Below are 144179 nucleotides of genomic sequence, written 5' to 3' on the forward strand. Positions count from 1 at the left end.
TGTTATCAACTCTCCTACAGTAGGTCTCTGTGTGTTATCAACTCTCACAGTAGGTCTCTGTGTGTCATCAACTCTCCTACAGTGGGTCTCTGTGTGTCATCAACTCTCCTACAGTAGATCTCTGTGTGTTATCAACTCTCCTACAGTAGGTCTCTGTGTGTTATCAACTCTCCTACAGTGGGTCTCTGTGTGTCTTCAACTCTCTTATAGTAGGTCTCTGTGTGTCATCAATTCTCCTACAGTAGGTCTCTGTGTGTCATCAACTCTCCTACAGTAGGTCTCTGTGTGTTATCAACTCTCACAGTAGGTCTCTGTGTGTCATCAACTCTCCTACAGTAGGTCTCTGTGTGTTATCAACTCTCTTACAGTAGGTCTCTGTGTGTTATCAACTCTCTTACAGTAGGTCTCTGTGTGTCATCAACTCTCTTACAGTAGGTCTCTGTGTGTTATCAACTCTCACAGTAGGTCTCTGTGTGTCATCAACTCTCCTACAGTAGGTCTCTGTGTTATCAACTCTCCTACAGTAGGTCTCTGTGTGTTATCAACTCTCACAGTAGGTCTCTGTGTGTCATCAACTCTCCTACAGTGGGTCTCTGTGTGTCATCAACTCTCCTACAGTAGATCTCTGTGTGTTATCAACTCTCCTACAGTAGGTCTCTGTGTGTTATCAACTCTCCTACAGTGGGTCTCTGTGTGTCTTCAACTCTCTTATAGTAGGTCTCTGTGTGTCATCAATTCTCCTACAGTAGGTCTCTGTGTGTCATCAACTCTCTTACAGTAGGTCTCTGTGTGTTATCAACTCTCCTACAGTAGGTCTCTGTGTGTTATCAACTCTCTTACAGTAGGTCTCTGTGTGTCATCAACTCTCCTACAGTAGGTCTCTGTGTGTCATCAACTCTCTTACAGTAGGTCTCTGTGTGTTATCAACTCTCACAGTAGGTCTCTGTGTGTCATCAACTCTCCTACAGTAGGTCTCTGTGTGTTATCAACTCTCTTACAGTAGGTCTCTGTGTGTTATCAACTCTCTTACAGTAGGTCTCTGTGTGTCATCAACTTTCTTACAGTAGGTCTCTGTGTGTTATCAACTCTCACAGTAGGTCTCTGTGTGTCATCAACTCTCCTACAGTAGGTCTCTGTGTTATCAACTCTCCTACAGTAGGTCTCTGTGTGTTATCAACTCTCACAGTAGGTCTCTGTGTGTCATCAACTCTCCTACAGTGGGTCTCTGTGTGTCATCAACTCTCCTACAGTAGATCTCTGTGTGTTATCAACTCTCCTACAGTAGGTCTCTGTGTGTTATCAACTCTCCTACAGTGGGTCTCTGTGTGTCTTCAACTATCTTACAGTAGGTCTCTGTGTGTCATCAACTCTCCTACAGTAGGTCTCTGTGTGTCATCAACTCACAGTTGGTCTCTGTGTGTCATCAACTCTCCTACAGTAGGTCTCTGTGTGTCATCAACTCTCTTACAGTAGGTCTCTGTGTGTCATCAACTCTCACAGTAGGTCTCTGCGTGTCATCAACTCTCTTACAGTAGGTATCTTTGTCATCAACTCTCCTACAGTAGGTCTCTGTGTGTCATCAACTCTTCTACAGCAGGTCTCTGTGTGTCATCAACTCTCCTACAGTAGGTCTCTGTGTGTCATCAACTCTCCTACAGTAGACCTCTGTGTGTCATCAACTCTCCTACAGTAGGTCTCTGTGTGTCATCAACTCTCCTACAGTAGACCTCTGTGTGTCATCAACTCTCCTACAGTAGGTCTCTGTGTGTCATCAACTCTCCTACAGTAGGTCTCTGTGTGTCATCAACTCTCCTACAGTAGGTCTCTGTGTGTCATCAACTCTCCTACAGTAGACCTCTGTGTGTCATCAACTCTCCTACAGTAGGTCTCTGTGTGTCATCAACTCTCCTACAGTAGACCTCTGTGTGTCATCAACTCTCCTACAGTAGACCTCTGTGTGTCATCAACTCTCCTACAGTAGGTCTCTGTGTGTCATCAACTCTCCTACAGTAGGCCTCTGTGTGTCATCAACTCTCCTACAGTAGGTCTCTGTGTGTCATCAACTCTCCTACAGTAGGCCTCTGTGTGTAAGAACAACACTTGAGCAGAAAATGCAACTGGTCTCTCTCTTTCTGGACAGAGAGCTATTGAAGAGAGGAATGGAGAGGGATAGAGAGGGATGGAGAGAGGGAGAGAGAGGGATGGAGAGAGAGAGAGAGAGGGGTGGAGAGAGGGATATATAGAGGGATGGAGAGAGGGATATATAGATAGAGGGATGGAGAAAGGGATATATAGATAGAGGGAGGGAGAGAGGGATGGAGAAAGGGATATATAGATAGAGAGGGAGAGAGAGCGGGGTGGAGAGAGGGAGAGAGAGGGGTGGAGAGAGGGAGGGAGAGAGGGATGGAGAAAGGGATATATAGATAGAGAGGGAGAGAGAGCGGGGTGGAGAGAGGGAGAGAGAGGGGTGGAGAGAGGGAGGGAGAGAGGGATGGAGAAAGGGATATATAGATAGAGAGGGAGAGAGAGAGGGGTGGAGAGAGGGAGGGAGAGGGGTGGAGAGAGGGAGGGAGAGAGGGATGGAGAAAGGGATATATAGATAGAGAGGGAGAGAGAGAGGGGTGGAGAGAGGGAGGGAGAGAGGGATGGAGAAAGGGATATATAGATAGAGAGGGAGAGAGAGAGGGGTGGAGAGAGGGAGGGAGAGAGGGATGGAGAAAGGGATATATAGCTAGAGAGGGAGAGAGAGAGGGGTGGAGAGAGGGAGAGAGAGGGGTGGAGAGAGGGAGAGAGAGGGGTGGAGAGAGGGGTGGAGAGACAGTAAGGTACAAGTGGAATAAGATTACAGTGAAATAATCATTTTGATGTAAAAAAAAAAAACGTTTTAAAAAGATACCAGTCATAATATTGTTGCCTGGTATTCCTTCGATATTGTTGTGGACATTATATAATATTGAATTGTCAATTAGGGCCGGGATGCAATCCGATCCCGCTTTGTCTTTAATGCATGTTTTAAAGGCAATGTCCCACGTTCATGGTCACTACATCCACGGTAAACACTGTATCTGTCGGCCCAATCAGGAGTTACCTTTAAATGGTGCAATGTCCAAATCCCCGATCGGATTGAATCCCAGTCTAAGACTGTACTGACATGTACAGTAGATATTGAATCCCAGTCTAAGACTGTACTGACATGTACAGTAGATATTGAATCCCAGTCTAAGACTGTACTGACATGTACAGTAGATATTGAATCCAGTCTAAGACTGTACTGACATGTAAAGTAGATATTGAACCCCAGTCTAAGACTGTACTAACATGTAAAGTGGATATTGAATCTCCCATTGACATCACATCCATATGACTTCTATCACGATTCTCATCCAGTAAGGGAATCTAATGGGCAGGGAGCTGAAATACTACAGGAATAGTATAGCTTGGATATCACATCACAATCTGTTGGGTATGACACCCCTCTCTAAGGAGTTTATTTAAAGGAGTCTGGATCAAGTCTGCCTCGGTCACATGATTGGGGTGAATGTGTCTGGTCACATGATGGTGGTGGATGTCTGGTCACATGGTTGGGGTTGATGTGTTTGGCTTGGTCACATGATGGTGGTGGATGTGTCTGACTTCGTCACATGATGGTGGTGGATGTGTCTGGCTTCGTCACATGATGGTGGTGGATGTGGTGCTGGAGGAGTAGTTAAAGGCTTCAGTGGTCCAGGATGCGAAGGTTGCCCGACACAATCTTGTTCTCCAGTATCGTTCCAGCCGGGATGTCGATACGATCTCCGTGATTGGCTATGATGATGACCGTTCCCTACAGGGAGGAGAGGAGGGGCATAAAGGGGGTAAAAAGGCAAGGTTCAGGTTCATTTTTTTGTGCTTTTTAATTTAAAAAACCAACTTTATTTTAGATTTTCAGATATAGCAACAAAAACAGTACAACCCCTCATTCGCCGCCCCCCCCTCCCTCCCTCCCTCCCCTCCACCCATTCCTCCCTCCACCCATCCCTCCCTCCCCTCCACCCATCCCTCCCTCCCCTCCACCCATCTCTCTCTCCCTCCCTCCCCTCCACCCATCTCTCCCTCCTCCCTCCCCATCCTCCTCCCTCCCCTCCACCCATCTCTCCCTCCCTCCCTCCCCTCCACCCATCTCTCCCTCCCTCCCTCCCCTCCACCCATCTCTCCCTCCCTCCCTCCCCTCCACCCATCTCTCCCTCCCTCCCCTCCACCCATCTCTCCCTCCCTCCCCTCCACCCATCTCTCCCTCCCTCCCTCCCTCCCCTCCACCCATCTCTCCCTCCCTCCCTCCCCTCCACCCATCTCTCCCTCCCTCCCCTCCACCCATCTCTCTCCCTCCCCTCCACCCATCTCTCTCCCTCCCTCCTGTACTGTACTGTAGTCTCTAGTACTGTAAATAGAGAGATAGTACTGTACTGTAGTCTGTACTGTAGTCTCTAGTACTGTAAATAGAGAGTACTGTACTGTAGTCTCGAGTACTGTAAATAGAGAGATAGTACTGTACTGTAGTCTCGAGTACTGTAAATAGAGATAGTACTGTACTGTAGTCTGTACTGTAGTCTCTAGTACTGTAAATAGAGAGTACTGTAGTCTGTACTGTAGTCTCGAGTACTGTAAATAGAGATAGTACTGTACTGTAGTCTGTACTGTAGTCTCTAGTACTGTAAATAGAGAGTACTGTAGTCTGTACTGTAGTCTCTAGTACTGTAAATAGAGAGATAGTACTGTAGTCTGTACTGTAGTCTCTAGTACTGTAAATAGAGAGATAGGTCTGTACTGTAGTCTGTAGTACTGTAAATAGATATTCCCACCCAACCCAGTTGAAAGCCTTCTCAGCATCAAGAGAGCTGACGATCTCTGGCTGTAGAGTTGAGTGGGCAGAATAAAGAACATTAAATAGCCGGCTCATACTATAGAAAGATTGTCCACCTGAGATAAATCCGGTTTAATCACAGTTAATTATATTAGGCATCACTGTCTCTAAACGGCGAGAGACGACCTTAGTGAGAATGTTATAATCGCAGCATAAAAGGCTTACAGGGCGGTATGAGCCACAGTCTTAGGGGATTCTGGTCTTTTTTAAGCTAAACCGAAATAGTCGCCTGGGTGTCTGTGGCAGTTTCTGACTAGAAAGGATTTCAATGTACATTGAGCTGAAGAATGGGGATCATTTAGAGGAGAAGGCTTTGTAAAATTCAACAGGGAAGCCATCAGGCCCAGGGGCTTTCCCACTCTGCATGGACTGGATTGCCAGAGTAGCTTCATCATCACTTATTGAGGCATCCATGTTGGTTTGTTCATCTGAATTGAGACAGGGGGTGTCCAGAGTGTCTAGAAATGCATGCACACGAGATGTGTCAGGAAGAGCCTCAGACGAGTAAAGAGCAGAGTAGAGTTGCTTAAATTGATTGTTGATTTCTTTGGGATTGGTGGAAGTTAAATCAGCTGCAACACAGATTTCAGGTATGGTGCTGCTAGCAGCGGATTGTCGAAGCTGGTGAGATAACAACTTTCTCTCTGTGTTCAGAGAATCTTTACCTCGACTTAAACAGAAGCTGCTCCGTTTGTTTGATGGAAAGATTGTGAAATTCTGATTGGTGTAGCAGTCTCTCTTTGTAGATTTCAGGAATCGGAGACGAGGCATATCTGTTGTCCACATCTAGAATGAGTTGTTATAGCGTCGCTAAGCGTTTGCTGTTCGTTGTCATATGCTGTGTATGAAATAATGTAGCCCCTTAGATCAGGTTTTAACATCTCACACACAGTAGAATGAGACATGTCAGGGGTGACGTTGATCTGGAAAAAGACATCAATGTGAGTTTCTATTTATTTTTTAAAGGCACTACAGGATAGTAGTAGTGGGTCAAGTCGTCTCGTGAGTTGTGACACAGTACTGTCCGGAGAGTGGATATCTAGCTGGACAGGTCTATGGTCTGAAATAGGACAGGTCTATGGTCTGAGATAGGACAGATCTATGGTCTGAGATAGGACAGATCTATGGTCTGAGATAGGACAGATCTATGGTCTGAGATAGGACAGGTCTATGGTCTGAGATAGGGCAGGTCTATGGTCTGAGATAGGACAGGTCTATGGTCTGAGATAGGACAGGTCTACGGTCTGAGATAGGACAGATCTACGGTCTGAGATAGGACAGATCTACGGTCTGAGATAGGACAGATCTATGGTCTGAGATAGGACAGGTCTATGGTCTGAGACAAGGATATTGTGATATTGGCTATTAGTTACAAAAGGAAGAATTCTATTGTCCAGCAGGAAAAAGTCAATCCTAGAGTTTGAGCTGTGGACTGGAAGAAACAAGTCAAACCTAGAGTTTGAGCTGTGGACTGGAGGAAACAAGTCAATCCTAGAGTTTGAACTGTGGACTGGAGGAAACAAGTCAATCCTAGAGTTTGAGCTGTGGACTGGAGGAAACAAGTCAATCCTAGAGTTTGAGCTGTGGACTGGAGGAAACAAGTCAATCCTAGAGTTTGAGCTGTGGACTGGAGGAAACAAGTCAATCCTAGAGTTTGAGCTGTGGACTGGAGGAAACAAGTCAATCCTACAGTATGAGCTGTGGACTGGAGGAAACAAGTCAATCCTACAGTATTAGCTGTGGACTGGAGGAAACAAGTCAATCCTAGAGTTTGAGCTGTGGACTGGAGGAAACACGTCAATCCTAGAGTTTGAGCTGTGGACTGGAGGAAACAAGTCAATCCTACAGTATGAGCTGTGGACTGGAGGAAACAAGTCAATCCTAGAGTTTGAGCTGTGGACTGGAGGAAACAAGTCAATCCTACAGTATGAGCTGTGGACTGGAGGAAACAAGTCAATCCTACAGTATGAGCTGTGGACTGGAGGAAACAAGTCAATCCTACAGTATGAGCTGTGGACTGGAGGAAACAAGTCAATCCTACAGTATGAGCTGTGGACTGGAGGAAACAAGTCAATCCTACAGTTTGAGCTGTGGACTGGAGGAAACAAGTCAATCCTACAGTTTGAGCTGTGGACTGGAGGAAACAAGTCAATCCTACAGTTTGAGCTGTGGACTGGAGGAAACAAGTCAATCCTACAGTTTGAGCTGTGGACTGGAGGAAACACGTCAATCCTAGAGTTTGAGCTGTGGACTGGAGGAAACAAGTCAATCCTACAGTATGAGCTGTGGACTGGAGGAAACAAGTCAATCCTAGAGTTTGAGCTGTGGACTGGAGGAAACAAGTCAATCCTACAGTATGAGCTGTGGACTGGAGGAAACAAGTCAATCCTACAGTATGAGCTGTGGACTGGAGGAAACAAGTCAATCCTACAGTATGAGCTGTGGACTGGAGGAAACAAGTCAATCCTACAGTATGAGCTGTGGACTGGAGGAAACAAGTCAATCCTACAGTTTGAGCTGTGGACTGGAGGAAACAAGTCAATCCTACAGTTTGAGCTGTGGACTGGAGGAAACAAGTCAATCCTACAGTTTGAGCTGTGGACTGGAGGAAACAAGTCAATCCTACAGTTTGAGCTGTGGACTGGAGGAAACAAGTCAATCCTACAGTTTGAGCTGTGGACTGGAGGAAACAAGTCAATCCTACCATAATTTGCAAATAAATTCATTAAAAATCCTACAATGTGATTTCCTGGATTTTTTTTCTCATTTTGTCTGTCATAGTTGAAGTGTACCTATGATGAAAATTACAGGCCTCTCATCTTTTTAAGGGGGAGAACTTGCACAATTGGTGGCTGACTAAATACTTTTTTTGCCCAACTGTACATTTAAACAAAGTTTTTCAAAATTCCTGACATTTAATCATAGTATAAATTTCCTGTCTTAGGTCAGTTAGGATCACCACTTTATTTTAAGAATGTGAAATAGTAGAGAGAATGATTTATTTCAGCTTTTATTTCTTTCAACACATTCCCAGTGGTCAGAAGTTTACATACACTCAATTAGTATTTGGCAGCATTGCCTTTAAATTATTTAACTTGGGTCAAACGTTTCGGGTAGCCTTCCACAAGCTTCCCACAATAAGTTGGGTGAATTTTGGCCCATTCCTCTTGACAGAGCTGGTGTAACTGAGTCAGGTTTATAGGCCTCCTTGCTCACACACACTTTTTCAGTTCTGCCCACACATTTTCTACAGGATTGAGGTCAGGGCTTTGTGATGGCCACTCCAATACCTTGACTTTGTTGTCCTTAAGCCATTTTGCCACAGCTTTGGAAGTATGCTTGGGGTCATTGTCCATTTGGTAGACCCATTTGCGACTAAGTGTTCATTTCCTGACTGATGTGGTACCTTCACGCCTTTGGAAATTGCTCCCAAGGATGAACCAGACTTGTGGAGGTCTACACATTTTTTTTCCTGAGGTCTTGGCTGATTTCTTTTGATTTTCCCATGGTGTCAAGCAAAGAGGCACTGAGTTGAAATACATCCACAGGTACACCTCCAATTGACTCAAATGATGTCAATTAACCTATCAGAAGCTTCTAAAGCCATGACATCATTTTCTGGAATTTTCCAAGCTGTTTTAAGGCACAGTCTATTTAGTGTATGTAAACTTCTGACCCACTGGAATTGTGATACAGTGAATTATAAGTTAAATAATCTGTCTGTAAACAATTGTTGGAAAAATGACTGTTGTCATGCACAAAGTAGATGTCCTAACCGACTTGCCAAAACTATAGCTTGTTAACAAGAAATGTGTGGAGTGGTTGAAAAACGAGTTTTAATGACTCCAACCTAAGTGTATGTAAACTTCAAACTTCAACTGTATCATTGTTATTGTAAAGTTCCTCCATTCCATCTGGGCCCAGATGTTTCTCTGAGATAATAGAGGACTAAGAATCTCCCTGACCATGTGACCTAGCCAGAAAAAAACTCAGGGGCCTGTGAACTCACCTTGAGAGAAACTTGTTTTCCAAACGTGACATCACCGGACACAGTCAGGTGATCCAGCTCCAGCATATCAGGGATGCTCTCGAACCGCGTCTGGTATTCCTGGACCTTAGAACACACAGACGGGTATGTCATGCTGAGTTTAGAGCAGTAACATATACTTTGAGGAGAGGGAGGGAAAGAGAGAGCTCTATCTTGGTATGTTTATTCCCACTGGATGACCTATATAAACAGAGGGTGAATGTATGGTAGTACAACAATAGAGCACCAGCTCAACATGTATGCAGAGTTTGGTGTGTTCAGCTTTAGTTCAACTGTAGGAGGATACAGTGAGAAGAAAAGGACAAGGATCTTAGATTCCCTACGTATGCCCCATTCAAATGTACTGTGAATAAAGGTTAGCATGCCCCATTCAAATGTACTGTGAATAAAGGTCAGCATGCCCCATTCAAATGTACTGTGAATAAAGGTCAGCATGCCCCATTCAAATGTACTGTGAATAAAGGTCAGCATGCCCCATTCAAATGTACTGTGAATAAAGGTCAGCATGCCCCATTCAAATGTACTGTGAATAAAAGTCAGCATGCCCCATTCAAATGTACTGTGAATAAAGGTCAGCATGCCCCATTCAAATGTACTGTGACTAAAGGTCAACATGTAGAGGATGTATCTGAACCAACAAACATCAAGAGGAGGTGTTTCATCTGGACGGGCTATTCAACTATGGTCCTTACGAAACATTTGTTTTTCCTTCTCTCCTAATCAGGGACTGATTCAGACTGCACACATGTTGAGTGAACTCTTTCACCAATCAGAGACATTCATTAAACAATTAAAGGGAAGTCCAGGATTTTACAACTTGATGTAAGATGGTTCCTCACCCTGAAAGTAGTCTATGGGCCAGGAGAAACTGGAATCCATGCTTCAGTTTTCTTTAAACATCCACTACAAACTTCAGCAACATGAAAACATTTTTTTTAGATGTAACTTTTATTTAACTAGGCAAGTCAGTTAAGAACAAAGTCTTATTTACAATGACCGGGGAACAGTGGGTCAACTGCCTTGTTCAGAGGCAGATTTCTACCTTGTCAGCTCGGGGATTTAACCACTAGGCTACCTGCCGCCCCTAACATTAGCCACCGCTAGCAAACAATCAAAGGGAGTGACGAAGGCAACCCACATTTTTTGTTATGGCCAAATCAACTCAAATAACTAAATATTTGGTTTGGCATTAAATGCCCAGAGCAACATTCATATTTTTCTCTGTTTGTATTACATTTTTATTTTTTTATTTAACCAGGCAAGTCAGTTAATTAAGAACAAATGATTATTTACAATGACAGCCTACCAAAAGACCTCCTGCAGGGACGTGGGATCAATGAAAAAATATATATATAAATAAATAACTTAGAAATATAGGACAAAACACACATCACGACAAGAGAGACAACACTACATAAAGAGAGACCTAAGATAACAACATAGCAAGGCAGCAACACATGACGATACAGCATGGTAGCAACACAACATGAAAACAACATGGTAGCAAAACAACGTGGTAGCTTACATTGTACAACAGCTGTAGAAACAAACACTGTAAAAGTGTGAACAATTTATGAGTATTATTTCCTGATAGTTGCTGGTAGAGAATAATCTACACAGGCCCTTCTAATCAGCAGGTCTTGCATGGGTGGAGTTTTGGCTTGCCTGGTGACATCACCAGTCCGTATTTTAGTTAAATAGACCAATGAGAAAAACAGTTCCAAACCTCTCTGCCAATAACAGCTAGTTTTCCGTTTTCAGAGATCACTCCCAGACAGTCCAAGCAAAATTCTTGCGTGAGAAATAGTTTTTGGCTAAAATGTTACTTTTGTTTCTTTTTGACCATTTTAATCTAAAACTATTACAGTAAGGTACTTAATTGTTACCCAGAAATGATATGATACTGAGATATAAAAATAAAAAACGGCTGCATGAGGCTTTTATAAAGGTGACTTGGCCATAGAGATCCACAGTATGATATCGAATCAGAGTAAATAGAGCCAAATATATTTAAAAGTCACCTTGTCCAAGAGATGGTCATCAAAACGTCACCCCAGGGTAAGAATACACGAAACACAGCCCTTATTTTAAGTGTTTCTAAAATCCCCTATGGGAAAAATGTATGGTGGAAAAAACGATTGGAACCATTTCCCTGTTTGACTGCTAGGTTTTATGGGTATTATTACACCTCCACCGTGGGGCTCTATTTAAGATTAAAACCAATATTTATTGGTTGCTCAAATGCAATGCGCTTGTCAACAAAGCACCTTTGATTAAATCTTGCCCTCAGCAGTGGAAATCCAGCCTTACCTTAGTAAAGGAGGTTAGTTAGTAGTTATAGTAATAGTAAGGTTACGTTAGTTACCTTAGTAAAGGAGCTGCCCAGATTGACGTGGGGCGTGGTTAAGGTTAGTTAGTAGTTATAGTAATAGTAAGGTTAGGGTTACCTTAGTAAAGGAGCTACCCAGCTTGACGTGGGGCGTGGTAGGGAACTCTCTCTTCTGGCTCATGGTGAGAGAGCCCGCCTCCAGGCTGTAGAGGTTGGACATGACCAATAGGAGGTCGGAGACGGTCTTGACGGGCAGGAAGCGGGATCGCGGCACGTTGATGCCCAGGGCGTTGTCGAAGCTCTTGATGGCCGCGCCCACCGCCGTCTCCAGCTGGATCACGTTCTGACCTCCGTCCAGTGTCTGGCAGGAGAACAGGTGGTTAGTGACACACACACACACACAGACACTAAAGGATGTAGGTAGTGGATTCATATACAGACACACACGCACACATACACAAACAAACTGAAGAATGTACTGTAGGCCTCAGGTAGTGGGTTCAGATGGAGAACCTCTGAGCTTAGTCACGAGACAAGTTTTATGCTGCTTCACTAGGATCTGAATGATCCACTTAATATCACTACATCTACTAGCTAACAACATCAGGTCAGTTTGCTGCTTCACTAGGATCTGAATGATCCACTTAATATCAAAGAGAGAGAATATCACAGTGAGTTATGTCATGATAACACATCACCACCTGCAGCGTGTTCTGTTACCTACATCTACTAGCTAACAACATCAGGTCAGTAGTTCTATAATATACAGTAGTGTTCTGTTACCTACATCTACTAGCTAACAACATCAGGTCAGTAGTTCTATAATATACAGTAGTGTTCTGTTACCTACATCTACTAGCTAACAACATCAGGTCAGTAGTTCTATAATATACAGTAGTGTTCTGTTACCTACATCTACTAGCTAACAACATCAGGTCAGTAGTTCTATAATATACAGTAGTGTTCTGTTACCTACATCTACTAGCTAACAACATCAGGTCAGTAGTTCTATAATATACAGTAGTGTTCTGTTACCTACATCTACTAGCTAACAACATCAGGTCAGTAGTTCTATAATATACAGTAGTGTTCTGTTACCTACATCTAACAACATCAGGTCAGTAGTTCTATAATATACAGTAGTGTTCTGTTACCTACATCTAACAACATCAGGTCAGTAGTTCTATAATATACAGTAGTGTCCTGTTACCTACATCTACTAGCTAACAACATCAGGTCAGTAGTTCTATAATATACAGTAGTGTCCTATTACCTACATCTACTAGCTAACAACATCAGGTCAGTAGTTCTATAATATACAGTAGTGTTCTGTTACCTACATCTACTAGCTAACAACATCAGGTCAGTAGTTCTATAATATACAGTAGTGTTCTGTTACCTACATCTACTAGCTAACAACATCAGGTCAGTAGTTCTATAATATACAGTAGTGTTCTGTTACCTACATCTACTAGCTAACAACATCAGGTCAGTAGTTCTATAATATACAGTAGTGTTCTGTTCACTACATCTACTAGCTAACAACATCAGGTCAGTAGTTCTATAATATACAGTAGTGTTCTGTTACCTACATCTACTAGCTAACAACATCAGGTCAGTAGTTCTATAATATACAGTAGTGTTCTGTTACCTACATCTACTAGCTAACAACATCAGGTCAGTAGTTCTATAATATACAGTAGTGTTCTGTTACCTACATCTACTAGCTAACAACATCAGGTCAGTAGTTCTATAATATACAGTAGTGTTCTGTTACCTACATCTACTAGCTAACAACATCAGGTCAGTAGTTCTATAATATACAGTAGTGTTCTGTTACCTACATCTACTAGCTAACAACATCAGGTCAGTAGTTCTATAATATACAGTAGTGTTCTGTTACCTACATCTACTAGCTAACAACATCAGGTCAGTAGTTCTATAATATACAGTAGTGTTCTGTTACCTACATCTACTAGCTAACAACATCAGGTCAGTAGTTCTATAATATACAGTAGTGTTCTGTTACCTACATCTACTAGCTAACAACATCAGGTCAGTAGTTCTATAATATACAGTAGTGTTCTGTTACCTACATCTACTAGCTAACAACATCAGGTCAGTAGTTCTATAATATACAGTAGTGTTCTGTTACCTACATCTACTAGCTAACAACATCAGGTCAGTAGTTCTATAATATACAGTAGTGTTCTGTTCACTACATCTACTAGCTAACAACATCAGGTCAGTAGTTCTATAATATACAGTAGTGTTCTGTTACCTACATCTACTAGCTAACAACATCAGGTCAGTAGTTCTATAATATACAGTAGTGTTCTGTTACCTACATCTACTAGCTAACAACATCAGGTCAGTAGTTCTATAATATACAGTAGTGTTCTGTTACCTACATCTACTAGCTAACAACATCAGGTCAGTAGTTCTATAATATACAGTAGTGTTCTGTTACCTACATCTAACAACATCAGGTCAGTAGTTCTATAATATACAGTAGTGTTCTGTTACCTACATCTAACAACATCAGGTCAGTAGTTCTATAATATACAGTAGTGTTCTGTTACCTACATCTACTAGCTAACAACATCAGGTCAGTAGTTCTATAATATACAGTAGTGTCCTATTACCTACATCTACTAGCTAACAACATCAGGTCAGTAGTTCTATAATATACAGTAGTGTTCTGTTACCTACATCTACTAGCTAACAACATCAGGTCAGTAGTTCTATAATATACAGTAGTGTTCTGTTACCTACATCTAACAACATCAGGTCAGTAGTTCTATAATATACAGTAGTGTTCTGTTACCTACATCTACTAGTTAACAACATCAGGTCAGTAGTTCTATAATATACAGTAGTGTTCTGTTACCTACATCTACTAGCTAACAACATCAGGTCAGTAGTTCTATAATATACAGTAGTGTTCTGTTACCTACATCTACTAGCTAACAACATCAGGTCAGTAGTTCTATAATATACAGTAGTGTTCTGTTACCTACATCTACTAGCTAACAACATCAGGTCAGTAGTTCTATAATATACAGTAGTGTTCTGTTACCTACATCTACTAGCTAACAACATCAGGTCAGTAGTTCTATAATATACAGTAGTGTTCTGTTACCTACATCTACTAGCTAACAACATCAGGTCAGTAGTTCTATAATATACAGTAGTGTTCTGTTACCTACATCTACTAGCTAACAACATCAGGTCAGTAGTTCTATAATATACAGTAGTGTTCTGTTACCTACATCTACTAGCTAACAACATCAGGTCAGTAGTTCTATAATATACAGTAGTGTTCTGTTCACTACATCTACTAGCTAACAACATCAGGTCAGTAGTTCTATAATATACAGTAGTGTTCTGTTACCTACATCTACTAGCTAACAACATCAGGTCAGTAGTTCTATAATATACAGTAGTGTTCTGTTACCTACATCTACTAGCTAACAACATCAGGTCAGTAGTTCTATAATATACAGTAGTGTTCTGTTACCTACATCTACTAGCTAACAACATCAGGTCAGTAGTTCTATAATATACAGTAGTGTTCTGTTACCTACATCTAACAACATCAGGTCAGTAGTTCTATAATATACAGTAGTGTTCTGTTACCTACATCTAACAACATCAGGTCAGTAGTTCTATAATATACAGTAGTGTTCTGTTACCTACATCTACTAGCTAACAACATCAGGTCAGTAGTTCTATAATATACAGTAGTGTCCTATTACCTACATCTACTAGCTAACAACATCAGGTCAGTAGTTCTATAATATACAGTAGTGTTCTGTTACCTACATCTACTAGCTAACAACATCAGGTCAGTAGTTCTATAATATACAGTAGTGTTCTGTTACCTACATCTAACAACATCAGGTCAGTAGTTCTATAATATACAGTAGTGTTCTGTTACCTACATCTACTAGTTAACAACATCAGGTCAGTAGTTCTATAATATACAGTAGTGTTCTGTTACCTACATCTACTAGCTAACAACATCAGGTCAGTAGTTCTATAATATACAGTAGTGTTCTGTTACCTACATCTAACAACATCTCTGCATCACTCCCCCAATCAGGCCTTTATGGTAGAGTGGCCAGATGGAAGCCAATCCTCAGTAAAGGGCACATGACAGCCCGCTTGGAGTTTGCCAAAAGGCACCTAAAGCCTTTCAGACCATGAGAAACAAGACTCTCTGGTCTGATCAAACCAAGATTGAACTCTTTGGCCTGAATGCAAAGCGTCACATCTGTAGAAAAACTGGCACCATCCCTACGGTGAAGCACGGTGGTGGCAGCATCATGCCGTGGGAATGTTTTTCAGCGGCAGGGACTGGGAGACTAGTCAGGATCGTGGGAAAGATGAACGGAGCAAAGTACAGAGAGATCCTTGATCCTGCTCCAGAGTGCCCATGACTTCAGGCTGTGGCGAAGGTTCACCTTCTAACAGGACAATGACCCTAAGCACACAGCTAAGAGAAAGCAGAAGTGGCTTGAATGTCCTAAATGTCCTTGTGTGGCCCAGCCAGAGCCCGGACTTGAACATCTCTGGAGAGACCTAAAAATAGCTGTGCAGCAACGCTCCCCATCCAACCTGACAGAGCTTGAGAGGATTTGCCGAGAAGAATGGGAGAAACTCCCCAAATACACGTGTGCCAAGCTTGTAGAGTCATACCCAAGAAGACTGGAGGCTGTGATCACTGCTTCAACAAAGTACTGAGTAAAGTAAATACTTATGTAAATATGATATTTACATTTCTAAAACCCTGTTTTTACTTTGCCATTATGGAGTACAGTGTGTAGATAATTTAATCAATTTTAGAATAAGGCTGTAACGTAACAAAATGTGGAAAAAGTCAAGGGATCTGAATACTTTCCCAAGGCATTGTATATCCAATAGAAGTAGCAGTCTCTGTAATGTCTCAGGGCAGCTCCACTCTGTAATGTCTCAGGGCAGAGTCACTCTGTAATGTCTCAGGGCAGCTCCACTCTGTAATGTCTCAGGGCAGAGCCACTCTGTAATGTCTCGGGGCAGCTCCACTCTGTAATGTCTCAGGGCAGAGTCACTCTGTAATGTCTCAGGGCAGAGCCACTCTGTAATGTCTCAGGGCAGAGTCACCCTGTAATGTCTCAGGGCAGCTCCACTCTGTAATGTCTCAGGGCAGCTCCACTCTGTAATGTCTCAGGGCAGCTCCATTCTGTAATGTCTCAGGGAAGAGCCACTCTGTAATGTCTCAGGGCAGAGCCACTCTGTAATGTCTCAGGGCAGCTCCACTCTGTAATGTCTCAGGACAGAGTCACTCTGTAATGTCTCAGGACAGAGTCACTCTGTAATGTCTCAGGACAGAGTCACTCTGTAATGTCTCAGGGCAGCTCCACTCTGTAACTCTGTAAAGAACATTCCAGAGCATTAGTTAATGTTTCTGTTCTATACCGTACCAGGAAGAGATGGTTCCAGTTTGGAGTCGGAGGACCAGACACTGGTCTATACCGTACCAGGGAGAGATGGCTCCAGTTTGGAGTCGGAGGACCAGACACTGTTCTATACCGTACCAGGAAGAGATGGCTCCAGTTTGGAGTCGGAGGACCAGACACTGGTCTATACCGTACCAGGGAGAGATGGCTCCAGTTTGGAGTCGGAGGACCAGACACTGGTCTATACCGTACCAGGGAGAGATGGCTCCAGTTTGGAGTCGGAGGACCAGACACTGGTCTATACCGTACCAGGGAGAGATGGCTCCAGTTTGGAGTCGGAGGACCAGACACTGGTCTATACCGTACCAGGAAGAGATGGCTCCAGTTTGGAGTCGGAGGACCAGACACTGGTCTATACCGTACCAGGGAGAGATGGCTCCAGTTTGGAGTCGGAGGACCAGACACTGGTCTATACCGTACCAGGGAGAGATGGCTCCAGTTTGGAGTCGGAGGACCAGACACTGGTCTATACCGTACCAGGGAGAGATGGCTCCAGTTTGGAGTCGGAGGACCAGACACTGGTCTATACCGTACCAGGGAGAGATGGCTCCAGTTTGGAGTCGGAGGACCAGACACTGGTCTATACCGTACCAGGGAGAGATGGCTCCAGTTTGGAGTCGGAGGACCAGACACTGGTCTATACCGTACCAGGAAGAGATGGCTCCAGTTTGGAGTCGGAGGACCAGACACTGGTCTATACCGTACCAGGGAGAGATGGCTCCAGTTTGGAGTCGGAGGACCAGACACTGGTCTATACCGTACCAGGGAGAGATGGCTCCAGTTTGGAGTCGGAGGACCAGACACTGGTCTATACCGTACCAGGGAGAGATGGCTCCAGTTTGGAGTCGGAGGACCAGACACTGGTCTATACCGTACCAGGGAGAGATGGCTCCAGTTTGGAGTCGGAGGACCAGACACTGGTCTATACCGTACCAGGGAGAGATGGCTCCAGTTTGGAGTCGGAGGACCAGACACTGGTCTATACCGTACCAGGGAGAGATGGCTCCAGTTTGGAGTCGGAGGACCAGACACTGGTCTATACCGTACCAGGGAGAGATGGCTCCAGTTTGGAGTCGGAGGACCAGACACTGGTCTATACCGTACCAGGGAGAGATGGCTCCAGTTTGGAGTCGGAGGACCAGACACTGGTCTATACCGTACCAGGGAGAGATGGCTCCAGTTTGGAGTCGGAGGACCAGACACTGGTCTATACCGTACCAGGGAGAGATGGCTCCAGTTTGGAGTCGGAGGACCAGACACTGGTCTATACCGTACCAGGGAGAGATGGCTCCAGTTTGGAGTCGGAGGACCAGACACTGGTCTATACCGTACCAGGGAGAGATGGCTCCAGTTTGGAGTCGGAGGACCAGACACTGGTCTATACCGTACCAGGGAGAGATGGCTCCAGTTTGGAGTCGGAGGACCAGACACTGGTCTATACCGTACCAGGGAGAGATGGCTCCAGTTTGGAGTCGGAGGACCAGACACTGGTCTATACCGTACCAGGGAGAGATGGCTCCAGTTTGGAGTCGGAGGACCAGACACTGGTCTATACCGTACCAGGGAGAGATGGCTCCAGTTTGGAGTCGGAGGACCAGACACTGGTCTATACCGTACCAGGAAGAGATGGCTCCAGTTTGGAGTCGGAGGACCAGACACTGGTCTATACCGTACCAGGGAGAGATGGCTCCAGTTTGGAGTCGGAGGACCAGACACTGGTCTATACCGTACCAGGGAGAGATGGCTCCAGTTTGGAGTCGGAGGACCAGACACTGGTCTATACCGTACCAGGGAGAGATGGCTCCAGTTTGGAGTCGGAGGACCAGACACTGGTCTATACCGTACCAGGGAGAGATGGCTCCAGTTTGGAGTCGGAGGACCAGACACTGGTCTATACCGTACCAGGGAGAGATGGCTCCAGTTTGGAGTCGGAGGACCAGACACTGGTCTATACCGTACCAGGGAGAGATGGCTCCAGTTTGGAGTCGGAGGACCAGACACTGGTCTATACCGTACCAGGGAGAGATGGCTCCAGTTTGGAGTCGGAGGACCAGACACTGGTCTATACAATGAAAACTGTTGACACAGCAGATACTGTCTGCTATGAATTATATATATCTTTCATACAGATCTTAACCTTGTGACCCGTCCTATATATCGGTTGTTCGTCATGTAGGTTTAAAGGAGTGTATCTTGGCTTTAAAAGACCTTTGTACTTTTGTCTCGTGGCTCTCAACGAATCATTTGATCGTGATTCGTCGACCAGCCATCCTTACCGTAGAGCAGTCAATCGATTCACTTTGAATGAGAAGTGTAATCTTAGTAAATACAGCCATGCAGGGGAGGTTAGCCTACCCTTAATACATGCTAACATCTCACCCTTACAATAACAGGGGAGGTTAGCATACCCCCAAGACATGCTAACATCTCGCCCTTACAATAACAGGGGAGGTTAGCATACCCCTAAGACATGCTAACCTCGTCCTTACAATAACAGGGGAGGTTAGCATACCCCCAAGACAGGCTAACATCTCAGCCTTACAATAACAGGGGAGGTTAGCATACCCCTAAGACATGCTAACACCTCACCATTACAATAACAGGGGAGGTTAGCATACCCCCAAGACATGCTAACATCTCAGCCTTACAATATCAGGGGAGGTTAGCATACCCCTAAGAGATGCTAACACCTCACCATTACAATAACAGCGGAGGTTAGCATTTTTGGGAGGGTATGATATTTGTGCATCTGTAACTTTCTCACTCATCATTATTCATGACTAATTCAGGACTATCTGTAATCATGGTAGAATCCACATTAATGTAGAAGTGTTTAGAAACATATTATGTTCTTATTTACAAATAAAGTGACTCCAAAATGACACAATACATGATTTACCGTTCATTTCTATTGGGCACAAAGCTTGATGTAGTCATTGCGTGTTATGAATATGGGACCAAATACTTAACTTGTTCCTACTTTACGGGATGAGAAGTGTGGGAACAGAGCAGGTTTTTGGAGTCGGAGTGTAACTGAAGAGGAATTGTGCACCACGTCTCTCTGCCTCCTCATTGACAAGTTTACAGTTGATTTATTCAAAATGGTCAGCTGTTGAAATTAGACTTCTACAGATGCACAATCGAGAGCATCCTGTCAGGCTGTATCACCGCCTGGTACGGCAACTGCTCCGCCCACAACCGTAAGGCTCTCCAGAGGGTAGTGAGGTCTGCACAACGCATCACCGGGGGCAAACTACCTGCCCTCCAGGACACCTACACCACCCGATGTCACAGGAAGGCCAAAAAGATCATCAAGAACAACAACCACCCGAGCCACTGCCTGTTCACCCCAGCTACCATCCAGAAGGCGAGATCAGTACAGGTGCATCAAAGCTGGGACCGAGAGACTGAAAAACAGCTTCTATCTCAAGGCCATCAGACTGTTAAACAGCCATCACTAACATTGAGTGGCTGTTGGCAACATACTGACTCAACTCCAGCCACATTAATTATGGAAAAATCTATATAATAAATGTATCACTAGCCACTTTAAACAATGCCACTTAATATAATGTTTACATACCCTACATTACTCATCTCATATGTATATACTGTACTCGATACCATCTACTGCATCTTGCCTATGTCGTTCTGTACCATCACTCATTCATATATTTGTATGTACATATTCTTCATCCCTTTACACTTGTGTGTATAAGGTAGTTGTTGTGGAATTGTTAGGATAGATTACTCGTTGGTTATTACTGCATTGTCGGAACTAGAAGCACAAGCATTTCGCTACACTCGCATTAACATCTGCTAACCATGTGTATGATTTGATTTGATTTGGACTATTAACCATTTGGTGGATCCAACATATGGATAAGGGGCTCAGTCGATTCTATTAGTCATTTTGAGACATAGAATATATACATTCAGCTGGTTTGACCTGAGCTGGACTGCCTTGACCGAAACAGCATCAAACTGTACCGAGCTAAGTGGGTTTTGTGTGTGCATGTTGACCCATGCACAACCTGCATGGTGTGTGTGTGTGTGTGTGTGTGTGTGTGAGTGTGTGAGTGTGTGTGTGTGTGTGTATGTGTGTATGTTGACCTATGCACAACCTGCACGGTGTGTGTGTGTGTGTGTGTGTGTGTGTGTGTGTGTGTGTATATGTGTGTGTGTGTGTGTGTGTATGCCTGCCCGTCTGGTCTCTCACCTTGGGGTTAACGATGATCTCCATGTCCATGGCGTTCTGCTCCTGCAGCCTCTTGATGGCGCCCAGAGAGATCCACAGGTTGTTGGTGTTGAAGATCTTGAACTTGGTGACTGATTTGAACTCATCTACATGGGCCTTGGGGACCTGGGCTATCTCCAGCAGACGCAACTTGTTATCATACTGAATAAGAGTACCGCCCTAGAGAGACAGAGAGACAGACAGAGAGAGAGACACAGAGACACAGAGACAGAAACACAGAGAGACAGAGAGAGAAAGACAGAGAAAGAGACAGACAGAGAGACACAGAGACAGAGAGACACAGAGAGACAGAGAGAGACAGAGAAAGACAGAGAGAGACAGAGAGAGACAGAGAGAGTCAGAGAGAGACAGAGAGAGACAGAGACAGAGAAAGAGACAGACAGAGAGACACAGAGACAGAGAGACACAGAGAGACACAGAGAGACAGAGAGAGACAGAGAGAGAGAGAGAGAGAGAGAGAGAGAGAGAGACAGAGAGAGAGAGACAGAGAAAGAGGTTATTTTGGGTTCTGATGTGGTAGTAGAGTTTAACTAAAGCTCATTATTTATTTATACGTTATATTCTTTAAAAGTAAATGGCTATATATAATTATAATTATAATTATATATAATTAATTTAAAAGTAAAAAAAGAAAGAAGATATACCAATTCCACATTAATGAATTAACAATTGAATCAACTGTTTATAAAGTGTGAATAAAATGATGACAAAGTGTTAATAGTGAGAGGTGAATGAAGAAGACAGAATAAACCACTAACAGAGACCACAACATGGTATACAACACGCCTCCCTCCTCCTGCCACCCACCTTGACGTCAGCGCGGGTCTTGTCGGTGACCTCCATGATGAACTCACAGCGTTTCCCGTTGGGCTGGCTCACCAGGTGATGCAGGATGTTCAGGTCCACCGTAGCACCCAGGTTGTCAATGTTAGACACAAAGATGTACTCCTGAAGAGGGGGGGGGGGGTATTTTATTAGGATCCACAAAGATGTACTCCTGAAGAGGGGGGGGGGGGTATTTTATTAGGATCCACAAAGATGTACTCCTGAAGAGGGGGGGGGGGGGGTATTTTATTAGGATCCACAAAGATGTACTCCTGAAGAGGGGGAGGGGGGGGGTATTTTATCAGGATCCACAATGATGTACTCCTGAAGAGGGGGGGGGGGGGGGTTTATCAGGATCCACAATGATGTACTCCTGAAGAGGGGGGGGGGGTATTTTATCAGGATCCCCATTAGCTGTTGCGAAAGCAGCTAGTCTTCCTGGGGTGCAACTCAATATTAGGAAAGTGTTCGTTGTGAAATAGAAAGGCTTTGTTGTGAAATAGAAAGCCGATTCCAGATTTGATTTTTGATTGAAGATGTTTGATATGAGTCTGGAGGGAGAGTTTACAGTCTAGCCAGACACATAGGTATTTGTAGTTGTCCACATATTCTATGTCAGAACCGTCCAGAGTAGTGATGGTGGTCAGGCGGGCGGGTGCAGGCTGTGAACAGTTGAAAAGCATGCATTTGGTTTTACTAGCATTTAAGAGCAGTTTGAGGCCACGGGAGGAGTGTTGTATGGCATTGAAGCTCGTTTGGAGGTTAGTTAACACAGTGTCCAAAGAAGGGCCAGATGTATACAGAATGGTGTCGTCTGCGTAGTGGTGGATCAGGGAATCACCTGCAGCAAGAGCGACATTGTTGATATATACAGAGAAAAGAGTCGGCCCGAGAATTTAACCCTGTGATACCCCCATAGAGACTGCCAGAGGTCCGGACAACAGGACACAACAGGACACACTGAACACACTGAACTGAACACACTGTCTGCGAAGAAGTTGGTGAACCAGGCGAGGCAGTCATTTGAAAAACCAAGGCTATTGAGTCTGCCGATAAGAATACGGTGATTGACAGAGTTGAAGGCCTTGGCCAGGACGATGAAGACTGCTGCACAGTACTGTCTTTTATCGATGGCAGTTATGATATCATTTTGTACCTTGAGCGTGGCTGAGGTGCACCCATGACCAGCTCAGAAACCGGATTGCACAGTGGAGAAGGTACGGTGGGATTCGAAATGGTCAGTGATCTGTTTATTAACTAGGCCTTAGATAGGCAGGGCAGGAGTTCTAGGTCTATAACAGTTTGGGTCTAGAGTGTCACCCCCTTTGAAGAGGGGGATGACCGCGGCAGCTTTCCAATCCTTGGGGATCTCAGACGATACGAAAGAGAGTTTGAACAGGCTGGTAATAGGGGTTGCAACAATGGCGGCGGATAGTTTTAGAAAGAGAGGGTCCAGATTGTCTAGCCCAGCTGATTTGTACGGGTCCAGGTTTTGCAGCTCTTTCAGAACATCTGCTATCTGGATTTGGGTAAAGGAGAAGCTGGGGAGGCTTGGGCGAGTAGCTGCGGGGGGGGGGGGGGGGGGGGGGGAAGCTGTTGGCCGGGGTTGGGGTAGCCAGGAGGAAAGCATGGCCAGCGGAGCTGTTGGCCGGGGTTGGGGTTGCCAAGAGGAAAGCATGGCCAGCTGAGCTGTTGGCCGGGGTTGGGGTTGCCAGGAGGAAGGCATGGCCAGCTGAGCTGTTGGCCGGGGTTGGGGTTGCCAGGAGGAAGGCATGGCCAGCTGAGCTGTTGGCCGGGGTTGGGGTTGCCAGGAGGAAGGCATGGCCAGCCGTTGAGAAATGCTTATTGAAATGTTTGATTATCATGGATTTATCGATGGTGACCGTGTTACCTAGCCTCAGTGCAGTGGGCTGCTGGGAGGAGGTGCTCTTGTTCTCCATGGACTTTAGTGTCCATGGAGAACAGTGTGTTTGAAAAAGCTGGCCTTAGCTTTCCTGACTGACTGCGTGTACTGGTTCCTGACTTCCCTGAACAGTTGCATATCGCGGGGACTATTCGATGCTATTGCAGTCCGCCACAGGATGTTTTTGTGCTGGTCAAGGGCATTCAGGTCTGGAGTGAACCAAGGGCTATATCTGTTCTTAGTTCTACATTTTTTGAAAGGGGCATGCTTATTTAAGATGGTGAGGAAAGCACGTTGAAAGAACCTTGCCTCTCTCTCTGTGTGTGTGTGTGTGTGTGTGTGTGTGTGTGTGTGTGTGTGCGTGCGTGCGTGCGTGCGTGTACCTTGCCCTCTGTGATGAGCTGATCCAGCAGACCAGAGTTGTAGAAGCTGGCGTAGATGTCCCCGTGGCCAGGAGGGTACCACACGTCAGCGTTCTCACCCGTCATACCAATGTCTGTGGCCACAGGCAGGAGGGACTCTTTATTAATACGGGGGTACCTGGGACAGAGGGCAGGAAGGACTCTTTATTCATATGGGGGTACCTGGGACAGAGGGCAGGAGGGACTCTTTATTAATACGGGGGTACCTGGGACAGAGGGCAGGAGGGTGGGAGGGACTCTTTATTAACACGGGGGTACCTGGGACAGAGGGCAGGAGGGACTCTTTATTAATACGGGGGTACCTGGGACAGAGGGCAGGAGGGTGGGAGGGACTCTTTATTAACACGGGGGTACCTGGGACAGAGGGCAGGAGGGCGGGAGGGGAGAGACAGGGTGAATTAATTTAGTTAAATAACCTAATTGTAGGCTACTTCCAGGTTTCATGTTTTACTTTTAAATGATGTGAATCCTGTTAGGAATGGGTCAATGACGGGAAGACCAACTGAACAGATCAAGGAGCCCTCATCACTTAACGTTTATCAGCTGATAAAAGCAGATTAGGAAGGAGAACGTTTAATGTCTCCTTACAGAGCTGAGGATGGTCTGAGATCTGTCTGTCTGTCTGTCTGTCTGTCTGTCTGTCTGTCCATGAGAGGGGAGAATTACCTGAGATCTGTCTGTCTGTCTATCTGTCTGGTCATGCGAGGGGAGGATGACCTAAGATCTGTCTATCTGTCTGGTCATGCGAGGGGAGGATGACCTAAGATCTGTCTGTCTGTCTGGTCATGAGAGGGGAAGATGACCTAAGATCTGTCTGTCTGTCTGGTCATGAGAGGGGAAGATGACCTGAGATCTGTCTGTCTGTCTGGCCATGAGAGGGGAGGCTTACCTGAGGTCTGTCTGTCTGTCTGGCCATGAGAGGGGAGAATTACCTGAGATATGTCTGTCTGTCTGGCCATGAGAGGAGAGGATTACCTGAGATATGTCTGTCTGGCCATGAGAGGGGAGGATGACCTGAGATATGTCTGTCTGTCTGGCCATGAGAGGAGAGGATTACCTGAGATATGTCTGTCTGTCTGGCCATGAGAGGGGAGGATTACCTGAGAGGGAAGGGGAGGAGAGGGAAGGGGGAAGACAGTTCTGGCATGCATAAGAGGGCTCAGATGAGAGAAGAGAAGAGGAGAGGGAAGGCAGAGGAAAGAAGGGGAAGAAAGGAGAGGGAAGGGGAAGGGGGAGGACAGGGAAGGGGGAGGGGGAGGAGAGCAGTGGGGAGGGGAGGGAAGGCAGAGGAAAGAAGGGGAAGAAAGGAGAAGAGAGGGAAGGAAGGAAGGGGGAGGAGAGGAGAGGGAAGGGGCCTCATTAAAAGAGGATTAAGTTGTCATCTGACCAGGCTTTTTGACACACTCCAGCTTGATCCTCACTTTGTGTTTGATTGTATTCCAAAGGCGTAGGAGCTTCTGAGGTAAAGCCCTCCTTGAGGAAGCTGATAAAATATTAACACTACAAGCCTTTTAGTCTACAGTCCAATTCAACAGACAGTCCACTGCTTAAAAGGAAAGGTTCACCCATGTTGAAAGTTATATTGTTTTTGTGCATCTCTGAGGGATGTTCTATGGATTCTCCGGGTCAAATCCTGTTTTCACGTGTATCTGAGTTATTGGCGTTGAAGCAGGCAGCACTCCGGCCGCTATGACGTAGCACTGTGATAAAGTCGCTCTGACTACACTGGAAGTTAATAGGAAAACAACTTTTAGATCACCAAAACGTCTCTCATACACGTCAGATTTCAATACTGGACGATGTCATAACTCTGGAGAATGTCTTCTCTCAAATAAGACTTTGATTATATTTTTGGGATATTCCTACCTCGAGAAATGTGTAATTTAACGGAGGGTCTATGTAGCACATTTTTCCTGTTTGTCTGCCTCTTTATCCCAGGGTGCATTGCATGGTGCTGTTGCCTGAGATACTATAGAAAGAAGATGAATAAAGGGAAATATAATGCCCCACCCAGCAGACTGTGACAAATCACATTCACGTCGTCATGCTGCGTCACGCGGTTTCTAAGCTAATTGTAACGCAATCCCTTCAAAGTCAGTGTATATATCAAGAAACTTGCCAATTTCCCTCAAAAGTACGTAATGTCACGATTCTAAAGCTATATGATATTACAGATAGCAAGTGAATTATCTCACATCTCTGAGAAGTATTGTAATGTTGTACTTCTGGTTGATGAAATTGGTGCTAAAGTTGGGTTTTTGAGCTAGCGCCCATTCACTCCTTGAAGGAGAGCGCTCCTTGGGCAGGAATTTCCCAGAATGCACCGTGGAGCCCAATGATGTAGCATGGCAGAAATGCCTTCTGGAACATGTGAACTTCCATGTGCACTCAATGGTTGTACAGTCGTCTCAAATAAAACTGTGAAGGACCTCGGCGTTACTCTGGACCCTGATCTCTCTTTTGAAGAACATATCAAGACCATTTCAAGGACAGCTTTTTCCATCTACGTAACATTGCAAAAATCAGAAACTTTCTGTCCAAAAATGATGCAGAAAAATTAATCCATGCTTTTGTCACTTCTAGGTTAGACTACTGCAATGCTCTACTTTCCGGCTACCCGGATAAAGCACTAAATAAACTTCAGTTAGTGCTAAATACGGCTGCTAGAATCCTGACTAGAACCAAAAAATGTGATCATATTACTCCAGTGCTAGCCTCTCTACACTGGCTTCCTGTCAAAGCAAGGGCTGATTTCAAGGTTTTACTGCTAACCTACAAAGCATTACATGGGCTTGCTCCTACCTATCATTCTGATTTGGTCCTGCCGTACATACCTACACATACGCTACGGTCACAAGACGCAGGCCTCCTAATTGTCCCTAGAATTTCTAAGCAAACAGCTGGAAGCAGGGCTTTCTCCTATAGAGCTCAATTTTTATGGAATGGTCTGCCTACCCATGTAAGAGACGCAAACTCGGTCTCAACCTTTAAATCTTTACTGAAGACTCATCTCTTCAGTGGGTCATATGATTGAGTGTAGTTTGGCCCAGGAGTGGGAAGGTGAACGGAAAGGCTCTGGAGCAACGAACCGCCCTTGCTGTCTCTGCCTGGCCGGTTCCCCTCTTTCCACTGGGATTCTAACCCTATTACAGGGGCTGTGTCACTGGCTTACTGGGGCTCTTTCATACCGTTCCTAGGAGGGGTGCGTCACTTGAGTGGGTTGAGTCACTGATGTTCTCTTCCTGTCTGGGTTGACGCCCCCCCTTGGGTTGTGCCGTGGCGGAGATCTTTGTGGGCTATACTCTGCCTTGTCTCAGGATGGTAAGTTGGTGGTTGAAGATATCCCTCTAGTGGTGTGGGGGCTGTGCTTTGGCAAAGTGGGTGGGGTTATATCCTTCCTGTTTGGCCTTGTCCGGGGGTGTCCTCGGATGGGGCCACAGTGTCTCCTGACCCCTCCGGCCTCAGCCTCCAGTATTTATGCTGCAGTAGTTTATGTGTCGGGGGGCTAGGGTCAGTCTGTTATATCTGGAGTATTTCTCCTGTCTTATCCGGTGTCCTGTGTGAATTTAAGTATGCCCTCTCTAATTCTCTCTTTCTCTCTTTCTTTCTCTCTCTCGGAGGACCTGAGCCCTAGGACCATGCCTCAGGACTACCTGACATGATGACTCCTTGCTGTCCCCAGTCCACCTGGCCGTGCTGCTGCTCCAGTTTCAACTGTTCTGCCTGTGATTATTATTATTTGACCATGCTGGTCATTTATGAATATTTGAACATCTTGGCCATGTTCTGTTATAATCTCCACCCGGCACAGCCAGAAGAGGACTGGCCACCCCACATAGCCTGGTTCCTCTCTAGGTTTCTTCCTAGGTTTTGGCCTTTCTAGGGAGTTGTTCCTAGCCACCGTGCTTCTACACCTGCATTGCTTGCTGTTTGGGGTTTTAGGCTGGCTTTCTGTACAGCACTTTGAGATATCAGCTGATGTACGAAGGGCTATATAAATCAATTTGATTTGATTTGATTTGCATTAATAACAAACTTGTATTCCATCTGTAAATATGAATAAAATTGTTAAATTATGAGCCTAGTTGGTTTATCCACGGAAAAAGACAGGAACCTAACTGGTAGCCATGATTGGCTGACATAATGAATGGGCTGGACATGCCGGGAGATGAGTTTGGATTAGTCTGCCATATAGCATACTTCTGTCTATAACGTGAGCTGCTCAATACTGTATATGTTGATAATCCTTTCTACTGTAGCGTTTTTGAAAGATATAATGTTAGCCATGAAGAACTACAAAAGATTAGCTACTTTTCTCTTTAATGGCCTGAATTTAGCAGGCGCTATCGACAGATCAGTTTCTGCCCACGCCACGGTCTGTGTGAACCGCAGTGACTTGACACAACGCTGACAAACAAGATGTAGCTACAAACAAAACTGAGTTAAATGGTTCCGGTGAAGCGTTCATTAGTGTATACCGTTAAGAGTTTAGCTACAATTTCAGATATTCGAAGTTTCTAATTTTGTCAGAAAGTTGTTTTCATTGCAAGTTAAAGTGTACTGTTTGCTAGCTAGTGAACGTTAGCATGCTGGCTCGCTATCTAATCTGTATAATCTGTGCAGTAATATTATTTGAATCAGAAATCCATTTGCATTGCTAGTTATAGCCTAATGTTAGCTAGCTAACATTGATCCTAGTTGGTTAGCTTTAGCTACCTGCAGATTCATACTACAGCAATGACAATGTTTGTATTGGTAGTAGTATGATATAACATTTTCTAGCCCAAGTCTCTACTTTTATCCAATGTAAATAAAATAGAAAGTAAAATGTTGCTACATAGGACTGATTCCAGGTGATGGGTCACAATTGATAGTGCTGTTTATTTAGGCAATTTTACAGCTAACTATCTACTTTACATGCTGATATTATCTTTGGTATTATTGTGTGTAGCTAAATTTCCTTGCTAGCTAGCCAGCCAGCCCATAGAGAGAGCGTTGCATTGTGGATTTTGTAGTTGATTTGAACTGCAACAGATTTCCACAATGATTTTCCATGTTGCTACCAACCTTATTATAACGGCAAAATTAAATATTTAAATACTCACAAGTTTAGCTACTTTTCTCACACATACTCACATGTTAGTGTTATTTAACACTGTAAATGAAAGGAATTAGTGGTTTTGGGTGGATTTTTCCTTTGAGTCTTTAGAGTCCATTCATTACCGCTACAGACAGGATTTCCAGTTTTATGTCCAGTATGTCTCATATATTCTGATCAAGCAAGATATGAGACATACTGTGGTGCGTGTGTTACCTGCTCTGGTTGAAGGTGTGTATCTTGACACGGTGGTGTGTGTATTTCTGAAGGATCTTCTTGGTGTCTTCATCCGTGTTGAAGGAGTTCATCAGGACCAGAGGAACGTCTGTGTTGTACTTCTTGTTCAAGTGCTGAGGGAAAAAGATATTGGGTTGAGAACAGGGGAAAGGAGTGCTTGGTAGCCATATTGGATTGAGAACAGGTGAAAGGAGTGCTTGGCGGCCATATTGGATTGAGAACAGGTGAAAGGAGTGCTTGGCGGCCATATTGGATTGAGAACAGGTGAAAGGAGTGCTTGGCGGCCATATTGGATTGAGAACAGGTGAAAGGCGTGCTTGGCGGCCATATTGGATTGAGAACAGGTGAAAGGAGTGCTTGGTGGCCATATTGGATTGAGAACAGGTGAAAGGAGTGCTTGGCGGCCATATTGGATTGAGAACAGGTGAAAGGAGTGCTTGGCGGCCATATTGGATTGAGAACAGGTGAAAGGAGTGCTTGGCGGCCATATTGGATTGAGAACAGGTGAAAGGAGTGCTTGGCGGCCATATTGGATTGAGAACAGGTGAAAGGAGTGCTTGGTGGCCATATTGGATTGAGAACAGGTGAAAGGAGTGCTTGGCGGCCATATTGGATTGAGAACAGGTGAAAGGAGTGCTTGGCGGCCATATTGGATTGAGAACAGGTGAAAGGAGTGCTTGGCGGCCATATTGGATTGAGAACAGGTGAAAGGAGTGCTTGGCGGCCATATTGGATTGAGAACAGGTGAAAGGAGTGCTTGGTGGACATACTGGCCACAGCAAACCAAGTGACAGGCTGGTTGGAGCTAATTCAATGGCAGTGTTGGAGAGCATCAAATCCGAGATGCATTGTGACTGACTGATTGACAAATCATAATGAGTAGTTATTTATGATGCAAGGTGATTTGTAGCTCAGTTAGTCGGCAGTCTGGCTGCCCAGTCGGCTGCAATGCTGAACAAGCCAGAAGACTCTAGAGTCCAGACTTTAACGAGGGAGGGGTTGTTACGGTAAACTGTAAAAAAAACTGTGTGGGTGTGTGGTGGAGTTTATGAAGCAACCAGGCTGGTCCAGGTTCGTCTCGGCTTTATGAGGTCATTAAGGGTGGGACTGTCCTAGGAGAGGTGGGGTCGTGTGAAGTTCAGCTCCACTACCAACCAATGTAACTACCAGGATATGACACAAACAACGTAACTATCAGGAAATCACACACTGTCTGACTGGCATAACAGGATCTATTCCACTGTAGGATGTTTGTTTAGATTTAGTGCAACCATTTTAAGTTTCGTTTTATGAATTTTGGGAAGTTATGAACTCCCATTTCCTCAGAGGACCCCAGGACAGAGTTGAAAGGTCAGCAGGCTAGAGAGGAGGGATAAAGAGGTCCTGTGGATTAAGAAAACAGCCCTTCTCACCCACTCTCCAAATTACAAGCACATTCTCTCTCTCTCTCTCTCTCTTTCTTCCCCCCCCCCTTGGCATGGGAAACATATGTTAACATTGCCAAAGCAAATGAAGTAGAGAATATACAAAAGTCAAATGAACAGTAAACATTACGCTCACAGAAGTTCCAAAAGAATAAAGACATTATAAATGTTGTATTATGTATCTCTCAAGTTGATTAAACAGCATGATCATTATATTTAGTATATTATAAGATCAGCTGAGGGTCTGTGTAAAGCTCTCTAATGTCTTCAGGCAGGCTGACTGAAAGGAGAGCTGTTATTCTATGGGGCAGGTCTGTGGGTTTGGCCAGGCAGAGGGGGGACAGAGAGCGCAGTGTGCTGGAACTGAGAGGTGTGTGTGTGTCAGAGCAAGAGAGAGGCGGTATTTGTTTGCGGACTTGAGTGTGGTTGTCTGTATATGTGTGTGTATCTGTGTGTGGTTGTCTGTATATGTGTGTGTGTTGTCTGTATATGTGTGTGTGTTGTCTGTATATGTGTGTGTATCTGTGTGTGTATCTGTGTGTGTCTGTGTGTGGTTGTCTGTATATGTGTGTGTATCTGTGTGTGTCTGTGTGTGTTGTCTGTATATGTGTGTGTATCTGTGTGTGTATCTGTGTGTGTCTGTGTGTGGTTGTCTGTATATGTGTGTGTATCTGTGTGTGTCTGTGTGTGGTTGTCTGTATATGTGTGTGTATCTGTGTGTGGTTGTCTGTATATGTGTGTGTCTGTGTGTGGTTGTCTGTATATGTGTGTGTCTGTGTGTGGTTGTCTGTATATGTGTGTGTATCTGTGTGTGTCTGTGTGTGGTTGTCTGTATATGTGTGTGTGTCTGTGTTGGTATCTGTGTGTATCTGTGTGTGGTTGTCTGTATCTGTGTGTGTATATGTGTGTGTATCTGTGTGTGGTTGTCTGTATGTGTGTGTGTATCTGTGTGTGGTTGTCTGTATATGTGTGTGTATCTGTGTGTGGTTGTCTGTATGTGTGTGTATCTGTGTGTGGTTGTCTGTATGTGTGTGTATCTGTGTGTGGTTGTCTGTATGTGTGTGTATCTGTGTGTGTATCTGTGTGTGGTTGTCTGTATATGTGTGTGTATCTGTGTGTGGTTGTCTGTATATGTGTGTGTATCTGTGTGTTGTTGGATGTATGTGTGTGTATCTGTGTGTGGTTGTCTGTATGTGTGTGTATCTGTGTGTGTATCTGTGTGTGGTTGTCTGTATATGTGTGTGTATCTGTGTGTGGTTGTCTGTATGTGTGTGTATCTGTGTGTGTATCTGTGTGTGGTTGTCTGTATCTGTGTGTGTATCTGTGTGTGGTTGTCTGTATCTGTGTGTGTATCTGTGTGTGGTTGTCTGTATCTGTGTGTGTATCTGTGTGTGTTGTGTAACGGCTGCAAGCAAAGGGAAAGGAACAGGGAACAACTGAAAACATTCAACTGAAATATGTCTTCCACATGTATCCCAACCCGCTCTGAATCAGAGAGGTGTGGGGGGGGGCTGCCTTCATCAACATCCACATCATGAACACTCTCCCCACCTCCACACACTGTGTCCTGTGTCTGTCTCACATCCCAGTGGGTCTGGGACAATCATTTTACCCTCCAGATATAGGCATATTACCTCCACTGTGAATCAGGCCATTTAGGGAGAAAATGGATACCAACTCACATTAATGTTCACCAACTCCCACCTCTGCCCTCTCCCCTGAGTAAAGGTTCTCAGTCATCTCTGTGTGTGTGTGTGTGTGTGTGTGTGTGTGTGTGTGTGTGTGTGTGTGTGTGTGTGTGTGTGTGTGTGTGTGTGTGTGTGTGTGTGTGTGTGTGTGTGTGTCCAGTCATCTCTCCCTCATTAAAGTCATAATCTGGAGTCCTTGCTTCAGCCCCACCGACAGCCCAGTCACTTGGTTTGGTACGTTTTCAGAAATGGGGCTGAGGGTTGATGAAATGTAACCAATATACAATTCTTATGATGTCTCTTATGTCATGCGTACAACACTCTTGTGGCACATACAGTGGGGCAAAAAAGTATTTAGTCAGCCACCAATTGTGCAAGTTTTCCCACTTAAAAAGATGAGAGAGGCCTGTAATTTTCATCATAGGTACACTTCAACTATGACAGACAAAATGAGAAAAAAAATCCAGAAAATCACATTGTAGGATTTTTAATGAATTTATTTGCAAATTATGGTGGAAAATAAGTATTTGGTCAATAACAAAAGTTTATCTCAATACTTTGTTATATACCCTTTGTTGGCAATGACAGAGGTCAAACGTTTTCTGTAAGTCTTCACAAGGTTTTCACACACTGTTGCTGGTATTTTGGCCCATTCCTCCATGCAGATCTCCTCTAGAGCAGTGATGTTTTGGGGCTGTTGATGGGCAACACGGACTTTCAACTCCCTCCAAAGATTTTCTATAAGGTTGAGATCTGGAGACTGGCTAGGCCACTCCAGGACCTCGAAATGCTTCTTACGAAGCCACTCCTTCGTTGCCCGGGCAGTGTGTTTGGGATCATTGTCATGCTGAAAGACCCTGCCACGTTTCATCTTCAATGCCCTTGCTGATGGAAGGAGGTTTTCACTCAAAATCTCACGATACATGGCTCTATTCATTCTTTCCTTTACACGGATCAGTCGTCCTGGTCCCTTTGCAGAAAAACAGCCCCAAAGCATGATGTTTCCACCCCCATGCTTCACAGTAGGTATGGTGTTCTTTGGATGCAACTCAGCATTCTTTGTCCTCCAAACACGACGAGTTGAGTTTTTACCAAAAAGTTATATTTTGGTTTCATCTGACCATATGACATTCTCCCAATCTTCTTCTGGATCATCCAAATGCTCTCTAGCAAACTTCAGACGGACCTGGACATGTACTGGCTTAAGTAGGGGGACAAATCTTGCTTGTTTGTAGGTGACCAAATACTTATTTTCCACCATAATTTGTAAATAAATTCATTAAAAATCCTACAATGTGATTTTCTGGATTTTTTAAATCATTTTGTCTGCCATAGTTGAAGTGTACCTATGATGAAAATTACAGGCCTCTCTCATATTTTTAAGTGGGAGAACTTAAACTAAATACTAAATACTGACTAAATACTTTTTTGCCCCACTGTATCTGTTATAACAAGTCATTATGAGTTATAATGATATAATGACAGTTATGACAACAATTTTTAACCTTTATTTAACTAGGTAAGTCAGTCAAGAACAAATTATTTTTACAATGACGGCCTCCCCCGACAAAACCCGGACGACGCTGGGCCAATTGTACACCGACCTATGGGACTCCCAATCAAGGCCGGTCGTGATGCAGCCTGGAATCGAACCAGAGTCATTAGGGACGCCTCAAGCACTAAGATGCAGTGCCTTAGACCGCTGAGATGCAGTGCCTCAGTCTGCTGAGATGCAGTGCCTCAGTCCGCTGAGATGCAGTGCCTCAGTCCGCTGAGACGCAGTGCGCTGAGATGCAGTGCCTCAGACAGCTGCGATGCAGTGCCTCAGACCGCTGAGATGTAGTGCCTCAGTCCACTGTGATGCAGTGCCTCAGTCCGCTGTGATGCAGTGCCTCAGTCCGCTGTTATGCAGTGCCTCAGACCAATGAGATGCAGTGCCTCAGTCCGCTGTGATGCAGTGCCTCAGTCCGCTGTGATGCAGTGCCTCAGACCAATGAGATGCAGTGTCTCAGTCCGCTGCGATGCAGTGCCTCAGACCACTGCGATGCAGTGCCTCAGACCGCTGCACCACTCAGGAGCCAGATAAGCCCATGACTGCTCATGACATGTATATGACTGCTGATGACATTCTAACAACATATTGACGACAGGTACCTCTATCTGCTGCACGGTGAGGTCCAGGAAAGTGTTCTCGTTGCGGACGCTGATGAGGCTCTTGGGGCCTTTACAGCCCATGCTGGTCCCCAGGCCTCCATTCAACTTGACGACCACCAGCTTGTTGAGACTGTCTGCCAGGCTGTCCGGCAGGGGCAGCGCTGCTATCTTATCATAGGGCTGGATCTGTGGAGAGAGAGAGGAGAGACATTTAATATGTTCCCTTTGGTATTGTATGTGGTAACACTTCTGATGTGGGCGGAGGGGGATCTTATCTTGATATTTAATCTATGGAGACTCAGGGACTGAAAAAGGACTGAAAAGGGACTAGGGAAGAAATGAAACCACAGAAATTGTTTTGTTGTTGTGTTCATTTCTGAAGACAAAGGAAAGAGTGTAATCTTTGACAGGACTGTAACACACCCAGGGCCCTGCATTCAGCTTGAATCAATAAGGTCTGGCATCTCAAACAGATAGCTGGAGGTTCACAACTATACACAATGAGAAGGAGCACCCAGGACATCAAATCTGAAACAGATGTCCTGTGTGTGTGTGTGTGTGTGTGTGTGTGTGTGTGTGTGTGTGTGTGTGTGTGTGTGTGTGTGTGTGTGTGTGTGGGCACAATAGTATGTGTGTGTGTGTGTTGCATGTGTGATTGACCCTAAGTAACTGAAGGGTCATAGGGTCATGGCTCATCCTGTGTTGTGATGACTCATGTCCTGCTCATTGCACCAGAGCCTGGATATGACACCAGAGCCTGGATATGAGGCCTAACACACACTAGATACAGCCCAACACACTGGATACAGCCCAACACACTGGATGCAGCCCAACACACACTGGATACAGCCCATCACACACTAGATACAGCCCAACACACTGGATACAGCCCAACACACACTGGATACAGTCCAACACACACTGGATACAGTCCAACACACACTAGATACAGCCCAAAACACTGGATACAGCCCGACACACACTGGACACAGCCCAACACACACTGGACACAGCCCAACACACACTGGACACAGCCCAATACACACTGGACACAGCCCAATACACACTGGATACAGCCCAACACACACTGGACACAGCCCAACACACACTGGATACAGCCCAACACACACTGGACACAGCCCAACACACACTGGATACAGCCCAACACACACTGGATACAGCCCAACACACACTGGACACAGCCCAATACACACTGGACACAGCCCAATACACACTGGATACAGCCCAACACACACTGGACACAGCCCAACACACACTGGATACAGCCCAATACACACTGGACACAGCCCAACACACACTGGATACAGCCTAATACAGCCCAACACACACTGGATACAGCCCAACACACTGGATACAGCCTAATACAGCCCAACACACACTGGATACAGCCTAATACAGCCCAACACACACTGGATACAGCCCAAAACACACTGGATACAGCCCAACACACACTGGATACAGCCCAATACACACTGGATACAGCCCAATACACACTGGATACAGCCCAACACACTGGATACAGCCCAACACACACTGGATACAGCCCAACACACACTGGATACAGCCCAACACACTGGATACAGCCCAACACACACTGGATACAGCCTAATACAGTCCAACACACACTGGATACAGCCTGAAAAAGCATATTAGGGAGATACTGTATATGGTTGGCTGGAGCTGCTCTAACCTAATCTATGGTGGGCAGAAATGGTACTGTAGGTCAGTCTTTATACTGTGGCCACCAATAGCTAAAGAGCAGCAAATCCTTCTGGACGAATCACGATTCCACAGGTAGATAGCATCTTTCTAATTTCAGAAGGGGAATTCAGCCCATAGACTGGCTCTTAACTAGCAAAGACAGAGGAGGAGGTGACATTCAGCCCATAGACTGGCCCTTAACTTGCAAAGACTGAGGGGGAGGTGACATTCAGCCCATAGACTGGCCCTTAACTTGCAAAGACTGAGGGGGAGGTGACATTCAGCCCATAGACTGGCCCTTAACTTGCAAAGACTGAGGGGGAGGTGACATTCAGCCCATAGACTGGCCCTTAACTTGCAAAGACTGAGGGGGAGGTGACATTCAGCCCATAGACTGGCCCTTAACTTGCAAAGACTGAGGGGGAGGTGACATTCAGCCCATAGACTGGCCCTTAACTTGCAAAGACTGAGGGGGAGGTGACATTCAGCCCATAGACTGGCCCTTAACTTGCAAAGAATGAGGGGGAGGTGACATTCAGCCCATAGACTGGCCCTTAACTTGCAAAGACTGAGGGGAGGTGACATTCAGCCCATAGACTGGCCCTTAACTTGCAAAGACAGAGGGGGAGGTGACATTCAGCCCATAGACTGGCCCTTAACTTGCAAAGACTGAGGGGGAGGTGACATTCAGCCCATAGACTGGCCCTTAACTTGCAAAGACTGAGGGGGAGGTGACATTCAGCCCATAGACTGGCCCTTAACTTGCAAAGAATGAGGGGGAGGTGACATTCAGCCCATAGACTGGCCCTTAACTTGCAAAGACTGAGGGGAGGTGACATTCAGCCCATAGACTGGCCCTTAACTTGCAAAGACAGAGGGGGAGGTGACATTCAGCCCATAGACTGGCCCTTAACTTGCAAAGACTGAGGGGGAGGTGACATTCAGCCCATAGACTGGCCCTTAACTTGCAAAGACTGAGGGGGAGGTGACATTCAGCCCATAGACTGGCCCTTAACTTGCAAAGAATGAGGGGGAGGTGACATTCAGCCCATAGACTGGCCCTTAACTTGCAAAGACTGAGGGGAGGTGACATTCAGCCCATAGACTGGCCCATAACTTGCAAAGACAGAGGGGGAGGTGACATTCAGCCCATAGACTGGCCCTTAACTTGCAAAGACAGAGGGGGAGGTGACATTCAGCCCATAGACTGGCCCTTAACATGCAAAGACAGAGGGGGATCTCCTCGTTCTAGCATCCCTTCACTCACTGAGGATATACCAAAACAACAATAAAACAATCACCTGTTCCCCGCCCTCCTCTGTTTCATAAAGCTCATCGTATGTGTAAGAGAGAAGGTGTGTGTGTGTATGTATAAGAGAGAGAAGGTGTGTGTGTGTGTATGTATAAGAGAGAGAAGGTGTGTGTGTGTGTGTGTGTATGTATAAGAGAGAGAAGGTGTGTGTGTGTGTGTGTGTGTATAAGAGAGAGAAGGTGTGTGTGTGTGTGTGTGTGTGTGTGTGTGTGTGTGTGTGTGTGTGTGTGTGTGTGTGTGTGTGTGTGTGTGTGTGTGTGTGTGTGTGTGTATAAGAGAGAAGGTGTGTGTGTGTGTATGTGTGTGTGTGTGTGTGTATATAAGAGAGAGAAGGTGTGTGTGTGTGTGTGTGTGTGTGTGTGTGTGTGTGTGTGTGTGTGTGTGTGTGTGTGTGTGTGTGTGTGTGTGTGTGTGTGTGTGTGAAGCACCGCTGCAACGCGTAATATTTTAACGTGAACACTGCAGCAAAAGCAAACTCCTTCCTCCACTGCTCCAAGCTGTGAAGAACCGGGGAAGCTGTGAAACACCGGGGAAGCTTCCGGGGAAGCTGTGAAGCACCGGGGAAGCTGTGAAGCACCGGGGAAGCTGTGAAGAACCGGGGAAGCTGTGAAGCCCGGGGAAGCTGTGAAGCACCGGGGAAGCTGTGAAGCCCCGGGGAAGCTGTGAAGCCCCGGGGAAGCTGTGAAGCACCGGGGAAGCTGTGAAGCCCCGGGGAAGCTGTGAAGCACCGGGGAAGCTGTGAAACACCGGGGAAGCTGTGAAGAACCGGGGAAGCTGTGAAGCACCGGGGAAGCTGTGAAGAACCGGGAAAGCTGTGAAGCACCGGGGAAGCTGTGAAGCACCGGGGAAGCTGTGAAGAACCGGGGAAGCTGTGAAACACCGGGGAAGCTATGAAGCCCCGGGGAACATTCTCTCTCGCTGTGAAGCACCGGGGAAGCTGTGAAGCCCAGGGGAAGCTGTGAAACCAGCTGTAGACTAGTGCGTGATCGTGTTCATGAGTCTGTTATTAAATGTGTATGTTTACTGATTTTCATTCAATCCCATATTCATTCATATGGGCAGAATACTGTACATGTAGTTTACAGATTTAATTATGGCCTAAAATAAATGTGTTCATGTGGGCCGAGGCTACAATATTCTGCCCATATGAACATGTTTATTTTAGGCCATAATTAAATCTGTGACATTCTAAGTGTGATCTGTGAAAAGTTATTTTCCACGTTTCTGATTTTCTCTATTTTTTTTCACAGTTTTGATACTGAATGTTATCAGATCTTCAACCAAAACCTAATATTAGATAAAGGGAACCTGAGTTTACAAATATTTAATTTAGTTAAACAAAGTTATGCGAACCACAATTCCCGTGTGAAAACGTAATTTCCCCCTTACACTCAATAACTGGTTGTGCCACCATTAGCGCCAATGACTGAAACCAAATGCTTCCTTGTAGTTGTTAATCAGTCTCTCACACTGCTGTGGAGGAATTTTGGCCCACTCTTGTATGCAGAACTGGTTTAACTCTGCAACATTTGTGGGTTTTTAAGCATGAACTGCTTGTTTCAAGTCCTGCCACAACATCTCCTAGGCTGGTGTCTGTCACGCCCTGACCTTAGAGAGCCTTTTTATGTCTCTATGTCTCAGGGTGTGATTTGGGTGGGCATTCTATGTTTTGTACTTCTATGTTTTGTACTTCTATGTTTTGGCCGGGTATGGTTGTCAATCAGGGACAGCTGTCTATCGTTGTCTCTGATTGGGAATCATACTTAGGCAGCCTTTTTCCCTTTGTTATTTGTGGGAAGTTGACTTTGTTAGTGGCACTATAGCCCTCTTAAGCTTCACGGTCGGTTGGTATTGTTTATTGTTGGCGACATTAGAAATAAAGTAGTGTGCGGTCACCACGCTGCGCTTTGGTCCATTTCTTCTGACGGTCGGGACAGTGTCTTTATAGTTTCTACAATGTATTTTTGTTTATTTAAAAAAATTTTGTTTATCTAGTTTTTACAAACTTCTCATATCTTCTTACAAATCCTCTTATGATGTTTGTCGCTAGGCAATCGTTTTAGCTAGCTATCTAGCTAACAATGGCAATCATGTTAGAATATTTCTTACTAAGATTACTGTTCTAAAACATGTTCTTGGGTTTAACATAATCACTATTGAAACTTTCAGATTAAGTTTGCGTCACGACTTCCGCCGAAGTCGGCTCCTCTCCTTGTTCTGGCGGTGTTCAGCGGTCGACGTCACCAGCTTTCTAGCCATCGTTTATTAATGTCACGACTTCCTCCGAAGTCGGTTCCTCTCCTTGTTGGCGCGGTGTTCAGCGGTCGACGTCACCAGCTTTCTAGCCATCGTTTATTAATGTCACGACTTCCGCCGAAGTCGGTTCCTCTCCTTGTTGGGGCGGTGTTCAGCGGTCGACGTCACCAGCTTTCTAGCCATCGTTTATTAATGTCACGACTTCCTCCGAAGTCGGCTCCTCTCCTTGTTGGCGCCGTGTTCAGCGGTCGACGTCACCAGCTTTCTAGCCATCGTTTATTAATGTCACGACTTCCGCCGAAGTCGGTTCCTCTCCTTGTTGGGGCGGTGTTCAGCGGTCGACGTCACCAGCTTTCTAGCCATCGTTTATTAATGTCAAGACTTCCTCCGAAGTCGGCTCCTCTCCTTGTTGGGGCGGTGTTCAGCGGTCGACGTCACCAGCTTTCTAGCCATCGTTTATTAATGTCACGACTTCCTCCGAAGTCGGTTCCTCTCCTTGTTGGCGCGGTGTTCAGCGGTCGACGTCACCAGCTTTCTAGCCATCGTTTATTAATGTCACGACTTCCGCCGAAGTCGGTTCCTCTCCTTGTTGGGGCGGTGTTCAGCGGTCGACGTCACCAGCTTTCTAGCCATCGTTTATTAATGTCACGACTTCCTCCGAAGTCGGTTCCTCTCCTTGTTGGCGCGGTGTTCAGCGGTCGACGTCACCAGCTTTCTAGCCATCGTTTATTAATGTCACGACTTCCGCCGAAGTCGGTTCCTCTCCTTGTTGGGGCGGTGTTCAGCGGTCGACGTCACCAGCTTTCTAGCCATCGTTTATTAATGTCACGACTTCCTCCGAAGTCGGTTCCTCTCCTTGTTGGCGCGGTGTTCAGCGGTCGACGTCACCAGCTTTCTAGCCATCGTTTATTAATGTCACGACTTCCGCCGAAGTCGGTTCCTCTCCTTGTTGGGGCGGTGTTCAGCGGTCGACGTCACCAGCTTTCTAGCCATCGTTTATTAATGTCACGACTTCCTCCGAAGTCGGCTCCTCTCCTTGTTCTGGCGGTGTTCAGCGGTCGACGTCACCAGCTTTCTAGCCATCGTTTATTAATGTCACGACTTCCGCCGAAGTCGGTTCCTCTCCTTGTTGGCGCGGTGTTCAGCGGTCGACGTCACCAGCTTTCTAGCCATCGTTTATTAATGTCACGACTTCCGCCGAAGTCGGTTCCTCTCCTTGTTGGGGCGGTGTTCAGCGGTCGACGTCACCAGCTTTCTAGCCATCGTTTATTAATGTCACGACTTCCTCCGAAGTCGGCTCCTCTCCTTGTTGGGGCGGTGTTCAGCGGTCGACGTCACCAGCTTTCTAGCCATCGTTTATTAATGTCACGACTTCCGCCGAAGTCGGTTCCTCTCCTTGTTGGGGCGGCGTTCAGCGGTCGACGTCACCAGCTTTCTAGCCATCGTTTATTAATGTCACGACTTCCGCCGAAGTCGGTTCCTCTCCTTGTTGGGGCGGCGTTCAGCGGTCGACGTCACCAGCTTTCTAGCCATCATTTATTAATGTCACGACTTCCTCCGAAGTCGGCTCCTCTCCTTGTTCAGCGGTCGACGTCACCGGCTTTCTAGCCATCGCCGCTCCATTTCTCATGTATCCATTTGTTTGGTCTTGTTCCCTGCACACCTGGTTTTCATTCCCCAATCACACTACATGTATTTATTCCTCTGTTCCCCCTCATGTCTTTGTGTGATTTGTTACGTGTCATTTTTTGATGTGCTTTTCTGGTGCTTTTTCCTAAATTGCTTCAGGGGAGCCATACTACTATTGCTGGCCATGTAAAACAACGCATTTCACTGCAGCTATCCGGTGTGACAAAATATTTAAAATAATTCTCCCACCTCTACCTCTCCTCCCCCTCTCCTTCCCCTCCCCCTCTCCTTCCCTTCCCTTCCCTTCCCCCCTCCCCCTCCTCCCATCCTCCCTCTACCTCTCCCATAAGACGGACTCTGTTTGAGAGGAGTGAGTGTAAGTGTGATTCTCTCTCTCTAATAAATGAGAAGGCCCAGCAGTGAGGGTCTGCTACTGAGGGGGAAACAACCCGGGATTTGTGTTGTGTGTATGTGACAGTGTGTGTATGTGACAGTGTGTGTGTATGCCAGTGTTTGTGACAGTGTATATGTTAGTGTGTGTGTGAGCCAGCTAGGCCCAATTTAGCATCAGGTCATCCATAGCACTTAGCCTCCTCTCCCTCTCTACGCAACGTAAACTCTGCTTCCAGATAGTGACTCAGTCTTTTTCCCAACAGCCGGGGTTCTATCAGAACAGCAACAAGACATCAGAGAGGATACAGAGGCATCCAGACAGAGAGAACACACTGAAACCAAACTACAGAGTGTCTCCTCAGAAGTTCTCCACACACACATCTTGGATTCCTTCACTTTCCTTTCCTTCATTCTCCATCCCTTCCCAACTGTGACTGAGTTCAAGGTAAAGTCTCAAGGAAAGTGTGCTATAAAGGGAATAGGGTTCCATTTGGGACGTGCATTTGGAACCCAGACCCCCCCCCCCCCCGTGTGTGCATTCCAAAATGGCACCCTATTCCCTATATAGTGCACTGCTTTTGACCAGAGTCCACAGTATAGTGAATTAGGGTTCCCTTTGGGATGCAGCCTGTGTGTTGATGCTGGATCAGAATACTCAGTAGTACGACTGACGCACACAGCTGAGAGAATGGACTTCAAAGAGCATCCCTAGAGACATGGCAACCCTGTGGTTTAAAACAGAGAAAACTATGGTAATACTGGAATTCTATACTGAGGGAGAATATGGCAACACTGTCATTTTATACTGAGAAGAAACTATGACAACCCTGTGGTTTTAAACCAAGGGAGAATATGGCAATACTGTAATTTTATACTGAGAAGAAACTATGACAACCCTGTGGTTTTAAACCGAGGGAGAATATGGCAATATTGTAATTTTATACTGAGAAGAAACTATGGCAACCCTGTGGTTTTATACTGAGGGAGAATATGGCAACACTGTAATTTTATACTGAGGAGAAACTATGGCAACCCTGTGGTTTTAAACTGAGGGAGAATATAGCAATATTGTAATTTTATACTGAAAGAAAACTATGGCAACCCTGTGATTTAAAACCCTATTCCTGAGTACCTGTATGTTGGCAGGGAGCCTAGTGGTTAGAGCGTTGGACTAGTAACCGAAAGGTTGTAAGATCAAATCCCAGAGCTGACAAGGTAAAACATCTGTTGTTCTGCCCCTGAACAAGGCAGTTAACCCACTGTTCCTAGGCCATTACTGTTCATAACTGACTTGCCTAGTTAAAAAAGAAATGTCTGAGTCCTCAACTCAACATCAGACCTGACAGAAATCTCAGTGGGATTGAAATGTTGTCTGTGTGTCTAAATAAGAATTGGTTGTTAACGTGACTTGTCTGGTTAAATAAACACGACAGCTGATGTTAGAGATCTTCATTGAGTAAGATGGCGCCGGAGAAGATGGCAGACGTTTTACGTGCCCCCAGCCGATTGTGTTTGGTTGTTTGTTTATTTGCGTTGTAACTTTTTTTTAAAACTTATTTTGTACATAACCTCTACCGTCTCTTATGATCGAAAATAACTTCTAGACATCAGGACTGCGACTACTCACCACGGACTAGCAGAATCCTTTTTCTTCTTTCACGACTCTGACGAGCCCGACGCAAAAGATACACTTTCCTCTGGAACAGGACCCGATCCCTGTGATCTGCGTGAAGAGGAGGCGGGGAAATAGAGAGTCCAAAAGTCGGGCTGCCTTCTGAGAATTCGTGGGCGATCGAATAAACCCCCACCTCCCTCCATTCTGCTAGCAAACGTGCAATCTTTGGACAATAAAATCGACGAGTTACGCGGAAGATTAAACTCCCAATGGGGACATTAAAAACTGTAACATCTTATGCTTCACGGAGTCATGGCTGAACGATGACAATATCAACATACAGCTGGCTGGTTATACGATGTACCGGCAGGATAGAACAGCGGTGTCTGGTAAGACAAGGGGCGGCAGTCTATGTATTTTTGTAAACAACAGCTGGTGCACGATATCTAAGGAATTCTCAAGCTATTGCTCACCTGAGGTAGAGTTTCTCATGATAAGCTGTAGACCACACTACCTACCGAGAGAGTTTTCATCTGTATTCTTTGTAGCTGTTTATACAAACCACCACAGTCAGAGGCACTAAGATGGCAGAATACAGCTTATTCAATGCTATAAGCAAACAAGAAAACGCTCACCCAGAGGCGGCGCTCCTAGTAGCTGGGGACTTTAATGCAGGGAAACTTAATTCCGTTTTACCAAATTTCTATCAGCATGTTAAATGTGGAACCAGAGGGGAAAAACTCTGGACCACCTTTACTCTGGACCACCTTTACTCCACACAGAGACGCATACAAAGCTCAGGACCACCTTTACTCCACACAGAGACACATACAAAGATCTGGACCACCTTTACTCCACACACAGAGATGCATACAAAGCTCTCCCTCGCCCTCCATTTGGCAAATCTGACCATAATTCTATCCTCCTGATTCCTGCTTACAAGCAAAAATTAAAGCAGGAAGCACCAATGACTCAGTCTATAAAAAAGTGGTCAGAGGAAGCAGATGCTAAGCTACAGGACTGTTTTGCTAGCACAGACTGGAATATGTTCCGAGATTCCTCCGATGGCATTGAGGAATACACCACATCAGTCATTGGCTTCATCAATAAGTGCATCAATGACGTCGTCCCCACAGTGACCGTAAGTACATACCCCAACCAGAAGCCATGGATTACAGGCAGCATCCGCACTGAGCTAAAGGATAGAGCTGCAGCTTTCAAGGAGCGGGACTCTAACCCGGGAAGCTTATAAGATATCCGCTACGCCCTCCGACGAACGGTAAAACAGGCAAAGCGCCATACAGGACTAAGATCGAATTGTACTACATTGATGCTCGTTGGATGTGGCAGGGCTTGCAAACCATTACAGACTATAAAGGGAAGCACAGCCGAGAGCTGCCCAGTGACACTAGCCTACCAGACGAGCTAAACTAGTTATATGCTCGCTTCGAGGAAAATAACACTGAAACATGCATGAGAGCACCAGCTGTTCCGGAAGACTGTGTAATCACGCTCACCGCAGCTGATGTGAGTAAGACCTTTAAACAGGTCAACATTCACAAGGCCGCAGGGCCAGACGGATTACCAGGACGTGTACTGCGAGCATGCGCTGACTAACTGGCAAGTGTCTTGACTGACATTTTCAACCTCTCCTTGTCCGAGTCTGTAATACCAACATGCTTTAAGCAGACCACCATAGACCCTGTGCCAAGAACACTAAGGTAACCTGCCTAAACGACTACAGACCTGTAGCACTCACATCTGTAGCCATGAAGTGCCTTGAAAGGCTGGTCATGGCTCACATCAACACCATCATCCCAGAAACACTAGACCCACTCCAATTTGCATACCGCCCCAACAGATCCACAGATGTTGCAATCTCCATTGCACTCCACACTGCCCTTTCCCAACTGGACAAAAGGAACACCTATGTGAGAATGCTATTCATTGACTACAGCTCAGCATTCAATGCCATAGTGCCCTCAAAGCTCATCAATAAGCTAAGGACCCTGGGAAAAAACACCTCCCTCTGCAACTGGATCTGGGACTTCCTGATGGGACGCCCCCAGGTGGTAAGGGTAGGTAACAACACATCCACCACGCTGATCTTCAACACAGGGGCCTGTGCATGCTCGGTCCCCTTCTCTACTCCCTGTTCACTCATGACTGCACGACCAGGCACGACTCCAACACCATCATTAAATTTGCTGATGACACAAGTGGTAGGCCTGATCACCGACAACGACGAGACAGCCTATAGAGAGGAGGTCAGAGACCTGGCCGTGTGGTGCTAAGACAACAACCTCTCCCTCAACATGATCAAGACTAAGGAGATGATTGTGGACTACAGGAAAAAGAGGACCGAGCCACGCCCCCATTCACATCAACAGGGCTGTAGTTGAGCAGGTTGAGAGCTTCAAGTTCCTTGGTGTCCACATCACCAACAAACTAACATGGTCCAAACACACCAAGACAGTCGTGAAGAGGGCACGACAAAACCTATTACCACTCAGGAGACTGAAAAGATTTGGCATGTGTCCTCAAATCCTCAAAAGGTTCCTACAGCTGCACCATCGAGAGCATCCTGACTGGTTGCGTCACTGGTTGCCTGGTATGGCAACTGCTCGGCCTCGGTACCCCCCTGTATATAGTCTCGCTATTGTTATTTCGCTGCTGCTCTTTAACTACTTGTTACTTTTATCTCTTATTCTTATCTGTATTTTTTTGAAACTGCATTGTTGGTTAGGGGCTCGTAAGTAAGCATTTCACTGTTAGGTCTACACCTGTTGTATTCAGCATTTCACTGTTAGGTCTACACCTGTTGTATTCAGCATTTCACTGTGAGGTCTACACCTGTTGTATTCAGCATTTCACTGTGAGGTCTACACCTGTTGTATTCAGCATTTCACTGTGAGGTCTACACCTGTTGTAATCAGCATTTCACTGTGAGGTCTACACCTGTTGTATTCAGCATTTCACTGTTAGGTCTACACCTGTTGTATTCAGCATTTCACTGTTAGGTCTACACCTGTTGTATTCAGCATTTCACTGTTAGGTCTACACCTGTTGTATTCAGCATTTCACTGTTAGGTCTACACCTGTTGTATTCAGCATTTCACTGTTAGGTCTACACCTGTTGTATTCAGCATTTCACTGTTAGGTCTACACCTGTTGTATTCAGCATTTCACTGTGAGGTCTACACCTGTTGTATTCAGCATTTCACTGTTAGGTCTACACCTGTTGTATTCAGCATTTCACTGTGAGGTCTACACCTGTTGTATTCAGCATTTCACTGTTAGGTCTACACCTGTTGTATTCAGCATTTCACTGTGAGGTCTACACCTGTTGTATTCAGCATTTCACTGTTAGGTCTACACCTGTTGTATTCAGCATTTCACTGTGAGGTCTACACCTGTTGTATTCAGCATTTCACTGTGAGGTCTACACCTGTTGTATTCAGCATTTCACTGTGAGGTCTACACCTGTTGTATTCAGCATTTCACAGTTAGGTCTACACCTGTTGTATTCAGCATTTCACTGTGAGGTCTACACCTGTTGTATTCAGCATTTCACTGTGAGGTCTACACCTGTTGTATTCAGCATTTCACTGTGAGGTCTACACCTGTTCTAATCAGCATTTCACTGTGAGGTCTACACCTGTTGTATTCAGCATTTCACTGTTAGGTCTACACCTGTTGTATTCAGCATTTCACTGTTAGGTCTACACCTGTTGTATTCAGCATTTCACTGTTAGGTCTACACCTGTTGTATTCAGCATTTCACTGTTAGGTCTACACCTGTTGTATTCAGCATTTCACTGTTAGGTCTACACCTGTTGTATTCAGCATTTCACTGTGAGGTCTACACCTGTTGTATTCAGCATTTCACTGTTAGGTCTACACCTGTTGTATTCAGCATTTCACTGTGAGGTCTACACCTGTTGTATTCAGCATTTCACTGTTAGGTCTACACCTGTTGTATTCAGCATTTCACTGTTAGGTCTACACCTGTTGTATTCAGCATTTCACTGTGAGGTCTACACCTGTTGTATTCAGCATTTCACTGTTAGGTCTACACCTGTTGTATTCAGCATTTCACTGTTAGGTCTACACCTGTTGTATTCAGCATTTCACTGTGAGGTCTACACCTGTTGTATTCAGCATTTCACTGTGAGGTCTACACCTGTTGTATTCAGCATTTCACTGTTAGGTCTACACCTGTTGTATTCAGCATTTCACTGTTAGGTCTACACCTGTTGTATTCAGCATTTCACTGTTAGGTCTACACCTGTTGTAATCAGCATTTCACTGTAAGGTCTACACCTGTTGTATTCAGCATTTCACTGTTAGGTCTACACCTGTTGTATTCAGCATTTCACTGTTAGGTCTACACCTGTTGTATTCAGCATTTCACTGTTAGGTCTACACCTGTTGTAATCAGCATTTCACTGTTAGGTCTACACCTGTTGTATTCAGCATTTCACTGTTAGGTCTACACCTGTTGTATTCAGCATTTCACTGTTAGGTCTACACCTGTTGTATTCAGCATTTCACTGTTAGGTCTACACCTGTTGTATTCAGCATTTCACTGTGAGGTCTACACCTGTTGTAATCAGCATTTCACTGTTAGGTCTACACCTGTTGTATTCGGTGCATTTGACTAATAACATTTGATTTGATTTGAGTAGCCCTGTGCTGAGAGGTACTACACCAAGTAACTCTGTACTTTTGAAATGAGCTCAATCAGCTCAACTCTGTACTTTTGAACCGAGCTCAATCGGCTCAACTCTGTGCTTTTGAACTGAGCTCAATCAGCTCAACTCTGTGCTTTTGAACTGAGCTCAATCAGCTCAACTCTGTGCTTTTGAACTGAGCTCAATCAGCTCAACTATGTGCTTTTGAACTGAGCTCAATCAGCTCAACTCTGTACTTTTGAACTGAGCTCAATCAGCTCAACTCTGTGCTTTTGAACTGAGCTCAATCAGCTCAACTCTGTACTTTTGAACCGAGCTCAATCAGCTCAACTCTGTGCTTTTGAACTGAGCTCAATCAGCTCAACTGGATGAAGAGTAGCAGTAGTGTCTCAGAGCAGCAGGCCTGATCTAAGATCAGATCCTCTCTGTCCATGTCATCTTATTCATTGTGATCTAGAACAGGGTTTCTTCTTCCTGGTCCTGGTGATGCTAAAGGGTGCAGACAGCTGATTCAAATTATGATTTGAATCAGGTGGGTAGTGCTGAGGCAAGAACTACTAATGATTAAGAAACACTCATCTGAAAGGCCATACTGGATGAAAGTAGAGAAGACTTGCAAGGTCAGAGAAACCTGGTCCTGAATGGTGTCAAGATGAGAGAAATGGGAAACCTGGTCCTGAATGGTGTCAAGATGAGAGAAATGAGAAACCTGGTCCTGAATGGTGTCAAGATGAGAGAAATGAGAAACCTGGTCCTGAATGGTGTCAAGATGAGAGAAATGAGAAACCTGGTCCTGAATGGTGTCAAGATGAGAGAAATGAGAAACCTACTCCTGAATGGTGTCAAGATGAGAGAAATGAGAAACCTACTCCTGAATGGTGTCAAGATGAGAGAAATGAGAAACCTGCTCCTGAATCGTGTCAAGATGAGAGAAATGAGAAACCTGGTCCTGAATGGTGTCAAGATGAGAGAAATTAGAAACCTGGTCCTGAATGGTGTCAAGATGAGGATGTGAGCTGAAGAGGCCCTCTCTACACTCTCGCTCCCTATTACCTGTCATCACTACTACATGACATAATGCTCCTTAAATAAGGGGCAATCAGCAGTTGTTACATCCATTTTTGGACATACAAATGAATGATATGCCTCATGAGCTTGTCGTACCCCATCAGAACCCAAAATATAAGCTTGTTTTACTCCAATGTTTGTAATCAAAGTAAACAAACACTATATAGCATCAAAACATGGTTAAAGCTACACTTTTGATATCATGGATGCTACGTCTATGAATTTGAGAGTGGTTCCATTTCTCCAGCCCCATCCCTCAGCTGTTTACCGAAACAGGGGCGGGGAATCACTTTGTTATTGTTTCTACTGCTGATTGTTGCTTTAACATTTGTACTGACCTTCTAATAATCTCACAGTGAAGCTGATATGTCAGAAACAGGATAAACAGGTTACCAGATACCTGATATAAACTAGTATGAAAATGTGGATAATTATTTAAAAAAATATTCCACAAGAAAGGAACCTTTAATTCAGGTAAGATAAGTGAGGTAAGGCAATAAATAGGCCATGGTGGCGAAGTACAGCAATTAAACACTGGAGTGATTGATGTGCAGAAGAATAATGTGCAAGTAGAGATACTGTGGTGCAAAGGAGCAAGATAAATAAATAAATACAGTATGGGGATGAGGTAGGTAGATGGGCTATGTACAGGGAGGCAGTGATCTGTGAGCTGCTTAAAGCTAGTGAAGGAGATATGAGTTTCCAGCTTCAGTGATTTTTGCAGTTCGTTCCAGTCATTAGCAGCAGAGAACTATAAGGAAAGGCGGCCAAAGGAGGAATAGGCTTTGGGGGTGACCAGTGAGATATATGTGCTGGAGCACGTGGTACGGGTGAGTGCTGCTATGGTGACCAGTGAGCTGAGATAAGGCGGGGCTTTACCTAGCAGAAAGGGCTTGTAGATAAGGGGGCCAGCCAACGAGAGAGTACAGGTCGCAGTGGTAGGTAGTATATGGGGCTTTGGTGACTAAACGGATGGCACTGTGATAGACTGCATTGAATTTGTTGAGTAGAGTGTTGGGGGCTATTTTGTAAATTACATTGACAAAGAATAGTGGAACACTCCAAAGAATAGTGGAACACTCCAAAGAATAGTGGAACACTCCAAAGAATAGTGGAACACTCCAAAGAATAGTGGAACCCTCCAAAGAATAGTGGAACACTCCAAAGAATAGTGGAACCCTCCAAAGAATAGTGGAACCCTCCAAAGAATAGTGGAACACTCCAAAGAATAGTGGAACACTCCAAAGAATAGTGGAACACTCCAAAGAATAGTGGAACACTCCAAAGCATAGTGGAACACTCCAAAGCATAGTGGAACCCTCCAAAGAATAGTGGAACCCTCCAAAGAATAGTGGAACCCTCCAAAGAATAGTGGAACCCTCCAAAGAATAGTGGAACCCTCCAAAGAATAATGGGACCCTCCACAGAATAGTGGAACCCTTCAAAGAATAGTGGAACCCTCCAAAGAATAGTGGAACCCTCCAAAGAATAGTGGAACCCTTCAAAGAATAGTGAGCTCTTCCTATCTCCCAGAAGGTTCCTGAATCCTGTTTCCCAGCAAGCCTATGTCATCCAATCCCTCTGTCCTCCACTCTGCCCCTCCCTAGCTTCAGCTTGGAACACATTGCAAACAATAATTCTTATGCAACTGAGGCCAAGAAGGGAAATAAGCCAGGACCGTCCCAATCCACAGGCCAAACACTGACACGTTGTCAACGCCAGGTTATCAGGTTGGGTTACTTTAATGCATCACTCATATCGCCCATCAAGGATGGATGGACTGTTTTGTATTCAAACTAGTTGAATGAATAAGTAAGGTTCGCAAAACATTTCCACCTGGCCCACTGGTCAGTCATCTGGCCCACTGGTCAGTCATCTGGACCACTGGTCAGTCATCTGGCCCACTGGTCAGTCATCTGGCCCACTGGTCAGTCATCTGGACCACAGAGTTCCTGCTTGCTGAAGCAGTGCAGTTTCACTCGCTCTTTCCTTTGTGAAATGCTTTCGGATTGCAATGTTTCAAAATGGAGGCTGAACGCCAGGGGAAAACCCTGTATTACAAGCAACCACTGTTCTTACTGTTGGGGGGGTCCCCGCTTTCTGGTCTGAATTGTATTTACTATTGAACAAAGGGCACTACTCCCGACTGCCATTCAAGGTGGTTGCATGGGCCTATACATCACATGAACTGTTATATACCAATAACATGGCTAACCATCACTAATAGGCTACATTTAGCGAACCACTTCCTCAGATGGGGAATTAGCCCCAAATGAATGAACCTATGTGATATTATGTGAGTTAAAGGATGTTTAGGTTCTGCTCTCACACTAGTCCCCATTTGGAATGTTAGTATAGAACCACGTGACTAGGCTCTGATTCATTGAGCAGAACATGTGAGTTAAAGGATGTTTAGGTTCTGCTCTCCTCACGTATACAGAACACACACCCTCACAACATAAATCACTCAAACATGCACACAAACATCCATCATCACACACGCACACATACTACTCATCACTCATTTTGAAGACTGCTGGTTCATAGGAACAAAGCCATCAAAGGTCATTTCAACATGAACAAACTACGACACACCCACACCCAGCCCCACCTCTCACACACACACATGTATATGTGCAGTCCTACACGTAAACAAAACTGCAAAAAAAAAAATTATTACGGTGCCCTCTGTCACTTTCTTTCCCTATCCACAGAACCTAATGAGACATCCCTCTCTCTCCATTCTGTCTCTATTTCTTTCCCTGGTCTCTGTTTCTCTCTCTCCTTCTTTCTCTGTCACTCTCTCCTTCTGTCTCTCTCTCTCTATTCTGTCTCTCTCTCTATTCTGTCTCTATTTCTTTCCCTGGTCTCTGTTTCTCTCTCTCCTTCTGTCTCTGTCTCTCTCTCTCTCTATTCTGTCTCTCTCTCTCTATTCTGTCTCTCTCTCCTTCTGTCTCTCTCTCTCTATTCTGTCTCTCTCTCTATTCTGTCTCTATTTCTTTCCCTGGTCTCTGTTTCTCTCTCTCCTTCTGTCTCTGTCTCTCTCTCTCTATTCTGTCTCTCTCTCTATTCTGTCTCTATTTCTTTCCCTGGTCTCTGTTTCTCTCTCTCCTTCTGTCTCTGTCTCTCTCTCTCTCTATTCTGTCTCTCTCTCTCTATTCTGTCTCTCTCTCCTTCTGTCTCTCTCTCTCTATTCTGTCTCTCTCTCTATTCTGTCTCTCTCTCTCCTTCTGTCTCTCTCTCCTTCTGTCTCTCACTCCTTCTGTCTCTCACTCCTTCTGTCTCTCTCTCTCTATTCTGTCTCTCTCTCTATTCTGTCTCTCTCTCTATTCTGTCTCTCTCTCTATTCTGTCTCTCTCTCTATTCTGTCTCTCTCTCTATTCTGTCTCTCTCTCTATTCTGTCTCTCTCTCTATTCTGTCCCTCTCTCTCTATTCTGTCTCTCTCTCTCTATTCTGTCTCTCTCTCTATTCTGTCCCTCTCTCTATTCTGTCTCTCTCTAGTCTGTCTCTCTCTCTATTCTGTCTCTCTCTCCTTCTGTCTCTCTCTCTATTCTGTCTCTCTCTCTATTCTGTCTCTCTCTCTATTCTGTCTCTCTCTCTCTTTCTTCCCCAGGTCTCTCTCTCTCTCTTTCTTCCCCAGGTCTCTCTCTCTCTCTCTCTTTCTTCCCCAGGTCTCTCTCTCTCTCTCTCATTCTTCCCCAGGTCTCTCTCTCTCTCATTCTTCCCCAGGTCTCTCTCTCTCTCATTCTTCCCCAGGTCTCTCTCTTTCTTCCCCAGGTCTCTCTCTCTCTTTCTTCCCCAGGTCTCTCTCTCTCTTTCTTCCCCAGGTCTCTCTCTCTCTTTCTTCCCCAGGTCTCTCTCTCTCTTTCTTCCCCAGGTCTCTCTCTCGCTTTCTTCCTCAGGTCTCTCTCTCGCTTTCTTCCCCAGGTCTCTCTCGCTTTCTTCCCCAGGTCTCTCTCGCTTTCTTCCCCAGGTCTCTCTCTTTCTTCCCCAGGTCTCTCGCTTTCTTCCCCAGGTCTCTCTCTCTCTCTTTCTTTCACAGGTCTCTGTTTCTGGGCCCAGTCAGCTGTGAGAGAAAGCTTGGGGGTTGTGGAGGGAGCCCTGGAGCTCTAGCAGAGACAGGGGGAGCCAGCTGGCTGCATGCCCAGAGGAAGAGACCCCAAAGCTGGCCTCACCGTGTGAGCTCTCCCCCTGGCCTCCACTGTTCCCATCTGCCTGAGAGAGTCCACTTCATCACACCGTATTACTGGATCACTCACTGATGAGCTAACAGATACACACACAATGTACAGTACACACACACACACACAGGGTTTTTATTTGAGCCTTACTGAGTCTTCTGGAGGTCTGTGTATCTTGGGCCAGTCCACCGATGGCCCTTTCACCTGCAGAAACCTGTGGAACAGCTTCTTGAATCCATCAAAGTCCTTCTTGGAGACCTGGAATACACAAGGAGTATACGTTAGAACAACAACATTACTTTCTCCCCAGTAGGCATACAAACAGACAGAGATATGCTGGGTTACTGGTTGTACCAAATACTGTATCGGTGTTTGATTGAGCTGCCTGTTGCAATGGAACCAATAAATAAAAACATCTCAAAAAACAAAACTCTGTCCTCCTGTCACTCCAGACAGACTAAAACAAACTCTGTCCTCCTGTCACTCCAGACAGACTAAAACAAACTGTCCTCCTGTCACTCCAGACAGACTAAAACAAACTGTCCTCCTGTCACTCCAGACAGACTAAAACAAACTGTCCTCCTGTCACTCCAGACAGACTAAAACAAACTGTCCTCCTGTCACTCCAGACAGACTAAAACAAACTGTCCTCCTGTCACTCCAGACAGACTAAAACAAACTGTCCTCCTGTCACTCCAGGCAGACTAAAACAAACTGTCCTCCTGTCACTCCAGACAGACTAAAACAAACTGTCCTCCTGTCACTCCAGGCAGACTAAAACAAACTGTCCTCCTGTCACTCCAGGCAGACTAAAACAAACTGTCCTCCTGTCACTCCAGACAGACTAAAACAAACTCTGTCCTCCTGTCACTCCAGACAGACTAAAACAAACTGTCCTCCTGTCACTCCAGACAGACTAAAACAAACTGTCCTCCTGTCACTCCAGACAGACTAAAACAAACTCTGTCCTCCTGTCACTCCAGACAGACTAAAACAAACTGCCCTCCTGTCACTCCAGACAGACTAAAACAAACTGTCCTCCTGTCACTCCAGACAGACTAAAACAAACTGTCCTCCTGTCACTCCAGACAGACTAAAACAAACTGTCCTCCTGTCACTCCAGGCAGACTAAAACAAACTGTCCTCCTGTCACTCCAGGCAGACTAAAACAAACTGTCCTCCTGTCACTCCAGACAGACTAAAACAAACTGTCCTCCTGTCACTCCAGACAGACTAAAACAAACTGTCCTCCTGTCACTCCAGGCAGACTAAAACAAACTGTCCTCCTGTCACTCCAGACAGACTAAAACAAACTGTCCTCCTGTCACTCCAGACAGACTAAAACAAACTGTCCTCCTGTCACTCCAGGCAGACTAAAATAAACTGTCCTCCTGTCACTCCAGACAGACTAAAACAAACTGTCCTCCTGTCACTCCAGGCAGACTAAAGCAAACTGTCCTCCTGTCACTCCAGGCAGACTAAAACAAACTCTGTCCTCCTGTCACTCCAGACAGACTAAAACAAACTGTCCTCCTGTCACTCCAGGCAGACTAAAACAAACTGTCCTCCTGTCACTCCAGACAGACTAAAACAAACTGTCCTCCTGTCACTCCAGACAGACTAAAACAAACTCTGTCTTCCTGTCACTCCAGGCAGACTAAAACAAACTCTGTCCTCCTGTCACTCCAGGCAGACTAAAGCAAACGCTGAAGATGTTTAAAGATTTAAACCCAGTTCTACATAGTATAGATGAAAAAGCAGATCTCATCTCGGAGGCTGAATGTTTTCATCGTTCATGTAATATGGTTGATTTATTGATGAGTACATTTATAAACACATCATCAAACAGCATTTCTGTTCAAAGCCAACCAATATCATCATGGCTTTCATGATTGATGTGAAATGCTTATAGGTGTGTGTGTGTGTGTGTGTGTGTGTGTGTGTGTGTGTGTGTGTGTGTGTGTGTGTGTGTGTGTGTGTGTGTGTGTGTGTGTGTGTGTGGACTCTCTTTGACACTCTGCTACAGTATGTGTCACTCGCCTGATTTCCCCTCCCCTCATCTTGGGAACACAATCACTACCAGACGGACTCAGGGAGAGGGAGAAGTGTGTGTGTGTGTGTGTACCTCCTTGTCGACCCCCGTGGCAGTGTCCAGTAGTTTGTCCAGCTCTGCGTGCATGGAGGTCTCCAGCTGCTGCCTCATCTCCTCCTGAAACTGGGCCATCCCTCCGTTAGGCACACCCTTACTGAGACCTGAAACACCATGTCAACTCTGTTAGATACACCCTTACTGAGACCTGAAACACCATGTCAACTCTGTTAGATACACCCTTACTGAGACCTGAAACACCATGTCAACTCTGTTAGATACACCCTTACTGAGGCCTGAAACACCATGTCAACTCTGTTAGACAAGCCCTTACTGAGACCTGAAACACCATGTCAACTCTGTTAGATACACCCTTACTGAGACCTGAAACACCATGTCAACTCTGTTAGATACACCCTTACTGAGACCTGAAACACCATGTCAACTCTGTTAGACACACCCTTACTGAGACCTGAAACACCATGTCAACTCTGTTAGATACACCCTTACTGAGACCTGAAACACCATGTCAACTCTGTTAGACACACCCTTACTGAGACCTGAAACACCATGTCAACTCTGTTAGATACACCCTTACTGAGACCTGAAACACCATGTCAACTCTGTTAGACACACCCTTACTGAGACCTGAAACACCATGTCAACTCTGTTAGATACACCCTTACTGAGACCTGAAACACCATGTCAACTCTGTTAGATACACCCTTACTGAGACCTGAAACACCATGTCAACTCTGTTAGATACACCCTTACTGAGACCTGAAACACCATGTCAACTCTGTTAGATACACCCTTACTGAGACCTGAAACACCATGTCAACTCTGTTAGACAAGCCCTTACTGAGACCTGAAACACCATGTCAACTCTGTTAGATACACCCTTACTGAGACCTGAAACACCATGTCAACTCTGTTAGACACACCCTTACTGAGACCTGAAACACCATGTCAACTCTGTTAGATACACCCTTACTGAGACCTGAAACACCATGTCAACTCTGTTAGACACACCCTTACTGAGACCTGAAACACCATGTCAACTCTGTTAGATACACCCTTACTGAGACCTGAAACACCATGTCAACTCTGTTAGATACACCCTTACTGAGACCTGAAACACCATGTCAACTCTGTTAGATACACCCTTACTGAGACCTGAAACACCATGTCAACTCTGTTAGATACACCCTTACTGAGACCTGAAACACCATGTCAACTCTGTTAGACAAGCCCTTACTGAGACCTGAAACACCATGTCAACTCTGTTAGATACACCCTTACTGAGACCTGAAACACCATGTCAACTCTGTTAGACAAGCCCTTACTCAAACATATAAAACCTGCATTTCCTGGACCTGACTTAGTCACTTAGACCTGGACCAGGAAATACAGGGGAGACACCTTAGTCACTCAGACCTGGACCAGGAAATACAGGGGAGACACTTTCTACTCTTTAAAATCCCATGCCAGATGTTAAATAAAGTGTTATCAACAGCACTATTAAGCAGATTTGGTTGATTTTGTGGTCTCAAACCAGTGAGCTTGCCACCATTCACCATCAAGAATATGAGCTTTATGGAGTTATATACAATGGAAGAGGTGGTCATTTTGTTCCCTTGTCATATAATTGCAACAACAAAAAATAGATGTAAACCATAATTCCAATCTGGTTAAATGTGGGTTCCGAGGCAAAGGGGGCGGATCCTGCAGGCATCATGGTTTAGAACCTGCTCTACTGAGATACTCTACAACGTTAATCAAGCCTGGTACTAGAATGTGGTTTGACTTGACTCCTGTCAGGTTATGGAATGTTGTGCATTCCAAGAAGCTACCATATGTTTGATTTGCATGTTGTCATCCACTTTAATTCCCAACAATGTATGCTATAAATGTCACTGAACAGCTGGCATGGACTAGTACCTGTTGTGAGTTCTGGGTCATGTTCATTTGGCAACAAACTGAGAAAAATAGCTGTGAAACAGGGAGAGAGTACCTGGACTTGTCCAATGAGAAAATGAGTGCACAGATAAATGTGGCGCATGAAACCCTCTCATTTTCCAGGGTGGGAAGCCTTCCTTAGAGAGAAGTAATCATAGAAGGTGTGCCACTGCCGCAGCACAGTAGTGTGTGTGTGTGTGTGTGTGTGTGTGTGTGTGTGTGTGTGTGTGTGTGTGTGTGTGTGTGTGTGTGTGTGTGTGTGTGTGTGTGTGTGTGTGTGTGTGTGTGTGTGTGTGTGTGTGTGTATGAGAAATCTAACTTAACCACAAGCCATGGAGTGGCTTCAGCCAACAGTGAGATAGATGAAAGAGAAACTAAATCCCATTGCTACCAAACTCAACCCCATTGCTCCCAAACTCAACCCCATTGACCCTTGTGTTTACGTTTATTCCCTTAAAGAGTGTTTCCCAAAGGCTGGGTCAGGAGGTGTGGAGAGACTAGCGACACAATCCTGGGTAAGGAGGTGTGGAGAGACTAGGGACACAATCCTGGGTCAGGAGGTGTAGAGAGACTAGCGACACAATCCTGGGTCAGGAGGTGTAGAGAGACTAGCGACACAATCCTGGGTCAGGAGGTGTAGAGAGACTAGCGACACAATCCTGGGTCAGGAGGTGTAGAGACTAGGGACACAATCCTGGGTCAGGAGGTGTAGAGAGACTAGGGACACAATCCTGGGTCAGGAGGTGTAGAGACTAGGGACACAATCCTGGGTTGCTTTTGTCCAGTTCTTGAGCCTTGTAGGTGATATCCTAGCTCTTGTAAACATATTGGACCAGAGCTAGTGATATCCTTCTGTAGGCTATTGTAAAACGCCTTGGACCAGAGCTAGTGATATCCTTTTGTAGGCTATTGTAAAATGCCTTGGACCAGAGCTAGTGATATCCTTATGTAGGCTATTGTAAAATGCCTTGGACCAGAGCTAGTGATATCCTTATGTAGGCTATTGTAAAACACCTTGGACCAGAGCTAGTGATATCCTTATGTAGGCTATTGTAAAACACCTTGGACCAAGGCTAGTGATATCCTTATGTAGGCTATTGTAGCTGTGCCTCTAGCCCTGGAGTGGAATTTGGAATAAATAATTTACCCCACCAATTTCTATTCACTCTGATGGGTTGTGGCTAAAGCATGAGGTTGTAGATGATGTTGTGATGATGGGTCTCCTTATAACATGAGGTTGTAGATGATGTTGTAGATGATGGGTCTCCCTATAACATGGGGTTGTAGATGATGGGTCTCCCTATAACATGGGGTTGTAGATGATGGGTCTCCCTATAACATGGGGTTGTAGATGATAATGTAGATGATGGGTCTCCTTATAACATGGGGTTGTAGATGATGTTGTAGATGATGGGTCTCCCTATAACATGGGGTTGTAGATGATGGGTCTCCTTATAACATGGGGTTGTAGATGATGGGTCTCCCTATAACATGGGGTTGTAGATGATAATGTAGATGATGGGTCTCCTTATAACATGGGGTTGTAGATGATGTTGTAGATGATGGGTCTCCCTATAACATGGGGTTGTAGATGATGGGTCTCCTTATAACATGGGGTTGTAGATGATGGGTCTCCTTATAACATGGGGTTGTAGATGATGGGTCTCCTTATAACATGAGGTTATAGATGATGTTATAGATGATGGGTCTCCTTATAACATGGGGTTGTAGATGATGTTGTGATGATGGGTCTCTTTATAACATGGGGTTGTATATGATGGGTCTCCTTATAACATGGGGTTGTAGATGATGGGTCTCCCTATAACATGGGGTTGTAGATGATGGGACTCCTTATAACATGGGGTTGTAGATGATGTTGTAGATGATGGGTCTCCCTATAACATGGGGTTGTAGATGATGGGTCTCCCTATAACATAGGGTTGTAGAGGTTGTTGTAGATGATGGGTCTCCCTATAACATATCTATGAGATTCTAGTCTAGTCTAGTAGCTCCCCAATCTAGTCTAGTAGCTCCCCATCTCCCTATAACATATCTATGAGATTAGTAACAGTCTAGTAGCTCCTCATCTCCCTATAACATATCTATGAGATTAGTAACAGTCTTGTCTAGTAGCTCCTCATCTCATTTTTTGTCTATGAGATTAGTAACAGTCTAGTAGCTCCCCATCTCCCTATAACATATCTATGAGATTAGTAACAGTCTAGTAGCTCCTCATCTCCCTATAACATATCTATGAGATTAGTAACAGCCTAGTCTAGTAGCTCCTCATCTCCCTGTAACATATCTATGAGATTAGTAACAGCCTCGTCTAGTAGCTCCCCATCTCCCTATAACATATCTATGAGATTAGTAACAGCCTAGTAGCTCCCCATCTCCCTGTAACATATCTATGAGATTAGTAACAGCCTAGTAGCTCCTCATCTCCCTATAACATATCTATGAGATTAGTAACAGTCTAGTAGCTCCCCATCTCCCAATAACATATCTATGAGATTAGTAACAGTCTAGTAGCTCCCCATCTCCCAATAACATATCTATGAGATTAGTAACAGTCTAGTCTAGTAGCTCCTCATCTCCCTATAACATATCTATGAGATTAGTAACAGCCTCGTCTAGTAGCTCCTCATCTCCCTGTAACATATCTATGAGATTAGTAACAGTCTAGTCTAGTAGCTCCCCATCTCCCTATAACATATCTATGAGATTAGTAACAGTCTAGTAGCTCCCCATCTCCCTATAACATATCTATGAGATTAGTAACAGTCTAGTAGCTCCTCATCTCCCTATAACATATCTATGAGATTAGTAACAGTCTAGTAGCTCCCCATCTCCCTATAACATATCTATGAGATTAGTAACAGTCTAGTCTAGTAGCTCCCCATCTCCCTATAACATATCTATGAGATTAGTAACAGTCTCGTCTAGTAGCTCCCCATCTCCCTATAACATATCTATGAGATTAGTAACAGTCTCGTCTAGTAGCTCCCCATCTCCCTATAACATATCTATGAGATTAGTAACAGTCTCGTCTAGTAGCTCCTCATCTCCCTATAACATATCTATGAGTTTAGTAACAGTCTAGTAGCTCCTCATCTCCCTATAACATATCTATGAGATTAGTAACAGCCTCGTCTAGTAGCTCCCCATCTCCCTATAACATATCTATGAGATTAGTAACAGTCTAGTAGCTCCCCATCTCCCTATAACATATCTATGAGATTAGTAACAGCCTCATCTAGTAGCTCCCCATCTCCCTATAACATATCTATGAGATTAGTAACAGTCTAGTAGCTCCCCATCTCCCTATAACATATCTATGAGATTAGTAACAGCCTCATCTAGTAGCTCCCCATCTCCCTATAACATATCTATGAGATTAGTAACAGCCTCATCTAGTAGCTCCCCATCTCCCTATAACATATCTATGAGATTAGTAACAGCCTCATCTAGTAGCTCCCCATCTCCCTATAACATATCTATGAGATTAGTAACAGCCTCATCTAGTAGCTCCCCATCTCCCTATAACATATCTATGAGATTAGTAACAGCCTCGTCTAGTAGCTCCCCATCTCCCTATAACATATCTATGAGATTAGTAACAGCCTCATCTAGTAGCTCCCCATCTCCCTATAACATATCTATGAGATTAGTAACAGTCTAGTCTAGTAGCTCCCCATCTCCCTATAACATATCTATGAGATTAGTAACAGTCTCGTCTAGTAGCTCCCCATCTCCCTATAACATATCTATGAGATTAGTAACAGTCTCGTCTAGTAGCTCCCCATCTCCCTATAACATATCTATGAGATTAGTAACAGTCTAGTAGCTCCCCATCTCCCTATAACATATCTATGAGATTAGTAACAGCCTCATCTAGTAGCTCCCCATCTCCCTATAACATATCTATGAGATTAGTAACAGCCTCATCTAGTAGCTCCCCATCTCCCTATAACATATCTATGAGATTAGTAACAGCCTCATCTAGTAGCTCCCCATCTCCCTATAACATATCTATGAGATTAGTAACAGCCTCGTCTAGTAGCTCCCCATCTCCCTATAACATATCTATGAGATTAGTAACAGTCTAGTAGCTCCCCATCTCCCTATAACATATCTATGAGATTAGTAACAGCCTCATCTAGTAGCTCCCCATCTCCCTATAACATATCTATGAGATTAGTAACAGCCTCATCTAGTAGCTCCCCATCTCCCTATAACATATCTATGAGATTAGTAACAGCCTCATCTAGTAGCTCCCCATCTCCCTATAACATATCTATGAGATTAGTAACAGCCTCGTCTAGTAGCTCCCCATCTCCCTATAACATATCTATGAGATTAGTAACAGCCTCATCTAGTAGCTCCCCATCTCCCTATAACATATCTATGAGATTAGTAACAGTCTAGTCTAGTAGCTCCCCATCTCCCTATAACATATCTATGAGATTAGTAACAGTCTCGTCTAGTAGCTCCCCATCTCCCTATAACATATCTATGAGATTAGTAACAGTCTCGTCTAGTAGCTCCCCATCTCCCTATAACATATCTATGAGATTAGTAACAGCCTCGTCTAGTAGCTCCCCATCTCCCTATAACATATCTATGAGATTAGTAACAGCCTCATCTAGTAGCTCCCCATCTCCCTATAACATATCTATGAGATTAGTAACAGTCTAGTAGCTCCTCATCTCCCTATAACATATCTATGAGATTAGTAACAGCCTCGTCTAGTAGCTCCCCATCTCCCTATAACATATCTATGAGATTAGTAACAGTCTAGTAGCTCCCCATCTCCCTATAACATATCTATGAGATTAGTAACAGCCTCATCTAGTAGCTCCCCATCTCCCTATAACATATCTATGAGATTAGTAACAGCCTCGTCTAGTAGCTCCCCATCTCCCTATAACATATCTATGAGATTAGTAACAGCCTCATCTAGTAGCTCCCCATCTCCCTATAACATATCTATGAGATTAGTAACAGCCTCATCTAGTAGCTCCCCATCTCCCTATAACATATCTATGAGATTAGTAACAGTCTAGTAGCTCCCCATCTCCCTATAACATATCTATGAGATTAGTAACAGCCTCATCTAGTAGCTCCCCATCTCCCTATAACATATCTATGAGATTAGTAACAGCCTCATCTAGTAGCTCCCCATCTCCCTATAACATATCTATGAGATTAGTAACAGCCTCATCTAGTAGCTCCCCATCTCCCTATAACATATCTATGAGATTAGTAACAGCCTCATCTAGTAGCTCCCCATCTCCCTATAACATATCTATGAGATTAGTAACAGCCTCGTCTAGTAGCTCCCCATCTCCCTATAACATATCTATGAGATTAGTAACAGCCTCATCTAGTAGCTCCCCATCTCCCTATAACATATCTATGAGATTAGTAACAGTCTAGTCTAGTAGCTCCCCATCTCCCTATAACATATCTATGAGATTAGTAACAGTCTCGTCTAGTAGCTCCCCATCTCCCTATAACATATCTATGAGATTAGTAACAGTCTCGTCTAGTAGCTCCCCATCTCCCTATAACATATCTATGAGATTAGTAACAGCCTCGTCTAGTAGCTCCCCATCTCCCTATAACATATCTATGAGATTAGTAACAGTCTAGTAGCTCCCCATCTCCCTATAACATATCTATGAGATTAGTAACAGCCTCATCTAGTAGCTCCCCATCTCCCTATAACATATCTATGAGATTAGTAACAGCCTCATCTAGTAGCTCCCCATCTCCCTATAACATATCTATGAGATTAGTAACAGTCTAGTAGCTCCCCATCTCCCTATAACATATCTATGAGATTAGTAACAGCCTCATCTAGTAGCTCCCCATCTCCCTATAACATATCTATGAGATTAGTAACAGCCTCGTCTAGTAGCTCCTCATCTCCCTATAACATATCTATGAGATTAGTAACAGTCTAGTAGCTCCCCATCTCCCTATAACATATCTATGAGATTAGTAACAGCTTCGTCTAGTAGCTCCCCATCTCCCTATAACATATCTATGAGATTAGTAACAGCCTCATCTAGTAGCTCCCCATCTCCCTATAACATATCTATGAGATTAGTAACAGCCTCATCTAGTAGCTCCCCATCTCCCTATAACATATCTATGAGATTAGTAACAGTCTAGTAGCTCCCCATCTCCCTATAACATATCTATGAGATTAGTAACAGCCTCGTCTAGTAGCTCCCCATCTCCCTATAACATATCTATGAGATTAGTAACAGCCTCATCTAGTAGCTCCCCATCTCCCTATAACATATCTATGAGATTAGTAACAGTCTAGTAGCTCCCCATCTCCCTATAACATATCTATGAGATTAGTAACAGCCTCATCTAGTAGCTCCCCATCTCCCTATAACATATCTATGAGATTAGTAACAGTCTAGTAGCTCCCCATCTCCCTATAACATATCTATGAGATTAGTAACAGCCTCATCTAGTAGCTCCCCATCTCCCTATAACATATCTATGAGATTAGTAACAGCCTCATCTAGTAGCTCCCCATCTCCCTATAACATATCTATGAGATTAGTAACAGTCTAGTAGCTCCCCATCTCCCTATAACATATCTATGAGATTAGTAACAGCCTCATCTAGTAGCTCCCCATCTCCCTATAACATATCTATGAGATTAGTAACAGTCTAGTAGCTCCCCATCTCCCTATAACATATCTATGAGATTAGTAACAGTCTAGTAGCTCCCCATCTCCCTATAACATATCTATGAGATTAGTAACAGCTTCGTCTAGTAGCTCCTCATCTCCCTATAACATATCTATGAGATTAGTAACAGCCTCATCTAGTAGCTCCCCATCTCCCTATAACATATCTATGAGATTAGTAACAGTCTAGTAGCTCCCCATCTCCCTATAACATATCTATGAGATTAGTAACAGCCTCATCTAGTAGCTCCCCATCTCCCTATAACATATCTATGAGATTAGTAACAGTCTAGTAGCTCCCCATCTCCCTATAACATATCTATGAGATTAGTAACAGTCTAGTAGCTCCCCATCTCCCTATAACATATCTATGAGATTAGTAACAGCTTCGTCTAGTAGCTCCCCATCTCCCTATAACATATCTATGAGATTAGTAACAGCCTCATCTAGTAGCTCCCCATCTCCCTATAACATATCTATGAGATTAGTAACAGTCTAGTAGCTCCCCATCTCCCTATAACATATCTATGAGATTAGTAACAGCCCAGTCTAGTAGCTCCCCATCTCCCTATAACATATCTATGAGATTAGTAACAGCCTCGTCTAGTAGCTCCCCATCTCCCTATAACATATCTATGAGATTAGTAACAGCCTCGTCTAGTAGCTCCCCATCTCCCTATAACATATCTATGAGATTAGTAACAGTCTCGTCTAGTAGCTCCCCATCTCCCTATAACATATCTATGAGATTAGTAACAGCCCAGTCTAGTAGCTCCCCATCTCCCTATAACATATCTATGAGATTAGTAACAGTCTAGTAGCTCCCCATCTCCCTATAACATATCTATGAGATTAGTAACAGCCTCGTCTAGTAGCTCCTCATCTCCCTATAACATATCTATGAGATTAGTAACAGTCTAGTAGCTCCCCATCTCCCTATAACATATCTATGAGATTAGTAACAGCTTCGTCTAGTAGCTCCCCATCTCCCTATAACATATCTATGAGATTAGTAACAGTCTAGTAGCTCCCCATCTCCCTATAACATATCTATGAGATTAGTAACAGTCTAGTAGCTCCCCATCTCCCTATAACATATCTATGAGATTAGTAACAGTCTAGTAGCTCCCCATCTCCCTATAACATATCTATGAGATTAGTAACAGTCTAGTCTAGTAGCTCCCCATCTCCCTATAACATATCTATGAGATTAGTAACAGCCTCGTCTAGTAGCTCCCCATCTCCCTATAACATATCTATGAGATTAGTAACAGTCTAGTAGCTCCCCATCTCCCTATAACATATCTATGAGATTAGTAACAGTCTAGTCTAGTAGCTCCCCATCTCCCTATAACATATCTATGAGATTAGTAACAGTCTATTCTAGTAGCTCCTCATCTCCCTATAACATATCTATGAGATTAGTAACAGTCTAGTAGCTCCCCATCTCCCTATAACATATCTATGAGATTAGTAACAGCCTCATCTAGTAGCTCCTCATCTCCCTATAACATATCTATGAGATTAGTAACAGTCTAGTAGCTCCCCATCTCCCTATAACATATCTATGAGATTAGTAACAGCTTCGTCTAGTAGCTCCCCATCTCCCTATAACATATCTATGAGATTAGTAACAGTCTAGTAGCTCCCCATCTCCCTATAACATATCTATGAGATTAGTAACAGTCTAGTCTAGTAGCTCCCCATCTCCCTATAACATATCTATGAGATTAGTAACAGTCTAGTCTAGTAGCTCCCCATCTCCCTATAACATATCTATGAGATTAGTAACAGTCTAGTAGCTCCCCATCTCCCTATAACATATCTATGAGATTAGTAACAGCCTCGTCTAGTGCAACAGTAATACAACAGCTCTATTCCACTACCAGGAAATAGACTTTGACCGGTGACATCCATTTTGAATAGGCTACATGTCAACACTGTGACTTGTTCTATGGTTTTGGGACATCTGACACTGTCATTTCTAATAAGCTATCACCAGGCAGTGGTTCCTGTATGGCGTGAGTGACTGACAGGGACATTTTTTAAATTGAACATTTATTTAACTAGGCAAGTCAGTTAAGAACAAATTCTTATTTACAATGACGGCCTACACCGGCCAAACCCAAGACCAAGAACCAAAATGAATGAGTATATGGTAGGCTGGGGCTACCAAACTGCTGGCCTGATTGGACAACAACAGCAATGAGTAGCCCAACTAGAGGCCGAGGATACCAAACTGCTGCCCTGATTGGACAACAACAGCAATGAGTAGCCCAACTAGAGGCCGAGGATACCAAACTGCTGCCCTGATTGGACAACAACAGCAATGAGTAGCCCAACTAGAGGCTGAGGATACCAAACTGCTGGCCTGATTGGACAACCACAGCCATGAGTAGCCCAACTAGAGGCTGAGGCTACCAAACTGCTGGCCTGATTGGACAACAACAGCAATGAGTAGCCCAACTAGAGGCCGAGGATACCAAACTGCTGGCCTGATTGGACAACCACAGCCATGAGTAGCCCAACTAGAGGCTGAGGCTACCAAACTGCTGGCCTGATTGGACAACAACAGCAATGAGTAGCCCAACTAGAGGCCGAGGATACCAAACTGCTGGCCTGATTGGACAACCACAGCCATGAGTAGCCCAACTAGAGGCTGAGGATACCAAACTGCTGCCCTGATTGGACAACAACAGCAATGAGTAGCCCAACTAGAGGCTGAGGCTACCAAACTGCTGCCGTGATTGGACAACAACAGCAATGAGTAGCCTAACTAGAGGTTGAGGATACCAAACTGCTGGCCTGATTGGACAACAACGGCAATGAGTAGCCCAACTAAAGGCTGGGGCTACCAAACTGCTGGCGTGATTGGACAACAACGGCAATGAGTAGCCCAACTATTGCATTCTCAAATAACATAAGCTACTATTGTTATATTACTCTAATTATGTCAGAGGAGAAAGAACAGCTATCTCTGGTATGGAGGATTTAGTGGGGGTACCCATTCTTGACCTGTCAGCGTGCAAGTTTGGAATTGGACATGACAGTAAGAAGTGTGAGCTAATTTGTTAGGCCCAACCTGAGGTCCAATGGTACTGAGGTACCTTTCAAGTGATAGCAACATTCAACCAAGTAGACTAAGACAATTCATTGTTATTGAATTACATTGAATTCATTTGGATAAAAAAATATATACAACAATGTGTACATTGTATTCCCAGAGGATAGTACTTCAAATTATAACACTAGTTGGTACTTTAGACCGTGTCTCCAGACAATGTACAAGTAGAAGCTGTTAAACTTATTTTCAATACATTCATTGTGGTATTCATTCTTCATCATTGTAGTAGGCTGCATCCACACAATCACTTACCTTCAAAATAACGTGCCATATTCCCGAAATGTTATAAAGGCTCAATAATCAGAAATCACCTATGGAGGTCAAATGTTCTGTATAAATCCAAAATCGGTATTTCCACTAGGCAGCCTATAAAGTTATCAAGGATATTCAACTATAACTATATTGAAACGAAATTGGTCAAATAGTCCAATAAAATGTAAGACATATTCCAGAAGAAAAATAACGTTTTTTTTGTTGTTTTTTGTAAAACCCCAAATGGTCATTCAGTCATTCATCTATATGGCCACCCCAGTGCAGAATGGACTGTTGAAGCCATAACTTGCTAGAGCACTCCTCTCTCACAAATGAAATCCTTTTCGCAATTCCTCCACCGCCAGCACTTTCCAAAGCGTGACAACCCGACCTTTATTCCATCAATCGTTTATCTCACTTGACTTCAGCCTAATGAAACGCACCCCCCCGGCCCGACTGTAGCCTACCTATTGGTATTTATGTAGACTATATTTCACAAATACAATTAGCCTATGCCTTGTACGGATTTCGGGTCTGCCCCTTTCCCAAGCAAATAAACCACGTCACATTTCCTCCCGGACTGGCTCTGGACCTTTTGGTGCTTTCAAGACAACTTGGAACTAAAAAATTATAAAAAAAAATATATATATATAAAAGGCCAAATAATGACGTCAGTGATCTTCAGGTCAAAAAGTCGCACCTCAACAAAGATGCCCTAGTTTCCCACTTGGAATTGGATGACGATTCTAAACTATTTTTTTCCATTAGGAGCTAGTTTTCTCCCCCCGAGTTCCCAGTTGTCATGAACGCACTGAAGCCGGAGATTTCACAAGTTCCCAGTGGGTTTGAACGCGGCATTTGCTTCTACTAATATACTCCCTCTCTTGCTTTAGCCTCGCCCCCATGATATCTTATATATATATATATATATTAAGATAGTCTAGCGTAGACAATCAGATAGATACAGTAAATCAGTAACATATTAAAGCCAGCATAGACCCGGCCCACACGAATAACCGATCTATAGGTCTAGCCTAACCTTAAAATAAATGTAGCCTAGTGGTATATCGAATCGACTTGTTAGTTACATTCCCGAATGCAGAACGATGGATGCGGAAATGATGGGGACAGGTTATTACGTTTTTTCCACTGTATAGCATAGCCTACACATCAAACACGATTTATACATGATTGAAAAAATTACATTTCAACATTATCACCAGATCAACTGGCTATTGTTTCTATTCGTTTTCCAATACATTCAGAATATGCTATGACAATGTAGATAGCCTACCCAATAATAGGCCTACAAAGATCAAACCACTCGTAGTGCTATTGGGCTACTCTTGTAACTTCTTTTACGACGACAGTTATGATTATTGGCACCCAGCAAGGTATTGGACAATTTATTTGAGCTAATAAATGCATTTCCTTACTGTTTGACTTGTAGTATGTTGGCGACAGGAAAATCGTGCGATAGGCTTGTCCAAGTATGGACACAACCGCGAAGACCTGTGAAATTAGCGCAACTAATGTCCCCTTGGGAGTTTATTTACATAAAAATGACATGCAACACATTGTATTGAATATTGGGCAGGTATTTTAGTAATTAGTTCACACAAAACACTATAATAGATTAATTTGATCAAAATGATATAGAAATGCCATTCTAAAACAAGGACCAATGAAAAGCTTGTATCCGAATGCTGTGGCCAATGAAAATGCAGTTTTTCACGACGTTCCTGAACCCCAAATACCAGAACCACGACATTGATGCCACGTCAATGAACACATTCATACTAATGGGTTCATAGCTAGAGGCCTGGGCAACTCGAGGCCTGATTAGTGTCATACTTTCCCCCCAGCTAGAACACAGGACTCCAATGGGGGGGGGGGGGGGGGGAAGAGACACACCACTCCGGCCTGGAGTTGCCCATCCCGGAGTCAGGCCTACGGGTATTTGGGTTAGAAACCAGACTATTAACATGGAACGTAACAGAATGCTTACGAACATGGTCACTCAGTGATTTTAAATAATGTTCTGATTGAATTGCAGTACATAAATCCTTACGACTCAAATGGAAGGACTTTTTTTTTTTACTACAGGTGACAAAGCAATACAAGTCAAGGAAAATCTGATATAGGACATTCTGGGTGTAAACTATATATAATTTAACATTTATGGATCACACTTCCTCCGACTAATCTTAATATTTGTTTTACTAACTACTTTATAATAGATGCTGCACTGTTGAAAGGAGAGCTGGCAAGCTAGCACGTCATTATACTGTGGCTAGCTACACTATTCATAGGACTAATAAAATGGTGATTTGTGCAGAAATTGTGAAATTTACTGAATCAGTTGAGGATAAATGTTTTATTGTTTAGTCAGGAGTGAGTCCAGGGAGATAATATCCAGAGGTTTGAAACATAATTAACCATAGATACACTTTACTGTCCTGGGTTTTACAGATTAGAATGTGCTACCCCCTAGTGGCAGGACTATGCCATAACCACCTGCTACAATTATAAATAGGATTACAGGTGGTGATCACATTCAGATTGTCAAATATCATAATGCCAAATAGTAAACAAAACAAAAAAATAAGGGTAAATAATTTAACCAAGAGTTGTTTCACAAAAATATAAATTTAAATCTAGAAACACTATACATTGTTTGCTGATTTTATTGTTCTGACTGAGCAACAATTTAAGTTGAACAATGATCGTCATAGTAACTACTAGTGCATCAACTACCAATAACAATTCTCCATTCCATGGTAAGCATGGTAACCATCCAAACAGGGATAACCTGTTCAGAAGTTTGTAACATTAATGTTTTGGACACAGAGCTGCAGCAGTGAGTGTATCATGCCATGTTCATGTGCTATCAGAATGACCAGAAACTCAGGTCTAAAAAAAAAAAAAAATATTTGCTGTAAAACATAAGTTAAACCGTTCATATGGAACTTCCAAGTTGGATATTCCAGAGTTTCCTAAGTTCCGAGTAGCACGTGAATGCAGCATCACAGACGTGAGTCTGGAGGTCTGGGTTCTGCGTCCAAGTGCTGTTTCCGGGTTGGTTGTCGTGGCTGGGAGCGTAGTCAAGCGCTGAGGAAGGTGACGGCGGTGTCCCTCTCCTCCACCAGCTCGGCTGCCGTGGCGTCCATCTTGCCTCGGGAGAAGTCGTTGATGGCCAATCCGTCCACAATCTTCCACTGCTTGTCCTGAGGATAAGACAGGAGAATAATGTATATTGAACAATAGGCCAAAGTGATCAACTTCCCATTGCAATAGGTAGTTGGTCGTAGACTAAAGCACCTGTTTATAGTCACTAGAAGCAGAGCTCTCTGGTTAAGTGGTGATGACAGCTGATCATGAAGCACAATTATGATCTTTGTCCCAATTATTGGTTTTTGACAAATCAGATAAGATCTTTCACCAATAATTGGGACAAAGATCAGAATTGTGCGGCCAATGTAAACGCAGCCTTAGTATGGAGGAGTGTAGAGAGCAGAGTGTCTGGGATCTGTCTCACCTTGATGTGAACAGGGAATGAGTAGATGAGGTCTTCGGCGACACCATAGGAGTTACTGCTGGAGTAGACACCCATGGAGACAAACTCTCCCTGCAAACACAAGAGGTCAGAGGTTAGGGCTGCGTTCAGGAGCCATTAACCTAAAGACAAGCTGCGTTCAGGAGCCATTAACCTAAAGACAGGCTGCTCCACACTGTTCAGGAGCCATTAACCTAAAGACAGGCTGCTCCACGCTGCGTTCAGGAGCCATTAACCTAAAGACAGGCTGCTCCACACTGTTCAGGAGCCATTAACCTAAAGACAGGCTGCTCCACGATTCTACACCCTCTTCCCAAAGTGTGCAACTGCACACATCTCAGCAATGTAACAATGGACTCCAGCCAAATATTATTCCATGACTTTTTAATCCATGACTGTTTGGAATTCTGGGAGTGCCCATTCTGGGAGAAGGGTGAAGAATTGAGATTCATCTATACTTTAAATAGTCGAGTGCCCTATAGATTAGTAGTTATTAAATATAGCCTTAAAATGTTTACAATGAAGATTTGGGTAGGGTACACTAATCCTAAAACTGTATCTTAAAGCCACAGAGTTGTCCCACTTAGCTGACCTCAGGAGTGCCTGACCAGATGTCCCTCATGTGATCACAGATAGCCTTGGCTGCAGACATGGCACTGGACAGCTTCCTGGCCGCGATAACCGCAGCACCCCTCTGCTGCACTGTCTGAGAAGGGGGAGGAAGAGGGGGAGGAAGAGCGATGCCTTACAAAAATGTCTCATCCATACTCCAATAGTCTTCTTCAGCAGTCTCAATGAATCTTTCCAGGATTCCTCTCCCCTTATCAAAACACATGGAGAAGGTCAGAGGTCACTTTCCCTTGGACCATCTCCAAGGGGGGGGGGGGGGGTTAAAGTTCACACAGCGAGATGAACATGTGTTTTACAGTAGAGTAAACTCACAGAAATGAAGGCCCCTTTGAGCCAGTCATCGTCCTTAACAGCGGCGAAGCAGGCCAGGTCGCTGCCCGCCATGTTGACCTTGGTAAAATAATGACATATTGTTAAATAATATTACACACAGTATTCACTACTGCCTTGCAGTGGAATACTAATACTTCATTATTACATTGTGATAAATGATATATTACCTTGCAATGGTGGACGTCTGGGTACTGGGTGGACGAATGGTTGCCCCAGATTATCACGTTCTTTACCTGGGTGGCTGGCACGCCGCAGCGCATCGCAACCTGGAGGGGGAGGGAGGCAAGAGAGCTGTGTAAGGATGATATTACCATCTATTAAGATAATCCACACACTATTTGTCCCCAATGAAACTTAAAACACCCACTACAGTTCAAGTACAGACAGACTCAGTCATCATCAGGGATTGGAGTAACTATTCATTCAGGGGGTTCAAGGGAACAAACCCACTTCTCCACACAGGTACCTGAGAGCGGGCGCGGTTGTGGTCCAGACGGGTGAGGCAGGAGAAGTTCTCTTTGGGGATGGACGGGGCAGACTTGGCTGCGATCAGACAGTTGGTGTTGGCTGGGTTACCTACCACCAGGACCTGACGGAGACAAGGAGAGGCCATGTTATAAAACAGTCGTACAACACACACACAGAGCAAGACAGAAAACACCATGGTGATGGGGAGAACCTCCCCTTTCCACTGGGGTCAGTTTGTAGCCCAAACGGTTCAGATACTACAAACAGAAGGTACAGACGAGTCCCGTCAGGCTTGTAGAACAAACAGACCACCCATCATGTTCCTGCGAGTCTCAACGGAGAGTTTCCAAACAGTTGATGCTACAGCCGTTTGTGAGTAGACTTATTAGACTTAACCTTTCTGGAAACGGGGGCAGTATTGAGTAGTTTGAATAAGGAGCCCTATGTAAACTGCCTGTTACTCAGGCCCAGAAGGTAGGATATGCATGGTAGTATTGGATAGAAAACACTAATGTTTCCTAAACTTAAAATTATGTCTGAGTATAAAATATGGCAGGCGAAAACCTGAGGAAAATCCATCCAGGAAATGCTATTATATTGAAAATGTCTGTTTTCCCATTGAAAGCCTATCCACCATACAAACAACGTATGACCCAGTTCACTATCTATGGCTTCCTCAACATGTGACCAGTCTTTAGGCATTATTTCAGGCTTTTACTTTGAAAAATAAGGGAGAAACAGCACTTTCAATGAGGACAGTGGACATTTCCAGAGATGTGTCCTGCGCGTGACCGGGACTGCGTCTCTTGTATTTCCTTTTCTATTGAAGCTATTGTCCAGTTGAAATATGGATCATTCATGACAAAAACAGAGGATTGATTATAAACATCGTTTGACATTTAAGCTTTCATGGAGTCTTCAACCTTGCCATGCTAGACAGTCAGGCAGAGTGTGTCTTCAACCTTACTCTACCTGACAGAGTAAGGTTGAGGACACCATGCTACACAGTCAGGCAGAGTGTAAGGTTGAAGACGCCACGATAGACAGTCAGGCAGAGTGTAAGGTTGAAGACGCCATGCTAGACTGTCAGGTAGAGTGTAAGGTTGAAGACGCCACGCTAGACAGAGTGTAAGGTTGAAGACGCCATGCTACACAGTCAGGCAGAGTGTAAGGTTGAAGACGCCACGCTACACAGTCAGGCAGAGTGTAAGGTTGAAGACGCCACGATAGACAGTCAGGCAGAGTGTAAGGTTGAAGACGCCACGATACACTCTGCCTGACTGTCTATCGTGGCGTCTTCAACCTTACACTCTGCCTGACTGTCTAGCATGGCGTCTTCAACCTTAGACAGTCAGGCAGAGTGTAAGGTTGAAGACGCCATGCTAGACAGTCAGGCAGAGTGTAAGGTTGAAGACGCCATGCTAGACAGTCAGGCAGAGTGTAAGGTTGAAGACGCCACGATAGACAGTCAGGCAGAGTGTAAGGTTGAAGACGCCATGCTAGACAGAGTGTAAGGTTGAAGACGCCATGCTAGACAGTCAGGCAGAGTAAGGTTGAAGACGTTCTATCATGGCAGCTTCAGCCTTGCACTCTGCCTGAAGACGCGTTCAATTTTTGCAACAATGTCACTTGGGGAAGAAATGACAAGGGTGCAGGACAAGTGCCAGCACACACACAAGCAGTCACACTCGTCTGACAGCCCAACACCTGTTGCTAGATCAGTGTCCAAGGCCAAAAGGCCTCCTCACAACACACCCACAGTCCAACTGGCACTAGTCGGGACATTCCAGTCCTTGGCGGAGTTCCTATTCTCTACTATTAAAATGACTCATTATAATTCTATAGTTTCCACCATATTCCTCACAACAGTCCATTTATTTTGTAAATCCATGAAGGTGAGTGTCCAAGTGCACACTTGGGGAGCAGGAGAGAATCATAATGTCTCCCTTGACTCCTGGGATGGAACCCAGCCAGGGTGGATACAATGTGAGGCTTCTAGACAGAAGTGGAGCAACTCCTGGGATGGAACTCAGCCAGGGTGAATACAACATTAAGCTTACAGACCAGATGGGTGGGGTAGTGTTAAGACATGCAGGCAGTTTGATTTTTTTAAATCAAGACACGCTCACAAAACAAACCCACAAACTATGCACACACACACAATGGCATTCCAGGCCAGTCTTTCCATAGGAATTAAGAGCCCAACACGTGAACTGAATTTCAACAGCTCTGAGGTGCAGCATCACAAGTCCTCTCTATGTCTAAGGACACATGGCTTACACTATACCACAAACACAGGGTACCTGCTAGTGTTGACAGACAGCTAAGTCTGCATTGACATTTAGGGACACATTGACAGTCACCAGACACCCCACACAGACAACAAACCCTGTCTGTTGGGCTCTGGCTATTATCTCACCTTGACAGTTTTCTTGGCGTACTTCTCCAGCGCGGCCCCCTGGCTCTTGAAGATGGCCACGTTAGCCTTGAGCAGATCCTTCCTCTCCATACCCTCTCTCCTGGGCATGGAGCCCACCAGGATAGCAGCATCCAGGTCCTTAAAGGCAACCTCCTCCTTGTCCGTGGGGATGACCTCTGAAAACAGATGGGATAAACAGGGGCTTGTTCAGTCGGTATCAAGTAGTCAGAAAAAAGAAGCATGAAAAGGGAGGGACTATAAGACACTTGTAGGTTTCTTTCCTTGTTTGAGGGAATGACCTCTAGACGAAGCAAAAATACAACAGACCAGGGTTGGTTCAATGGGCAGCACATGGACGACCAACAAACAGAGGGAAAAAAACTAGATAATAAAGACTACTTAATCGTTTAAGGTTTTACTAGTGTTGTCTAATTAATCTCTAAAGGCTCGGTGTGTCCCCTACAGGACGGTTGAGCTAACATAGGCTAATCACATTAGCCTGAGGTTGTAAGTAACAAGAACATTTCCCAGGACAGACATATTGGATAGTCGCAGACAACTTCAAATCTTGTTAATCTAACTGCACTGTTCAATTTACAGTAGCTTTTACTGAAATAATACCATGCTATTGTTTGAGGAGAGCACACAGTTATGAACTTAAATGTATTAATAAACCAATTAGGCACATTTGGGCAGTCTTGATAGAACATTTTGACCAGCAATGCAATGTTCATTGGATCAGTCAAAAAAACTTCACACATACACCACTGCCATCTAGTGGCCAACATCTAAATTGCACCTGGGTTGGAATAAAACATGGCCTTTGTCTTGCATTTCAAAGATGGTACAAAAACAGCTTGTTTTTTTCTTTGTATTGTCTTTAACCAAATCTAATGTGTTATATTCTCCTACATTAATTTGACATTTCCACAAACGTCAGTGTTTCCTTTCAAATGGTAGCAAGAATACACATATCCTTGCTTCAGGTCCTGAGCTACATGCAGTTCGATTTGAGAATGTAATTTTAGGCAAAAATAGAAACAAAAAGGGAGGGGGGGGTAATTATGATCGAGGACAGCGGGAATTTGTTTTTTAAGGAGTGCTTTATCAGGCTAAGTCCTTCAAGCACAATGTTTCAGACGTGATCTCTTGACAATGAAAGTGGCCTCTATGGAGAAACAAAGGCTTGTGTTTGTTTTCCCATCACATTGTCTCAGTGTAGTTCCCCCTGTTTCAATCCCCATTTTGTCACAACACCTTACATTCTCATCAGCTCAGTCACACTGTTTTTGCTTTTACAGTTAGCTTCAGCAAACCCTGTATTGATCCCTTTGTTCTGCTACCGTTGTCTGTGGGACAGACTTGCCAGTTAACTGCTTTAAAAGGGATACTGCGAGATTATGGCAATTCTGAAAATCCCACCGATCTGGCAAACACCTTAAAAATATTTGAAAGAATTTAAATAGTGCTTGAAGCCAGATCTGGTTGGGACACAGGGTCACCACACTACAGACATCCCCCACCCCACATTGAAAATTGTCTTTGCAACACTACCATACACAGAGAGAACATTGTCTTTGCAGCACTGAGCGTTAATACTGGGGCCTCACAGCCGAGGTGAGAACAAAGCAAGGACACCACCATTGACAACAGAAAAATACCAGTCACAATGGAGATGGAGATACTACTGGTGCCTCACAACTAAAGCAAAGCCACGTCAATCCAGTGAGTGTTGTCTGCCCCATGGTTTACCTCTGAGGAGTGGGAGGGCACAGTCCTGTAGCTCCATGACCACGCCATCCAGGACTGGCAACATTGGGGTGATGTCCAGCAAGATCAGGGTGATTGGCTGAGAGGAGAGACCATGAAATGACAGGAGTAGATAAATGAGTAGGATCTATTGATCTTTCCGTTGACTTACAGGCTGGTAGATTGCTAACTGAACAGATGTGTATGATAATTACTACATTGACAACACTGTTTGTTATGACTATTTGAAGGGACAGTGTTAGGCCTATGAACCTGCCAGTAGGCTGTATGCTAGTGGTTCTATTTCAGGCAATTCAAGGACACTAAAGCCTTGAGTGAAGCTTTGCAGGTTGTGTGACTGAAGGGGTAGTGTGTGATGCTGCATGTTGCCCATCAGTCATGATTTTTTATTTTATTTAACTGACATGGCACCCTATTCCCTATATTGTGCACTCATTTTGACCAGAGCAAATAGGGTAAGTAGTGGACTATATAGGGAATAGGGTGTAATTTCAGACAATAGACAACCCCTAAAAGGATCAGCTGGGATATTACGTAATGCAAGTCAAGCCAAAGCTTCTTCCTTCCCTCTACCTGATCTTTGCCGAACACATCTCCCTTGGCGATGCCAAACAACAAGGAGTAGGCAATCTGCCCAGCAGCGCCGGTCACCAGAACACGAACAGGTTCAGCAGACTGCAACACAAGACACAGAAACACAGATCTGGGTCCTATTCATTAGGGCACATTACACATAGGTTATTTAGAGACTTATCCAGAGTGAATTAGCCTAAAACCTGTAGTAAAATGTTTCACAATGGAATACAAATGTGTATTTATTTTTGGACAAGTTCAGGAAGTAAGTCCTCGTTTCAGTTCATTTTCTTCCATTTGTTGACAAAAGAACACAACCAAGCACTGACACATGTTTGGTCCTCCTCACTGAAATTTCAGGGGCACATATTAAAATATTGGAGGTGAACCAGGCATTACTTGGGAGTTTGAGGAAATGATCCAGCTAGGGAAAACATTTGGGTAGTTTTACAATAATATCAATGTTATGTAATAGGCTTGTATAGGAAAAACAGTCAACAACAGTCAGGTAAAAATGAGGTGTACATGAAATGGGAATGAGGTGAGTGGGATACGTTTGAGGAATTGGCTAAGAGTTCACTCGTAAAGTGACAGTCAGTGACAATACTAGAGAGAACTGTACTAGAATTGTAGCTCTTCTCCAACAATAGTATTTCATATGGGATCCGTGACCTGACAATGTCGGAGTGGAGATTTAGTAACTCACGAGGTAAGCCACGGTGAATTTAAAAATAGAACTCACTCCTCGAGCCATCTGAGACGAGATATTTATAGCTACTGTAGAAAACTGTCACCATTAATTCAACCTTTTTTATTTTTATTCAACCTTTCACACAAATGTAGAGTCCAAAAACAAGCAATTGCATTTTGCTGGGGAGAAAGTCGCATGCCATAATTAGACAACTTACTTAGATAACGTTAGGCCACATTAACACATTCTGCCAATTTGACCTTGTCAAAGAAATGTAGACACATGTGCATACTACACAGCTGTCGAAATGAGATTATACGAGAACCTGCCAAATTGACTGGCACATTGCCAACAAGGAATTAGAGATTGTACTTCTTCCAACTTGTCTTTAGACATATCACAAGCAAAAGTCGTTTTACAAACATGTTTAAATTGATACAAAAGTTGGTTACCGGTAGCTAACTAGCTACTGTATAAATTAGGTTAGCTAAATTACTTGCAAAAGCAAGCGTTGGTTGCTGGCAACAAGCGAACGAAAAGCCACCTCGCTGTCAGCGTACATACTATAGCAGGTGTGCGCATTTATAATTTCAGTAAAGCTAAAGTTCCTTAAACAAAGTTAATACAACTTTTTGTTTGTTACTTACCATCTTTGTATGGTAACTTGGACTATTCTCCCACTGTTCTTGCAACAAGAGGTCACCCCTATTTCTTGAAATCAGAGTGGTCACGAGGTGGCCAGTAAATCGTTTATAGGCATGCGCCGCAAAGCTGGTGGCTCTCGGGAAATGTAGTCGCAAATCCTTCAGCCAAAGACAGTAGTACCAGATATTTGTATAACTAACTCTCATTGTTCTATCTGTGATAGTACCAAAGACAGTACAGTACGCTGGGTTAGTTTTACACATCTTTGACAGTACAGTATGCTTCAGCTGTGTACGTTGACCTTTTTAAAGTTAATGAGGTTGACAGGGGAATAAATAACTACTAGACCCATTATTCAGTACTAACATTTAAAGTCCCCTTTTATTTACTAATTACAAAAAGTCCCGAACTGTCTCTTGCATATTTGTATTTGATTGATTTATTCAGTTGAAATAAGGATACTTTAACTTTTGTTGTAAAGCTATCATTTGTATGTATATTTTTATAGAGCTCCGCTGCTAGCCAAAGGTGTCGGAGCAAGTGATGCCAATTTAGCGACTTTGTTGTTAGATTTAGAGAGTTTTCATTCCCCTCTAGCGGCTTTTATTCGTAAAAGAGTATAGCGACAAATTTAGCTACTTTTTAAGGCTGCCCCAGCGACTTTTTGATGATTTAGCTACTTCCCTGTTTGTGTGTTTGCCCGCTCGGCTGAGTTCAGCTATGCGCCTCCGCCGGCTGCTGCGTGTGTCACTTGCGCCCCTTCTCCCACCTCTATGTCCTCTTCAGCCTCTCGGTCCTCTCCGGCAGCGAGTCAAGTTAATTGATTAAATCGGTTCCTTTGTTGTTAAATGACACCACAGCTCTCCAAGGGATAAATAATAAAAGCAAAACTAAATATATATTTTTTAAATGATATACTTTAATCTGTTTTTTTTCTGTGCTTTTAATTAGTTCAATTTTGTTCTCCTTCAAACATTCCATTTAGCAGTAGTGGTGAATGGATAAAATCACTGAGGAAGCCAAGCCAGGAGAAAAACCCATATTACATGTGTTGTTATAATTAAGATAATTGTGTTGTGATAATTAAGATAATTGTGATAATTGTGTTGTGATAATTAAGATAATTGTGTTGTGATAATTGCGTTGTTTGCTCTATAACCTGTTAGTTCATATCCCTTGCCACTCTGATATACAGGCCTAAAGGCCGAGACAATAAGAAGACACAGTGGCAGAATAAATTCAACCACACCTTTGTTTCATCACAAAACCAGAGAGCGACATCTGTATGGTGAAGTACACAAACAGTTACGTGACCTACTACAGTATGGTAAAGCAAGTTAATGTTTACGAGTGTTCTGGACAACTCAACAGCTATGGATTTAGAACCACGGAGAGTTACTGCAACAGAGCTGCCCGCCACTATTCCAGCACCATTTCAACTTCAATATTTCAACATCCTCCTCTCTTTCATGACTCTGTCATACAGTACATGCTTTTAGTTTGTGTTGTCTACCTGGCTCAAATGTTTGCACGCTAGCCTAACTTCCTTTCATGGGAAATGATGTGCCAGGCCAGCTAGTTAACATTAGCCTACTCAGGGGCACAATCAAGCTTACTCAGTTTACCTCAACGCTGATTGGCTTTATATATATATATTTTAAGGGTACTCTTTTTGACGAGACAGATAGATGGCCTACACATGAAGAGACAGAGGGGTACTGTTTCACTCACTCGGATGCTTTTCCTGGAGGGATACATTCAGCGTCTTTAAAATTGAAGGAAAATGATCAAACACAGACAGATGAAAGATACTATTATTATTATTTCTTGGGGAAGCCTGACTTCCCTTGGCATCCATGAATACACACTACTGCTATTTAGTTTTACTTTTGAGAATGTATCATTGCATGAGAGACAGGGACAGCATAAGCCTAAAGCAAACCTTTAAAAAAGTACTACGCCATGACGTAATCTAGCGATTAATGGAGAAACAATGGGCTATGGGGAGGGAGGGAAGAGGAGGAGGGAGGGAAGAGGAGGAGGGATGGAAGATGAGGAGGGAGGGAAGAGGAGGAGGGATGGAAGAGGAGGAGGGAGAGAAGAGGAGGAGGGAGGGAAGAGGAGGAGGGAGAGGAGAGGAGGAGGGAGAGAAGATGAGGAGGGAGAGAAGAGGAGGAGGGAGGGAAGAGGAGGAGGGATGGAAGAGGATGAGGGAGGGAAGAGGAGGAGGGAGGGAAGAGGAGGAGGGAGAGAAGAGGAGGAGGGAGAGAAGATGAGGAGGGAGAGAAGAGGAGGAGGGAGAGAAGAGGAGAAGGGAGAGAAGATGAGGAGGGAGGGAGGAGGAGGAGGGAGAGAAGAGGAGGAGGGAGGGAAGAGGAGGAGGGAGAGAAGGGGTTGAGGTGATAAGAGAGAGAAAGGTGCATGAGTGTTGTGGAGGGAACGTTGTCGATAAGATGGCAGGCAGGAAAAAAGGAGAAAAGTGGAACATACGAGTAATATTATGAGTACATTTGATTTGAGTAAATATGGAAATGGGGAAATGCACAAACCTTCTGGAAGACCTGATGAAGGTGGTGGACAGAAAAACAGTAGAAAAGTAGAATATGTTTTGAGTGAATTTGGAATATGGGGAATTACACAGAACTTCTGGAAGAGTTGCAGAAGGAAATTGATCGTGGCGATAGTGAGGATGAATTAACTGCGGTGGCCGGTGAGGTAAAGACCGCCGGGTTTGAGCCTCACGCAGACAAAGTGATGGAGAGAAGTTAGAGAAGCAGCAGATGTGCTGGAATGAGATCAATATGTCTGACAGTTCTGATTATATAGATCGGGAGGATGAGGGTCAAGGATCTGAGTGGTCTGTAGTGGAAGGACATAGGAAGAGGAGAGATCGCGACACTGAAAGGAGTGGTGTGTATAGTATAGAAAGCTTAAAGAGGGCCAGTGTAGGGAGCAAGGATGAATTACCTGCGGTGGCAGGTGAGGTGAGGACGGCCGAGGTTGAGCCTTGTCCCAATGATGATGAAGATGATTCTGTCCCAGTGGGAGTGAGAATTTAGGGTGGAGAAGAGGCTGGGGACTGTTGGGTTGGTGAAAATGACTCAAAGTGGACATGTGCAGATTTTTTTGAGTTTCTACTGTCCAGAAGGAGCGGGCACTCCACACGACACGACTAGGGTCAATAACTATGAATTGCTTTTCTCTCTGGAGCAAGGCACCATTGAAAGGAGTGATACCTAGAGTGGCGTTAAGTGTTTAGGAGGATCAACTGAGGTTTCGTGCGACCCAGACCCGGTGGAGAGCGTGGTGAAACAGAGAAGACACTGTCTGTCCTGCTAAGTTTGATGCAGAGTCTTTACCCAACAATGTCAGGTTAGAATGTGTCAGTTATCCCTTGAGAGCTTTTGTCCCAAACCTATTACAGTGTTTTAGGTGCCGAGCTTATGATCATGTTGCAGCAGTTAGTAGCAGGGAGATTCCTAGATGTGAGAAGTGTGCAGGAGAGCATTAGACAAAGCCATGTGTAGTATAGGTGGAAAAAGCTGTGTGTATAAACTGCAGGAGTACCCATGGTGCTGGAGATCAGAAGTGTCCGGTGAGAGAAAGACAGGTTGAGGTAAATGGTGGTCACACCAGATACTGACTGGTTTTCTCATCCACGCCTCTACCTTTAAAAAAAAAAGGTATCTGTGACCAACAGATGCATATCTGTATTCCCGGTTATGTGAAATCCATAGATTAGGGCCTAATGAATTTATTTCAATTGACTGATTTCCTTATATGAACTGTGACTCATTAAAATCTTTGAATTTGTTGCATGTTGTGTTTATATTTGTTCAGTGTATACATCCAATCCTCGTTCTGAGTAAGGGCTAGGGTTTTGTAAGGGTAAGGGTTTTGGATCAATGTTGTTACCTGGGAGATCCGATTTAAGTATCTATAAGAAATTGTGGATGTGTCAGATGATGTGGCATCGATGAGAGTAACGAGAAGTGGGCTTATTTTTTTTTTGTGTGTGTATCTATGGAATAGAAGGAGCCTTCTCTGCGCCTCAAGAAGATATCGGATTGGAATGCATCATGTGTGGATCTTTGAAGTAGGGCGCCTATCAAGGGTGTTATCAGAGAACATCTGCGAAAATAGGCATCATTGTGAGTGTGGCTTTTGAGTATGGCATTGTGAGTGTTTTTGTGAGTGTTTTTTGGGACTCTGGGATTTTACAGCAGAGGCATTACAAGGAAGCCTGTGGATGAATGTTCTGTCCTCACAGACACCTGATCCTGTTTAGGGATGGGATTTGAACTGTGACTGATAGAGTGTTATGTTTTTGAAATATTTTGTTTATATTTTGTATGATGTCAGGTCCCCCCCTTCCCGTAATGGAACACTTAAAAAAAAGACCCTGTTCCGTAGATGGTGTCAATATTTCAATAGGGGTAGTCTGCCATAAAACCTTGAAGAAGAAGAAGAAGAAGAAGAAGAAGAAGAACCAATAGCTACTGTTATTTGACTTCAGAAGAGTAATAGGGTGTGTTGGGTGTTGGTGTCCTGTCTTCACAGGCCGCTGGCATGGTGCAGGAGAAGATACAAAGTATAATGGATTCATATAATAGGCCAGTTGGGGCGGTAATGCAACATATTGGACGCCAACCGAACTTAAACTCTGAAGAAGAAGCAGATGACGAAGAAGAACAGCAGCTACTGTCCTTGAAAAACAGTTGGCAACAATGGCCAGTGTTCAGGATGAAAATTAAAACGGTATCAGGGTTCCGGGAGGAGGGCGGAGAGAGGAGGGAGGATGCTTCGGCGGAAGTGGAGTCCCTAGAGAAAGCAAGAACAAGATGGTTGTCAGGAGTAGTGCAGTATTATCATAAGGAGACGAATACTTGGAAAACGGAGGAGGAAAGGAGGGAAAAAGAGGGTGAGCTTGAGTCGGATAAAAATGGTGGGAAAAGGGAGATGGTTTGTTAAAGAAGAATGGTAGAAAGTGTAAGCAGAGGGAGCTGAAGACAGGACAAGAAATTGAAATGACAGTAGAAGTGAAGTTTATGGAAAAAGTGGACTCTTGCCTTTTGGCTGATACATTTGTGGTTCCACGGTGGGTGGAAAAAGAGTTGGGTCATGTGGAATCGGTGAGGGTAACCAGAAGTGGTCTAGTGATAATTGTTTGTGTTTCTGTTGGTCAGATGGAGAATGCGCTCAGAATAAAATGAATGGGAGCAAGAAAAGTGAATTGTTTTGTTCTCAAGAAAAGTGAATTGTTTCGTTCTCAAGAAAAGGGCACCAATGAAAGGAGTAATAACTGGGGAAACAGTACATATAAAAGTTGACCAGCTTAGGGGAAATATTCCCGGTGTTTGTGATGCTCGTCGTTTGATGTGACGCAGACAGGGTGACAAGAGTGGGGAAACAGAAGAGTCATTGTCTGTTCTTTTGAGTTTTGATGATGAGTCTTAGGTTAGGATATATAAGTTATCCTGTACGATTGTTTGTACCGAATACATTATGTTGTTACAGGTGTCAAGCTTATGGGCATGCGGCAGCAGTGTGAAGGAGGGAGGGTCCAAGGTGTGAGAAGGGCATGAGACAAAGGAATGTGTAGTATTGGGGAAAGTAGTGGAATGTGTTAATTGTCGGGTGCCCATGGAGCTGGGGATCAGAAATGTCCCGTGCGAGAGAGGCAGGTTGGGGTTTTCAGGGTTAGAGTAGTGCAGAAGCTGTCATATGCTGAGGCAGTGAAGACAGTAGAGGAAGATGGATTAAGGGGGAGGAGTGGGGAGAGTAGTAGAGGTATACCAGTACAGAGGGATAGGACAAAACGTGATATAAGTTTCAGTAAGATTGGATTTTTAGCATTTATAGCAATTGGTTATCAACTGTACTGCAGGGATGGAACTGAAGTTTTAGAAAATGGAGGTTGTGGCAGCAGCTGTAGAGAGGTATTTGGGTGTGCAAGACCGGAAGAGTTACAGGGTGTGCTAAGTGGTGTTGTCCCATCCTTTCAGGATGATGGCATGAGGTGGGAATAAATACATGTAATTATTGGAGTAGGGTGGTGTTCATTTATTTTATATCATTTTAAAATTTGTGTGTGTAGTGTTAGATGATAGGGTATTTATTTAGTGCATTTTTATTTTTCAAGCAAAGTATAAGGGAGTACTCCGGTCTAGTAGGTGGCGGTAATGCAACAAATTGGATGCCAACTGCCGTTAAACTTCATAGAAGAAGAAGAAGAAGAAGAAGAAGGCGGCCAGCGTTCCTTCCCGAGTGTCGCGAGAACAAACATCTAGATTTCACGTGGCCAATTTTGCTGAAAATAAATGTATTATTATAAAAATGTTCCAAAATTGTGGTAACAAACAAGCCAAATTATGGGGAAAAGGCCAAAATACCCATGTGTAGATGACTTTCTCTTGGTACACGGAACCAGATAGCTTGCGTCGTTGCTTACAAGCTAAGCAGCTGTGCTCAGCTGAAAAGTTGAGGGTGAAGCTTGTGGTTGCCTAGAGACGGCACTGAAATCTCCTTTCCGCCCCAAAACACATACAGCTAGCGGTTTCTTTCTAGCAAGCTGGCTAAGCAGTCTTGGATGTTCGTTTGTGAAGATTTATTTCATTTTTCTTTATATGAAACACGTCGGGAAATCCTTACAGCCTGGAAATATGTCAGCTTCACAAGCAGTCCATAGCTTGCTGAATTTGTAGTTACAGATATCTAGAAAACAAGTTGCTGTTATTAGCTAGTGTTAGCTGTCTAGCCAGAACTTCAGTCTTCATGTTGTGATTTCTTATCGGGGGAACATCGAATCTTCAGCATCATCACAGTGTAAGTTGATGCATGCATATATCAATAAACGTTTGAGGCAACAGTGGCATTGTGTGTATATAGCTGCATTTGCATACAGTTTGCATGCAAATTTGAGCATAATCTAACGTTATTCCAGAGACAATGCAAATAGTTGGTTTGTTTTTGCCTCAAAACAGATTCAAGAGACCTGATTGAGGTTAGTGAGTAGCCTAAACAACATGTTGCATTTTTTTGCGTTTTAAATTGAGTCGGGTTTGACAGCTGAAAGTTGTGTGTGTGTGTGAGAGAGAGGATGTTGCCTATCCACCACTCTCCACAAAGTCAATATTATGAAAGAGTGGATTAAACCAAACTAATGATGGAATTGAATTGGCCGGGAGTATTAGGATAAAGTCACCACAGATGAAAGGGGAAGTATCTTTGGTTTCACTATTCCTGCTCCTACAATTTAACATTTTCACCAAAACGTATCATGGAGATTGTTTAATTAATTGGAATAACCTTTTATTGATAATGTAGCGAATTTGGTGGGTAGCGCCGACCGGGACTCAAATCTGTGTCCAGTGATTGTCAAGCCAACACCTCAACCATTACGCAAAGAGGTGAACCTCTTGACTAGGTTAGTGTTGGGTTAAGGTCGCTACATTGTAAATTACCCTCTTCCTTTGGAAACGCGTGATCCCACGCTTCTCTGTACCATGCCCCTCACGTGCACATGCCTCTCCGATGGCCATCCCACTTCTGACACCAATGTAGGGAATTCTGGGGGTAACCCTGACCAGATCTCGAACACGGGTCCAGAGACTGTCAAGCCAACACCTTAACCGTTACGCGAAAGAGGTTCAAATGTCTTGACGAGGTTGCTAGGTGTTGGGTTAAGGACGCAACAAGAATACATTCAAACATCTTGATGTATGCCTTCACTTGGATCCTTCCTGTGTCTTTCCATTTCACCATTTTGTTTTGATTGTATGGAGACTGAGAGGACCCCCTGTATAGTACTGTGTGTGTGTGTGTGTGTGGTGCACGCACAGATAGTATCTCAGTCTCTGTCAGCCGATCCTAGTGATGAATATTATAGTACCCTCATTACAGGGTCATTACATCAGTTGGACAAAGGGACCAGAGTGGTAGGTTACATCCTATCAACCCTTAGTCTTCTGTGCCTCTACATGCAGATGTGACTTTACACAGCAGGTTAGGAGAATTAACGTAGCAGGTTAGGATAATTAACGTAGCAGGTTAAGAGAATTATCGTAGCAGGTTAGGAGAATTAACGTAGCAGGTTAGGAGAATTAACGTAGCAGGTTAGGAGAATTAACGTAGCAGGTTAGGAGAATTAACGTAGCAGGTTAGGAGAATTAACGTAGCAGGTTAGGAGAATTAACGTAGCAGGTTAGGAGAATTAACGTAGCAGGTTAGGAGAATTAACGTAGCAGGTTAGGAGAATTAACGTAGCAGGTTAGGAGAATTAACGTAGCAGGTTAGGAGAATTATCGTAGCAGGTTAGGAGAATTAACGCAGCAGGTTAGGAGAATTAACGTAGCAGGTTAGGAGAATTAACGTAGCAGGTTAGGAGAATTAACGTAGCAGGTTAGGAGAATTAACGTAGCAGGTTAGGAGAATTAACGTAGCAGGTTAGGAGAATTAACGCAGCAGGTTAGGAGAATTAGGTTAATAGGAAAAGGTTAGGGAATGCAAAATCTCTCCCCGATGTGGCCGGTGACACTTTGCTTCTTGCATGTCTAATATTTAGAAAACTTGACTGCTGACATGCAAAACATTTTGAGACTGTATCAATGTCAATATTTCTCAGTGTTTTTGAATGCTTATTAGGCTATATATGGATGTGTTCCTGATGCCGCCCCTCATCTCTGATTCTCTGTGGGCGTGCTATATCAATTGCACCTATAGGCTATTTAGTGTGGTCTCAATCAAATGATCCATAGCCCATACTAGGCTATGAAGTTCATGCTCTGTGAAGCACAGAGCAAAGTTATATTTCCAAGATAGCTGCTGGGATGGTGTGAATAAAACTAGGCTGAATTACACACTGCAAAGGATATTCCAACCCTGAGACCTGGCCTGCTCTGCTCTTGCTGATAAAGGTTTTTCCGTGTGCTGCCTAACCAGTGGCTGTGTAGGGCTACGGTGGCAGTTCAGGAGGAGAGGGAAAGGTTTTTTTTCACAAATCTTTGATTGAGGTAATGTCCCAAAAAATGTGCAACTACTCGCCTATAGCCTACGCTCTGTTCAGTTTGAGAAGGAGAGTGTGAAGATGAGGAGGACCAGAGGTCAACTACTCGCCTATAGCCTACGTTCTGTTCAGTTTGAGAAGGAGAGTGTGAAGATGAGGAGGAGAGCGTGAAGATGGGGTGGAAAGGTAGGAGTAGGGCACAGTGACCCTACAGTCAAGATAGCTGTCACCCTCCACAGTACCTTCTCTACTATTTAGCCAGCCCGGACAGAAGCCCAAAACAATCTATAATATATATAACAAGTCATCATTACTCATTTATTCCTGTTTACCGTGTCAGTTTCAACCAGGCACTGATGTTAAACACTGATAAGCAGATGTGGGAGCAGCTGACCCGTAATAATGTTCACGCTGTGAGGATATTTACAGCATGTGTTATAAGAATGAAAAAAACACAGTCAATCATAATCATCGATTGTGATCTATTTCACACTGTGAGATTTTCTACATGACAGAGGGCAGACTATAGCTACCACTCTTATCTCCCTCTCAGCCCAGATAGCCTAGCGTTCCATAAACCGTCCTGATAGCAGCGCAACCAGTCTTCCACACACACCACGTCTGCATCCCAAATGGCACCCTATTCCCTATATAGTGCACTACTTTTGACGAGAGCCCTATATAGTGCGCTACTTTTGACCAGGGCCCTATATAGTGCTATACTTTTGACCAGGGCCCTATATAGTGCACTACTTTTGACCAGGGCCCATAGGGTGCCATTTTGTGACTCATTCTAAAAACTATCTACATCCCCCATGGCTGATTTATATCACCATCGCTGTCCTGCCAGACATCGTAGACATCATCACCATTATCACTGATCTAATTTATATTACCATTGCTGTCCTGCCAGACATCGTAGACATCACCAGCATTATCACTGATCTGATTTATATTACCATCGCTGTCCTGCCAGACATCGTAGACATCACCAGCATTATCACTGATCTGATTTATATCACCATCTCTGTCCTGCCAGACATCGTAGACATCATCAGCATTATCACTGATCTGATTTATATTACCATCGCTGTCCTGCCAGACATCGTAGACATCATTATTACTGATCTGTATCTCAACTAGAGGTCGACCGATTAATCGGAATGGCCGATTAATTAGGGCCGATTTCAAGTTTTCATAACAATCGGAAATCTGTATTTTTGGACACCGATTTAAAAAAAAAAAGGGGCAGAACCACAGATTTTCACCTTGTCAGCTCGGGCGATCCAATCTTGCAACTTACAGTTAACTCGTCCAACGCAATAACGACCTGTCGCTCTCTCGTTGTACTCCACAAGGAGACTGCCTGTTACACGAATGCAGTAAGCCAAGGTAAGTTGCTAGCTAGCATTAAACTTATCTTATCAAAAACAATCAATCATAATCACTAGTTAACTACACATGGTTGATTATATTACTAGATATTATCTAGCGTGTCCTGCGTTGCATATAATCTGACTGAGCACACAAGTATCTAAGTATCTGACTGAGCGGTGGTAGGCAGAAGCAGTCGCGTAAACATTCATTCAAACAGCAGCTCTTCGTTGTGCGTCAAGCATTGCGCTGTTTATGACTTCAAGCCTATCAACTCCCGAGATGAGGCTGGTGTAACCGAAGTGAAATGGCTAGCTAGTTAGCGCGCGCTAATAGCATTTCAAACGTCACTCGCTCTGAGCCTTCTAGTAGTTGTTCCCCTTGCTCTGCATGGGTAACGCTGCTTCGATGGTGGCTGTTGTCGTTGTGTTGCTGGTTTGAGCCCAGGGAGGAGCGAGGAGAGGGACAGAAGCTATAGTGTTACACTGGCAATACTAAAGTGCCTATGAGAACATCCATTAGTCAAAGGTTAATGAAATACAAATGGTATAGAGGGAAATAGTCCTATAATTCCTATAATAACTACAACCTAAAACTTCTTACCTGGGAATATTGAAGACTCATGTTAAAAGGAACCACCAGCTTTCATGTTCTGAGCAAGGAACTTAAACGTTAGCTTTTTTACATGGCACACATTGCACTTTTACTTTCTCCAACACTTTGTTTTTGCATTATTTAAACCAAATTGAACACGTTTCATTATTTACTTGAGGCTAAATAGATTTTATTGATGTATTATATTAAGGTAAAATAAGTGTTCATTCAGTATTGTTGTAATTGTCATTATTACAAATACATGTTAAAAAATTGTCCGATTAATCGGTATCAGCTTTTTTGGTCCTCCAATAATCGGTATCGGCGTTGAAAAAAATCATAATTGGTCGACCTCTAATCTCAACAATGTAACGCATTCCGTCGTCACATTCTCTTGAATTGGATGAGGTGTTAGATGGAAGAGGACCAGGATCAGAGCCTGTATCCACGAAGAGGTGATCTAGGATCTGTTTTCTTTTAGATCATAATGAATAAGACTATGGACAGCCAGGGGGTGGGACCTGGTCCTAGATCAGCACTCGGACTTGAAGCTTTTTAAATACAGGCCCTGGACCAGGCACTATTTTATCCAGTATTGCAGTGCAGATAGTGACAGACAGTGGCTCAATTGTTTGGTATAGAGTAGGTAGACAAATGCAGTAACCTCATGAGAACACTAGATGTCAGTGTTGGGCTGTGTTGAACTCTGGTGTTTGTGCTTGCATGTTGCTGGGTTTGGCCTGCAGGGCTGGGTAACTCCAGTCCTCCGGGCCTGATTGGGTGTGACACTTTCCCTCCATCCTAGTAAACACATTTGATTTAAACTAATTACATCCTAAACTGAAGATCATGATTAGTTGATTATTGGAGTCAGGTGTGTTAGCTGGGACTGGGGCAAAACGGTGACACCAATCAGGCCCCTGACGACTGGAGTTGCCCAGGCCTGCCGGCTATGTATGGTGTATTTACAGCCTAGTCTGAGTACACAGAATGAGGAAAATGCATGAATCATCTATTTTCTAAAATAGTGTAGCATTCACAACTGTCTTCACCAGGTTTCCCTAAGCTGAGAACATTCTGTGTCGAGATAGTTTTATAGCCTAGTATAGGGTCCCCTACTGGCGGTTCTGTTTGTTAGACTATATTTATAGCCTAGTATAGGGTCCCCTACTGGCGGTTCTGTTTGTTAGACTATATTTATAGTCTAGTATAGGGTCCCCTACTGGCGGTTCTGTTTGTTAGACTATATTTATAGCCTAGTATAGGGTCCCCTACTGGCGGTTCTGTTTGTTAGACTATATTTATAGCCTAGTATAGGGTCCCCTACTGGCGGTTCTGTTTGTTAGACTATATTTATAGCCTAGTATAGGGTCCCCTACTGGCGGTTCTGTTTGTTAGTCTATATTTGTAGCCTAGTATAGGGTCCCCTACTGGCGGTTCTGTTTGTTAGACTATATTTGTAGCCTAGTATAGGGACCCCTACTGGCGGTTCTGTTTGTTAGACTATATTTATAGTCTAGTATAGGGTCCCCTACTGGCGGTTCTGTTTGTTGAACATAAAAGACTAAAAACACAAGTCCATTTCCAAGTGATTTAAACATTTGGAAATCTGTTCCAAGCTGTTCTGCCTGTCAATTTGCAGTTTACTAATTATTTGTAATAATGTTCCGGCTCCCTGACCATCTGCTCAAGAAAGAATAGTCTCGCGGCCGATTGGGGAAAATGACTGTTTTTAGACTATAAATTGTCTTCATCAGGCTTCCCTTAGCTGAGAACAGCCTAGTCTGTGAAAGCTTGTATGCATTTTCCCTATAATTTGCGGTAACCAAGATCCGTACCTCACCCCAACTCCTCTGTATGCAAGGGGCCTACTCTTAACTGAAGTAACCCTTGCACATTGCTGAGTTTGATCACACCTAAATGGCTTTTAACCAGAAATAGCCTTCAGTTCCCTTTGAGCTGTTGTGATTGTTCCGTGGTTCATTTAAGACATGTCTGCAGGGTTCTGTGTGTGTCCTCTGCTCGCTCATTAACTGAAAACCCAAGCAGGTTGGAATCAAGTTGGTGCCAAGTGTCAGTTTGCACCAAACACTCACTTAGACTGCATCCCAGATCTGAAGGAGACCGAGGGGTATGTCCAGAGTGACACCCTATTCCCTATACCCTAGAGCTACAGGAAACTGAGAGTATGTCCCAAATAGCACCCTAGTCAAAAGTAGTACACTTTATGGTGCCATTTGGGATGCAAAACATAACTCAAGAAGAGAACCCCAGGCATTCTGTTAGAGAAGGTGCCGGTCTCCACACACACACGCACACACACACACACACACACACACACACACACACACACACACACACACACACACACACACACACACACACACACACACACACACACACACACACACACACACACACACACACACACACACACACACACACACACACGTAGGCTCTTGGCAGAGGTACAGGCCAATTCATACTGAATAATAATAACACACACCTCATTTTCACTTCAGAAGTGTGTTCCCCCTAGCAACCTCCCCCTCTATCCTTCTCTCTCGCTTTCTTTCTTTCTCTCTTCGTCTCTCCCTCTCTCTTCATCTCTCTCTCTTTCTGTCGCTCTCTGTCTCTTTCACACAATTCAATGGTTGTCGTGGGAAACATATGTTTACCTTGCCGAAGTAAGTGGACTAATGTGTAAATAGTTGAAGCATGAAAGTTAAAATAAACAGATACATATAGGTTGTATTTACAATGGTGTTTGTTCTTCACTGGTTGACCTTTTCTTGTGTCAACAGGTCACACATCTTGCTGCTGTGATGGCACACTGTGGTATTTCACCCAGTAGATATTGGAGTTTATCAAGATTGGATACGTTTTCAAATTCTGCAGGGATCTGTGTAATCTGAGGGAAACATGTGTCTCTAATATGGTCATACGTTGGACAGGAGTTTAGGAAGTGCAGCTCAGTTTCCACCTCATTTTGTGGGCAGTGAGCACATAGCCTGTCTTCTCTTGAGAGCCAAGTCTGCCGATGGTGGCTCTCTCAATAGCAAGGCTATGCACACTGAGTCTGTACATAGTCAAAGTTTTCCTTCAATTTGGCTCAGTCACGGTGGTCAGGTATTCTGCCACTGTGTACTCTCTGTTTAGGGCCAAATAACATTCCAGTTTCTGCTGTTTTTTGTTAATTACTTGACAAAATTGGAAAGAATCATCTTTTTGTTTACTGATGATTTGGAGTCCCTGTACCAGCTGGCAGAGGGGACTCAGAGGGGACTCTTCTAGGTTCCAGGCTCTTCCAGGTTCATCTCTCTGTAGGTGAGGGCTTTGTTATGGAATATTTGGTAATCACTTATGTTTAGGTGGTTGTAGAATTTAACAGCTCTTTTCTGGATTTTGATAATTAGCTGGAATAGTCCTAATTCTTCTCTACATGCATTTTTGAGTTTTTTACGTTGTACACTGAGGATGTTTTTGCAGAATTCTGTATTCTGTTCCATTTTGTAAATTCTTGGTTGGTGAGCGGACCCCTGATCTCACAACCATAAAGGGCAATGAGTTTTATGACTGATTGAAGTATTTTTTGCCAGATCCTATTTGGTATGTCAAATTTTATGTTCCTTTTGATGGCGTTGAAGGCCCTTCTTGCCTTGTCTCTCAGATCGTTCACATCTTTGTGGAAGTTACCTGTGGTGCTATGTACAGCTGCAGTGATCGGTTAACTGCTCAGATAGATAAGTTGGTGAGGGAAATAAAAGTCTCCAACTTCAGCGATTTTTGCCATTCGTTCCAGTCACTGGCAGCAGAGAACTGGAAGGAAAGGCGGCCAAATGAGGTGTTGGCTTTGGGGATGATCAGTGAGATATACCTGCTGGAACGTGTGCTACGGGTGGGTGTTGTTATCGTGACCAGTGAACTGAGATAAGGCGGAGCTTTACCTAGCATAGACTTATAGATGACCTGGAGCCAGTGGGTCTGGCGACGAATATGTAGCGAGGGCCAGTACATGTACTAGTACATTAACATTGCTCTGTTCAAGTAGGCTGGGATTTTGCTGTGATCTGATAGGGGTGTCAGTGGGCTGACTGTGAATGCTCTGACTGAACGCCCTGACTGTGAATGCCCTGACTGTGAATGCCCTGACTGTGAATGCCCTGACTGTGAACGCTCTGACTGTGAACGCCCTGACTGTGAACGCCCTGACTGTGAACGCCCTGACTGTGAACGCTCTGACTGTGAACGCTCTGACTGTGAACGCCCTGACTGTGAACGCCCTGACTGTGAACGCCCTGACTGTGAACGCCCTGACTGTGAACGCCCTGACTGTGAACGCTCTGACTGTGAACGCCCTGACTGTGAACGCCCTGACTGTGAACGCCCTGACTGTGAACGCCCTGACTGTGAACGCCCTGACTGTGAACGCCCTGACTGTGAACGCTCTGACTGTGAACGCGTTTAGGTCACCACATACTAGTACATGTCCCTGAGTCTGGAATGATCTCTCTCTCTCTCTCTCTCTCTCTCTCTCTCTCTCTCTCTCTGTCATTAACCTCTCTCTCACTCTCTCTACCACTCTCTTACTCTCTCTACCTCTCCATTTCTCTCTCTCTCTCTCTCTCTCTCTCTACCACTCTCTCTCTCTGTGTCTCTGTCTCTCTCATTAGCCTCTCTCTCTCTCTCTACCACTCTCTTACTCTCTCTACCTCTCCCTTTCTGTCACTCCCTCTCTCCGTCCCTCTCTCCGTCCATCTCTCCGTCACTCCCTCTCTCCGTCTCTCTCTCCCTGTCTTTCTCTCCCTCCGGTGTTTGCACAAGCAAATGGGCCGTGAAACAGGTAACGGAATCTAAGCACATTTGTTTCATTGGGTCGTTGATTGATGGGAGCTTCATGAAGTCTTCCTTTCCTCAACAAACGTCTGTCTTGTTTCCTTCCGCCACAGAAGATCCTCATCAGTTCCCATTTAACACTAATACAGACTACCAGTTCCCATTTAACACTAATACAGACTATCAGTTCCCATTTAACACCAATACAGACTATCAGTTCTCATTTAACACTAATACAGACTACCAGTCCCCATTTAACACTAATACAGACTACCAGTTCTCATTTAACACTAATACAGACTATCAGTTCTCATTTAACACTAATACAGACTACCAGTCCCCATTTAACACCAATACAGACTATCAGTCCCCATTTAACACCAATACAGACTACCAGTCCCCATTTAACACCAATACAGACCACCAGTCCCCATTTAACACTAATACAGACTATCAGTCCTCATTTAACACTAATACAGACTACCAGTCCCTATTTAACACTAATACAGACTACCAGTTCTCATTTAACACTAATACAGACTACCAGTTCCCATTTAACACTAATACAGACTACCAGTTCTCATTTAACACGAATACAGACTACCAGTTCCCATTTAACACTAATACAGACTATTAGTCCCCATTTAACACTAATACAGACTATTAGTCCCCATTTAACACTAATACAGACTATTAGTCCCCATTTAACACTAATACAGACTACCAGTCCCCATTTAACACTAATACAGACTACCAGTTCTCATTTAACACTAATACAGACTACCAGTTCCCATTTAACACTAATACAGACTACCAGTTCTCATTTAACACTAATACAGACTATCAGTTCTCATTTAACACTAATACAGACTATTAGTCCCCATTTAACACTAATACAGACTACCAGTTCTAGAAAGGTGAGAAAAAGGAGGTTCATGTCTCTTTTTGTTCCACTTCAGTGATTGTTGATGAGTTCTTTCACCTTGGTGTGTGTCCCAAATGGGACCCTACCATACATATTCCCTCTGGACCCTGGTTAAAAGTAGTGCACTATGTAGGGAGTAGGGTGTCATTTGGGATGTACTGTAGGTCCTTGCTATGTGTCACTCCAAGGCTCAGCAGCTTCCTCCTGCCAACACAAGAGGGCGCCAGACAGCCACAAGTCCAAAATGTTCCGTTGTATCTTTCCAGCTGCTCGTTTCCATTTGCCCTCTGTGTTTTTGACACTCCCGACACAAACAACACTTATTTTTTTCTAAAGGCAGCAGAGGATAACGGAAAATGTGACAACAACGTGTTGTGATGTGGCAGCAGGCAGCGCCTCATGTCGACTTAAAGTTTTTTTTGTGTTTTTTTTCCCCATTTCATCGTCGTTGTTGTTGTGGGTTTAACAACGAAAATCAAGCAAGTACCCCACTCAACATGTGTCTCCCAAATGTCACCATATGCCCTACATAGTGCACTACTTTTAAGTCCACGAGACCTGGTCAAAAGTAGTGCACAACGTAGGAATAGTGTGCCCTTTGTGACTCAAAGCAACGTCACTCCACCACCACCTTTTCATTAGCCCAAATCCATCCAACTGGACAGTCAGGTCAGAGATTCAGGGGGCTGTTGGGTCTCGTCTGGCGTTCACACCTCCTTGCACAGCCATAAAGGGCCACAGGGTCCTGCCGAGTGTTTGTCGCCAAAGTTTTAGGCCTTGTGTGTGTGTGTGTCTCTGTGTGTGTGTGTGTCTCTGTGTGTGTGTGTGTCTCTGTGTGTGTGTGTGTCTCTGTGTGTGTGTGTGTGTGTGTGTGTGTGTGCGCGTGTGTGTGTGTAAGGAATGGTTTCCCCCACAACAAGACAGCGGTTTAGATTAAGGGCCATTTTGACTACTGCCCTGGGTCACACCACAGATCATAGCCAGGATAGTTTGGGTTGCTGTGCCAACGGGATAGGCCCGACCCGTTGTCCTGGCGGCGGGAAACCTGTGTACACGTGCAGGAGGGGAGGACAGGGAGGAAAGACGAGGTGGCCACTCGGTGTCACGTGTCAGAGAAATGGGGGCTTGTAGTTTTCACCAGGACGGACACACGCGCACACACACACACACGCACACACACAAGGCCTATACACAGACACACAGCTTTCTGCAGAGATATGACATGTTCCTACTACTCTCTCTCTCTCTCTCTCTCACATACCACACACACACACACACACACACACCACACAGACGCACAGCCTAGCCCAATGAAGCAGCAACTCACATGGCTGGTCCAGGTTAGAGGCGGTGTGTGTGTGTGTGTGTGTGTGTGTGTGTGTGTGTGTGTGTGTGTGTGTGTGTGTGTGTGTGTGTGTGTGTGTGTGTGTGTGTGTGTGTGTGTGTGTTCTCACACAATAGCCTGAGAGGGTGTAGTATAGATTGTGTGTCTTGATCAGGGCAGGGTGAGTCAGTGTGACGGTGATGATGACTTAAGCCTTCTACATCTCCAGCTAGCCATGGAATTACTCATAGGACCTATTCCCTACATAGTGCACTACTTTTAAAGTCATGCCAAATGGCACGCTATTCCCTACATAGTGCACTACTTTTAAAGTCATGCCAAATGGCAACCTATTCCCTACATAGTGCACTACTTTTAAACTCATGCCAAATGGCACCCTATTCCCTACATAGTGCACTACTTTTAAAGTCATGCCAAATGGCAACCTATTCCCTTTCAAAAGTAGTGCACTGTATAGGGAATAGGGTCCCCTTTGGGATGCACCCAGAGCCACCCTCACAGCAGTGGAGACAGACGAGACCCTGAGAGAAGTTGTCGTTTTGAGACATTGATGTTATTAAGTATGATGTTCACAAGTTGTTGTAGTCAAATGCTGATTGTATGTATTGACAACGGACACATCTGTTTGTCCCATAAGCCCAACGAACAGGGTTAACCATAAGCCCAACTAACAGGGTTAACCATAAGCCCAACTAACTGGGTTAACCATAAGCCCAACTAACAGGGTTAAACCATAAGCCCAACTAACAGGGTTAAACCATAAGCCCAACTAACAGGGTTAAACCATAAGCCCAACTAACAGGGTTAAACCATAAGCCCAACTAACAGGGTTAAACCATAAGCCCAACTAACAGGGTTAAACCATAAGCCCAACTAACAGGGTTAAACCATAAGCCCAACTAACAGGGTTAACCATAAGCCCAACTAACAGGGTTAACCATAAGCCCAACTAACAGGGTTAACCATAAGCCCAACTAACAGGGTTAAACCATAAGCCCAACTAACAGGGTTAAACCATAAGCCCAACTAACAGGGTTAACCATAAGCCCAACTAACAGGGTTAACCATAAGCCCAACTAACAGGGTTAAACCATAAGCCCAACTAACAGGGTTAACCATAAGCCCAACTAACAGGGTTAACCATAAGCCCAACTAACAGGGTTAACCATAAGCCCAACTAACAGGGTTAACCATAAGCCAACTAACAGGGTTAACCATAAGCCCAACTAACAGGGTTAACCATAAGCCCAACTAACAGGGTTAACCATAAGCCCAACTAACAGGGTTAACCATAAGCCCAACTAACAGGGTTAACCATAAGCCCAACTAACAGGGTTAACCATAAGCCCAACTAACAGGGTTAACCATAAGCCCAACTAACAGGGTTAACCATAAGCCAACTAACAGGGTTAACCATAAGCCCAACTAACAGGGTTAACCATAAGCCCAGCTAACAGGGTTAACCATAAGCCCAACTAACAGGGTTAACCATAAGCCCAACTAACAGGGTTAACCATAAGCCCAACTAACAGGGTTAACCATAAGCCCAACTAACAGGGTTAACCATAAGCCCAACTAACAGGGTTAACCATAAGCCCAACTAACAGGGTTAACCATAAGCCCAACTAACAGGGTTAACCATAAGCCCAACTAACAGGGTTAAACCATAAGCCCAACTAACAGGGTTAACCATAAGCCCAACTAACAGGGTTAACCATAAACCCAACTAACAGGGCTAACCATAAACCCAACTAACAGGGTTAACCATAAACCCAACTAACAGGGTTAACCATAAGCCCAACTAACAGGGTTAACCATAAGCCCAACTAACAGGGTTAACCATAAGCACAGTGGAAGATACATTTACCTCAAATGGCCACGGTTCTTGAAGTTGCCAAAAGTCCTTCAGCCCAGAGCCCGTCGACCAATAATGTATTTACCCTCCACATAACACAACGGTTTTCTCAACCGATGTTCGAGGTGCTTTTGGTCGTACGCGCTCAAGTGGCTATTGCACAGTCTTCTAATAAAGGTGACTAAATGTACAGATGGTTAACAGGCTGGAGGGAAAGCTCCATGAAATCACAAACACACCGCGGGTCTCTGGGGAACTGAACAGGCCAGAACCTCCCAAATGGAGCCCTATTCCCTGTAGAGTGCACTACATTTGACCAGGACCTAAAGGGTTTGAGACTCTGATATAGACTATACGTGGTAAAGGAAAAGGGACATTGTCTAAGACTTAGTGGGGGTACGGTACGCTCCGACGGCAGACTAGCATAAACCTGTGGAAAATCAGGTTTGGAATGGGTGGGCCTTAAAGCTGCTCCACATGAAGGACAGGGTCAGATCTAGAGGTCTGGAGGAAGAAGGAAACAATATGATGTCTCTTATGTGGCCTGGAAAGGGACAGACTGTTCGGTTATGGTGATTTACAAAGAATGGATTCCTAAAAGATTTGTGGATGCAATAGCATGCATCTAATTTGGGGTTTAGGCTAATTTCTGATTACTTGTTCAAAGTTGATAGAATATGTTCCAGATTTGTCACAATATATTATAATTATTATAAATTACACCTTTATTTATGAGAATGAGGGAGTCCTCATTCCCATAATGCAGCACAACATTACAAAGTACATAATAAGGAATTACTGACACAATCTGACCAATCAAAGGCTCATTATGAGATATTCTGACAAGACAGGACAGAACCTGACAAGACAGGGCAGGACAGGACCTGCCAAGACAGGACCTGACAAGACAGGACCTGACAAGACAGAGCAGGACCTGACAGGACAGGACCTGGACCTGACAAGACAGGACAGGACCTGACAAGACAGGACAGGACCTGACAAGACAAGACAGGACCTGACAGGACAGGAACTGACAAGACAGGACAGGACCTGACAAGACAGGACCTGACAAGACAGGACAGGACAGGGCAGGACCTGACTAGCAAGGGGCAGGGCAGGACTTGACAAGCCAGGACAGGACCTGACAAGACAAGACAAGACAGGACCTGACAAGACAGGACCTGACAAGACAAGACAGGACCTGACAAGACAGGGCAGGACTTGACAGGACCTGACAAGACAGGACAGGACTTGACAGGACCTGACAAGACAGGACAGGACCTGACAAGACAAGACAGGGCAGGACTTGACAGGACCTGACAAGACAGGACAGGACTTGACAAGCTAGGGCAGGACCTAGCAAAGAACTGCACCACTACCATTGTCTGGAGAAGTTTTCTCTGCTAGAAGTCTGTGAGTGTGAGGTGTAGTAGGGTGGACGCAGGCCAAGGCATTGCTTGGAGTGCTGAAGCTTTGTGCCCGCTGAGGAGGGTTGTTGGACGTGTGTGTGTTTACACATGGCTGGGCACTTGGACCTTCCGTCAGATGGAGGGCAGCCAGGTGTGTGTCTGTGTGTGTCGCTCTGTAGGGTGAACGCGTTTCAGACCTCTGCAGCTTCTCAGGTTGAGAGATGAAAGGGCTAAAAGAGGTACCTGGTCCGTCTCAGGTAGAGAGGGGAAAGGGCTAAAAGAGGTACCTTGTCCGTCTCAGGCTGAGAGATGAAAGGGCTAAAAGAGGTACCTGGTCCGTCTCAGGCTGCGAGGTGAAAGGGCTAAAAGAGATACCTGGTCCGTCTCAGGCTGAGAGGTGAAAGGCCTAAAAGAGATACCTGGTCCGTCTCAGGCTGAGAGGTGAAAGGGCTAAAAGAGGTACCTGGTTCGTGTCAGTTAGAGAGCTCAGTAGCTATAATAACTAGTGGGGTCCTGTATGGCTCAATTGGTGCTTGCAACACCAGGAATGTAGGTTTGATTCCTGCTGGGGCCCATACCAAAAATGTATGCATGCATAACTGTAAGTCGCTTTACATAAAAACGTATGCTAAATGGCATATTATTATATTATATTGGCGATACATAGGGCTAAAAGAGATACCTGGTCCGTCTCAGGTAGAGAGGGGAAAGGGCTAAAAGAGATACCTGGTCCGTCTCAGGTAGAGAGGGGAAAGGGCTATGACATATTATTATATTATATTGGCGATACATAGGGCTAAAAGAGATACCTGGTCTGTCTCAGGTAGAGAGGGGAAAGGGCTATGACATATTATTATATTATATTGGCGATACATAGGGCTAAAAGAGATACCTGGTCCGTCTCAGGTAGAGAGGGGAAAGGGCTATGACATATTATTATATTATATTGGTGATACATAGGGCTAAAAGAGATACCTGGTCCGTCTCAGGTAGAGAGGGGAAAGGGCTATGACATATTATTATATTATATTGGCGATACATAGGGCTAAAAGAGATACCTGGTCCGTCTCAGGTAGAGAGGGGAAAGGGCTATGACATATTATTATATTATATTGGCGATACATAGGGCTAAAAGAGATACCTGGTCCGTCTCAGGTAGAGAGGGGAAAGGGCTATGACATATTATTATATTATATTGGCGATACATAGGGCTAAAAGAGATACCTGGTCCGTCTCAGGTAGAGAGGGGAAAGGGCTATGACATATTATTATATTATATTGGCGATACATAGGCAGGAATGGAAATTCATAATATACACTCATTCCCATGACCATGAAAGAGCAAAGTCTGTCAGCTTTTTTACATTGCATTCTGACATTATGCTACTTGTTTAACAGCAACCAGAAACAGATTAGGTAGATCTGTCATGACATCTGTCATGACAGTTTCTGCTGAAACGTTCCTGTCTACTTTAGAATCGACCTACGTTTCCAGGGTTACTTGAGGCCTAGGAGAGACATGAGGTAGATTCCGCAGTGAGGAGCTTTCTGTTAGCCTGCTTCAACATGTTGTTGTGCAGAGTCTGTCGTGAACCATGGCTTTAAGGTTTGATCATTAATAACAGTAGACCTGTTATTCTGACGGGTTTGTTGTCTCATGACGCAATTGTTGGAACCAAGCCAAGACAACCGCCGGTCCATGGCAATAACTTATTCTCCCTCCTTGGTAACGATCCCTAGTAATGTCAGTTTATTCCTCTACCTGGTAAAGGTCCTTAGTAATGTCAGTTTATTCCTCTACCTGGTAAAGGTCCTTAGTAATGTCAGTTTATTCCTCTACCTGGTAAAGGTCCTTAGTAATGTCAGTTTATTCTCCTACCTGGTAAAGGTCCTTAGTAATGTCAGTTTATTCCTCTACCTGGTAAAGGTCCTTAGTAATGTCAGTTTATTCCTCTACCTGGTAAAGGTCCTTAGTAATGTCAGTTTATTCCTCTACCTGGTAAAGGTCCTTAGTAATGTCAGGTTATTCCTCTACCTGGTAAAGGTCCTTAGTAATGTCAGTTTATTCCTCTACCTGGTAAAGGTCCTTAGTAATGTCAGTTTATTCCTCTACCTGGTAAAGGTCCTTAGTAATGTCAGTTTATTCCTCTACCTGGTAAAGGTCCTTAGTAATGTCAGTTTATTCTCCTACCTGGTAAAGGTCCTTAGTAATGTCAGTTTATTCCTCTACCTGGTAAAGGTCCTTAGTAATGTCAGTTTATTCCTCTACCTGGTAAAGGTCCTTAGTAATGTCAGTTTATTCTCCGACGCTGGGCCAAACCCTCCCCTAAACAGAGGGTCTGAGGTCTGTCTACATGATGTGTAGTCTCTAGAACAGAGGTTCTGAGGTCTGTCTACATGATGGGTCAGTCACTAGAACGGAGGGTCAGACCTCCAGAGTGGTCCAGTGGTCTAAGGCACTGCATCGCAGTACAAGCTGTGCCACTAGAGTTCCGGTTTCGAGTCCAGGCTCTGTCACAGCTGGCTGCGACCGGGAGACCCATGAGGTGGCGCACAATTGGCCCAGCGTCGTCTGGGTTAGGGGAGGGTTTGGCCCAGTGTCATCTGGGTTAGGGGAGGGTTTCGCCCAGCGTCGTCTGGGTTAGGGGAGGGTTTGGCCCAGCGTCGTACATGATGTGTCATTCTCTAGAACTGAGGGCCAGGCCCCCTCTACATGATGTGTCAGTCTCTAGAACTGAGGGCCAGGCCCCCTCTACATGATGTGTCAGTCTCTAGAACTGAGGGTCAGGCCCCCTCGTTCTGATGATGTCAGTCACTAGAACGGAGGGTCTAAGGTCCGTTCTGATGATGTCAGTCACTAGAACGGAGGGTCTGAGGTCCGTCTACATGATGCCAGTCACTAGAACGGAGGGTCTGAGGTCCGTTCTGATGATGTCAGTCACTAGAACGGAGGGTCTGAGGTCCGTTCTGATGATGTGTCAGTCACTAGAACGGAGGGTCTGAGGTCCGTTCTGATGATGCCAGTCACTAGAACGGAGGGTCTGAGGTCCGTTCTGATGATGTCAGTCACTAGAACGGAGGGTCTGAGGTCCGTTCTGATGATGTGTCAGTCACTAGAACGGAGGGTCTGAGGTCCGTCTACATGATGTCAGTCACTAGAACGGAGGGTCTGAGGGCCGTTCTGATGATGTCAGTCACTAGAACGGAGGGTCTAAGGTCCGTTCTGATGATGTCAGTCACTAGAACGGAGGGTCTGAGGTCCGTTCTGATGATGTGTCAGTCACTAGAACGGAGGGTCTGAGGTCCGTTCTGATGATGTCAGTCACTAGAACGGAGGGTCTGAGGTCCGTTCTGATGATGTCAGTCACTAGAACGGAGGGTCTGTGGTCCGTTCTGATGATGTCAGTCACTAGAATGGAGGGTCTGACGTCCGTTCTGATGATGTGTCAGTCACTAGAACGGAAGGTATGAGGTCCGTTCTGATGATGTCAGTCTCTAGAACGGAGGGTCTGAGGTCCGTTCTGATGATATCAGTCACTAGAACGGAGGGTCTGAGATCCGTTCTGATGATGTCAGTCACTAGAATGGAGGGTCTGAGGTCCGTTCTGATGACGTGTCAGTCACTAGAACGGAAGGTATGAGGTCCGTTCTGATGATGTCAGTCTCTAGAACGGAGGGTCTGAGGTCCGTTCTGATGATATCAGTCACTAGAACGGAGGGTCTGAGATCCGTTCTGATGATGTCAGTCACTAGAATGGAGGGTCTGAGGTCCGTTCTGATGATGTGTCAGTCACTAGAACGGAAGGTCTGAGGTCCGTTCTGATGATGTCAGTCACTAGAACGGAGGGTCTGAGGTCCGTCTACATGATGTCAGTCACTAGAACGGAGGGTCTGAGGTCCGTTCTGATGATGTCAGTCACTAGAACGGAGGGTCTGAGGTCCGTTCTGATGATGTGTCAGTCTCTAGAATGGAGGGTCTGAGGTCCGTCTACATGATGTCAGTCTCTAGAACGGAGGGTCTGAGGTCCGTTCTGATGATGTCAGTCACTAGAATGGAAGGTCAAAACCACTGCCATACATCACCATGGCTACAGTGTCACACACACACACACAAAGACACACAGTGACGGTGTCTGGGCAGTGACAGGAGGACAGACAGGATGTTACCGTGGTAATAATGCAGCTGGGGAGTCTGGGATCTGGGAACACAGATCCTGACCTTTCTGTCCCACAGGGTCTGTACCACACACACAAGTAAACACACATACACACCCACCGGAGTAGACACACACACATACACACCCACCCACCGGAGTAGATACACACACACACACACACACCAGTCAAAGTACACATTGGGAAAACCTTTAACTGGTGTGAGTTTGTTTGTGTCACAGGCCATGGAGAAAAGCCTTAACCGTGTGTGTGTGTGTGTGTATCTACTCCGGTGAGTGTGTGTATGTGTGTGTGTGTGTGTGTGTGTGTGTGTGTGTGTGTGTATGTGTGTATGTGTATGTGTATGTGTGTGTGTGTGTGTGTGTGTGTGTGTGTGTGTGTGTGTGTGAGGTTGACGGTTGAGGGGTGAACAACGGGCAGCAGTAAATCCAAGAACAGAAACAAAGACACGGTCTTTGTGACACACGTCACCTTTAATCCCTGACAGAGGACACTGAGGGGACATCTCTGGGAGTGGGTGAGTCCTTTTTAATCTGTGTAGCCGCCAGCAGTGTTGATGTTTTGGAAATACTTCCTCTTCACGTACCGATGACCAAAGCTTTGGGGTCTCTGTTCTCTCCTGTCTCTTCTCCTCTCCTCTCGTTTCCTCTTATCTCCTCTCCTCTCTCCTCTCCTCTCCTCTCTCTTCTCCTCTCCCCTCGTTTTCTCTTATCTCCTCTCCTCTGTCTTCTCCTCTCATTTCCTCTCCTCTCCTCTTATCTCCTCTCCTCTGTCTTCTCCTCTCCTCTCATTTCCTCTCCTCCCCTCTTATCTCCTCTCTTCTCTCCTCTCCTCTCCTCTCCATTCCTCTCCTATGCTCTTCTCTCCTCTCGTTTCCTCTCCTCTCCTCTTTTCTCTCCTCTCTTCTTCTATCCTCCTTACTCCCTCCATTACCTCTCCTCTCCTCTCGTTTCCTCTCCTCTCCTCTCGTTTCCTCTCCTCTCCTCCCCTCTCCATCCCTCTCGTTTCCTCTCCTCTCCTCTCCTCCCCTCTCCATCCCTCTCCTCTGCTCTCCTCTCCTCTCGTTTCCTCTCCTCTCCTCTCTTTTCTCTCCTCTCTTCTTCTATCCTCCTTACTCCCTCCATTACCTCTCCTCACCTCTCGTTTCCTCTCCTCTCGTTTCCTCCTCTCCTCTCCTCTCCTCTCCTCTCCTCTCCTCTCCTCTCCTCTCCTCTCCTCTCCTCTCCTCTCCTCTCCTCTCCTCCTCTCCTCTCCTCTCCTCTCCTCTCCTCTCCTCTCTTTCTCTCCTCTCTTCTTCTATCCTCCTTACTCCCTCCATTACCTCTCCTCTCCTCTCATTTCCTCTCCTCTCCTCTGCTCTCCTCTCGTTTCCTCTCCTCTCCTCTCATTTCCTCTCCTCTCCTCTCCTCTCGTTTCCTCTCCTCTCCTCTCGTTTCCTCTCCTCTCCTCTTGTTTCCTCTCCTCTGCTCTCTCTTCTCTCCTCCTCTCTTCTCTCCTCCTCTCTTCTCTCCTCCTCTCTTCTATCCTCCTTACTCCTCTCCTCTCCTCTTGTTTCCTCTCCTCTGCTCTCCTCTCGTTTCCTCTCCTCTCCTCTCCTCTTGTTTCCTCTCCTCTCCTCTCTCTTCTCTCCTCCTCTCTTCTCTCCTCTCCTCTCCTCTTGTTTCCTCTCCTCCTCTCTTCTCTCCTCCTCTCTTCTATCCTCCTTACTCCTCTCCTCTCCTCTTGTTTCCTCTCCTCTCCTCTCTCTTCTCTCCTCTCTCTCCTCTCCTCCTCTCTTCTATCCTCTCCTCTCCTCTGCTCTCCTCTCCTCTTGTTTCCTCTCCTCTCTCTTCTCTCCTCTCCTCTCTTCTCTCCTCCTCTCTTCTCTCCTCTCCTCTCTTCTCTCCTCCTCTCTTCTCTCCTCTCCTCTCCTCTCCTCTTGTTTCCTCTCCTCTCCTCTCTTCTCTCCTCTCCTCTCTTCTCTCCTCCTCTCTTCTCTCCTCTCCTCTCTTCTCTCCTCCTCTCTTCTCTCCTCTCCTCTCCTCTTGTTTCCTCTCCTCTCCTCTCTTCTCTCCTCCTCTCTTCTCTCCTCTCCTCTCCTCTCCTCTTGTTTCCTCTCCTCTCTCTTCTCTCCTCCTCTCTTCTATCCTCCTTACTCCCTCCATTACCTCCTCTAATGATGTTTGCTGATGTGCTCAGGGAACCTGAGAGTCAGTGTACACACACAGATACCCGGAGAATAGTGGCTCATATGATGCTGAAGTAAAACCTTCATCTCTTTGTGTGTGTTTGTGAAGAACACAGTGTGTGTTTAATTTGATTTGCTGTGATTGATTGAAATGTGACCTAAGATTAGACAGACCCTCAGAAACAGGATGTAGATAGACAATGTTATATAGGCCCAGCTGTTTAGCGCAAATAACCCCAGAAGTTAAAATAACCAAATACTTTGAAATTGAGCCTAGTTATACTGGAAGGAAAAGTGTTAGTGTAGGAGTACTGATCTAGGATCAGGTCCCACCCGTCCATATGTCATATTCAATATGATCTGAAAGGCTTAACTGATCCGAGATCAGCCCTGAGCGGTGTTGAGAGTATACCTCACTATTGTACTATGTTGCATGTCAAATGGTACCCCTATTCCCTACGTAGTGCACTACTTTTGACCAGGGTACATAGGGCTCTGAAATAGTGAATAGGGAGCCATTTGGGAACCCGCCTGGTGTATTGTAATAGGTGAAGTGCACTGGAGGCCTCAGGGTCAAACAGAACCACTCTACACATTCTCTCTCTCTCTCTCCTCCTCCTTTTCTCCTCCTCCTTTTCACTTCCTCTTGTCTGAACTCCTCAACTCTTCAACTCCTCACCTCCTCATGCCCTCCCTCCATTCCTGTCACCGTGACAACAATCACACCAGATTCCTCCGCCTCGATCTTTTCTACAGTTTTCTTCTTCTTTCTTTCGTTCGCTCTCTGACACACACACACACACACACACACACACACACACACACACACACACACACACACACACACACACACACACACACACACACACACACACACACACACACACACACACACACAACAACCAACCTCACCCTGCGGCCGCGTCACTCATTTGCTCAAGCATAATTTTCTCTCTGACATGTCCTGTATGTAAACACACACACACACACACACACACACACACACACACACACACACACACACACACACACACACACACACACACACACACACACACACACACACACACATCTCCTCACCTGAACGGTATTACCCTTTAGCTGGTTCTGCTTGTCCATCAATTCTATTCTTCAACCGTTGACGGTTGAATTGTCTCCCGGGGACGTGTGTGTGGTTTCACCAATGTGCTTGGCGCCACTCTGTCCCCCCCCCCCACACCCTCTCGCTTCTAATGGGACAATTGAGGACACAAGTAGTGTGTGTGTGTGTGTGTGTGTGGTTGTGTGTGTGTGTGTGGTGCCAGACCTCGCATCACTTCCCTGGCTCTGAAGTGTTTTGTCCTCATCTGAGCCTGGACTTGACTTCAGCCCCTCTTCTCTTCCTGTCTCTCTCCCCCTTTTACTATCTTCCTGTCTCTCTCCCCTTTTACTCTCTTCCTGTCTCTCCCCCCTTTTACTCTCTTCCTGTCTCTCTCCCCCTTTTACTCTCTTCCTGTCTCTCTCGCCCTTTTACTCTCTTCCTGTCTCTCTCCCCCCCCTTTTACTCTCTTCCTGTCTCTCTCCCCCCCTTTTACTCTCTTCCTGTCGCTCTCGCCCCTTTTACTCTCTTCCTGTCGCTCTCCTGCCCCTTTTACTCTCTTCCTGTTTCTCTCCCCCATTTTACTCTCTTCCTGTCGCTCTCCCCCCTTTTACTCTCTTCCTGTCGCTCTCCCCCCTTTTACTCTCTTCCTGTCTCTCTCCCCCCTTTTACTCTCTTCCTGTCTCTCTCTTCCTGTCTCTCTCCCCCCTTTTACTCTCTTCCTGTCTTCTCTTCTCTCAACAGGTTGAGTTCTGTACTGGGCTGGGCTGGGATGGGATGAGGGAGAGAGAAGGGCTGGGATGAGGGAGCGAGAAGTGCTGGGATGAGGGAGCGAGAAGAGCTGGGATGAGGGAGAGAGAAGGGCTGGGATGAGGGAGTGAAGGGCTGGGATGAGGGAGAGAGAAGGGAAGGGATGAGAGAGTGAGAAGGGCTGGGATGAGGGAGAGAGAAGGGCTGGGATGAGGGAGTGAGAAGGGAAGGGCTGGGATGAGGGAGTGAGAAGGGAAGGGCTTGGATGAGGGAGAGAGAAGGGCTTGGATGAGGGAGAGAGAAGGGCTGGGATGAGGGAGAGAGAAGGGCTGGGATGAGGGAGAGAGAAGGGCTGGGATGAGGGAGAGAGAAGGGCTGGGATGAGGGAGAGAGAAGGGCTGGGATGAGGGAGAGAGAAGGGCTGGGATGAGGGAGAGAGAAGGGCTGGGATGAGGGAGAGAGAAGGGCTGGGATGAGAGAGAGAGAAGGGCTGGGATGAGAGGAGCAGAGTACTGTAAGCATAGACGTTGAATTAGATTGCAAATTGGGGTCAAGGGTACAGTATGAGGTCGAGGAAAGGAGAGAGAAATAGGAATTCACATCAACCATGGTGTTTAAAGCCTCTTTTTAGTTTTGTCATGTAGAAAGAAGTTGGGATAAAATAACCATATTATTACCTTATTATCTGTCATGTTATTGTGTTAGTTAGCGACATAGAAACCTCATATTTTCAGCACGTTTTCATAGAAATACAACGTCTAGCGAAAAGCACAAACTGACGCACATCCCAGAATGTTTGTAGAGATACTGACGGAGATGCACTGAGTGGACAAAACATTAGGAACACCTGCTCTCTCCATCCCGTAGACTGATACGCTCCCTGACTGATGTCACCTGTTAAATCCACTTCAGTCAGTGTAGCTGAGGGGGAGGAGACGGGTTAAACAAGGACTTTTAATTAAGCCTTGAGACAGAGGGTGAATGGGCAAGACAAAAGATTGAAGTGCCTTCGAACTGGAGGGGGCCTGACCCTCACCTGTTAGTAGGGGCCAGTCACACCGGTTTGTGTCAAGAACTGCAACGCTGCTGGGTTTTTCTCGCTCAACAGTTCCCCATGTATTTCAAGAATGGTCCACCACCCAAAGGACATCCAGCCAACTTGACACAACTGTGGGAAATATTGGAGTCAACATGGTCCAACATCCCTGTGGAACACTTTCAACACCTTGTAGAGTCAACATGGTCCAACATCCCTGTGGAAGGCTTTCAACACCTTGTAGAGTCAACATGGTCCAGCATCCCTGTGGAACACTTTCAACACCTCGTAGAGTCAACATGGTCCAACATCCCTGTGGAAGGCTTTCAACACCTTGTAGAGTCAACATGGTCCAACATCCCTGTGAAACACTTTCAACACCTTGTAGAGTCAACATGGTCCAACATCCCTGTGGAAGGCTTTCAACACCTTGTAGAGTCAACATGGTCCAACATCCCTGTGGAAGGCTTTCAACACCTTGTAGAGTCAACATGGTCCAACATCCCTGTGGAAGGCTTTCAACACCTTGTAGAGTCAACATGGTCCAACATCCCTGTGGAACACTTTCAACACCTTGTAGAGTCAACATGGTCCAACATCCCTGTGGAACACTTTCAACACCTTGTAGAGTCAACATGGTCCAACATCCCTGTGGAACACTTTCAACACCTTGTAGAGTCAACATGGTCCAACATCCCTGTGGAACACTTTCAACACCTTGTAGAGTCCATGACCCGACGAACCGAGGCTGTTCTGAGGGCAACTCAATAAAAGGAAGGTGTTCTTAATGTTTTGTACACTGTGTACTCTGCTCCCAACAGTTTAAACCTTGTAATCAACGTTTCCACAACGCAGAGCTTTCTTTTTTTAGTTGTGTGTTTTTTCTAGCGACACAACATACCAGACGGTAGGATCATAGAAAAAGGAGATGGTCATGGGGATGCTGGAAAGACGTGTCCACCTGACTCTGGTGTTCTTCATTTGTGTCTGTTTACAGTAGGTTTGTGTCTGTTTACAGTAGGTTTGTGTCTGTTTACAGTAGATTTGTGTCTGTTTACAGTAGGTTTGTGTCTGTTTACAGTAGGTTTGTGTCTGTTTACAGTAGGTTTGTGTCTGTTTACAGTAGGTTTGTCTGTTTACAGTAGATTGTGTCTGTTTACAGTAGGTTTGTGTCTGTCTTTACAGTAGGTTTGTGTCTGTTTACAGTAGGTTTGTGTCTGACATTTCAGGTGGAATCAAGTTCTAAGCCTTCTATTTCTATGGACAGGTGCACTTCTATATGCCCATAGGAGTGATCTCTCACCTCTCCAATCTTCCATAGTGGATGATTCCCCCCCCCCCCTCTTGAATCCATGGTGTCTGACAGTGTTGATGACCCCCCCCCCCTTGAATCCATGGTGTCTGACAGTGTTGATGACCCCCCCCCCTTGAATCCATGGTGTCTGACAGTGTTGATGAGCCCCCCCCCCCCCCTTGAATCCATGGTGTCTGACAGTGTTGATGACCCCCCCCCCCCCTCTTGAATCCATGGTGTCTGACAGTGTTGATGATGACCCCCCCCCCCCTCTTGAATCCATGGTGTCTGACAGTGTTGATGACCCCCCCCCTCTCTTTAATCCATGGTGTCTGACAGTGTTGATGACCCCCCCCCCCTCTTGAATCCATGGTGTCTGACAGTGTTGATGACCCCCCCCTCTTGAATCCATGGTGTCTGACAGTGTTGATGACCCCCCCCCTCTTGAATCCATGGTGTCTGACAGTGTTGATGACCCCCCCCCTCTCTTTAATCCATGGTGTCTGACAGTGTTGATGACCCCCCCCCCCCTCTTGAATCCATGGTGTCTGACAGTGTTGATGACCCCCCCATCTTGAATCCATGGTGTCTGACAGTGTTGATGACCCCCCCCCCCCCCTCTTGAATCCATGGTGTCTGACAGTGTTGATGACCCCCCCCCCTCTTGAATCCATGGTGTCTGACAGTGTTGATGACCCCCCCCTCTTGAATCCATGGTGTCTGACAGTGTTGATGACCCCCCCCCCCTCTTGAATCCATGGTGTCTGACAGTGTTGATGATGACCCCCCCCCCCCCCTCTTGAATCCATGGTGTCTGACAGTGTTGATGACCCCCCCTCTTGAATCCATGGTGTCTGACAGTGTTGATGACCCCCCCATCTTGAATCCATGGTGTCTGACAGTGTTGATGACCCCCCATCTCTTGAATCCATGGTGTCTGACAGTGTTGATGACCCCCCCCCCCTCTTGAATCCATGGTGTCTGACAGTGTTGATGACCCCCCCCCCTCTTGAATCCATGGTGTCTGACAGTGTTGATGACCCCCCCCCCTTGAATCCATGGTGTCTGACAGTGTTGATGACCCCCCCCCCCCCTTGAATCCATGGTGTCTGACAGTGTTGATGACCCCCCCCCCCCCCTCTTGAATCCATGGTGTCTGACAGTGTTGATGACCCCCCCCCCCCCCCTTGAATCCATGGTGTCTGACAGGGTTGATGACCCCCCTCCCCTCCTTGAATCCATGGTGTCTGACAGGGTTGATGACCCCCCTCCCCTCCTTGAATCCATGGTGTCTGACAGTGTTGATGACCCCCCCCCCCCCCTCTTGAATCCATGGTGTCTGACAGTGTTGATGACCCCCCCTCTTTAATCCATGGTGTCTGACAGTGTTGATGACCCCCCCCCCCTCTTGAATCCATGGTGTCTGACAGTGTTGATGACCCCCCCCCATTTGAATCCATGGTGTCTGACAGTGTTGATGACCCCCCCCCCCCCTCTTGAATCCATGGTGTCTGACAGTGTTGATGACCCCCCCCCCCTCTTGAATCCATGGTGTCTGACAGTGTTGATGATGACCCCCCCCCCCCTCTTGAATCCATGGTGTCTGACAGTGTTGATGACCCCCCCCCCCTCTTGAATCCATGGTGTCTGACAGTGTTGATGACCCCCCCCCCCCTCTTGAATCCATGGTGTCTGACAGTGTTGATGACCCCCCCCCCCCATTTGAATCAATGGTGTCTGACAGTGTTGATGACCCTCCCCCCTCTTGAATCCATGGTGTCTGACAGTGTTGATGACCCCCCCCCCCCTCTTGAATCCATGGTGTCTGACAGTGTTGATGATGCCCCCCCCCCCCCCCCCCCCCTCTTGAATCCATGGTGTCTGACAGTGTTGATGACCCCCCCCCCCTCTTGAATCCATGGTGTCTGACAGTGTTGAGGTTACCACGGCAATGCTCCTCTCCAACTCCACACACAGCGTTTCCTGTTTCAGTCTTATCATCAACGCTCCGGGCAGCCAGCCTCCACTCTCCCATGATGCATTGTTCTGGTTCCATCACCTATATTTGGAGTCCACCTCTTCTCACTCTCTTCTCTTTCTCTCCGAAAAGGTTTCATTTGTTTAGCCTATTTATTTCAGGTGTTCCAAATGGCGCCCTATATAGGGCCCTGGTCAACATTAGTGCACTATATAGGGAATAGGGTGCCAGCTCTGGTCAACAGTAGTGCACTATATAGGGAATAGGGTGCTAGCTCTGGGCTAAAGTAGTGCACTATATAGGGAATAGGGTGCCAGCTCTGGGCTAAAGTAGTGCACTATATAGGGAATAGGGTGCCATTTGGGACATCCTCAGTATTTTTTCATTAATCCTGATATAGGGCTGTTACAAGACTGCCCCCTCAAGGACAGAGATAAGAGCCTGGCTTCTCTGCACTGGTAACTCATTGAGATATGGTTGTGTGTGTGTGTGTGAGTGTGTGTGTGTGTGTGTGTGTGTGTGTGTGTGTGTGTGTGTGTGTGTGTGTGTGTGTGTGTGTGTGTGTGTGTGTGTGTGTGTGTGTGTGTGTGTGTGTGTGTGATACCTCACCGCTCAACCTCAGGAGAACACACGTTAACCGTCTTCTACTGAAGAATACATTGTGTTCGGTTTTATTTGATTAAGATCAAGTTCAGAGCCTAAAAACAAAATGAGGAGTGTGAGACGGAGAGACAGAGACGGAGAGACAGAGACGGAGAGGGAGAGACGAAGACAGGGGAGAGATGGAGAGAGACAGAGACGGAGAGACACAGAGACGGAGAGAGACGAAGACAGGGGAGAGACAGAGAGAGACAGAGAAGGAGAGACACAGAGACGGAGAGAGACGAAGACAGGGGAGAGACACAGAGACGGAGAGAGATGAAGACGGGGGAGAGACGGAGGGACACAGAGACGGGGAGAGACAGAGACGGAGAGACACAGAGACGGAGAGAGACGAAGACGGGGAAGAGACGGAGAGACACAGACGGAGAGACACAGAGACGGAGAGAGACGAAGACGGGGAAGAGACGGAGAGAGACGAAGACGGGGAAGAGACGGAGGGACACAGAGACGGGGAGAGACACAGAGACGGAGAGACACAGAGACGGAGAGACACAGAGACGGAGAGAGACGAAGACGGGGAAGAGACAGAGAGAGACAGAGACGGAGAGAGACGAAGACGGGGAAGAGACGGAGAGAGACAGAGACGGAGAGAGACATAGACGAAGAGACACTGAGACGGAGAGACACAGAGACGGAGAGAGACGAAGACGGGGGATAGACGGAGAGACACAGAGACGGAGAGACACAGAGACGGAGAGAGATGAAGACGGGGGAGAGACGGAGGGACACAGAGACGGAGAGACACATAGACGGAGAGACACAGAGACGGGGAGAGACACAGAGATAGAGACGGAGAGACAGAGAGACGGAGACACAGAGACAGAGACGGAGACACAGAGACGGAGAGACTGGGATGGAGAGAGACGAAGACGGGGGAGAGACACAGAGACGGAGACGGGGGAGAGACACAGAGACGGAGAGACAGAGACGGAGACGGTGGAGAGACACGGAGACGGAGACGGGGGAGAGACGGAGACGGGGGAGAGACACAGAGACGGAGACGGGGGAGAGACACAGAGACGGAGACGGGGGAGAGACACAGAGACGGAGACGGGGGAGAGACACAGAGACGGAGACGGGGGAGAGACACAGAGACGGAGATGGGGGAGAGACACAGAGACGGAGAGACTGAGACGGGGGAGAGACACAGAGACGGAGACGGGGGAGAGACACAGAGACGGAGAGACAGAGACGGGGGAGAGACACAGAGACGGAGACGGGGGAGAGACACAGATACACAGAGACGGAGACGGGGGAGAGACAAAGAGACGGAGAGACGGAGACGGGGGAGAGAGACAGAGACGGGGGGAGAGACACAGAGACAGAGACGGGGGAGAGACACAGAGACGGAGAGACAGAGGTAGAGGTTTATGAAGTAGGGTTTGGCAACTCAGACAGAGGTTTATGAAGTAGGGTTAGGCAACTCAGACAGAGATTTATGAAGTAGGGTTAGGCAACTCAGACAGAGGTTTATGAAGTAGGGTTAGACAACTCAGACAGAGGTTTATGAAGTAGGGTTAGGCAACTCAGACAGAGGTTTACGAAGTAGGGTTAGGCAACTCAGACAGAGGTTTATGAAGTAGGGTTAGGCAACTCAGATAGAGGTTTATGAAGTAGGGCCTTGTCAACAAAAATGGGAGTCATGTAGAGATGTACCAGGTCTTCAGTGAAGTCCAGACAACCTTTTGATACAGGATGAGTATAACAACTGTCACCTGTAACAAGACAAAGGCCTCTATGGTTGACGGCAAGGTTTAACAGGAGCAGCTGCACTTTGATAAATAACAGCACCGTATTCACCAACAGATCAAAAGGTTGTCTGAATCATCTGCTTCATATTTCATAAAAAACACAATCTGTTTCTGTAGGAAAAAGACAACTTAAAAAATGTAAACCTTCTTAACCAGCTCCTCTATTGTGTTGTATAGACATTACATCCATATCAATCCACATGACTATGTTTTTATATGCGTTGGATTGGAGAACCATCTAATGAGTCGACATGTGGTTCATCTGAAACATTCCCGAGTTTGAAAACAACATGAATTTAGTTTTAAATCAGCAGGGTATTCCTGCATAGCTGTAAAATCTGACTGTAGTTGTGACACAGCCAGACCAACAGTCAGGACAATAGCAGACATAATACGATCATCCACATATACAGCAGGATTCATCTTTATTTATTACAGATTGACCAGCAGTGTTTATATAAACAGAGAAGAAAACGGGTCCCAAAATCAACCCCTGAGGTACACCTTTATGTACTTCAAGAACTTCCCACTTCACCCCAGAGGGAGAGAGGAGGGGAAAGATACGGAAAGAGAGGTGAAGAATATGGCAGAGAGAGAGAGAGGAGGGGAAAGATATGGAAAGAGAGGTGACGAATGTGGCAGAGAGATAGAAAGGGAGAACGACAAAGAAAGAATGAAAGAAAGAAAGAAAGAAAGAATGAAAGAATGAAAGAAAGAATGAAAGAAAGAAAGAGAATGAAAGAAAGAATGAAAGAGAGGACGGCAGCTAATTAAAATGTTTGTGTGACGGGTTGAGGGGTAGCGATGGGGCAGTGTCAGTCAGACTGTGGCAGGTCTTTAGTTTAACCCTGTAATTTGCCACGTAACCCCGGGTGACGGGACCCTTCTGACAGTCAGATGGGTGAGATCACTACCCCCCGTGGGAGAGGGCGGTGTGTGTTTTGTGTTAACCCCTATCCTACCTAGAAGCAACATCCTCCACATCAACAGACAGCCACGGTGTGTGTGTGTGTGTGTGTGTGTGTGTGTGGTTGTGTTCAGGTAAGGTGTGTGTTTGTGAGTGGTTGTGTTCAGGTAAGGTGTGTGTGTGTGTGGTTGTGTTCAGGTAAGGTGTGTGGTTGTGTGTGGTTTTTGTTCAGGTAAGCTGTGTGTTTGTGAGTGGTTGTGTTCAGGTAAGGTGTGTGTTTGTGATTGGTTGTGTTCAGGTAAGGTGTGTGTGTGGTTGTGTTCAGGTAAGGTGTGTGTTTGTGTGTGGTTTTTGTTCAGGTAAGCTGTGTGTTTGTGGTTGTGTTCAGGTAAGGTGTGTGGTTGTGTGTGGTTTTTGTTCAGGTAAGCTGTGTGTTTGTGATTGGTTGTGTTCAGGTAAGGTGTGTGTTTGTGAGTGGATGAGAGATGTTCAGAGATGGAGAGAGAGACAGGGAGACACAGAGATGGAGAGAGAGACAGGGAGACACAGAGAGATGGCGAGAGAGACAGGGAGACACAGAGATGGAGAGAGAGACAGTGAGACACAGAGATGGAGAGAGAGAGACAGGGAGACACAGAGATGGAGAGAGAGACGGAGTCAGAGATGGAGAGAGACAGAGAGATGGAGAGAGAGACAGGGAGACACAGAGATGGAGAGAGAGACGGGGAGACACAGAGATAGAGAGAGAGATGGAGAGCGAGACAGGGAGACACAGAGATGGAGAGAGAGACACACAGAGATGGAGAGAGAGACAGGGAGACAGAGATGGAGAGAGAGACAGGGAGACACAGAGAGATGGAGAGAGAGACAGGGAGACACAGAGAGATGGAGAGCGAGACAGGGAGACACAGAGATGGAGAGAGAGACACACAGAGATGGAGAGAGAGACACACAGAGATGGAGAGAGAGACAGGGAGACACAGAGATGGAGAGAGAGACAGGGAGACAGAGATGGAGAGAGAGGCACACAGAGATGGAGAGAGAGACACACAGAGATGGAGAGAGAGACAGGGAGACAGAGATGGAGAGAGAGACACACAGAGATGGAGAGAGAGACACACAGAGATGGAGAGAGAGACAGGGAGACAGAGATGGAGAGAGAGACAGGGAGACAGATGGAGAGAGAGACACACAGAGATGGAGAGAGAGACAGGGAGACAGATGGAGAGAGAGGCTTGTCAAATGCTCACTTGACTTGTGATGTAACATGAGTGCACTTATGGGTTCTCACACAAACACACACACACACACACACACACACACACACACACACACACACACACACACTCCAAAGCCGGGGTCATCCCAGAGACAGACAGGGTCTTTGCTCCCTCCTTCTGCCTGTCTGTCTTTGAAACATGAGTCGTGTTTTCTTCCATTCCTTTGATGTTAAAGGAGCGTGTTTATCTGTGTACAATACCCTGTCCTCTACCCCTCCATCCCACCTCTCCACTGTCTGTCTGTGTGTGTGTGTGTTGCTTGAGGGTCAGGTGAGATCCCAGGGAGGGGGATGAGGAAGGGGGGGTAGGTAACCCACGGTATGAGTGTGACAGATAATCAGGAGCAGAGCACTGCTGCGGTGTGTTGTATTGTGTGTGTGTGTTTTATTGTGTGTGTGCACTTCCTAACCTCCTGTCCAACATATGACCATATTAGAGATACATATTTCCCTCAGATTACACAGATCCACAAAGAATTTGAAAACAAATCAAATCTTGATAATCTCCCATATCTACTGGGTGAAATACCACAGTGTGACATCACAGCAGCAAGATGTGTGACCTGTTGCCACGAGAAAAGGGCAACCAGTGAAGAACAAACACTATTGTAAATACAACCCATATTTATGCTTATTTATTTTCCCTTGTGTACTTTAACCATTTGTACATTGTTACAACACTGAATATATATAATATATATATAATATGACATTTGTAATGTCTTTATTGTTTTGAAATTTCTGAATGTGTAATGTTTACTGTTAATTTTTATTGTTTATTTCACTTTATATATTATCTACCTCACTTGCTTTGGCAATGTTAACACATGTTTCCCATGCTAATAAAGCCCTTGAATTGAATTGAATTGAATTCTATTGTGTGTGTTGTATTGTGTGTGTGTGCGTGTGTGCGTGGGCCTATGTGCATGCAATTGTGTGTGTGTGTGGGGGGGGGGGGGGGGGGGGGGGGGGGGGGGGGGGTTAGGTTAGAGTTGCTGTTTCAGGTATATGAGGTTGCTCTGTAAACACAGTGATGTGTAGAATGTGACAGGTTAGAATGTCTTCACTTAGTCTGAACTCTACTCATGTTACCGTCACCTGATAATCACACACTTAAAGACCTCTCTCTCTCTCTCTCTCTCTCTCAATTCAATTCAATTCAATTCAATTCAAGGTTCAAGGGCTTTATTGGCATGGGAAACATGTGTTAACACTGCCAAAGCAAGTGAGGTAGACAACATACAAAGTGAATATATAATGTGAAAAACAACAAAAATTAACAGTAAACATTACACATACAGAAGTTTCAAAACAGTAAAGACATTACAAATGTCATATTATATATATATATACAGTGTTTTAACAATGTACAAATGGTTAAAGGACACAAGATAAAATAAATAAGCATAATCTCTCTCTCTCTCTACCTCTACCACCCCTCTCTCTCTCTTCTCCCTCTCCTTCTACCACCTCTCTCTCTCTATTTCTCTCTCTCTCTCTCTCTACCTCTACCACCCCTCTCTCTCTCTACCTCTACCACCCCTCTCTCTACCTCTACCTCTCTCTCTACCTCTACCACCCCTCTCTCTCTACCTCTACCACCCCTCTCTCTCTCTCTCTCTCTCTCTCTACCTCTACCACCTCTCTCTCTCTCTCTCTCTCTCTCTCTCTCTCTACCTCTACCACCCCTCTCTACCTCTCTCTCTCTACCTCTACCACCCCTCTCTCTCTCTCTCTACCTCTACCTCTACCACCCCTCTCTCTCTCGCTAGCTCTACCACCCCTCTCTCTCTCTCTCTCTACCTCTACCTCTACCACCTCTCTCTCTCTACCTCTACCACCCCCCTCTTACCACCTCTCTCTACCTCTCTCTCTCTCTACCTCTACCACCCCTCTCTCTCTCTCTACCTCTACCACCCCCCCTCTCTCTCTCTCTATTTCTACCTCTACCACCCCTCTCTCTCTCTCTACCTCTACCACCCCTCTCTCTCTCTCTTACCTCTACCACCCCCCCCTCTCTCTCTATTTCTACCTCTACCACCCCTCTCTCTCTCGCTATCTCTACCACCCCTCTCTCTCTCTCTACCTCTACCACCTCTCTCTCTCTCTACCTCTACCACCCCCCTCTTACCACCTCTCTCTACCTCTCTCTCTCTCTACCTCTACCACCCCTCTCTCTCTCTCTACCTCTACCACCCCCCCTCTCTCTCTCTCTCTCTCTCTCTCTCTCTCTCTCTCTCTACCTCTACCACCCCTCTCTCTCTCTCTCTCTACCTCTACCACCCTCTCTCTCTCTCTCTCTACCTCTCTCTCTCTCTACCTCTACCACTCCCCCCCCCCTCTCTCTCTCTCTCTCTCTCCCTCTCTACCTCTCTCGCTCTCTCTACCTCTACCCCCCCCCTCTCTCTCTCTCTCTCTCTCTCTCTCTACCTCTACCACCCCTCTCTACCTCTCTTTCTTTCTACCTCTACCACCCCTCTCCCTCTCTCTCTCTCTCTACCTCTACCACCCCTCTACCTCTCTCTACCTCTCTCTCTACCTCTACCACCCCTCTCTCTCTCTCTACCTCTCTCTCTACCTCTACCACCCCTCTTTCTCTCTCTCTCTCTCTCTCTCTCTCTCTCTCTCTCTACACCTCTACCACACCTTTCTCTCTCTCTCTCTCTCTCTCTACCTCTACCACACCTCTCTCTCTCCCTCTCTTCCTATCCTCTCTCTCTACCTCTACCACCCCCCCCCCCCTCTCTCTCTCCCTCTTTCTTCCTGTCCGCTGAGTCTATAACCATAATGTTGATGAAGTGAGTCCATAACCACCATACTGTTGATGAAGTGAGCCTATAACCATACTGTTGATGAAGTGAGTCTATAACCACCATACTGTTGATGAAGTGAGTCCATAACCACCATACTGTTGATGAAGTGAGCCTATAACCACCATACTGTTGATGATGTGAGCCTATAACCATACTGTTGATGAAGTGAGCCTATAACCACCATACTGTTGATGAAGTGAGTCTATAACCACCATACTGTTTATGAAGTGAGCCTATAACCACCATACTGTTGATGAAGTGAGTCTATAACCATACTGTTGATGAAGTGAGCCTATAACCACCATACTGTAGATGAAGTGAGCCTATAACCATACTGTTGATGAAGTGAGTCTATAACCATACTGTTGATGAAGTGAGTCTATAACCATACTGTTGATGAAGTGAGCCTATAACCATACTGTTGATGAAGTGAGTCTATAACCACCATGCTGTTGATGAAGTGAGCCTATAACCACCATACTGTTGATGAAGTGAGCCTATAACCACCATACTGTTGATGAAGTGAGCCTATAACCATACTGTTGATGAAGTGAGTCTATAACCATACTGTTGATGAAGTGAGCCTATAACCACCATACTGTTGATGATGTGAGCCTATAACCATACTGTTGATGAAGTGAGCCTATAACCACCATACTGTTGATGAAGTGAGTCTATAACCACCATACTGTTTATGAAGTGAGCCTATAACCACCATACTGTTGATGAAGTGAGTCTATAAACATACTGTTGATGAAGGGAGCCTATAACCACCATACTGTGGATGAAGTGAGCCTATAACCATACTGTTGATGAAGTGAGTCTATAACCATACTGTTGATGAAGTGAGCCTATAACCATACTGTTGATGAAGTGAGCCTATAACCACCATACTGTTGATGAAGTGAGCCTATAACCACCATACTGTTGTTGAAGTGAGCCTATAACCCTACTGTTGATGAAGTGAGCCTATAACCACCATACTGTTGATGAAGTGAGTCTATAACCATACTGTTGATGAAGTGAGCCTATAACCACCATACTGTGGATGAAGTGAGCCTATAACCATACTGTTGATGAAGTGAGTCTATAACCATACTGTTGATGAAGTGAGTCTATAACCATACTGTTGATGAAGTGAGCCTATAACCATACTGTTGATGAAGTGAGTCTACAACCACCATACTGTTGATGAAGTGAGTCTATAACCATACTGTTGATGAAGTGAGTCTACAACCACCATACTGTTGATGAAGTGAGTCTATAACCATACTGTTGATGAAGTGAGCCTATAACCACCATACTGTGGATGAAGTGAGTCTATAACCCTACTGTTGATGAAGTGAGTCTATAACCATACTGTTGATGAAGTGAGCCTATAACCATACTGTTGATGAAGTGAGCCTATAACCATACTGTTGATGAAGTGAGTCTATAACCACCATACTGTTGATGAAGTGAGCCTATAACCACCATACTGTTGATGAAGTGAGCCTATAACCATACTGTTGATGAAGTGAGTCTATAACCATACTCTTGATGAAGTGAGCCTATAACCACCATACTGTTGATGATGTGAGCCTATAACCATACTGTTGATGAAGTGAGCCTATAACCATACTGTGGATGAAGTGAGCCTATAACCATACTGTTGATGAAGTGAGCCTATAACCACCATACTGTTTTTGAAGTGAGCCTATAACCCTACTGTTGATGAAGTGAGCCTATAACCACCATACTGTTGATGAAGTGAGTCTATAAACATACTGTTGATGAAGTGAGCCTATAACCACCATACTGTTTATGAAGTGAGTCTATAACCATACTGTTGATGAAGCGAGTCTATAACCATTCTGTTGATGAAGTGAGTCCATAACCACCATACTGTTGATGAAGTGACTCTATAACCATACTGTTGATGAAGTGAGTCTATAACCACGCTGTTGATGAAGTGAGTCTATAACCATACTGTTGATGAAGTGAGCCTATAACCACCATACTGTTGATGAAGTGAGCCTATAACCGTACTGTTGATGAAGTGAGTCTATAACCACCATACTGTTTATGAAGTGAGTCTATAACCCTACTGTTGATGAAATGAGTCCATCACCACCATGCTGTTGATGAAGTGAGCCTATAACCGTACTGTTGATGAAGTGAGTCTATAACCACCATACTGTTTATGAAGTGAGTCTATAACCCTACTGTAGATGAAGTGAGTCTACAACCACCATACTGTTTATGAAGTGATTATATAACCATACTGTTGATGAAGCGAGTCTATAACCATACTGTTGAAGTGAGTCTATAACCATACTGTTGATGAAGTGAGCCTATAACCACCATACTGTTGATGAAGTGAGCCTATAACCATACTGTTGATGAAGTGAGTCTACAACCACCATACTGTTTATGAAGTGAGTCTATAACCATACTGTTGATGAAGCGAGTCTATAACCATACTGTTGATGAAGTGAGTCCATAACCACCATACTGTTGATGAAGTGACTCTATAACCATACTGTTGAAGTGAGTTTATAACCACGCTGTTGATGAAGTGAGTCTATAACCATACTGTTGATGAAGTGAGCCTATAACCACCATACTGTTGATGAAGTGAGCCTATAACCGTACTGTTGATGAAGTGAGTCTATAACCACCATACTGTTTATGAAGTGAGTCTATAACCCTACTGTTGATGAAATGAGTCCATCACCACCATGCTGTTGATGAAGTGAGCCTATAACCATACTGTTGATGAAGTGAGTCTATAACCACCATACTGTTTATGAAGTGAGTCTATAACCCTACTGTTGATGAAGTGAGTCTACAACCACCATACTGTTTATGAAGTGATTCTAAAACCATACTGTTGATGAAGCGAGTCTATAACCATACTGTTGATGAAGTGAGCCTATAACCACCATACTGTTGATGAAGTGAGCCTATAACCGTACTGTTGATGAAGTGAGTCTATAACCACCATACTGTTTATGAAGTGAGTCTATAACCCTACTGTTGATGAAATGAGTCCATCACCACCATGCTGTTGATGAAGTGAGCCTATAACCGTACTGTTGATGAAGTGAGTCTATAACCACCATACTGTTTATGAAGTGAGTCTATAACCCTACTGTTGATGAAGTGAGTCTACAACCACCATACTGTTTATGAAGTGATTCTATAACCATACTGTTGATGAAGTGAGCCTATAACCATACTGTTGATGAAGTGAGCCTATAACCACCATACTGTTGATGAAGTGAGCCTATAACCACCATACTGTTGTTGAAGTGAGCCTATAACCCTACTGTTGATGAAGTGAGCCTATAACCACCATACTGTTGATGAAGTGAGTCTATAACCATACTGTTGATGAAGTGAGCCTATAACCACCATACTGTGGATGAAGTGAGCCTATAACCATACTGTTGATGAAGTGAGTCTATAACCATACTGTTGATGAAGTGAGTCTATAACCATACTGTTGATGAAGTGAGCCTATAACCATACTGTTGATGAAGTGAGTCTACAACCACCATACTGTTGATGAAGTGAGTCTATAACCATACTGTTGATGAAGTGAGTCTACAACCACCATACTGTTGATGAAGTGAGTCTATAACCATACTGTTGATGAAGTGAGCCTATAACCACCATACTGTGGATGAAGTGAGTCTATAACCCTACTGTTGATGAAGTGAGTCTATAACCATACTGTTGATGAAGTGAGCCTATAACCATACTGTTGATGAAGTGAGCCTATAACCATACTGTTGATGAAGTGAGTCTATAACCACCATACTGTTGATGAAGTGAGCCTATAACCACCATACTGTTGATGAAGTGAGCCTATAACCATACTGTTGATGAAGTGAGTCTATAACCATACTCTTGATGAAGTGAGCCTATAACCACCATACTGTTGATGAAGTGAGCCTATAACCATACTGTGGATGAAGTGAGCCTATAACCATACTGTTGATGAAGTGAGCCTATAACCACCATACTGTTTTTGAAGTGAGCCTATAACCCTACTGTTGATGAAGTGAGCCTATAACCACCATACTGTTGATGAAGTGAGTCTATAAACATACTGTTGATGAAGTGAGCCTATAACCACCATACTGTTTATGAAGTGAGTCTATAACCATACTGTTGATGAAGCGAGTCTATAACCATTCTGTTGATGAAGTGAGTCCATAACCACCATACTGTTGATGAAGTGACTCTATAACCATACTGTTGATGAAGTGAGTCTATAACCACGCTGTTGATGAAGTGAGTCTATAACCATACTGTTGATGAAGTGAGCCTATAACCACCATACTGTTGATGAAGTGAGCCTATAACCGTACTGTTGATGAAGTGAGTCTATAACCACCATACTGTTTATGAAGTGAGTCTATAACCCTACTGTTGATGAAATGAGTCCATCACCACCATGCTGTTGATGAAGTGAGCCTATAACCGTACTGTTGATGAAGTGAGTCTATAACCACCATACTGTTTATGAAGTGAGTCTATAACCCTACTGTTGATGAAGTGAGTCTACAACCACCATACTGTTTATGAAGTGATTATATAACCATACTGTTGATGAAGCGAGTCTATAACCATACTGTTGATGAAGTGAGTCTATAACCATACTGTTGATGAAGTGAGCCTATAACCACCATACTGTTGATGAAGTGAGCCTATAACCATACTGTTGATGAAGTGAGTCTACAACCACCATACTGTTTATGAAGTGAGTCTATAACCATACTGTTGATGAAGCGAGTCTATAACCATACTGTTGATGAAGTGAGTCCATAACCACCATACTGTTGATGAAGTGACTCTATAACCATACTGTTGAAGTGAGTTTATAACCACGCTGTTGATGAAGTGAGTCTATAACCATACTGTTGATGAAGTGAGCCTATAACCACCATACTGTTGATGAAGTGAGCCTATAACCGTACTGTTGATGAAGTGAGTCTATAACCACCATACTGTTTATGAAGTGAGTCTATAACCCTACTGTTGATGAAATGAGTCCATCACCACCATGCTGTTGATGAAGTGAGCCTATAACCATACTGTTGATGAAGTGAGTCTATAACCACCATACTGTTTATGAAGTGAGTCTATAACCCTACTGTTGATGAAGTGAGTCTACAACCACCATACTGTTTATGAAGTGATTCTATAACCATACTGTTGATGAAGTGAGCCTATAACCATACTGTTGATGAAGTGAGCCTATAACCACCATACTGTTGATGAAGTGAGCCTATAACCACCATACTGTTGTTGAAGTGAGCCTATAACCCTACTGTTGATGAAGTGAGCCTATAACCACCATACTGTTGATGAAGTGAGTCTATAACCATACTGTTGATGAAGTGAGCCTATAACCACCATACTGTGGATGAAGTGAGCCTATAACCATACTGTTGATGAAGTGAGTCTATAACCATACTGTTGATGAAGTGAGTCTATAACCATACTGTTGATGAAGTGAGCCTATAACCATACTGTTGATGAAGTGAGTCTACAACCACCATACTGTTGATGAAGTGAGTCTATAACCATACTGTTGATGAAGTGAGTCTATAACCATACTGTTGATGAAGTGAGTCTATAACCATACTGTTGATGAAGTGAGCCTATAACCATACTGTTGATGAAGTGAGTCTACAACCACCATACTGTTGATGAAGTGAGTCTATAACCATACTGTTGATGAAGTGAGTCTACAACCACCATACTGTTGATGAAGTGAGTCTATAACCATACTGTTGATGAAGTGAGCCTATAACCACCATACTGTGGATGAAGTGAGTCTATAACCCTACTGTTGATGAAGTGAGTCTATAACCATACTGTTGATGAAGTGAGCCTATAACCATACTGTTGATGAAGTGAGCCTATAACCATACTGTTGATGAAGTGAGTCTATAACCACCATACTGTTGATGAAGTGAGCCTATAACCACCATACTGTTGATGAAGTGAGCCTATAACCATACTGTTGATGAAGTGAGTCTATAACCATACTCTTGATGAAGTGAGCCTATAACCACCATACTGTTGATGAAGTGAGCCTATAACCATACTGTGGATGAAGTGAGCCTATAACCATACTGTTGATGAAGTGAGCCTATAACCACCATACTGTTTTTGAAGTGAGCCTATAACCCTACTGTTGATGAAGTGTGCCTATAACCACCATACTGTTGATGAAGTGAGTCTATAAACATACTGTTGATGAAGTGAGCCTATAACCACCATACTGTTTATGAAGTGAGTCTATAACCATACTGTTGATGAAGCGAGTCTATAACCATTCTGTTGATGAAGTGAGTCCATAACCACCATACTGTTGATGAAGTGACTCTATAACCATACTGTTGATGAAGTGAGTCTATAACCACGCTGTTGATGAAGTGAGTCTATAACCATACTGTTGATGAAGTGAGCCTATAACCACCATACTGTTGATGAAGTGAGCCTATAACCGTACTGTTGATGAAGTGAGTCTATAACCACCATACTGTTGATGAAGTGAGCCTATAACCACCATACTGTTGTTGAAGTGAGCCTATAACCCTACTGTTGATGAAGTGAGCCTATAACCACCATACTGTTGATGAAGTGAGTCTATAACCATACTGTTGATGAAGTGAGCCTATAACCACCATACTGTGGATGAAGTGAGCCTATAACCATACTGTTGATGAAGTGAGTCTATAACCATACTGTTGATGAAGTGAGCCTATAACCACCATACTGTTGATGAAGTGAGCCTATAACCACCATACTGTTGTTGAAGTGAGCCTATAACCCTACTGTTGATGAAGTGAGCCTATAACCACCATACTGTTGATGAAGTGAGTCTATAACCATACTGTTGATGAAGTGAGCCTATAACCACCATACTGTGGATGAAGTGAGCCTATAACCATACTGTTGATGAAGTGAGTCTATAACCATACTGTTGATGAAGTGAGTCTATAACCATACTGTTGATGAAGTGAGCCTATAACCATACTGTTGATGAAGTGAGTCTACAACCACCATACTGTTGATGAAGTGAGTCTATAACCATACTGTTGATGAAGTGAGTCTATAACCATACTGTTGATGAAGTGAGTCTATAACCATACTGTTGATGAAGTGAGCCTATAACCATACTGTTGATGAAGTGAGTCTACAACCACCATACTGTTGATGAAGTGAGTCTATAACCATACTGTTGATGAAGTGAGTCTACAACCACCATACTGTTGATGAAGTGAGTCTATAACCATACTGTTGATGAAGTGAGCCTATAACCACCATACTGTGGATGAAGTGAGTCTATAACCCTACTGTTGATGAAGTGAGTCTATAACCATACTGTTGATGAAGTGAGCCTATAACCATACTGTTGATGAAGTGAGCCTATAACCATACTGTTGATGAAGTGAGTCTATAACCACCATACTGTTGATGAAGTGAGCCTATAACCACCATACTGTTGATGAAGTGAGCCTATAACCATACTGTTGATGAAGTGAGTCTATAACCATACTCTTGATGAAGTGAGCCTATAACCACCATACTGTTGATGAAGTGAGCCTATAACCATACTGTGGATGAAGTGAGCCTATAACCATACTGTTGATGAAGTGAGCCTATAACCACCATACTGTTTTTGAAGTGAGCCTATAACCCTACTGTTGATGAAGTGAGCCTATAACCACCATACTGTTGATGAAGTGAGTCTATAAACATACTGTTGATGAAGTGAGCCTATAACCACCATACTGTTTATGAAGTGAGTCTATAACCATACTGTTGATGAAGCGAGTCTATAACCATTCTGTTGATGAAGTGAGTCCATAACCACCATACTGTTGATGAAGTGACTCTATAACCATACTGTTGATGAAGTGAGTCTATAACCACGCTGTTGATGAAGTGAGTCTATAACCATACTGTTGATGAAGTGAGCCTATAACCACCATACTGTTGATGAAGTGAGCCTATAACCGTACTGTTGATGAAGTGAGTCTATAACCACCATACTGTTTATGAAGTGAGTCTATAACCCTACTGTTGATGAAATGAGTCCATCACCACCATGCTGTTGATGAAGTGAGCCTATAACCGTACTGTTGATGAAGTGAGTCTATAACCACCATACTGTTTATGAAGTGAGTCTATAACCCTACTGTTGATGAAGTGAGTCTACAACCACCATACTGTTTATGAAGTGATTATATAACCATACTGTTGATGAAGCGAGTCTATAACCATACTGTTGATGAAGTGAGTCTATAACCATACTGTTGATGAAGTGAGCCTATAACCACCATACTGTTGATGAAGTGAGCCTATAACCATACTGTTGATGAAGTGAGTCTACAACCACCATACTGTTTATGAAGTGAGTCTATAACCATACTGTTGATGAAGCGAGTCTATAACCATACTGTTGATGAAGTGAGTCCATAACCACCATACTGTTGATGAAGTGACTCTATAACCATACTGTTGAAGTGAGTTTATAACCACGCTGTTGATGAAGTGAGTCTATAACCATACTGTTGATGAAGTGAGCCTATAACCACCATACTGTTGATGAAGTGAGCCTATAACCGTACTGTTGATGAAGTGAGTCTATAACCACCATACTGTTTATGAAGTGAGTCTATAACCCTACTGTTGATGAAATGAGTCCATCACCACCATGCTGTTGATGAAGTGAGCCTATAACCATACTGTTGATGAAGTGAGTCTATAACCACCATACTGTTTATGAAGTGAGTCTATAACCCTACTGTTGATGAAGTGAGTCTACAACCACCATACTGTTTATGAAGTGATTCTATAACCATACTGTTGATGAAGTGAGCCTATAACCATACTGTTGATGAAGTGAGCCTATAACCACCATACTGTTGATGAAGTGAGCCTATAACCACCATACTGTTGTTGAAGTGAGCCTATAACCCTACTGTTGATGAAGTGAGCCTATAACCACCATACTGTTGATGAAGTGAGTCTATAACCATACTGTTGATGAAGTGAGCCTATAACCACCATACTGTGGATGAAGTGAGCCTATAACCATACTGTTGATGAAGTGAGTCTATAACCATACTGTTGATGAAGTGAGTCTATAACCATACTGTTGATGAAGTGAGCCTATAACCATACTGTTGATGAAGTGAGTCTACAACCACCATACTGTTGATGAAGTGAGTCTATAACCATACTGTTGATGAAGTGAGTCTACAACCACCATACTGTTGATGAAGTGAGTCTATAACCATACTGTTGATGAAGTGAGCCTATAACCACCATACTGTGGATGAAGTGAGTCTATAACCCTACTGTTGATGAAGTGAGTCTATAACCATACTGTTGATGAAGTGAGCCTATAACCATACTGTTGATGAAGTGAGCCTATAACCATACTGTTGATGAAGTGAGTCTATAACCACCATACTGTTGATGAAGTGAGCCTATAACCACCATACTGTTGATGAAGTGAGCCTATAACCATACTGTTGATGAAGTGAGTCTATAACCATACTCTTGATGAAGTGAGCCTATAACCACCATACTGTTGATGAAGTGAGCCTATAACCATACTGTGGATGAAGTGAGCCTATAACCATACTGTTGATGAAGTGAGCCTATAACCACCATACTGTTTTTGAAGTGAGCCTATAACCCTACTGTTGATGAAGTGAGCCTATAACCACCATACTGTTGATGAAGTGAGTCTATAAACATACTGTTGATGAAGTGAGCCTATAACCACCATACTGTTTATGAAGTGAATCTATAACCATACTGTTGATGAAGCGAGTCTATAACCATTCTGTTGATGAAGTGAGTCCATAACCACCATACTGTTGATGAAGTGACTCTATAACCATACTGTTGATGAAGTGAGTGTATAACCACGCTGTTGATGAAGTGAGTCTATAACCATACTGTTGATGAAGTGAGCCTATAACCACCATACTGTTGATGAAGTGAGCCTATAACCGTACTGTTGATGAAGTGAGTCTATAACCACCATACTGTTTATGAAGTGAGTCTATAACCCTACTGTTGATGAAATGAGTCCATCACCACCATGCTGTTGATGAAGTGAGCCTATAACCGTACTGTTGATGAAGTGAGTCTATAACCACCATACTGTTTATGAAGTGAGTCTATAACCCTACTGTTGATGAAGTGAGTCTACAACCACCATACTGTTTATGAAGTGATTATATAACCATACTGTTGATGAAGCGAGTCTATAACCATACTGTTGATGAAGTGAGTCTATAACCATACTGTTGATGAAGTGAGCCTATAACCACCATACTGTTGATGAAGTGAGCCTATAACCATACTGTTGATGAAGTGAGTCTACAACCACCATACCGTTTATGAAGTGAGTCTATAACCATACTGTTGATGAAGCGAGTCTATAACCATACTGTTGATGAAGTGAGTCCATAACCACCATACTGTTGATGAAGTGACTCTATAACCATACTGTTGAAGTGAGTTTATAACCACGCTGTTGATGAAGTGAGTCTATAACCATACTGTTGATGAAGTGAGCCTATAACCACCATACTGTTGATGAAGTGAGCCTATAACCGTACTGTTGATGAAGTGAGTCTATAACCACCATACTGTTTATGAAGTGAGTCTATAACCCTACTGTTGATGAAATGAGTCCATCACCACCATGCTGTTGATGAAGTGAGCCTATAACCATACTGTTGATGAAGTGAGTCTATAACCACCATACTGTTTATGAAGTGAGTCTATAACCCTACTGTTGATGAAGTGAGTCTACAACCACCATACTGTTTATGAAGTGATTCTAAAACCATACTGTTGATGAAGCGAGTCTATAACCATACTGTTGATGAAGTGAGCCTATAACCACCATACTGTTGATGAAGTGAGCCTATAACCGTACTGTTGATGAAGTGAGTCTATAACCACCATACTGTTTATGAAGTGAGTCTATAACCCTACTGTTGATGAAATGAGTCCATCACCACCATGCTGTTGATGAAGTGAGCCTATAACCGTACTGTTGATGAAGTGAGTCTATAACCACCATACTGTTTATGAAGTGGGTCTATAACCCTACTGTTGATGAAGTGAGTCTACAACCACCATACTGTTTATGAAGTGATTCTATAACCATACTGTTGATGAAGTGAGCCTATAACCATACTGTTGATGAAGTGAGCCTATAACCACCATACTGTTGATGAAGTGAGCCTATAACCACCATACTGTTGTTGAAGTGAGCCTATAACCCTACTGTTGATGAAGTGAGCCTATAACCACCATACTGTTGATGAAGTGAGTCTATAACCATACTGTTGATGAAGTGAGCCTATAACCACCATACTGTGGATGAAGTGAGCCTATAACCATACTGTTGATGAAGTGAGTCTATAACCATACTGTTGATGAAGTGAGTCTATAACCATACTGTTGATGAAGTGAGCCTATAACCATACTGTTGATGAAGTGAGTCTACAACCACCATACTGTTGATGAAGTGAGTCTATAACCATACTGTTGATGAAGTGAGCCTATAACCACCATACTGTTGATGAAGTGAGTCTATAACCATACTGTTGATAAAGTGAGTCTACAACCACCATACTGTTGATGAAGTGAGTCTATAACCATACTGTTGATGAAGTGAGCCTATAACCACCATACTGTGGATGAAGTGAGTCTATAACCCTACTGTTGATGAAGTGAGTCTATAACCATACTGTTGATGAAGTGAGCCTATAACCATACTGTTGATGAAGTGAGCCTATAACCATACTGTTGATGAAGTGAGTCTATAACCACCATACTGTTGATGAAGTGAGCCTATAACCACCATACTGTTGATGAAGTGAGCCTATAACCATACTGTGGATGAAGTGAGCCTATAACCATACTGTTGATGAAGTGAGCCTATAACCACCATACTGTTTTTGAAGTGAGCCTATAACCCTACTGTTGATGAAGTGAGCCTATAACCACCATACTGTTGATGAAGTGAGTCTATAAACATACTGTTGATGAAGTGAGCCTATAACCACCATACTGTTTATGAAGTGAGTCTATAACCATACTGTTGATGAAGCGAGTCTATAACCATTCTGTTGATGAAGTGAGTCCATAACCACCATACTGTTGATGAAGTGACTCTATAACCATACTGTTGATGAAGTGAGCCTATAACCATACTGTTGATGAAGTGAGCCTATAACCACCATACTGTTGATGAAGTGAGTCTATAACCATACTGTTGATGAAGTGAGCCTATAACCACCATACTGTGGATGAAGTGAGCCTATAACCATACTGTTGATGAAGTGAGTCTATAACCATACTGTTGATGAAGTGAGTCTATAACCATACTGTTGATGAAGTGAGCCTATAACCATACTGTTGATGAAGTGAGTCTACAACCACCATACTGTTGATGAAGTGAGTCTATAACCATACTGTTGATGAAGTGAGCCTATAACCACCATACTGTTGATGAAGTGAGTCTATAACCATACTGTTGATAAAGTGAGTCTACAACCACCATACTGTTGATGAAGTGAGTCTATAACCATACTGTTGATGAAGTGAGCCTATAACCACCATACTGTGGATGAAGTGAGTCTATAACCCTACTGTTGATGAAGTGAGTCTATAACCATACTGTTGATGAAGTGAGCCTATAACCATACTGTTGATGAAGTGAGCCTATAACCATACTGTTGATGAAGTGAGTCTATAACCACCATACTGTTGATGAAGTGAGCCTATAACCACCATACTGTTGATGAAGTGAGCCTATAACCATACTGTGGATGAAGTGAGCCTATAACCATACTGTTGATGAAGTGAGCCTATAACCACCATACTGTTTTTGAAGTGAGCCTATAACCCTACTGTTGATGAAGTGAGCCTATAACCACCATACTGTTGATGAAGTGAGTCTATAAACATACTGTTGATGAAGTGAGCCTATAACCACCATACTGTTTATGAAGTGAGTCTATAACCATACTGTTGATGAAGCGAGTCTATAACCATTCTGTTGATGAAGTGAGTCCATAACCACCATACTGTTGATGAAGTGACTCTATAACCATACTGTTGATGAAGTGAGCCTATAACCATACTGTTGATGAAGTGAGCCTATAACCACCATACTGTTGATGAAGTGAGCCTATAACCACCATACTGTTGTTGAAGTGAGCCTATAACCCTACTGTTGATGAAGTGAGCCTATAACCACCATACTGTTGATGAAGTGAGTCTATAACCATACTGTTGATGAAGTGAGCCTATAACCACCATACTGTGGATGAAGTGAGCCTATAACCATACTGTTGATGAAGTGAGTCTATAACCATACTGTTGATGAAGTGAGTCTATAACCATACTGTTGATGAAGTGAGCCTATAACCATACTGTTGAAGTGAGTCTACAACCACCATACTGTTGATGAAGTGAGTCTATAACCATACTGTTGATGAAGTGAGTCTACAACCACCATACTGTGATGAAGTGAGTCTATAACCATACTGTTGATGAAGTGAGCCTATAACCACCATACTGTGGATGAAGTGAGGTCTATAACCCTACTGTTGATGAAGTGAGTCTATAACCATACTGTTGATGAAGTGAGCCTATAACCATACTGTTGATGAAGTGAGCCTATAACCATACTGTTGATGAAGTGAGTCTATAACCACCATACTGTGATGAAGTGAGCCTATAACCACCATACTGTTGATGAAGTGAGCCTATAACCATACTGTTGATGAAGTGAGTCTATAACCATACTCTTGATGAAGTGAGCCTATAACCACCATACTGTTGATGAAGTGAGCCTATAACCATACTGTGGATGAAGTGAGCCTATAACCATACTGTTGATGAAGTGAGCCTATAACCACCATACTGTTTTTGAAGTGAGCCTATAACCCTACTGTTGATGAAGTGAGCCTATAACCACCATACTGTTGATGAAGTGAGTCTATAAACATACTGTTGATGAAGTGAGCCTATAACCACCATACTGTTTATGAAGTGAATCTATAACCATACTGTTGATGAAGCGAGTCTATAACCATTCTGTTGATGAAGTGAGTCCATAACCACCATACTGTTGATGAAGTGACTCTATAACCATACTGTTGATGAAGTGAGTCTATAACCACGCTGTTGATGAAGTGAGTCTATAACCATACTGTTGATGAAGTGAGCCTATAACCACCATACTGTTGATGAAGTGAGTCTATAACCACCATACTGTTTATGAAGTGAGTCTATAACCCTACTGTTGATGAAATGAGTCCATCACCACCATGCTGTTGATGAAGTGAGCCTATAACCGTACTGTTGATGAAGTGAGTCTATAACCACCATACTGTTTATGAAGTGAGTCTATAACCCTACTGTTGATGAAATGAGTCCATCACCACCATGCTGTTGATGAAGTGAGCCTATAACCATACTGTTGATGAAGTGAGTCTATAACCACCATACTGTTTATGAAGTGAGTCTATAACCCTACTGTTGATGAAGTGAGTCTACAACCACCATACTGTTTATGAGTGATTCTAAAACCATACTGTTGATGAAGCGAGTCTATAACCATACTGTTGATGAAGTGAGCCTATAACCACCATACTGTTGATGAAGTGAGCCTATAACCGTACTGTTGATGAAGTGAGTCTATAACCACCATACTGTTTATGAAGTGAGTCTATACCCTACTGTTGATGAAATGAGTCCATCACCACCATGCTGTTGATGAAGTGAGCCTATAACCGTACTGTTGATGAAGTGAGTCTATAACCACCATACTGTTTATGAAGTGAGTCTATAACCCTACTGTTGATGAAGTGAGTCTACAACCACCATACTGTTTATGAAGTGATTCTATAACCATACTGTTGATGAAGTGAGCCTATAACCATACTGTTGATGAAGTGAGCCTATAACCACCATACTGTTGATGAAGTGAGCCTATAACCACCATACTGTTGTTGAAGTGAGCCTATAACCCTACTGTTGATGAAGTGAGCCTATAACCACCATACTGTTGATGAAGTGAGTCTATAACCATACTGTTGATGAAGTGAGTCTATAACCACCATACTGTTTATGAAGTGAGTCTATAACCCTACTGTTGATGAAATGAGTCCATCACCACCATGCTGTTGATGAAGTGAGCCTATAACCATACTGTTGATGAAGTGAGTCTATAACCACCATACTGTTTATGAAGTGAGTCTATAACCCTACTGTTGATGAAGTGAGTCTACAACCACCATACTGTTTATGAAGTGATTCTAAAACCATACTGTTGATGAAGCGAGTCTATAACCATACTGTTGATGAAGTGAGCCTATAACCACCATACTGTTGATGAAGTGAGCCTATAACCGTACTGTTGATGAAGTGAGTCTATAACCACCATACTGTTTATGAAGTGAGTCTATAACCCTACTGTTGATGAAATGAGTCCATCACCACCATGCTGTTGATGAAGTGAGCCTATAACCGTACTGTTGATGAAGTGAGTCTATAACCACCATACTGTTTATGAAGTGAGTCTATAACCCTACTGTTGATGAAGTGAGTCTACAACCACCATACTGTTTATGAAGTGATTCTATAACCATACTGTTGATGAAGTGAGCCTATAACCATACTGTTGATGAAGTGAGCCTATAACCACCATACTGTTGATGAAGTGAGCCTATAACCACCATACTGTTGTTGAAGTGAGCCTATAACCCTACTGTTGATGAAGTGAGCCTATAACCACCATACTGTTGATGAAGTGAGTCTATAACCATACTGTTGATGAAGTGAGCCTATAACCACCATACTGTTGATGAAGTGAGCCTATAACCACCATACTGTTGTTGAAGTGAGCCTATAACCCTACTGTTGATGAAGTGAGCCTATAACCACCATACTGTTGATGAAGTGAGTCTATAACCATACTGTTGATGAAGTGAGCCTATAACCACCATACTGTGGATGAAGTGAGCCTATAACCATACTGTTGATGAAGCGAGTCTATAACCATACTGTTGATGAAGTGAGTCCATAACCATACTGTTGATGAAGTGAGTCTATAACCACCATACTGTTTATGAAGTGAGTCTATAACCCTACTGTTGATGAAGTGAGTCTACAACCACCATACTGTTTATGAAGTGATTCTAAAACCATACTGTTGATGAAGCGAGTCTATAACCATACTGTTGATGAAGTGAGTCTACAACCACCATACTGTTGATGAAGTGACTCTATAACCATACTGTTGAAGTTAGTTTATAACCACGCTGTTGATGAAGTGAGTCTATAACCATACTGTTGATGAAGTGAGCCTATAACCACCATACTGTTGATGAAGTGAGCCTATAACCGTACTGTTGATGAAGTGAGTCTATAACCACCATACTGTTTATGAAGTGAGTCTATAACCCTACTGTTGATGAAATGAGTCCATCACCACCATGCTGTTGATGAAGTGAGCCTATAACCATACTGTTGATGAAGTGAGTCTATAACCACCATACTGTTTATGAAGTGAGTCTATAACCCTACTGTTGATGAAGTGAGTCTACAACCACCATACTGTTTATGAAGTGATTCTAAAACCATACTGTTGATGAAGCGAGTCTATAACCATACTGTTGATGAAGTGAGCCTATAACCACCATACTGTTGATGAAGTGAGCCTATAACCGTACTGTTGATGAAGTGAGTCTATAACCACCATACTGTTTATGAAGTGAGTCTATAACCCTACTGTTGATGAAATGAGTCCATCACCACCATGCTGTTGATGAAGTGAGCCTATAACCGTACTGTTGATGAAGTGAGTCTATAACCACCATACTGTTTATGAAGTGAGTCTATAACCCTACTGTTGATGAAGTGAGTCTACAACCACCATACTGTTTATGAAGTGATTCTATAACCATACTGTTGATGAAGTGAGCCTATAACCATACTGTTGATGAAGTGAGCCTATAACCACCATACTGTTGATGAAGTGAGCCTATAACCACCATACTGTTGTTGAAGTGAGCCTATAACCCTACTGTTGATGAAGTGAGCCTATAACCACCATACTGTTGATGAAGTGAGTCTATAACCATACTGTTGATGAAGTGAGCCTATAACCACCATACTGTGGATGAAGTGAGCCTATAACCATACTGTTGATGAAGTGAGTCTATAACCATACTGTTGATGAAGTGAGTCTATAACCATACTGTTGATGAAGTGAGCCTATAACCATACTGTTGATGAAGTGAGTCTACAACCACCATACTGTTGATGAAGTGAGTCTATAACCATACTGTTGATGAAGTGAGCCTATAACCACCATACTGTTGATGAAGTGAGTCTATAACCATACTGTTGATGAAGTGAGTCTACAACCACCATACTGTTGATGAAGTGAGTCTATAACCATACTGTTGATGAAGTGAGCCTATAACCACCATACTGTGGATGAAGTGAGTCTATAACCCTACTGTTGATGAAGTGAGTCTATAACCATACTGTTGATGAAGTGAGCCTATAACCATACTGTTGATGAAGTGAGCCTATAACCATACTGTTGATGAAGTGAGTCTATAACCACCATACTGTTGATGAAGTGAGCCTATAACCACCATACTGTTGATGAAGTGAGCCTATAACCATACTGTTGATGAAGTGAGTCTATAACCATACTCTTGATGAAGTGAGCCTATAACCACCATACTGTTGATGATGTGAGCCTATAACCATACTGTTGATGAAGTGAGTCTATAACCACCATACTGTTTATGAAGTGAGTCTATAACCCTACTGTTGATGAAGTGAGTCTACAACCACCATACTGTTTATGAAGTGATTCTAAAACCATACTGTTGATGAAGCGAGTCTATAACCATACTGTTGATGAAGTGAGCCTATAACCACCATACTGTTGATGAAGTGAGCCTATAACCGTACTGTTGATGAAGTGAGTCTATAACCACCATACTGTTTATGAAGTGAGTCTATAACCCTACTGTTGATGAAATGAGTCCATCACCACCATGCTGTGATGAAGTGAGCCTATAACCGTACTGTTGATGAAGTGAGTCTATAACCACCATACTGTTTATGAAGTGAGTCTATAACCCTACTGTTGATGAAGTGAGTCTACAACCACCATACTGTTTATGAAGTGATTCTATAACCATACTGTTGATGAAGTGAGCCTATAACCATACTGTTGATGAAGTGAGCCTATAACCACCATACTGTTGATGAAGTGAGCCTATAACCACCATACTGTTGTTGAAGTGAGCCTATAACCCTACTGTTGATGAAGTGAGCCTATAACCACCATACTGTTGATGAAGTGAGTCTATAACCATACTGTTGATGAGTGAGCCTATAACCACCATACTGTGGATGAAGTGAGCCTATAACCATACTGTTGATGAAGTGAGTCTATAACCATACTGTTGATGAAGTGAGTCTATAACCATACTGTTGATGAAGTGAGCCTATAACCATACTGTTGATGAAGTGAGTCTACAACCACCATACTGTTGATGAAGTGAGTCTATAACCATACTGTTGAATGAAGTGAGCCTATAACCACCATACTGTTGATGAAGTGAGTCTATAACCATACTGTTGATGAAGTGAGTCTACAACCACCATACTGTTGATGAAGTGAGTCTATAACCATACTGTTGATGAAGTGAGCCTATAACCACCATACTGTGGATGAAGTGAGTCTATAAACCCTACTGTTGATGAAGTGAGTCTATAACCATACTGTTGATGAAGTGAGCCTATAACCATACTGTTGATGAAGTGAGCCTATAACCATACTGTTGATGAAGTGAGTCTATAACCACCATACTGTTGATGAAGTGAGCCTATAACCACCATACTGTTGATGAAGTGAGCCTATAACCATACTGTTGATGAAGTGAGTCTATAACCATACTCTTGATGAAGTGAGCCTATAACCACCATACTGTTGATGATGTGAGCCTATAACCATACTGTTGATGAAGTGAGCCTATAACCATACTGTGGATGAAGTGAGCCTATAACCATACTGTTGATGAAGTGAGCCTATAACCACCATACTGTTTTTGAAGTGAGCCTATAACCCTACTGTTGATGAAGTGAGCCTATAACCACCATACTGTTGATGAAGTGAGTCTATAAACATACTGTTGATGAAGTGAGCCTATAACCACCATACTGTTTATGAAGTGAGTCTATAACCATACTGTTGATGAAGCGAGTCTATAACCATTCTGTTGATGAAGTGAGTCCATAACCACCATACTGTTGATGAAGTGACTCTATAACCATACTGTTGATGAAGTGAGTCTATAACCACGCTGTTGATGAAGTGAGTCTATAACCATACTGTTGATGAAGTGAGCCTATAACCACCATACTGTTGATGAAGTGAGCCTATAACCGTACTGTTGATGAAGTGAGTCTATAACCACCATACTGTTTATGAAGTGAGTCTATAACCCTACTGTTGATGAAATGAGTCCATCACCACCATGCTGTTGATGAAGTGAGCCTATAACCGTACTGTTGATGAAGTGAGTCTATAACCACCATACTGTTTATGAAGTGAGTCTATAACCCTACTGTTGATGAAGTGAGTCTACAACCACCATACTGTTTATGAAGTGATTCTATAACCATACTGTTGATGAAGCGAGTCCTATAACCATACTGTTGATGAAGTGAGTCTATAACCATACTGTTGATGAAGTGAGCCTATAACCACCATACTGTTGATGAAGTGAGCCTATAACCATACTGTTGATGAAGTGAGTCTACAACCACCATACTGTTTATGAAGTGAGTCTATAACCATACTGTTGATGAAGCGAGTCTATAACCATACTGTTGATGAAGTGAGCCTATAACCATACTGTTGATGAAGTGAGTCTATAACCACCATAACTGTTGATGAAGTGAGCCTATAACCACCATACTGTTGATGAAGTGAGCCTATAACCATACTGTTGATGAAGTGAGTCTATAACCATACTCTTGATGAAGTGAGCCTATAACCACCATACTGTTGATGATGTGAGCCTATAACCATACTGTTGATGAAGTGAGCCTATAACCATACTGTGGATGAAGTGAGCCTATAACCATACTGTTGAATGAAGTGAGCCTATAACCACCATACTGTTTTTGAAGTGAGCCTATAACCCTACTGTTGATGAAGTGAGCCTATAACCACCATACTGTTGATGAAGTGAGTCTATAACCATACTGTTGATGAAGTGAGCCTATAACCACCATACTGTTTATGAAGTGAGTCTATAACCATACTGTTGATGAAGCGAGTCTATAACCATTCTGTTGATGAAGTGAGTCCATAACCACCATACTGTTGATGAAGTGACTCTATAACCATACTGTTGATGAAGTGAGTCTATAACCACGCTGTTGATGAAGTGAGTCTATAACCATACTGTTGATGAAGTGAGTCTATAACCATACTGTTGATGAAGTGAGTCTATAACCATACTGTTGATGAAGTGAGCCTATAACCATACTGTTGATGAAGTGAGTCTACAACCACCATACTGTTGATGAAGTGAGTCTATAACCATACTGTTGATGAAGTGAGCCTATAACCACCATACTGTTGATGAAGTGAGTCTATAACCATACTGTTGATGAGTGAGTCTACAACCACCATACTGTTGATGAAGTGAGTCTATAACCATACTGTTGATGAAGTGAGCCTATAACCACCATACTGTGGATGAAGTGAGTCTATAACCCTACTGTTGATGAAGTGAGTCTATAACCATACTGTTGATGAAGTGAGCCTATAACCATACTGTTGATGAAGTGAGCCTATAACCATACTGTTGATGAAGTGAGTCTATAACCACCATACTGTTGATGAAGTGAGCCTATAACCACCATACTGTTGATGAAGTGAGCCTATAACCATACTGTTGATGAAGTGAGTCTATAACCATACTCTTGATGAAGTGAGCCTATAACCACCATACTGTTGATGATGTGAGCCTATAACCATACTGTTGATGAAGTGAGCCTATAACCATACTGTGGATGAAGTGAGCCTATAACCATACTGTTGATGAAGTGAGCCTATAACCACCATACTGTTTTTGAAGTGAGCCTATAACCCTACTGTTGATGAAGTGAGCCCTATAACCACCATACTGTTGATGAAGTGAGTCTATAAAACATACTGTTGATGAAGTGAGCCTATAACCACCATACTGTTTATGAAGTGAGTCCTATAACCATACTGTTGATGAGCGAGTCTATAACCATTCTGTTGATGAAGTGAGTCCATGACCACCCATACTGTTGATGAAAGTGACTCTATAACCATACTGTTGATGAAGTGAGTCTATAACCACGCTGTTGATGAAGTGAGTCTATAACCATACTGTTGATGAAGTTAGCCTATAACCACCATACTGTTGATGAAGTGAGCCTATAACCGTACTGTTGATGAGTGGAGTCTATAAACCACCATACTGTTTATGAAGTGAGTCTATAACCCTACTGTTGATGAAATGAGTCCATCACCACCATGCTGTTGATGAAGTGAGCCTATAACCGTACTGTTGATGAAGTGAGTCTATAACCACCATACTGTTTAATGAAGTGAGTCTATAACCCTACTGTTGATGAAGTGAGTCTACAACCACCATACTGTTTATGAAGTGATTCTATAACCATACTGTTGATGAAGCGAGTCTATAACCATACTGTTGCATGAAGTGAGTCTATAACCATACTGTTGATGAAGTGAGCCTATAACCACCATACTGTTGATGAAGTGAGCCTATAACCATACTGTTGATGAAGTGGAGTCTACAACCACCATACTGTTTATGAAGTGAGTCTATACCATACTGGTTGATGAAACGAGTCTATAACCATACTGTTGATGAAGTGAGCCTATACCATACTGTTGATGAAGTGAGTCTATAACCACCATACTGTTGATGAAGTGAGCCTATAACCACCATACTGTTGATGAAGTGAGCCTATAACCATACTGTTGATGAAGTGAGTCTATAACCATACTCTTGATGAAGTGAGCCTATAACCACCATACTGTTGATGATGTGAGCCTATAACCATACTGTTGATGAAGTGAGCCTATAACCATACTGTGGATGAAGTGAGCCTATAACCATACTGTTGATGAAGTGAGCCTATAACCACCATCTGTTTTTGAAGTGAGCCTATAACCCTACTGTTGATGAAGTGAGCCTATAACCACCATACTGTTGATGAAGTGAGTCTATAACCATACTGTTGATGAAGTGAGCCTATAACCACCATACTGTTTATGAAGTGAGTCTATAACCATACTGTTGATGAAGCGAGTCTATAACCATTCTGGTGATGAAGTGAGTCCATAACCACCATACTGTTGATGAAGTGACTCTATAACCATACTGTTGATGAAGTGAGTCTATAACCACGCTGTTGATGAAGTGAGTCTATAACCATACTGTTGATGAAGTGAGCCTATAACCACCATACTTGTGATGAAGTGAGCCTATAACCGTACTGTGATGAAGTGAGTCTATAACCACCATACTGTTTATGAAGTGAGTCTGTAACCCTACTGTTGATGAAATGAGTCCATCACCACCATGCTGTTGATGAAGTGAGCCTATAACCGTACTGTTGATGAAGTGAGTCTATAACCACCATACTGTTTATGAAGTGAGTCTATAACCCTACTGTTGATGAAGTGAGTCTACAACCACCATACTGTTTATGAAGTGATTCTATAACCATACTGTTGATGAAGCGAGTCTATAACATACTGTTGATGAAGTGAGTCTATAACCATACTGTGATGAAGTGAGCCTACCATACTGTTGATGAAGTGAGCCTATAACCATACTGTTGATGAAGTGAGTCTACAACCACCATACTGTTTATGAAGTGAGTCTATAACCATACGTTGATGAAGCGAGTCTATAACCATACTGTTGATGAAGTGAGTCCATAAACCACCATACTGTTGATGAAGTGACTCTATAACCATACTGTTAAGTGAGTTTATAACCACGCGTTGATGAAGTGGAGTCTATAACCATACTGTTGATGAAGTGAGCCTATAACCACCATACTGTTGATGAAGTGAGCCTATAACCGTACTGTTGATGAAGTGAGTCTATAACCACCATACTGTTTATGAAGTGAGTCTATAACCCTACTGTTGATGAAATGAGTCCATCACCACCATGCTGTTGATGAAGTGAGCCTATAACCATACTGTTGATGAAGTGAGTCTATAACCACCATACTGTTTATGAAGTGAGTCTATAACCCTACTGTTGATGAAGTGAGTCTACAACCACCATACTGTTTATGAAGTGATTCTAAAACCATACTGTTGATGAAGCGAGTCTATAACCATACTGTTGATGAAGTGAGCCTATAACCACCATACTGTGATGAAGTGAGCCTATAACCGTACTGTTGATGAAGTGAGTCTATAACCACCATACTGTTTTATGAAGTGAGTCTATAACCCTACTGTTGATGAAATGAGTCCATCACCACCATGCTGTTGATGAAGTGAGCCTATAACCGTACTGTTGATGAAGTGAGTCTATAACACCATACTGTTTATGAAGTGAGTCTATAACCCTACTGTTGATGAAGTGAGTCTACAACCACAATACTGTTTATGAAGTGATTCTATAACCATACTGTTGATGAAGCGAGTCTATAACCATACAGTTGATGAAGTGAGCCTATAACCACCATACTGTGATGAAGTGAGGCCTATAACCATATTGTTGATGAAGTGAGTCTACAACCACCATACTGTTTATGAAGTGAGTCTATAACCCTACTGTTGATGAAGTGAGCCTATAACCGTACTGTTGATGAAGTGAGTCTATAACCACCATACTGTTTATGAAGTGAGTCTGTAACCCTACTGTTGATGAAATGAGTCCATC

At 44.1% G+C, this 144179-nt stretch overlaps 2 protein-coding genes across 3 annotated transcripts; both read right to left on the bottom strand.

Annotated features, from left to right (window-relative positions):
• Window positions 1-2987: 2987 nt before the first annotated feature.
• On the bottom strand, window positions 2988-69679 carry LOC116372075 (UTP--glucose-1-phosphate uridylyltransferase-like). 2 transcript variants are annotated; one of them, XM_031821155.1, is made up of 11 exons: window positions 69235-69679; window positions 55784-55911; window positions 53809-53916; window positions 34788-34973; window positions 29501-29634; window positions 24148-24304; window positions 21844-21984; window positions 20998-21195; window positions 11396-11638; window positions 8910-9014; window positions 2988-3823 (listed from the first exon to the last, which is right to left on the bottom strand). In XM_031821155.1, the coding sequence occupies exons 2-11, from the start codon at window positions 55880-55882 to the stop codon at window positions 3716-3718; spliced, it is 1479 nt and encodes a 492-aa protein (XP_031677015.1). In that variant the 5' UTR covers window positions 55883-55911; window positions 69235-69679; the 3' UTR covers window positions 2988-3715. The 2 variants fall into 2 exon arrangements, with proteins under 2 accessions (XP_031677015.1, XP_031677014.1); XM_031821154.1 differs by lacking the exon at window positions 69235-69679 and adding an exon at window positions 67799-68302.
• A 477-nt stretch (window positions 69680-70156) lies between these two features.
• On the bottom strand, window positions 70157-79637 carry LOC116372076 (malate dehydrogenase, cytoplasmic). The gene is made up of 10 exons (XM_031821156.1): window positions 78886-79637; window positions 77548-77649; window positions 76957-77053; window positions 75205-75380; window positions 72784-72906; window positions 72485-72583; window positions 72297-72374; window positions 71947-72060; window positions 71337-71426; window positions 70157-71025 (listed from the first exon to the last, which is right to left on the bottom strand). Exons 1-10 carry the CDS (start codon window positions 79144-79146, stop codon window positions 70903-70905), a joined length of 1263 nt encoding a protein of 420 aa, XP_031677016.1. The 5' UTR covers window positions 79147-79637; the 3' UTR covers window positions 70157-70902.
• Window positions 79638-144179: the final 64542 nt, after the last annotated feature.

The sequence above is a fragment of the Oncorhynchus kisutch genome, unplaced genomic scaffold (genome assembly GCF_002021735.2).
Source record: "Oncorhynchus kisutch isolate 150728-3 unplaced genomic scaffold, Okis_V2 scaffold3899, whole genome shotgun sequence".
Classification (NCBI taxonomy): Eukaryota; Metazoa; Chordata; class Actinopteri; order Salmoniformes; family Salmonidae; genus Oncorhynchus; species Oncorhynchus kisutch.

What these genes read in the sequence shown, in the direction of transcription:
- LOC116372075 (XM_031821154.1), bottom strand. An exon ending in AGACCCGCGCTGACGTCAAG is followed by an intron (nt 21,196 to 21,843) that starts GTGGGTGGCAGG and finishes CTGTCTCTCTAG; the next exon opens with GGCGGTACTCTTATTCAGTA. An exon ending in AGATCATCGTTAACCCCAAG is followed by an intron (nt 11,639 to 20,997) that starts GTGAGAGACCAG and finishes TTCTCCTGCCAG; the next exon opens with ACACTGGACGGAGGTCAGAA.
- LOC116372076 (XM_031821156.1), bottom strand. Translation starts at nt 79,146, where the DNA reads ATGTGTAAAACTAACCCAGCGTACTGTACTGTCTTTGGTACTATCACA. An exon ending in CAAGTTACCATACAAAGATG is followed by an intron (nt 77,650 to 78,885) that starts GTAAGTAACAAA and finishes CTTGTGTTGCAG; the next exon opens with TCTGCTGAACCTGTTCGTGT. An exon ending in CATTCCCTGTTCACATCAAG is followed by an intron (nt 71,026 to 71,336) that starts GTGAGACAGATC and finishes TCTTATCCTCAG; the next exon opens with GACAAGCAGTGGAAGATTGT.